This window comes from Syngnathus leptorhynchus, chromosome 18 (genome assembly GCF_054491065.1).
Source record: "Syngnathus leptorhynchus isolate UIUO chromosome 18, UIUO_Slep, whole genome shotgun sequence".
Classification (NCBI taxonomy): domain Eukaryota; kingdom Metazoa; phylum Chordata; class Actinopteri; order Syngnathiformes; family Syngnathidae; genus Syngnathus; species Syngnathus leptorhynchus.
This window is the reverse complement of record NC_141212.1, coordinates 5,983,007-6,127,185: the sequence shown is the minus strand read 5'-3', so window position 1 is coordinate 6,127,185 and position 144,179 is coordinate 5,983,007. Positions and strand designations below refer to the sequence as shown.

The 144,179-nt window shown below is 39.0% G+C and overlaps 1 protein-coding gene and 1 long non-coding RNA gene across 4 annotated transcripts; one reads left to right on the top strand and one right to left on the bottom strand.

Moving 5' to 3' along the window:
* Window positions 1-31,584: 31,584 nt before the first annotated feature.
* LOC147042619 (uncharacterized) lies at window positions 31,585-52,282 on the bottom strand. Of its 2 annotated transcripts, XR_015069070.1 has the most exons (4): window positions 52,074-52,282; window positions 51,702-51,872; window positions 50,639-50,748; window positions 31,585-31,603 (listed from the first exon to the last, which is right to left on the bottom strand). It is a non-coding gene; the product is annotated as an uncharacterized LOC147042619 (long non-coding RNA). The 2 variants fall into 2 exon arrangements; XR_015069069.1 differs by lacking the exon at window positions 31,585-31,603 and having other exon boundaries at window positions 49,227-50,748; window positions 52,074-52,278.
* An 11,618-nt stretch (window positions 52,283-63,900) lies between these two features.
* On the top strand, window positions 63,901-137,295 carry flrt2 (fibronectin leucine rich transmembrane protein 2). 2 transcript variants are annotated; one of them, XM_085937974.1, is made up of 3 exons: window positions 63,901-63,943; window positions 66,242-66,307; window positions 131,747-137,295. In XM_085937974.1, the coding sequence occupies exon 3, from the start codon at window positions 132,180-132,182 to the stop codon at window positions 134,160-134,162; it is 1,983 nt and encodes a 660-aa protein (XP_085794100.1). In that variant the 5' UTR covers window positions 63,901-63,943; window positions 66,242-66,307; window positions 131,747-132,179; the 3' UTR covers window positions 134,163-137,295. The 2 variants fall into 2 exon arrangements, with proteins under 2 accessions (XP_085794100.1, XP_085794101.1); XM_085937975.1 differs by lacking the exons at window positions 63,901-63,943; window positions 66,242-66,307 and adding an exon at window positions 129,569-130,047.
* Window positions 137,296-144,179: the final 6,884 nt, after the last annotated feature.

The following is a 144,179-nucleotide window of genomic DNA, read 5'->3' as shown; positions in this document are numbered from 1 at the left end:
GTCAAAGGCCGAGGAGGAGCAGTGTGAGAGAATTTAAAATGAAATCCGATTCATGGGATGTATTTCATGGATTCATGTGAAGCACCAGTCCCGATGTAGTTTTGCAGTTTTTTTTTTTTAAACATGCCAAGACATAAAACAACACAATTTATTGCCGACCCTCAAGTTGCAGTTTGCAGCCCCCTCCACTTTGATAAACAATGTATTGACTTAACTGTGTATTCAACCATAACATTACTGACAGGTGACGATATGGTGATGCATTGAAGGATACTATAAATTGATTCTGCTTCTGTCATTTACCTTTTGTGTTGGATTCATCTTCCGTTTGATGTTTTTTATTGACCAAGACATCATGCATGAGTAAATTTAAACCTCAGGGTTATTTGACTTTGGATACTGCACTGTGACATATTTTATGTAACCATGTTGGTTTTTTTTTGTTTTTTCATTACTTGCTTGCGGCATAATGCAGCTACCTCAATCTCAGAGGTGTCAAAATTTTGGCTCGCTGGTCATTTCCTGCTTGATGCTCATTTCTAACAGCTGGTGGCATTTAACATGGCCTCTGACAATTTTGCCTGAATTGCAATTTTGTCGCAAAGATGGGGCTGCTCTAACGAAGTAGAAAACCATGCCTGTTTTTTCTTCTTTTATTTTTTTTATCTTCATCTTCAAATCGAAATTATGATGATTGGACCGAAATTGTTCACTCCAACTGCCAACTCTTTGTTGGAATTGTTGTTGTGCGTGTCTGGACTTCCAATTCAGCCATGCTCTTAACTCAAATCACTCATATCTCCAAATATTTGTATGAATTGTGAGGTGGAACCCTTTTTACTTGCTTTTGAAAGTGGTCACTGATGTAAATTTAACTCGGGCATTTCCAAATGTGAGGGGTATCGCTAAAATAAAAAGCCGCCTCCCCTTTGCCAAGTGTTACTCCGAGGAATGATCAGACTGCATTTGCCACTAGATCTAAGAGCTCTTTGCCAAGTGTAATTGATGAGCATGTCAGTTATATAATAAAGTGCAAGGCCATGTAAAGCTTTATAAAGCAAGAGGAGAATTTTGATTATAGTGCAAAATGTGAAATCATTGTGGCTTGGTAGATTTGTCCTCAAAACATACCCAACTCCAATAAATCTTACACATTTGGAACAGGTAAGCAGATCCATGTAAAGATTCCATTGACATTTTGTTGTGCAACCACACTCAGCATGTTGCAACACTCAATATGTTGAACACAGATAAGACATGTTAGGAGTAAGGCAGGCAGCGTCAGGTCATAGCCAATCAAATCGGCTTGTCGATTACCTTTTAAAAGCAGCGCAACCTCCTTTATTGCCGGTGACATTTATTTAATGGATGATAAGTCTGGCCTTGGCTGAGCCAGAGGAAATGGATGTCCTTTACAAGGAGTTGGAAAGGTGAAAGGTGGGAAATATTTGAAGCATCATAGTAGCTTAAGGACAGAGTAAGATGAATAAATCATTATATCGTGGATGTTCTTGTTTCCACACAGTTCAGGGAGCACAGTCTTTTACTGATAACACATTCACATCCTCAAATCCTTTGACCCAATGGAGTCCTTTTTGTTTACCTCCAGTGCTGCATTGTATCTAACAATCATTGGTCAGAGGACAGAACGCTTTGCCTGTGCCTTTCATCCCCCTCCAACTTGGCCTTGAGGTGTGACCTGCATATGATGCACATAACCACGTTTCCACATGCAAAACAATCAGGCTTTTATTTTCACACACTACCATGGAGACACAAAGAATAAACAGTTGGCTTTAACGCATTTCGTTGCTTAAGCATGCATGAGTGCTTGAGTAACCAAAGTCCAAGAGCTTAGAAGTAATCAAGGATGCAGGATTGTTTCCTCTCAACCTTTGCCACTGCCAATCTGTGGACATGGCATGATGTGCAGATTCTGTTGCTACAAAAGCCATATCTGGGTAAATTCTCAGTCATCCAGATCATGATAGTCCACTGAATAAAAGGCAACCACCTTTGAACAGAAAATGTTTCATTAGTATATAATTTGTGTTATGCATGCATATATATATATAGGATAAATGCTTTCCAAGCCTTATCTACTCATTAGCTTAACAACTTGACCTGTTTTCGTCTGTTTCTTTGTCAACCAATCAGCTTCCTCCAGTCACTCATGTCTTGTTCAGGTGTTCCTCATTGTCTCATCAATTTTAATGTAAGATTTGTGTATATTCTCTCATATATGGAAATTAAACATGAAAAAACCTGCGGCTCATAGTCCAGTGTGGCTTGTATATATATGAAAACATGATTTTCCCCGAATTTTTACTGGTGCGGCGTATAGTCCAGAAATGAGTAATATTTATTATAATTACGTTTTGTGATTTATGTACTTTTTATGATAGAGACCATTTAAAGGATGAATCACAACAAATTATCCATCCATCCATCCATCCATCCATCCATCCATCCATCCATCCATCCATCCATCCATCCATCCATCCATCCATCCATCCATCCATCCATCCATCCATCCATCCATCCATCCATCCATCCATCCATCTTCTTCCGCTTATCCGGGGTCGGGTCACGGGGGCAGCAGCTTTAGGAGGGACTCCCAGACTTCCCTCTCCCCAGCCACTTCTTCCAGCTCATCCCGGGGGATCCCAAGGCGTTAAAGACATAGTCTCTCCAGCGCGTCCTGGGTCGTCCCCGGGGTCTCCTACCGGTGGGACATGCCCGGAACACCTCCCTAGGGAGGCGTCCAGGAGCCATCCTGATGAGATGCCCGAGCCACCTCATTTGGCTCCTCCCAACGTGGAGGAGCTGCGGCTCTACTCCGAGTCTCTCCCGGATGACCGAGCTTCTCACCTTATCTCTAAGGGAGAGCCAGGACACCCTGCGGAGGAAACCCATTTCGGCCGCTTGTATCCTGGATCTCGTTCTTTTGGTCACGACCCATACCTCGTGACCATAGGTGAGGGTAGGAGTATAGATCGACCAGTAAATCGAGAGCTTTGCCTTTTGGCTCAGCTCTGTCTTCACCACGACGGACCGGTACATCTCGATCTCGCGCTCCATCCTGTCCTCACTCGTGCTGTATAATTTGACTGTTATGTGAAAATGGTTTTGAAAATATAACACATTGACGGTCGAACAATATCTTAGAAAGGATTGCGGTTCATTGTAGAGGGTCTAACGTATATGCTTCCTAATGAGGAGGCTTGTAGAGGGTCTACCGTATATTCTTCCTAATGAGGAGGCTATTAGAGACCAGCGAAGATGTTGCCATCAATGAAAATGTCATGGCTGATGAGGCTTAACGTAGCTGCTATCAGACCAAACAATGGAGAACGACACAAAAAAAGGGAATAACATAAAGTTTGATAAATTGTTGCAATAAAAGTCAAAAGCTCAACAAAAGAAATAATATTATGTTTCCCTCCATTTTGTCGAACGAAAAGCCAAGCCATGAATTTTCACCCTAAATTAACCCTGCTATTTTTTGGGGGCGACATCTCTCCTCCTCACTCCACATTAACCAAAATTGCTTCTGCTTTTTATGCAGTCCAACATGAACCAAATGACACGCGGCATGCATATTGCCACTTTTTCTGACTCATCACCCATGGAAATTAATTCAGGATGGTCTTTTTTATTTTATTTTACATTATTGTACCCTGGCTAATGAACATAGCAATTAGGAACATTAATTTGAAAGAGACAAACACACACATTTCAAATTTAGGACTCTTGAGCTAATTGTAGATGTAATCTTATTCCATAACGGCTAAATGTTATGCAGCAAACCACCACTCGGTGGTGGTCTTTAACACAATCTCTGCTCCATAAGGTCCCACTAGTGTAATAGTGATTGATGTACAGAGAGTTGGCTCTCTCTCAGCTGCTGGTGCTGGTAATTGCTACCATCCTCCTCCCAAAGCGAAGTAGCACAAGAAAAGAAGGAGAACGTGTTTCCTTACTCAACTCCTTCCAGCACTTCTTACAAAAAAAAAAATCCTTCCCTCAAGACTGGTGAGTTCCACTTGAGCTTCTGATAGGTAGGCTGGGCTGGACTTCTGTGTGGAAAAGTTTTGATGCTGGGTAATTATGGGGTGTCACAATTAAGATTTAATTAGACGTCTATTCATTACCCATGCATTTTTTTGTCGCTTGAATTGACTGCCTTGATGTGAGGACTGATACATTTGGTGGAAGCTTGGCTCCACTTGGTACTTGAATTTACCTCACAGAGGGAGAAATCTCACCGTCCAAAAGACATATCTTAAACCCCAGCAAATTAACTGTTGTTATTTTGTAATTATACGTTTCATCTTCAAGGATTTTTTGTTCCACCCTCATTTTTGACACTGTTAATTCCAGCTGGTTCCACAGTTCTTGTCATGTCTGCCAAAGTAAAAACTGAACAAAATATTTTATTTACCATGAATTATTTTGCTAAAAAAAAAACAACCAGCTGGAGCATTAGCTGTAATTATCTATGATTATTATTATCATGTCATTATGTATTTTTCTGGAAATGCGTTTGAGATTTTTATTCACCCTGACTCGTTATATTGGACATCATTATTTCTATTAAATTGTGGGTTTGTGGAAATGAACATTTAATAGCTCATTCAGAGGGGTCAAGTTGGATGTCATTTATTATTTTGCAGTAGTTACTCACCACAGCAAAGGTTTGTATGCATGAAAAACAACAGCTGCATGATGAGGATTTTTTTTTTCTATAGAAAAGCGATAAGCAAAGAAACATTTCGGTTATCCATCATATTTAAATATTTAAAACCGTCCTTCAACTTTAACAACTCTTTCCAACAGTCCAAAACAACCTCCTTTTGTATCATGTTTTAAAGCACTGTCAGCTTTTCAAAACACAATCCAAGCAACATTCCAAACAACACATCCTCTGAATTGCAGTGCTGGCTGTCACCTGGCATAGAACTTGATTTACAGATGGGGGAGGGCAGCTTCACTGTCATTACTTGTGCTCGTTGTTTCAAAGGCACGGTAGCAAACAAAGCTTTCACAAACACAAAAGAAGCACGCAGCAAGAGCCCACGGTGTTCTATGCCAAACAGGAGGATATCTGAAGCACACAACATGCTCCTCTCTGCCCAGTGGAAGCTTTGTAGAAATTGGGACTGGGTGCAGATATCTTCCTCAGGGTATAACGCATGAACATCAACACTACCATATTTCTGAATTTGATTATATAACATTTTTTGAACTGTGATTTTGTGTGTCATCATTAAATGGAAGATTGTGTGTTATCCATCCATCCGCCCGTCTGCCCGTCCGTCCATCTGTCCGTCCGACCCATCTGTCCATCCATCCGTCCATCCATCCGTTCGTCCATCCGTCCGTCTGTCCATCCGTCCGTCCATCCATCCGCCCGTCCATCTGTCCATCCGTCCATCCGTCCGTCCATCCATCCATCCATCCATCCATCCATCCATCCATCCATCCATCCATCCGCCCGTCCATCTGTCCGTCCATCCATCCGTCCGTCCATCCATCCATCCATCCATCCATCCATCCATCCATCCATCCATCCATCCGCCCGTCCATCTGTCATTCTGTCCATCTGTCCATCCGTCCGTCCATCCATCCATCCATCCGTCCGTCCGTCCGTCCATCCATCCATCCGCCCGTCCATCTGTCCATCCGTCCGTCCATCCATCCATCCATCCATCCATCCATCCATCCATCCATCCATCCATCCATCCATCCATCCATCCATCCATCCGCCCGTCCATCTGTCCATCCGTCCGTCCATCCATCCATCCATCCATCCATCCATCCATCCATCCATCCATCCATCCATCCATCCATCCTTTCATTCAATAATCTATTTTCTTCTGTACCACTCATGCCGTTTAGCTTCGCAGGGAAGCTGAGCCCAGGTGAAGTGGGGTGAGTGGTGGGGTGCCAAATAACTACTGAAATGGTAATGACCCGATTAAATCCCAGTCGACTCAAAGATGTGTGCAACCTTTGTTTGAGAAAAAGAGATGCAAGATTCATGAAAATCACTATGCGCCTCGGGTGATTTTTCTTTCATTACAATCTTTGTGGGTATTACCACAATGACTGTCTTGTGTTTTCCCCCCATTTGTTATAGTTCATAACCCCCGCAAAAGTCAACAAATGAGCAACTTGATTTCTTCCCTTCTTAAATAGTAAAACATCACAATGTGAGCTCATCCTGTCAGCCCCTTTTCAGCAGCCAACTGAAGCTGATCATTATAATCAGTCCCACTGTTTTTCCAAGGTGACCCACAAATGGTGATTGTGGCCAGTGAGCCCATGATTCCATCCGACAATACAGTTCATTTACAGCACAGCATGCCAAAAAAAAGTGTTTTATACTTTTGCCAAAACTTGTTCGATAAACAAGAATGAAAGAATACAGTTGTTTGCAGAACTTTTCAAGTTCATGCAAACATCATCAAGGCTTCTTTTGTTCTTGATGGAAAACCAATGGAGTATTTTTTTTTTAAACAAAACTTGGTGAGGAGGTAAAACTTGGGCCAAGGGAGAAAGATTTAACTATAGGTGCGGAATCATTAAAAAGAGCCTTGCGGACGTCTGAACTCTGGAGAGCCGGTTTTGGTTTTTTGTGACCCGCAAATTTCCGCTGCTTTCCAAGCATGACAGAGAAAATTAGCACCTTGCAGGCGAACACGGTGAAGTGTTTAGCAGCTGAAGGGCCAGACATTTCCATCAGGGACTGGTGGAGATCAAACGGGGATAAAACTAGCCTAGGTAACAGCCATGCATTCATAAAATATCCAGAAACAAAATTGCAAATGAATGCTAATTTTGAATTTCCTGTTTAAATCTGTCCGTTCAGCTTGCTCGCTAGCTAACTATCTAGCTAGGATTTGATGATACCAAAAAGCAACTCTGGCATTGATCTGGTAAATTCCATTAAAAGATCACAGCATCAGACACCCAACCTTCAAAAACTTCAAGAAAGAGGCTTGTGTTTTTGAATGTCGACCCCAAGAACAAACTATTCCTTGTGAAAGGTCGTGCGACGGGAAACAATTGATCACAGACATTTCTTTCATCTTTCTCCTTCCCTTTTCTTTTCCCTTCTAAATAAACAATGGTGGAATGGTAATGAGGCCCCTGAGTGTTTTAAAAAGACATAATGAGAGAGAGACCTGGCCACACAGATTGTATAAAACAAGAAGCCGTGAGCAGAGCCAAGGGCCCGGTCACCTCATTAGGGTCCTGTGAACCATGGTGGCAACTATTCATTTCCTCTACGAATGACTATTGCCTACCACACACCCACACCCATTTTTTGCACATAAATCAATTCTCACACATAGCGGGTGCACATATCAAAACATTCAAGCAGACACCTGGATAGACACATTTGTGGTACCCTTGTGTTAAAGAGAGAAAAAAAAAAACATACATTGGTCACTAAAATTCTAATGCTTCATACGGTATGCCCATCTGGAAATGTTTGATGCAACCTGCCAAAAAGCTTCAGTTGTCCCTCCATGTTTGTTTGCCTCTTCTACAAACGGTTCCAATTTTATCGCAAACCATCAGAGCTACCTCAATTGTGCTATTTAGCACCTTCAATTTAGGATCTCCGGTAAATCAGACGGAAATAATCAGTGAAGCTTTGAGGAACTAGAATCTTTTACAAAAAGAATGTATTTTCCATTATAAAAGAACCTATAAAAAATCGGATTAAACGGTTTTATTTCCAGCCCCACAAACTGTTGAACAATCAAACCGTAATCATGTTGACATGCACAAAAGAACAGCTCACTGAGATAAACTGCTCTCACAAGGTCAGCCATCTCTTCCAAACACGCACAAACACACACACTGCAGGGTGACTGGACAAAAAATATTAGCCTTTGCAAACAGTGGCCATTAATCATCTCATTTCCCTGCCAATGTTAAGCCTCAACACAGGTGGGAGTGATACCATTTTCACCTAAACTCCCTTTGTCCCATCTCAAAACCTTAATCTTTCCGCAACCTTACATTTTCTTGGTTTCTTCTCACCCTTGCTCTACTTATGCCTCCTCCTCATTCACCCGTCACCACCTCCGCCGTCACCTCATTGATTCCTTGTCGGCAATGCACTCCTTAGTTCCTTCATCAATCCGTCCATTTCTCAGCCTACCTATGCTAAAACCCAAACACTCCACAGGCTGTCTTCACTCGTTCTTTGTCTCCGTGTAGCTAGTTGTGGATTGCATTTGTGCAAGTGAGGAAGGAAGTAATTAATCCGATTCTTATTTGTCGCTGTAATATGTACGAGGGGAACATAACCCTCCGGACACACACATGTACAGATGAAACTATAGTAAGCAGACCGATGAGGGTGAAAGCTGAGAGGCAGCCAGAGGACAGAGGCATCCTTTCTCCAAATGCACACATACACACACGTGCACACAACCGGCCAGACGCAACCAGACACCCCTCCGCCAGAATCAGTCATGGAGTAAGCGTGGGCATGCATTTGCTCTGGACAGCTCTGTTCTCTGCCGCTGGAGTGTGTATGTGCACTCAGGTCACGCCTGCATCTGATTGCTTGTAGAATGTGTGGGATACCCATCTGTGTTTTTCCTCATCAGCGGTGGCCTCAGTCGAACACGATTCTGTTTTCCCCGCTGTCGGCAAGCGAACGAGGCCGAGGCGACGACGCGATGCAGCTGCACACGCACGTAAGATTCAAGACCTCCACATGCGTGTTTGCCCAGTGGTGGTGTTTTCAGTCCAGACATTGCATGGCGACGGATATTTGAGCACACACAATCCCACACTGCACTACACACTTACTACCCAATCAGGAAGCTGATTAGTGAGCAGCGCCACTAAAGTGCTCCATAATTCATGGGTGTAACAGATGCACTGTGCTCAAATTCTCTCAAATGCTTCACATTTGCTAGACCCACTTTCCTTTTATTTCAGGTCACACAAATTTATATCATATTACTGTATTTTCCAGACTATAAGGTGCACCTAAAAACCCAAAATTTTCTCAAAAGCCGTTAGTGCACCTTATAGTCCGGTGCGCCTTATATATGGACCAAATTGCTAAATTTAAACTGGTCCGAAGCACTGTGTCATGAAATCAATCATAAGTGCCCCGCTGAAGACTATGAATCACGAATCAAAAAGACTATGGATTATTATTTTGTGATTATAAAGTAATTTGTTGCATCTGAAGTTGAAATAAAAAAGATAAAATGGAGATGATTTGATTTAGATTAAAAATCTGACATGGTGCATTAATGATACGCCTTATAGTCCGGTGCGCCTTATATAAGGACAACGTTTAAATATGGGCCATTCATTGAAGGGGCACCTTATAGTCCGGTGTGCCTCATAGTCCGAAAAATACGATATATGATATTATATTTAATTCATACAATATGCATACGTATATATACAATCTATACATGTAAATATACTATACATAATTTTGTACATAAATATACAAAATGATTACAAGCTGCAGTGTGTCTCTGAAGTGTCTTACACAAAGCATCATGGCTCTTGTAACATTTTCTGCTTTTCAAGGCGGAGAAAATTGCCCCTTTCATATCCCTTTCTGTTCTGTATAAAACATGATGAACCAAAATGGAGAACATGATGTTCCTCCATTAAGTTTGGAACGGAGGTGCAGAACAATCGGTCAAGCCATTCCACAGATGGATGTTGTTGTGTAACACGGCACGCCATTGTTATGGTGCATTATAATGTGAGTTGAAACTTGGCACTTATTACTGGAGTTAGCTGGGATGCCCAAGATGAGGGATATTTTTGTATAGTCTCTGTGTACGCTTGGGGAGAAATATGAATGGCCAAAACATGATGTGAAAGTTTCAAAAGGTCATTTTTGTAATACCAAAATATGAAATGTGGACAAATAGTGAAAAACATTACTTGGCATGTTTTAACAAAGGTCTCTTTTTGTTATGCATGTGTGTATATTTAGTACTACACACTACAAGAACTACAAACTCAGGGGTGGGCAATTCATTTTGTTTTAGCTTTTATTTTGTAGTAATTGTTTCCACTTTTTTTTTAAAACTTTACTTCCTTTACTTTTTTTTTCCTGTGACCTTTAATTGCTACTTTTGTCCTTTGTTTTTATTTTTTTATAGCTTTGCAGGGGTTGTAACCTGATACTTGTGTTGTTTTTTTCAGCTTTGCTATTAATTTTTGTCGGTACTTTACTTTACTATACCCTGTTGAACACTCAACAAATCCACTGTCATTTTTGAAAACTGTGAATTGTGCTTTGGGGTCTTTTTACATCCTTGTCACAAAGCTTCCTGCACTGAAATGGCCACCACACAATTTCCAGTGGCAACATACAACTATGACACAAAATTTAGTTTTGATTAGCTGTTACTTGTCTAGGTACGGTAAATGTAGTTATGATTAAGAAGTAAATATAATCACAATCAGTCAATAATAATAAAAGCATAATTCAATGCCATGCCGTCAACTTGTTTCAAATGAGACTCCATAAACTGTGTGGCATAGTGACTTGATCTTTGAGGACTTTTAACAGGATTGGTGAATTTTTCCAAGTTTGGTTTTAAATATGTATCTTACTTATTATAATACCTCAAGTGAAACAGAGTGTACTGTATATTTTTGTGGCACACCACATTGAGAAGCCTCTCTACACAGTCATCCAAGAAGAGGGTCAAAAACTCAAGGCCACTTCTACAGTCGTAAGGAAACAGACTAGCATCTATCCAACAACTTGGCATAATTTACGATAATTCTTTCAAAGTGAAAATAATTTTGAGGTGCAGAAAAAATGGTGATATCTTGTAAACAATTGCGTGTGTCACTTCATAAGTAGTTTTATTTGACTAAAGGCAGCAGTTATTCATTAAAAGATAACACACACACACAAAACACCACTGAGTGATTTTATTTTTGGAAAGGAGGAGTCCACATTTTTCTGATGTTGCTGGTAATTTATGTGACACACATACAATCATTATCCTGTCTCAGTTTTTAGTGAAAATCTTTTTTTGGTGGGAATCTGTCTTTTTTCAAACTGTTTCAATTGGCTCACGATTCGGGTGTCCAATTCCAGACAGTGCCGTAGTCCATTTCACTACTATTTCCTTACTTGGTATCTTCCAGTATGTCTTTTCAACTCATCTTAGAAAGTTATAAATGGCAGGTCATGTGGTCAAGCAAATGCATTCTATCACCATTAACAATTCCGTGGTTACTATTTTGTGGGATTGTGACCTCGAAATCTTTATATCAACTCAACAATTTCAAAACCTTGAAACAAGACAGATCCTGTTACATATCATGTAAATTTGTGACACATATAAGAGTAGACTGTGCCGTAAAATTGGCTGTGTCACAACAGAAGGAAATAAAAGCTCACTTATACAGTCAAACATCATAATGACCTCAGAAGGAGAATAATGGAAGCATTTTTAATCCAAGCCACACTTTGGATTGTTCCAGCCGACTTGTTCTTTCCCGTGCACACCCATCATTTCTTATGTTGAGTCTCTCTTATGAATTGAATAATGCAACGTTGGCCCAAGGCACTCATAATGAGTGCAAAACTCCATGAGCTCCTGCCACCCAATTGGACACAGACAAATATTACAAATACACACATGCATATTTGAACATCCATTTATCTTAAACATGCCAGATTTTTGTGATTAAATATATTTAACTTGACTTATCTCAATGAATCTATTTTGTTAAGAAACAAAAGTCAAAGACAATCTCCAAGTCAATCAAATTTGATGGGTATTAAACTGTCAAGTTAGAAAACAAACCATTTGTATCATTTGCAAGACAGACCCTATTAATTAGGGAAAGCATTTGCAGTTGGTGGACACAGAAAACTTTATTCCCCTTTCGGTGTCATGTTTTGGATAATTTTGGAGTGATTTACTTCTGCAATTTTGATTATTTGTTAGACTACAGTTGGTTTGTAGATTTGGGAGTCCACAGTTAACTCATATATGATTTTTTTTTCGGCTTGTTAATTCAATTTATAAATAATGTTATTGAATTGGAATACTTAAATATGTGATTCAAGTGTTCTGTTCATTACTTCGCACCCACACAATGAGAACTCTGAGATACTTACAAGGACTAACGTTATAAAATGGAACACATGCTATGATATTTAGTTTGTGGCTCCATAGCTTTTCTACACCACATTTGGAAAATTTTCCTCACGTATAAATTTATTTATACATCGACAATATTTTAAACAAATGAGTTTTCCACATCAAGAATACCATCTACATTCACTTTAATACTCTAAATGGCAACTGTGAAGTAGAATGAGAGCATAACTTGTCTGGAGCTAACTGTTTTAATGTATTTATGTTCAAATAAAGGCAGAAGAGAGTTGACTGACTGGTGCAGTAGGCACAAAGCCCGAACAGCCAATAAAAAAAGGAGGTATTTTCCAGAACTTCATTGGTCAATTTCCCATTAGCAAGCACTTATGGTGGAAAGCTGCCACGTTTCCAAACCCAAATCTTATGAGGGTTGGCAGAGGACGTGAAGAAAAGTGAACTAAACACAACTCCTCAAGTGCTGTATATTATAGTTTTGGCCACCACAATTGGCACTCCGGAATTTTTTTTTCGTCTGAAATATATAATCCATCTTCCGAAATAAATGCGCCAAATAGTTGTTCCATCAGAACATTGTAAATGTAATTTTTCAAGTACATTATAAAAATAGATTAGTGGAAAAGTAATTCATTGAAACAAGTGTGGGGGGGAGGGGTTAAGGGATTTAAGGGAGTGGAAAAAAAATGAAATACACAAGCATTCAATGAAAATGCATTTTGATTACAGTTTAATTGTATGTCTGACATTTTGGTGTGATGGGCAAAGCGGAGACAATATTGCGATTTGTCAAAGGCTTTCAAAGTGTCGACATTGAGATTTAAGCTCAAAGGAATGCGCCATTCCTTCTCTACTTATTCCTGTAATATCATCTGACATCTGCCAAAACACACTCAATGACTTTTTTTTGCTAAAGGCTACTCTGGCTTTTAAACCATTTAGGGAAATATCAACATGCACTCCTTATATGACCCTCTATATTTTGCAAACTATGACAGGTCCTTACGCTATATAGACAAAAGTGTCGAGACATTGTTAATCATATCTACATCATCCAAGTGAATAAATCCTTCCTAAATTCTGGAAAATTCTATGCTTCCAGCTTATGTATTTGAGGTTTGGCAGGCTGTTTCCTGTTCCCAAGTTCACAAGCTCGTTGTGGCGGAGTTTGTTGTTGAAGATCCCGACAGCTCTGACCCCAACTCCTTCAAAAAAAAAAAAAAATCTTTCAGATGAACTCGAACAGAGATTGCAAGCCAACCTGGAAATTCTATTTCAGTTTTTCTGACCCAATGTTCTCTTAAATAAATGAAAAATATAACCCTCGTAAACAACCTTCCCATTAAAATAAAGTTGTTATTGTCACAAAGGTTGGAATGATTAATTTCCTTCATCCTACAGATTTAATGACCCATTTTCCAGATACTCTCGATTGTAAATGTTAGGGTCTTTCAAACACTTTTATTTGTCTACATTGTAATGGGAAATAAAATAACCTAAATAAAAAAAATATTGATGATGCATTGGCTTGTGTCTCACTGTAATGGATAGTTTAGTGGTCATTAATAATCATGAACCAGCCAAGACATCTCTCATGTTCTTCAAACTCTGTCCCTGTGTTTTTTCACAGTCTGGGTGTTTGGGATGAGTCGGTTGATGTATTTTATTTTATTTTTTTGCAATGTAACCATTTGATCATCCAGCACTAAGACAGATTTTAAGAGGAGATCTCCCTGACTGCTAGTCTGGCGAATTTGCATCGACAGCTGCGTGATGACACCGTGAATTAGTCCTTGCTCGTACAAATAGAGTGCACATGCCAATATGGGAGTTGAAAAAAAGGTGGAGGGAGAGCATGAGGAAAAGACTTTGACTTGGAAATTAGTTAAATAGGGATGTGTTCCAAATCCACTTTGTCTGAAAAGATACTTTTAAATTCACAGTACTTGTATTACATTACAGAGTATTTTTTTCATGGGTAAATAGTGACTTTTTCTAAATCTATATTATAAGTAACCCTGCTAACCCTGGCAGATATTGTCGATTCCCTCCCTGCAAATCCAAAATAGTTGGGTTAACCATGCACCCTGCTATCTGTAAGGTCAAAAAAATGTATTCTAAAATAATTCTATTGTTTTCAATGTCTTGCAGGCCGCATATGATTTCTATCTAGCTTGCTAGCTCAAGTGAGAGAAAATAAGGAAAACTCGTCGTAAGAATATGGACAGATTACATATTTGGACCAGTGAGTGAAGCAACACGAATAAAAAAAACCCCAAACATTTTTTTCAGAATGTTACAAATTATCAGCTGCTAACAAAGCACTTATTGAAATCAGTGACGGGGCAAATTGTATTCAAAATGATGAAACGGTTGTTAATATGAGGATCTCGCTGACCTGTGACACCCGAAGGGTAAAGCAATCATTTTTACATAACTAGAGTTGCTGTGTCCCCTGACATAAAAACAGACTTGTTTGCAATTGGGGACTTAATTGACATTTGTTGGGAAGCCGTTATTAGACCTGCAGCAATAGCGAGTTGTTACCATCTCGATTCTCTTCACTTCAATGGTGTATACTTTGCTTGTGCACGAAAAAACACAGCGCAACAATTGTATTTTTATTCCATTGGCCTCAAGGCACCGATTGAGGAAGAGTTACACTGATAGCCTATACTTTACTTACTTACACTGACATGTCCTTTTAGATGGAAGGAACAATTGGCAACTGACTCTCAGTTACTGCTTTTGGCCAAATTCCACTTTAGAAATAATAAAACAGGAAGAAAACAGGTTCTTGACTTCCAACCATATCAAAAGGGTGTATTGGCTATAAAATTGGATGCCTAGTTTAGATAACAGTGATCTTGGTAAATAAAAGAAAAAAAACCCAATACCTGTCTCTGTCAAATAAAAAAAAAATGAAGTCAATCTATATTTCCACACAAACACAGTGATACATTATAAAAACCAGTCTGCCTCATCTTACCGGCGTCTCCGCTCAGTCTATACCGACGTCGATCCTCTGGAGGTTTGGCCCCTGCCCCGCCAAATGGTTAGTGGGTCGTCTGCAGATCAGTGTCAAGGGTCAGAATTGAAGTTGGAACTATATTCCTGGCAACACAAGGCGGTGTTGACTGGCAGGGAGGAAACACCAATAGGTCAGGCTACAACCCTTAGTCTTGTGGGATTGTTGGGGGTCAAAGTCGACAACCTGTCTGGCTCCAGTGGAACATCAATGAATGTAATACTTCAAACCCACACGAGCTCTTCTTGCAGCTGAATTATTTGAATAGTTGGCGATCATCACTTGCTGTGTCTCCTTGCGTGCGATCAAAAGACAGCAGTACAAGGGTGAAGAGAACTGTAGGAGCACAACAAAGCCACAGCGGGACAGCTACCTGTTCCTTTTTTTGCCGGAACACTACAAATTGACCTCCAGCAGGTCACATGGGTGAATTTCTCAACTCAAACTGGCAAAAATTGACTTCATGAGGAAACTACAATGACCTGACTTCCACAAATAGAGCCTGAGCACACAAGTGATGATAGTACAGTACAACAAAACTGGAAAATATTGAAAAGCGAATGTGAAAATCCATGAATGTACCGGAAAAGTGAGCAGCACTGTCACACAAAAGCTAAAGTGCTTTGTTGTTTTTTAAAAAAAAAATCCATCAGAAATAAAACACCTTTTCCTCCCTTTTTAAAGTTCAATCTCAGATTTCGAGTACTAAGCCACATATTGTCAAATAAAAAAAAATGGATACAATAATGTCTAATAATACAAAATACATCAAAATCTTTTATATTTCTCTTATTAGTCTTGTGACATCATTGATTACATACCGTATATAATAGCTATATTCGAGACAGGGGCATCGACAGCATCAAAAATCGGTTTTCCCGTCATGACTAATATATGAGTCTTTAAATATTTAATGTGGGAATGTATGATGATACTTAAAATCCCTGGTGGTTTATTCCCAGACTCCCAAGAAAGACTACGATATGTAAATATTCCAATAATTAGATGCCATGCAGCACAACATTTCACTGTGAAACAGTTTTTTGCCCCCCCCCCCGCATTTCCTGAACAAGAACACGTGTTTAACATCAAATGTTACCCACATTTAAATGAGCTAGTTAAGGAAACTTACCACATCTCACTTTTTTTTTTTTCTTTCTTTGCACACGACTGATTATAATAGTTGCTATAGATCTCTTGGAGCATCATTTTGCTTGCGCAATTTGACTCCCTTGTACATACTAGAAATTTTAATGGCTGAGTGTTTTTAGTATGTACATATTTTAACATGTTAATGTAACCAACAGACCAAACAAAATGCTGACAAGTAATTCGCCTCTACCGACCAAAACTAATGGTGTTCACGCTTTTTTCTGTCAACCAAACAACATAAATTATTGCATTTAGTTATTAATTTTTCACACATGGAACTTGAAGACTTTGTACTGTTATACAAATTGTGTGAAACATTACAAATAACCACCAACTCAACAGATCTTCTCGGCCATTTGGATTTCAAGTTTGCTTCATTTGTTAAAGGTGGGAAAAATCTGTTCCTCCGATCTTCGAAACTCTTTCTGGGAACTCATTGTTTATAGCTAAATAACACTCGTTTTATTTTGTTTGTTGTTTCTCAACACGGCTCACCTTCTCTCTCGGAAAAAAAAAACAAAAATGTTCCAGCTGCACTGGCTGTCAGGTAGCGGCACCGGTACATCTGCATCTGTTTTCGGAGCAGTGCAGCTGTGACCTCTGTTTTGATGTGGGAAAAGAAAACATTTAATATGGCAGTCACCATCTGTAGATGAAGGATGGAAAGGAATTTCTAACAGTTCTTTTTGTAGAATAAGAAGAAAAACTGTGTATTGGTTTTGTATTACTGCATATGCTGCATTCTCTGCAGTTAATGAATGCTTAGATAATGTAAACAAAAGCCTGCAGATCTTTCATTGCTATTGAATTATAGACCTTGTATGTGTTTTATTGAGATCGATGAAAACCATTAAAGCAAATGAGTTTTTCATCACGACGTTAGAGTTTAGTTCAAAATAAATTGAGTGACTGTAGATTTTTTCACCGTCTGGCAATGAGATAAAAGATGAAGGTTTTAAAGAGGATCTTAACCTTGGCAGTGGAGTTTGCTTTTACAAGAGACCAGTTAGCAGAAAAATACTAAAAAGAAAAAAATATTTTTCTTTTATGGGCAGATATGCCCTTTGTATATTACATGTAAAACCTCATTTTTAAATCTGTTACACCATTTACTTCACTCGTATTGTAAAGACATATATATTTTTTTGCTTCACTTTGCTTTTAAGTTTATAGAAAGCCGTATTATTCCGAATGGTCGCCCTCCTACATGTTCACATTTAGTCACTTGAGGGTCGTTCAAGAGGGGGCTGACAAGAAGGTTGATGAAAGTCTCTGTGGCACTGCCTTGTACAAAGCAATTGGATTAACACAACCAGTAGGAAGGTGTGTGTGTGTGTGTGTGTGTGTGTGTGTGTGTGTGTGTGTGTGTGTGTGTGTGTGTGTGTTGCATGCAGCTGTGTTTTAGATTGGGTGAAGAATTGGAAGTTGAGCCAGGATCAGACACCCTGCCGTGCTGGCGTCAGCTTGGCACTGGTTCGAAATACGCTCTCTTCTACAAAATATTAGTTGCAGACTAAATACATACCCAAGTCATTATCTCCAGCACAGTGTCAGACAGTCTTTTAAATTAAATACAAATAAAACCTAATTTTAGGGAAATACAATAAAACCTAATTTGTACAAACCACAATTTATAGCTAAGACGATATAATGACCCTTCAAATTACTTTTACACATGTGAAAAAACAATAATCTGTGAACAATATATGCATGCATCACCTAGCACCTCTCAAATTAGCTGTAATTATTGCTTTATAATGATTGTACATTAAAACTAAGATTTGCGATCTCATTACTGTAACTCATGGGTGGGCATAATTGTGTTAAAATAGGCTTCACCTCCAAATGTGAAACATAAAAGAAGTGCTTTATTAATTCGGGCAAGATTTTAGTCTGCTCTGACATAGCTTGGAGACTATAGCAGCTAGTTCAATTTTAATTATGGGCCAAATTTATAAAAAGGCAGCTATTGACTGTACAATTTGATTTTTTATTATTTTGACAATTTCAAAAGAAGATATTTTTTGTTGAGTTTTGCACAGTAACCTACTAACCCAGATTTGAGGCCTTACACACTTTTATGGGGTGTGTCAGAAAAGTTCCAAGACCGAGGTCACAAAAGATATATTTGACGTCTCAACTGCAAACTGCAATTTTTCCCTTTGAAGTAATCCCCCTGGAGTCTAACACATTTTCCGAGCCGTCTCTGCCACATCATGAGAACTTGGAATGATTATTCCTAACGACTATCTTGACATCATCCGCAACAACGATACGCCCCTTCCATGAGGGAAAGTAATCATCAACTCGTGTTCATTTTTTAATCTATTAAAACGCTAAATACTATGTGAAATTAGAGTGCATATCAAAGTGCCTAAAAATATTTAACAACAGGGATTGCGCAATCTAATTTCAGCCTGATCTGCTCTCATCTATTGATTTTAACAGCAAATATGATGATTAAGCAATTTTGAGAAATCAGATGAGATTGTATTCAAAAAGATGAATAATATAATACAAGGAGTAGAGGATTAAAATTTGACTAAAAATTGCTCTTCATAATGCAGAAGAGCCTCCACATCTCTTGACTGCACGTCCCTGGGCAACCCCTGAAGGGAAACGTCTAAAATCACAACATTATGATTGTGTTTGATAGCGTGGACTGAAAACTGATAAAAGCCTTTGTGGCGGCAACGAATGTGTGTTGGCTTTATATTTGACTTGCGGTGATGTCCCAGTTGAGCAAAGATTTTGACAGTTTATGTGAGCGTGTGCTCGTCAGAAATAGAGCACTGTGGCAAACAAATAAAAACACAAATATAACTGCAAAAGTTTCTTGTGGGTACAAATTAACAAGAGTACTAATTCGGTCAATGGCGATATTTTAATTTACTTTCGATTCCATGGAAACTGTTTTATGAGTTCCTATGTAAATAAAATATATTCTTAGGGGTTATATGACCACAAACTGTTGTATATGGGCAAGGGGAAAAAAATTATCTTTGAAAATGATGTGAGTCACTTGTTGGAAGTATGCACAGAGGATAAGTACATTTTACTGAAATAGGTTGAAAGTGTGTATTTTTAGCACCATGTTGGCATTGAGACAGTGGTGACATACAGCATGAGACTTCTGACGTCTTGGTTTTGGATGAAGATTAAAAGGGCAGCCATTACGAGCCAGAGGTTCAGGAACTTTCTCCTCACAGAAAGATACACTTTTAGGCGACATAGGAAAATATAAACTGGCTTCCTTTCAGTAACTTGACACAATTTCTTGAAAAGTAATTGAGAATGACAGGTGAACATCTTTGTAAATTGCTCAGGTCACTCTGTGAAATGTACAGAAGAAGAACTCCAGCTCGTGTCATTCACTGGTGAACAGCTTGTCAACATCGATCTTATGACAGGTTTCAAAATTCAAAAGAATCACTTTTTTTTTTCTAGTCAGTATGACCTGACAGAAGTATAATTCAAATAATTTTTGAGGAAAAAAAACCCTGCAGTCTCTAGCTAAATATTGTGCTTCTATTTTGATTTGCTAAAAAAAAAAAAGTAACCAATGTGGGACAAAAGCTAATTTTTATTTATTTATATATTTATTTATTTATTTATGAAATAATATATTCATTTAACTGCTCAGATTTTTTCAAAGCAGGTCTTTATGCTTCTAATATCGTCTAATTTCCTGTTAAATTAGAAATATAATTCCACAGATATTAAACTTTCCTCAGATTTCTGATTGGATTAAATGAACAAGGTGTGATTATGTGACGGAGAATCTTCCTATGAGCTTTCCATGTCAATAATGATTAAGTATTTATAAACAAAAAAAACTTAAACCAACTTTTAGCATTTGTATACACTCTCTTACCTAGAAATGACAAGGCAAACTTTCTAAACAACACAAATCAGGTCAATGAATATTTGATGAATGCATAGTTTGAAGTGAAGAATGCTATGAATTCACCTCAACAGAATCCGGCCATAAGGCAGGAAACGAGAATGTGCAGTAAAGAATAAACACTTTTAACGGCAGTTCGACCTTTTATCCTTTTACAAGACCTTTGTTCCACAGAAGCATCCATCATCCGCAGATACACAATCGCCAATAAATCCCAGACAAGCTTTTCCTGCTGTCTGACACACAGTCAGCACAGAAAGTGAGATGTTTTACAGTGAAGCCACAACCATGTAAAGAATCCCTCTGGGGTGAAGGTTGGAACAATGCTCTACTATGGGGGACATGGAAACACATTTTTACAGTGTGGCCATCCTGCGCACACATGGAAAGGGTAGCGTTCAGGCATGATAACCTCAAATAGCTCTCAAGAGGGCCAACTTGGGTCCAGATGTGATGGCTTTCAGTCAATTTTAATACGCTGCTTAAAATTGTTCAAAATGTAGGATAATTAATAAAGCAGCCCACCCCCCCAAAAAAAATATATTTATTTATTTAACAGTCTATATGTGACAGTTATTTATATGGCTCCACCGTATGTGGGAGGAATTCAGAGTACTAAAAACGGTTCATTAGGATCAGAGGTTAAGACAGCTGACCTGTGACCTCTGTGTTAATGTACTCCACAGGAAGCTAGATTTTGGCAGTGCTCTCGCAGCTACAGGTCAACGGAGAGCACGCGTTTTTTTTCTGAAACACTCAATGACAGAGGAAGAATAAAACAAGGAGGGAATGATTGAAATACGGACCATTAGGGGAGATGCTGGTTTTGAGGACCACAAAGAGAAAAGGAGGAAAATCTGTGGAGAAAGCGAGTGATTTAGGGATTCGTCTTGGCAGTCCAAAGCCTTTGAGAGTAAAAAAGAAGAGTCCAAAGAGGCAGAAGAAATGGTCGAGGATGTGGCAGCATTGTTTCATCTCGGATAACAGGCGGCTGCTTGGCCCTCGAACACCTCCCGGCAGACGAGAAGAAAAGAGGGAAGGAGACACGGGGGGAGGTGGAGGTCAGGGTGTAGGAGTCAGCGCTGACTCAGATGTTCATAAGGTCGTGTTATGAACTCGTTTGTTAACCTCTACATTCTGGATGGTGGATGGAGGGGAACCTGGGGGGGGGGGTCTGGGAATAGTTTTTCAGGAATGGCTCTTATCCAGCTTTAACTTAGCAGAAGACAGCTATGAAATAGCTCTTGCAGCTCTCCTCATCAGTCTTTTTCAAAAAAGACGTTTTTTTTTCTCACTTGCTGGCTTTACCACACCAGTCAGTAAACAAAATATTTTTTTTTGACACACACATGCAAAATCAGTGATTAATCACACACTTGAGAATACAATAAACCCCCTTATGCATTTCCTCCTCAAGCATGAGGCAACGCGTGACCTCCATCCTTCCTGTCATCATGCCTTAAAACAAAGGCAGCCAAAGTGTGTCATAAAAGAAAACTGGCAAGCAGGAGGAGGACCTAAAAGTAGGGAGGCACACAAAACAGGATTTAAATCTATAATAAAAAAAAAAAAAAAACAGGCAAAAGAGCACATGGAATGAAAAAAAAAATCGACAAAGTAAAAAAATAATACAGAAATATCATGACAACCCCCCCCCACACACACACACTTGAAATTACTTTTAAAGTTAAAACACGCGTGATGATTCACTCTACTGCACCTCATCAAATTTTGTTGCTGTCATATGCCACTGAAAAAAAAAATCTGGATTGATTTGTTTTAACTTGAGGCAGAAAAGTTGGATATTTATCTTGATTTCAGTTGTCATGGTTCACTCACAGGCAGGTCAATTATTACCATAGAATAGAGTGTGAACCCATTTGGGAAATACAACATATACAATCGAGCCAATCATCAAGCTTGAACAAATCTCTCTAATGCAACTCCTAAATCATCACTGATTGGTCTTTCAAACTACAGTCTGCCTGTCTGTAAAAGAGAGGAACAGTTAGAAGAAATTAAAGCAGAAGCCAAAATGAAGTGACCACTCTGTTATTTTCTCAAGTACCGTTCTAACAATGTACCCATATGATAGCAATTTACCAGTCTGCAGAATAAAAAAAAGAAAATCTCCAATCAAAGCAAACTGTCAATTACCAAGAGAAGAAAGACAATCACATTGAATACGAACCATCAACTGCTCCATTACGACTGTCTACACATTGGATTCTTATTTCTTCTCATGAGCTCAGTTGTGCGCTTTTCTGTCTGCGTTCGACTTTAGTTCATCATTTATGTACCTCCATGCCAGACAAGCGTTCTTGGATGGACGATGCCAAGTTTTGTTGAACTGAGACTCAATGATGATGAAACTAAAATGTCTTTTTAAATTGTATTGTGATTTTTGTAGAAATATGATTTTTTTTTTTTACAAATTTAGATTTAGGAAGAAGCCTTTGATATCTTTTAGATTTAACCTGCTACCACAAAGCTGAAAGCTTCACACAAACAAGTGTTCATATGTCTTAGGTAGGCACTACTGTATTGCATTCAGACATTAATGTGAACATAAAAAGTATAGTGATGGTAATGAAAAGTGCATTTGTGTCTCGAGTGTGCTTTTAGTTTTTAGTACTTAAGTGCTGTAAAGTTTATTGTTTATTGTCCTAAAAAGGTGACATTGTGGTCATCACAGCAAGGTTATGTACTTTGTTATTATGACCTGACTCAACTGCCGGTGGCAAAATAAATAAATAAATAAATAAATAAATAAATAAAATTAAAAAAACTGAAAAAAACAATATATATATATATATATATATATATATATATATATATATATATATATATATATATATATATATATATATATATATATAGATAGATAGATAGATAGATAGATAGATAGATAGATAGATAGATAGATAGATAGATAGATAGATAGATAGATAGATAGATAGATAGATAGAATGCGAGAGAGCGAGAGAGAGCGAGAGAGAGCGAGAGAGAGCGAGAGCGAGAGCGAGAGCGAGAGCGAGAGAGAGAGAGAGAGAGAGAGAGAGAACTTAGAAACTTATCTCTAAGTGATGGTATTCGTGCAATATTTGCCTGACATCTGTTTGCCCCGACTCGGATAAGCTTAAAATATATGTATACATTATATGCTGATAGTGCTGCCATGTGTTTTCCTTGACTGGGTTCAGTTTAAAGGTGGCTCAGTACTTTTTGCAATGATCTCCTTTTGCCTGATCCCCATCCGAAGAGAGAGACATAAATTTCCTGTCTTGATCTTTGAGAGGTTTTGGAAAAATGTACTCTGTAAATCCAGGTCCTCCCTTATTTATATTTGTGTGTCAGACATCCTTTTATGGACTCTGCTGGGTGTCCTATGTCCACTTCAGTTTGGGTCAATCATCCATTATCAAGTGCTGCTGGCCTTGAGCTTTGAAATTATTTACAGACATACTAAACTTATCACTTTTGTCTGTAGTCTTTAAAAGCTTCTGAGGCCTAGCTTTCATCTGGGATTTATTTTTTGTCACAGATCATGCTATGATCCGAATTATATTTGTAATGTGTCTAATATGAAGATATGGCCAAATGTGCGCTCAAAGTAACTCAAGATACTAAAGACAAATTTTTTGATATTCACTCAGGAACCATTAATGCAAACGAGTGTCAAGAGTTCAATCAAGATACCAGAATTCACTTCTTCCTGATTTGTTGTGATGGGACGACGTTTGCAAACACATGTTCAAGCTTAACTCCATTTAATAGTCTCCCTTATGGTCTAGAACCAGAGGTAGCCTATCCAGGATGGATTTTGATGGCTAGCATTTCCAGTAAGCGATGCAGCAATTGCCCAAATGGCTTGGCATCCATGAGACAAGAAATTAAACCCCAGAGTTCATTGAGAGGTTCTTGAACATAACAGTCGGGCCATTTTAGAGCTCTCCATACGAGGTACATGAGAATAAATTGAAAATGAGTCAATAACAGAGGCAGTGACTTCACTTTCCACTCCTAAGTATAATAAGTCCCACACTAGACATGATTTGCTAAGTCCTTAAAATTGAGTGATTATGGACGGCACAAGAAACCAAGTCCTGATTGTGTTGCGTATAATAGACACGACAGCTGAACTATTTTTGACATCACAAATAAACGCAGTTGCACCTCAACAAAGAAGCAAAAAGCATATAATGCAGTTTTTGAAAAGATTTGTCTGAAACGGAACTGACATTTTTCTCTAATCTGCCAACAGCTCGCTCCCCTTTTTTGGATAGCCAATCACATTTAAACCAATCTGATTTCTTGCCAAAATGAAATGTCACAGAAACGTTTAATTAAGTTAAGGCTGTAATTAAAAACACCAGAGGTGCTCTCCTTGCTCATGTGACATCGGGTCACTCCAATTAAACCACTTGATTTTTTTTTTTTTTTTAGCTTTGTGCTTTACCATTATAAATGTAAAGTAACCACATTTTACATAACATTATATAGGTAGGAAAAGTAGAAGTGTAATCAGAAGTCGTTCTTCATTTTTGAAGAGTCAAAACAAAATTGCCTCCAGGCTTAGCCTATTTTTTTTTTGTTGCCACTATTGGATTCAAATAAATGGTCAAGTACTTTGCAATCCTACTGATTTCCTCTAGAAATACTCTGGCTTTACTTGGAATGAAAAATTAGTAAAAGGCACAACAACCCACAAGGACTCTGAGTGGTTTTCTACCCTATCAAAGTGCCCACAACCGGGTAATTGTCTTTTCATCCAGACATTAAAGAAAATGGGAACACATTCCTCTTCTATTATTGGGTTATTTGTCCCTACTTTCAATTGGATAAAAGAATAACATTCGAAGAAGCCTCTCTTTTTGTTCTTAAATAAGGTCAAACAATGGAATTGCTTCAATGGAAGAGATAGGCAGCGACTGCAAATGCTTTTTCTGATTTGTTATAATCTTCATCCCTTATTTTATGCATAAACATAATTAATTTAGTTTAATTAATGCATGCTACCGATCACAATTTTTTTAATACAAATATGTTTCCATTGACAAATATTACAACATATTTACAACACAAAATAGCCTATTTATTTATTTATTTATTTATTTATTTATTTATTTATCAAGAGTCAAAAAACTATTTGCAAGGTGAGAGTGTGTTTTACCTACTGAATGAGGACATAAAAAATCGTTAATCTGATGGATACTCAAAGTTATTGCAATCCGTATCAAACAAAATGCATCATCACTTGCATTCAAAGTATCAAAACATTTCACTTCCACAGCTGTCATCAGCAGCACTGCATCTCTCATCTCTAAGACCGCTACTTCCTGAATGTTTTTTTGGCTCTGACAGCATTACTTTATGATGTGTGGCTTGGATATTCAGCAAAGAATCTCAGCAGATGTAAATGGAAAGTAGCTAAATGCATACTGCACATATATATTTTGAGAGCACATCTAAATTAATTTATGGTAACATTTTAGGAAATATAACACCAAAGACTACAATTAGATGGATTTAAAAGTAGAAAATGATCATAAAAATGCAGTTGTAAATTGAACAAACTGCTCCCTGCTTATTTCCTTGATGTTTGAGAGATGGACCTTGTTTGAACAGCGGACCCAAAACAGGCATGCAGGACATCTGTATTTGATTCGCTGTCCATTTGATTCTGCTAATTACTTTCTTTTCAACACATTTTGTCAAGATTTGTTGGCGCAAAATTGTCATGCTCAAATACCAACAACACAGATGACACCATACATTTTTTGTCTTTTCATTTGAGAAATAGAGCAGAACCTTCCTGATGATGGTCAAGTATGAAAAAAAAATACTTTTTTGGGATGTCTCCATTGTTTTAGATAGTCCCACAACTATAATTTTGTCATAATTTGGATTATTTGGTGCTCCTGTGGGCCACTTACTGGAAAAATATGAAAAAGTTTAATAATCAGCAGGAATAGGTTCAAATAGAATCCAACAATAAAAGCCAGTGGCGCGTTTGTCCGGTGGAAAGTTAATTCAATCGTGACACGCATGCAAGATAACATTTAAAAAAATGATGGCAAATGAAGTTGGAAGAAAACTTTTGGGCCCAAAAACCGAGGCAGCCCGGATCAAATTATTCTGTATGCAACAAATCATCTTGTGATAAGCGCAAGTTTGTCCAAGGAGTAATTCTGAACAGATAAAAATGTAACTGTTCAGCCGTCTATGTATGCCAAAATTCAAACTGAAAACCTCACTCATATTTTGTATTCACCATCTCGCAACTCCAGTATCACTATCAACACGTTCCAAAATTTAGACTGCCATTTTTTGAGCTAACAGATATGTGTGCTTATCAACAAATTAGAGCTATTTAGGGACATTTGGGTCAATATAAGTCCAATTACCACTTCAAATATGACTTTGAACTTCATCCAAACTTCATCCATCCTTCTATATTGTACAACTTATGTTGCTTGTGTGTTAAGTTCAACAAACAGAGGGGTTGGTAATTTTAGTTTGCTATCACTACAATTTTTTACTGTCAAGAACAGGATAAAAGTTTCTCTAAAGCAGGGGTGTCAAACTCTTTTTTTTCACGGGCCGCATTGTAGTCATACCTTCTTTCGGAGGGCCATTATGACTGTCAACCCAAATAAATGTATGAGCACCTCATATTATATTTAGTAAAAGCTACAAAACAAACTGACAAATAACTCGTTTTCAAATCAGACGAGTAAAATCTGCTCAAATATAAAAAAAAGATATTAAAAGTGAAGACAATTTGCAATTCTAGCAATGATACACGAATTTGATGCACAATTTGGCTTCGCGGGCCACATAAAATGATGTCGCGAGTCGTATCTGGCCCCCGGGCCAGGGGTTTGATAACTGTGCTCTAAAGCAAACCAAACATAAGAACCAAAAATAAATACAAGTGGAGTGTATTGAAGACCATTCAAAGAGATGGAACGCACCACCAGTGGCTAAATAACAATAGCAAAGACATATCATTAACAAACCTGTTTTAAAATATAAAAAAAAGAAAAGACAACAACAAATTCTGAAGTAATCTTGTGAAAAACAGTGGACTGTGTAGTCGTGGCTAAAATGTTACAATATCATAGAGCGAGGGCTCTGATGTTTGCTCAGCTATTGGTTTATTTCGCTGTCATTGTGAGAACATCCCCCCATTGTCCGATAATGTTAGGGAGGATTGTTTGAGACAAATATTTATGGCTCACAGAAGAAGTCCATGGAACCAGACAGAAAGCAGATCTTTGTTGATGCTAAAATAGTTACTTTTTGGCCAGGTTCAACCTCTACTGTAAAAACACAGATATTAACGATATTAAATAAAAAAAAAAGCTAAAATACTTTGGCCAGGATTAACCTCTACTGTAAAAACAGATATTAAATATTAATATTAATTAATATTTAATATTATATTTTAAAAAAATATTTCAAATTGGCCCTGAGAAAAAAAGGTATTTCAAATGACCGTGCTAATTAACCTAATTATGAGTCACATAAGATTGTCTTTTGAAAAACCTCAAAGAATTGTTTTCATGCTAAAATTCTGTCATTGTAACAAGTGTACCCTTAGCATGTTAATTTCTGTCTCTTTCCATTTGGATGGCAGCCCCAGAGAAATCCGATCAACCCTCCCTGCAATTACTCAACAGACTGAAGAAGCATCAGTTTGATTTAGCAGACTGTGGGAACTGCCATTATCTATTATCTTTGATCCTGTGATGATTTATGTTGCATCCATACAAATGCTTCGTGTACCGCTACGAGCCCCCAGTTTCCTCACACAGTTTTTTTTTTTTTGTCTGTTTATGTCTCTTTCATTCTCTGCATTCTAATATCTTCTCTCCAGAGCGGGAGGCCCCTGACCTGGAGTCGACAACAGCAGATGTCTGGACGAACTAAGTGAGCGGAAGGTCTGGCTCACTTAATACAAAGATGAAAACTAAGATCGTATTTGATTGCCCTCACTGTGCCGTTCAAATGAAAACGAATGCCGGCTTTTTCTCCAAGGAATCCCACACAAAGCAAATCGTTCCACACATGATCGCTACATATATGGTTTCGTCCAATACGAGATGAGACCCCCATTGGATTTGCTTCTTGGTATCGCACATATTGTAACAATGGCAAGCTGTTCACCAGAGCCTGCGGGAAAACAGCCCTTCTATAATAAATCACATTTCCAGTGGTGTAATTAATGTATCAAAGCAAATAGTGCTAACTAAAAACAACACAATGACCGGAGAAGATCATGTTAATCACAACATACCGGTACATAAATTAAACATAACATGTGTAATGCTTAATAAAACTTCCTGGTTAGGAAAGGCCAGTTCTAAAAAGACTGGCAGCTGAATTTAGTCAAAACCGTTGACGCACTCAAAACATTCAGTCGCCACAAGACCTTCCTTCCTGCTTCTCCCCAAAGGCGACCCAGCATGCTGTGCCGTTCCAGTAATTGAGTGAGTAATGGACTTATTCCACTGAGTGGTTCTCTGGGTGTACTCAATACAGAGAATATAAATCCTGTAGCAAATGGCAGATTAGAGGGTGGAAAAAAAACATCAAGGAAATAAATACATGCAATAAAGGGAGTACACAAAAAATACAAACCCATACTACAAATTCATTTGAGACCGCAGCCTGAGCTCTTTTGGCTGAGTATGCCAGAAGTCTGCTGCTTGTGGTTGGACAGCAGGACTTGATGTTGATATTGCTCACCTCTTGTTTGTCATACTCGCTTGTCTGCATTACAGAGCACTGGAGTCGTGCCACACATTCCATCAGCAGGGGACACTGATCGGACTAATCCCTTCCATCCAAATGCAAGCCAAGATTTTCTAGCAGTTAGCTTATATATAAAAAAAACAAAAACATTATCCTTGAATTTATTTATGGTCCGGGTATGGCCACACAGTTTTAATATCCACATGAATCGATTTTCTATTAATCAAATTTCCTCTCCGGTTTCTTCCGCTGTGTTTCAGTTCCAGCTGTGTGGGCCCAGTGACCACACACTTGACTGGACAAATTGACTAATTTGAAATAATGCCTCTCCTCAAAACAAAACATTCCGTCCAGATCGGCTCACAATTAGCAGTCGGACGCCAGATAGGCTCAAGTAAAAATAAGCCACCTCGAGTCAAAGCAAACATAAGCGGGAGTAAAAAAAATCTTTTGCAAGTCGCCAAGTGAAATATTTTTGGGACGTCTTGTCATGCATGCTGAGGCTACAATGAGATGGTAGCAGTGATCTCATCTGCTAAATATTGTTTTTGCCATGTAGTCCACAGGCCCTTTCACCCTTGTTCTGCACACACAAATGGGGTGTATTCCTTAAGCCACGGCTATAAATTAGGGTTTTTGCGGGAGCTCTTTGCTCGGGGCTGGAAAGGAGGGTGGCGGTGGCTAGGGGCCAATTAAAATACAGATGTCGGACTGTCGGTGTAATTCCATTCAGCCATGATTTACATTTAGAACAGTCACCCTCAACTGCCACTCAGCACTTGCAAGGTAAATCGAAGCTGACTCCAAGCTAATGAGAAAAGCGAACCTACCGAACTTTACTGGACTTGTCTGAAAGGGACCGGCAACTTTGGCCACATTGTGAAAGCTCTTTTTGCTAATCACCTTGTCATTGACGGTGGAGTCAACTAAGAGGGGTTCGACGTGAACATTTAGTTGATGGCCTTGAAATTGTGCACGTAGTTAATGCCCCCTTAGGGATAACCTCAGAAAAAAATATTTGACCCTTTTTTTGAGACAGACTTCCTTTTATTATTTAATTTAAATCAAATGTAGTTAACATCTAAAATTCCATTGCATCTGTTAATGCTGTTGACGGTGGTCGACCGTGTAATATGAGTTAGCCACCAATGAAATTGTTCTTTCCCCACAAGTTGGAAAGCCAAAACATTTCTCTCACATCATGTGCACATAACATCGTTGAATACATTAGTGATTATGTGTTAAGTGGAAATTAGACTTTGTATAACACCTTCAGAAATGAAATAAAGTTTGACTGAGTCCACTTATTTCATTTAATGAAGAAAGCAGTGTACACCGCCCATAAATTTAATTCACACATGCCTTTACTTTCAGCTGCTTTACGTCACCCTCGTAGTTAAATACAAAAAAAAAAATCCCATAATACTCCCCAAATTGAGCTCTTTGGAGTTTCATTTTGCAAAGAAAGGTCAGCGCAGCAGTGATTTATAATTCATTCGGTAGTAAATTCTGTCCAGTAATCCATCAACGCACAGAAAGAAGAACGCCATGTAACAATCACCACCTGAAGGGTGTTTGAGTGAGCATATTTCATGCTGTATTTTCTTTATAGACTGAGAGACATAACTGACAGTATAAAAAAAATGTACCCGAAAGGCCTCCATATATATATATATATATATATATATATATATATATATATATATATATATATATATATATATATATATATATAATTTTATTTTTATTATTATTATTGTTCGAATTTGTTTTTAACTTGTTTTAACTCTTTGTAAAGTGACCTTGAGTGACCTAAAATGCGCTTCTAAATAAAATGTATTATTATTATTAATATTATTATTATTTACTGGCCCCTTGCTAGACATCCTGCAGTCAGAGCCTCTCGAAAATGGCAGCAACAAACAAAGGAAAGGTTACGTCGTCCTTATCAGTCCAAAAATTCCCACATTCAACACATGTCACCATGATGCAGTTGCTATTCATTCTTCTGTGCTGTATTCAGGTCGGATAAACAGGATAGATATGCACATGGACAATGCAAGCAGGAAATAAGGTCCTGTCCATTTTTTCTCCAAGGAGTTCATCTGGACCACAAAGCACTCTCTACTGTCCATCCTCAGAATGTGTGAGTGACGCTCAAAAACAAAGGAAATGCATAATGCAGTTGGAATTCTGAGCTCGCCTACATTCAATTCCCCTGCCCTAACCCCTGGTGTAAATCATCTGAGGCTTCCACATAAGAACAAAGAACAGAGACCTTAGAGTATTTTCTCCTGCATCATGAGGGGATGGCCCCTTCTTTCTCAATCCACCGGCAGTTACAAACTTTTTTTTTTTTCAAACAAGCCTCTCCAATGCTTTTGCCAAAAATATATCTAAATGTTCCTTGGGTTGCACATACTTTAGTTGGATTCCCACCAGCGGGCAACTTGTCTTTGTGGATCAAGGAGCATAGCAGAAACCAAGTATAATATAATTTGACCCTTCACATGAAGAATCGAGGCCACGATTGGCATGGTAGCCCACATCTGAGCCGTTGGTGGAGAGACTTTTCCTCTTCTTTACTCCTTGCTCAGCGGTGTAGAGCAGCTGTAATGAACGGAAAGCAACCATGGTAAGAAAAAAAAAGGGAGGGGGGGGGCATTTTCTGTGACTATCCTTGTCTCGTATAAAAGCCTGATCAAACATGTTCTTTTCCAAGGAAAAAAATATTATTCTTTGGAACGACAGAAGAGGGTGAAGAAGGAGGGGAAGACCTTGTTAGGTGCCAATTTAGTCCTCCAGTGAAATTTCTCTGATCTGCTTTCAGGGATCGTTGTGTGAAATTAAAAACAAATGTGCAGCTTTTGATGCACCACCCCTTCGTGGATCTTTCAGTTTTTTTTACAGCTTTTATTTATACTGCCCCTACCTTTTAGAGTTAATTCTGGCAGCTCTCAAAGATGGAAACTTACATTCCTCAAGCCGCTAGAAGTAAGAAATATATTCCAAAACATACATTTAGCTACAAACAAGTACACACAGAATTTTTCTCATCTTAGTAAAAGTTGGATCAGGGGTTGTGCAAACAAACATAAAATCCATGGTAACAAAAGTTTCATCATGCAGCATGCGTGTGATTAATGGAAAGCTGGCACGACATGACGCGTCTCCACCAAACACTACACTTTTATACATTTTAATAGATACCAACATAACTCATTTATACAATTCCACTTTTTTGGCAGCATGGTTTTGTTTCCAGAGATTCATCCGTTCCCTTTGACAACAAATACAAACATGACTTTAAAAAAAAAAAAAACCAGTGAACAGATGATTAAAAACCGTTTTTATTTGTCAATCATCTATTGAATTAAATCACAAGCCTGACAACCCATGAACGCTCAGAACGCAGAGAACTCCGACACTGCTGACTCAGCGAGACGGTGTGACGAGGTCTATTCTCAGAGGCACGGCGGACACGTGCACAAGGAGCAATAGGAGGTTCAGAGCGCAGCAGGATGACATCATCCCTGGGGCACTGATGACTCCGTGACCTCCTTCTCATCCCGCAAGCTGCCGAACAGATGCAAAGCAGACTGTTTTCCCACACAGCCCGTGTGTGACTACTGTTCTTACTTGGTCTGCGGTATAAGTCACTTCGGCAAAAAAGCAAAGGAACCACGCCTAGCCTCACTCCGCTATTAGTCTGTATTATCATGACCCTCTGATTCCAATCAGTGTGACTTCCTGACTAGTACTTCATTCAAGCTAGAACCACCACTTGAATTGCACATCATCCTTAGTCGTAGCTTATCCCCCAACTAAAATATAACATGGCAGGGCATGAGGAGCTGCGGTGTGGCAGGATAATGTGAACCAAATCAATCTCATATGGCTGGTGAGTGGTCCTCGAGACAGAGTCCTTCCTCTGAAAAGAGTGTTGAAACATACGGTAATTGCTTTCAATGTCATTTGGCTGTGCTGTACCCTCCTGAGTGACTTCAGGAGATTTGTATAGTCAGGCTAATTCTCCATTATTCTGTCAATCTTACTCTTGGATGCAATATGGAGAGAATGTGGCATAGGCATGAAAAAAATAGATGGAAAATACTTGATGATGACCCCTGATGATGATTACAATAAATGGACGTCGTTTTCCCTCGCCCGGACGCGGGTCACCGGGGCCCCTCTCTGGAGCCAGGCCTGGAGGTGGGGCTCGAAGGCGAGTGCCTGGTGGCCGGGCCTTCGCTCATGGGGTCCGGTCGGGCATAGCCCGAAAAGAAAACGTGGGTCCCCCTTCCAATGGGCTCACCACCTATAGGAGGGGCCAAAGGGGTCGGGTGCATAGTGAGCTGGGCGGCGGCCAAAGGCGGGGACCTTGGCGGTCCGATCCTCGGCTGCAGAAACTGGCTCTAGGGACATGGAATGTCACCTCTCTGGCTGGAAAGGAGCCCGAGCTGGTGTGTGAGGCAGAAAGGTTCCGACTAGATATAGTCGGACTTGCCTCCACACATAGTTTGGGCTCTGGTACAAGTCCTCTCGAGAGGGGCTGGACTCTCTTCCACTCTGGAGTTGCCCACGGTGAGAGGCGTCGAGCAGGTGTTGGCATACTTATTGCCCCCCGGCTGGGCGCCTGCACATTGGGGTTCACCCCGGTGAGCGAGAGGGTAGCCTCCCTCCGCCTTCGGGTGGGGGGACGGGTCCTGACTGTTGTCTGTGTCTATGCACCGAACGGCAGCTCAGAGTACCCACCCTTCTTAGAGTCCCTGGAGGAAGTGCTGGAAAGCGCTCCTTCTGGGGACTCCATCGTTCTACTGGGTGACTTCAATGCTCACGTGGGCAATGACAGTGAGACCTGGAAGGGCGTGATTGGGAGGAACGGCCCCCCCGATCTGAACCCGAGCGGTGTTCTATTATTGGAATTCTGTGCTCGACACGGATTTTCTATAATGAACACCATGTTCAAGCATAAGGGTGTCCATGTGTGCACTTGGCACCAGGACACCCTAGGCCGCAGTTCGTTGATCGACCTTGTAGTCGAGTCATCGGATTTGCGGCCGCATGTTTTGGACACTCGGGTGAAGAGAGGGGCGGAGCTGTCAACTGATCACCACCTGGTGGTGGGTTGGCTCCGATGGTGGGGGAAGATGCCGGTCCGACCTGGCAGGCCCAAACGCTCTGTGAGGGTCTGCTGGGAACGTCTGTCAGAATCACCTGTCAGGAAGAGCTTCAACTCCCACCTCCGGCAGAGCTTTTTCCACGTCCCGGGGGAGGCGGGGGACATTGAGTCCGAGTGGACCTTGTTCCGTGCCTCCATTGTTGAGGCAGCCGACCGGAGCTGTGGCCGTAAGGTTGTTGGTGCCTGTCGTGGCGGCAATCCCCGAACCCGGTGGTGGACACCGGTGGTAAGGGATGCCGTCAAGCTGAAGAAGGAGTCCTATAGGGCCTTTTTGGCCTGCGGGACTCCGGAGGCAGCTGACAGGTACCAGATGGCCAAGCGGAACGCGGCTTCGGCGGTTGCTGAGGCAAAAACTCGGGCGTGGGAGGAGTTTGGCGAGGCCATGGATAATGACTTCCGGACGGCTTCGAGGAAATTCTGGTCCACCATCCGGCGTCTCAGGAGGGGGAAGCAGTGCACGGTCAACACTGTTTACAGTGGAGATGGTGTGCTGCTGACCTCGACTCGGGATGTCGTGAGTCGGTGGGGGGAATACTTCGAAGACCTCCTCAATTCCACCGACACGCCTTCCATTGTGGAAGCAGGGCCTGGGGACTCTGAGGCGGACTCTCCAATCTCGGAGGTCGAAGTCACTGAGGTAGTCAAAAAACTCCTCGGTGGCAAGGCCCCGGGGGTGGATGAGATCCGCCCGGAGTTCTTATAGGCTCTGGATGTTGTGGGGCTGTCATGGCTGACACGCCTCTACAGCATTGCGTGGACATCGGGGACGGTGCCTCTGGATTGGCAGACTGGGGTGGTGGTTCCCCTCTTTAAGAAGGGGGACCGGAGGGTGTGTTCCAATTACAGGGGAATCACACTCCTCAGCCTCCCTGGTAAGGTCTATTCAGGGGTGCTGGAGAGGAGGATCCGTCGGGAGGTCGAACCTCGGATTCAGGAGGAGCAGTGTGGCTTTCGTCCTGGCCGTGGAACAGTGGACCAGCTCTACACCCTCGGCAGGATCCTCGAGGGTGCATGGGAGTTCGCCCAACCAGTCCACATGTGTTTTGTGGACTTGGAGAAGGCGTTCGACCGTGTCCCTCGGGAGGTTCTCTGGGAGGTGCTTCGGGAGTACGGGGTGCCGAGCCAACTGATAAGGGCGGTTCGGTCCCTGTATCACCGATGCCAGAGTTTGGTCCGCATTTCCGGCAGTAAGTCGGATTCGTTCCCAGTGAGGGTTGGACTCCGCCAAGGCTGCCCTTTGTCACCGATTCTGTTCATAATTTTTATGGACAGAATTTCTAGGCGCAGCCGAGGCGTTGAGGGGGTCCGGTTTGGGGACCTCAGCATCGCGTCTCTGCTTTTTGCAGATGACGTGGTGCTGTTGGCTTCTTCAGTCCGTGATCTCCAGCTCTCACTGGAGCGGTTCGCAGCCGAGTGTGAAGCGGTCGGGATGAGGGTCAGCACCTCCAAATCTGAGTCCATGGTCCTCGGTCGGAAAAGGGTGGAATGCCCTCTCCGGATCGGGGATGAGATCCTGCCCCAAGTGGAGGAGTTCAAGTATCTTGGGGTCTTGTTCACGAGTGAGGGCAGGATGGAGCGCGAGATCGACAGGCGGATCGGTGCAGCGTCGGCAGTAATGCGGACTCTGTACCGGTCCGTCGTGGTGAAGAGAGAGCTGAGCCAAAAGGCAAAGCTCTCGATTTACCGGTCGATCTACGCTCCTGCCCTCACCTATGGTCACGAGCTATGGGTCGTGACCGAAAGAACGAGATCCAGGATACAAGCGGCTGAAATGAGTTTCCTCCGCAGGGTGTCCGGGCTCTCCCTTAGAGATAGGGTGAGAAGCTCGGTCATCCGGGAGAGACTCAGAGTAGAGCCGCTGCTCCTCCACGTTGAGAGGAGCCAGATGAGGTGGCTCGGGCATCTCATCAGGATGCCTCCTGGACGCCTCCCTGGGGAGGTGTTCCGGGCATGTCCCACCGGTAGGAGACCCCGGGGTCGACCCAGGACGCGCTGGAGAGACTACGTCTCTCGGCTGGCCTGGGAACACCTTGGGATCCCCCGGGATGAGCTGGAGGAAGTGGCTGGGGAGAGGGAGGTCTGGGAGTCCCTCCTAAAGCTGCTGCCCCCGCGACCCGACCCCGGATAAGCGGAAGAAGATGAAGGTGAAGAAGGTGAAGGCTAATTCTCCATTATTCTGTCAATCTTACTCTTGGATGCAATATGGAGAGAATGTGGCATAGGCATGAAAAAAATTGATGGAAAATACTTGCTCCATTAAGAAAATAATTTATATTCTTTTTAAATAATGGCACCGTGTTATTAACTAATCAAAAAGAGTGAAATTATTTTCCAATCTGGCGGCCATTTATTAAGCATTATGAAAGGTGACGGGTTTAGCTGCTTTTTTGGATGGAAACTAATGTGTGCTGAAAAGTGCCGCAAGGAAACAAACATGGGGGATAAATTAAAAAATAAAATGGCAGCCTGTTGTCTCAAGGTTCTCAATCATTAGCAAATGGTGGGAAAAATTTTCTGGCAAGTGAAGCAAAGGAAAAGAACTCAGTGTGTGTGAACGTAACGTCTGAGTCGACATCTCCATATCTTAAGTTTCTCATATTTATGTCACACATCTGAGAAGTGCCAACTGAGATCATCTCTGAATGGAATATTGCTTTAGTTCTGAGCAAAAACTAGCTTGTCACAAAATGGCCGCCATGAGACAACCGATATATGATAAATGAGGTGCCTGGATTTGTTTTAGGTGTCTCATCTTGTGTAGACCACCGTTATGGTTCAAGCGTTAGAGGAATGTCAGCAGTTAACATAGTGTCTAAAAAAAATGTGTTACATATCATAACTTAATGGATGGCGCAACAAAATGTCCCCATGTACACAATTAACCTTGAAGCATGCCGAGTAGGAACACTGGAGCAAAGTTACGAGTCGTCAGAACTCTTTGTGTAGACAGTGTCACTTTCATTCCCTTGATTCGTCTTTGTTTTCAGTGCCACTCTGGTGTCGGCTTATTTCAAGTTGACATTGCGGAATGTTTTTGTGAAGTTTTTGAAGATTTCAGCACGGGTGGAAAAGACCAAAAATAAAAAAAATTCCGGTAGCCTTCTTTGAGGGTTCTGTAGTTGAGTGAAGTGCTACCCCGCTATAGGCGCAATGTAATATTTTAATTGTATATATATTTTCTCTCCCACGTGATTCGAAATGGATTTTACTACCTGGTGCTCTAACGTAAGTGTTCAGGCAGTTGCGGCAACATAATCCCAGTAATGCTATTAAAGCCAAATTTGTAGTGAGACGTAGCTGGGGATCAACTGGAAAATTCAAGGGCAAACCCAAGTAAAGAGCTCTTTATTTCCAAAGAGACCTTGTAAATGAAAACACTCTTATAAATGGAAAATAGATAAAAGTCAGGAAATGTCAGTCAGTTGAGTACAATGCAGACCCAAGGCTATGCTGTTCTTTTACAGAGCTAAAAAATATGTTGTTTACACTCAAATTCTACCATCCTATTAATTACATTAAGTGAAAACATTCAAATAGTAAATTCAATCTTTTTAATGACATGAACGTGGGCGGTAGAAAACGAGTGGAAAGCATGTTATGCGGATATCTCAGGCTGATATTATAGGATGCCGATCTAAGTGATATGATAATCGGCAAAAGAAAACCAATTTCAAATCCTTCTCTGAAGTTTGTTCTCAAGAATTGATTGAAACGCTCTTAAATGAGAGGAAATGAGCTGATGGTAAATGACATTGCTGTGCACATTCTCATCATAAATTTGAAAGCAGTGTCATAAAAAAAAATCCCGATATCACAACTCTCTACATTTTCCATCATATCGCTGCTGTCATTTGAGCATTTTAAAGCGCCCAGAAACTGCGGCAGCACGTTTGACACAGGAGAACGATTAAAATCACGCAACAGCTCCATTTGCTTTGACACACAAGTCAGATGGTGTGTATGCTATCGTAAATATTCTCTTATCTGGTCTTACCATTGACAGACTCATTCAAAAGGCTTTTTGCTGTCGCTCCTCCGTAACACACGTTATCATAAATGATACAGTATGCATTGTCTAACTCTTTGTGCTGTTTGATATATTGACATGTTTCTCTCCCCCCTCCCACACGCAAACACACAGTCTGTGCAACGAGATGCATGCTGAGTATTGTGATTGGACTGGATGAAAGCATTACTGGTTCTCTCGGTGTGTTTTATAATGTCAGTCAGGCTCCAAGGCCATCATGCGGGCGGCGCTGTGGGTTTACCGAACGTCAGTTTAAACCTGCAGGGAGATGGCGTTCGGGGCTTCCTTAATCACAACGCAAATGCTTTTATACATCTTCAGAACTGTGCAATTAATTTCAGTGCCAACATCAGAACCTTTGGGGAAATCTCACCAGTTATTGCCTCTTGGAGCTATGAGAGTTCATTCTGTCAGATGAGGTGCAAGATCGGCATTCAAAACTCATTTCAAGGCCAATATTGTACTCACATTCACAGCTTCCGGAGACTCACTTAAAGTTCTTTGTGTTGAATGTACAATAGAGTTGTTCTGCCTGAACTGTGCTATTGTGTAAGAAATGTTCGTTCTGTGGAAAAAATTCATTGTCTGATTAATTGAAAATGTCCACTAGAAAACCAAAGGTTGGATTGGAGGGAAATAATCATTGTTCTCTAAGGGAAATTTAAAATCCGATATGTTGTATCATGTTTGTTGCTTTTAATAAACCACACTGTTTATTCAGACTACTGTAATTTATGGAGTATAAGCGGCAACTGAATACAAGTTGTATTAGCTAAAATTCGGGGGAAATCCTGTTTTGTCCATATATAAGCCGCACTGGACTATAAAACGCAGGTGTTTTAAATATCCTCATTTCTATTACCTGTATTTCCAAAATCCTGAAAAATCTATTGATAAGCCACAGGGTTCAAAGCTTGTGCAAAAAGTAGCGGCGTTTGTTCAGAAATTACAGGAGTTACTGCAACTAGACTACTTTATCAGGCTGCACAGCTTTACTGTATTTTTCAAACTATAAGGCACACTTAAAATCCTTAATTTTCTCAAAATTAGACAGTGCACCCGATAATCAAGTGCACCTCATGAATGGATCAGTCAAGAGTTGTATAAATGTATTCTAGCTTGGAATGATATTTCAAGTACTGAAATTTTAGGTTGTCAGCAATTCAAAATTAAGCCTCAAATCATATCCGTAAACGGTTTGTGTCCGCAACAGCCCTTTGGAAATTTGGACCATTTGAAGAGGAAAAAAACCACATTGCTTATTCAGTCAGATATTTGTATTCAATGGGACTACATTGTAGACATCTGCTCCTTTCACGTTTAGATTTCCAGACAGCTCTTGAAAATATTCAACGGAAAATATTTTCCACACTGAGGGTATCATTTAAAACAAAGGCCAAAAATACTTCAGTTCAATGTTATACTTAATAACCATCTAGATATTGGTACATATCTTTAATGGTATGTTTTCTTTTCAAATTTTCTATTTTTTTTTTTTACATTTATTTTAGGGTGAATCACAGCACGGGTTAATTTAAACCTGAGAGAAAGCAGATGGCTGCACAGCAGTTGTGAATGACTGAAGATATTAGCTGAGCCAGCCAGGGCCCTGAACACACTGTTTCAATCAAAGACTTTCTCATATTAAAGTGCTTCATGGGGGTCAGACAATGTGATTGTGAATGGAACATTTTATATCGAGAAAATATAATGAAAGAGACAAATGCTGGAGAATTTTGTATTAGCCAACTTGTCGGTGGTATATTTTTTCTTTTAGTGGTCACATTAACAGCTCTGTTTGTCAAATATTCTGGTTTCCTTTCACTGTTCAAAAGCATGTACGCAAGCATGCTTTCACACTTATTAGTCATCTCAAAATAACCATTTTCCCATTTTTCTTTCATTGTTGGTTTAGCAATGACGAGTCCATACAAAAAAAACTTCTTCCTGTTTGCATTCTTGCACCCGCTCTGACACAGCATTCATATTTGTTGTTTCCGTTTATTTATATTGAATGTTATTTATTTATTTATTTATTTATTTATTCATTTATTTATTTATTTATTTATTATTAATTAATCATTTATTTTGTCTGTAGTCTTTTTTTCTTTTTCAATTTGAGTGAAAATTCAACATCTTCATCTGATTTGGTCGGCACCCAATTTATTGACACAAATTTAGTAAAAGGGACATATGAAAGTTTTAGTCCTTTATAGTTGGCTTTCCAGAATAATCCAGAATATTTTACACATGTAAATTTAGAAAACTAAATATTTTTTTCCGCTGCTGATTACTAAACAATTTATTAGATTAGCTGTTCCGAAATTTGTTTAACTGTGATCTGACAATCCGGTCGCTGGACTACAGGAAAGCTTTATCATATCAAATTTCCGTCCCAAAATTGGCTCACCAATTTCAATCAAGCTGTGCTGATATCATCTCGTCATTACTATTACCTCTCCGACAGAAGATGATACAAAGATGATCCTTGACATTCTGAACGTAAACATGTCTTTTTCCCTTCTGACGGGCTTCATCTTGCAACAGATTGCATCTTTATTTTCTTTTGCTTTGCATCAGCAAGGGCAGGTGCTTGTACGACACAAGCAGGTGATGATTAAAGGCTGACCTTATGGTTCATTAGTAGCAACCTAGAGATTTCACTGCTTAGCTATGAATCATGGAGAAAAAAAAAGCACCTGCCGGGGAAATGTTACTGAAGTGATTATGTTAGGGGTGTAAATCAATAGAACCCTTGGCCTGCAAATGGAGTAGTGGTGAAGTGAGATGCAAAATGAAGAAGGGGGAATATGAAAGAATGTGATTAACGGACAAATGGCACAGGTAGTCATACTTCTAAACAAAGTATGGATTTTTTTTGTGTGTACGTGTTTGTGTGTGTGTGGGGGGTCAAAAGGGGTCAATGTCAATCAAACAGAAAATCATGTGATTGTTTCTTTTCAGTCTGTTTTATTTCTTCACGTTAAGACACACAAAGAGATCGAAATTACGTTTCCCACTGTCCCACGGTGACTGGACACATTCCACAACACATACAAGCAATAGCACAAAGAGTAAAAACAACTTTTTGACAGTTTCAACTCTGGTAGTAGAGAAGAAGGCTCAAATAAATTAATAAATGTCAAATAAAGCTTTGTTTAGTTTTTGCCATTGAAAAAAATCACCTTTTGCCATCCGGACGTTTATGTGATGACATAACTGTCACTCATTTAAAGCGAGTTTACTAACCAGTGAAGATAAAAAATATTTTTTTTTATAAAGGGATAATATGAAGATTCGTCATGTTGGAGAAATATTCATTCCGACTGATGAAATATGAACATAATATAATTAACACTGAATATATGTTAATATTACTGCAAAAAATAATTGCCAACTTTAAACAATAAGCACAAATGTGATATTCGCAGCAATTCATAAACTGAGTAAGAACAAACTTGAGGCACATAAGGAATCAAATCCAAAGTAATGTCTTCTACATTTGCTGGTCAATTGAAGTCAAAATGAACAGAATCTGCTCCCAATTAAAGTCCACTTCTCAATGCCCCGTGATTATATGGCCTGGGCACTTGCTGTGTGATACTCTCAATTCTGGTGAACATGAGTCCCAAATGGCTCATCTGACCTCCCCCTCACACACTCTTATTATAATTGACTCTATTGAGGAGCACTGGTTTGCATTCACTTTTCTTCGGTTCTAATTGGGTTCAACGCCTTTCGTATTTACATGAAGCTCATTTTATAGACTATTTTTACTACTTTGCGCCTCATAATTATAAAAAAATTGTAAATTATTATGATATTTGTGGCAGTTGCAGTAGTTTTCATTCTCTTGAGATTAATTTTCTGTAAAATGTAAGAAAATGTGAGGAAATGATCACCTATTTAACAGTGGCTGTAATCTGTGCATGTGTTAAACATGCTACTTAGTATAATCTTTAACTATTTCCAAATGGCTTACTCAATTAGTTATTTTAACCTTGGTTTATGATATAAGCATTTATAGTGGAAAGGAAAGCAGATGTTTCGCAAACATGTGTGCTCATTAATAAACAGCATGCACACACGTGCTTGAGCTTCCGTACAGATGCTTACCCCACAACCACAGCAACATAAGTCTGGCAAAGCCATCGCTCTTGACATCCTGCCGGAGTCTCTTGAGGGAATCTTTTTTTTCCAAGCTGTTTGTTTATATTTACACTGTCAAATTTGTAAATCAACATTTAGCTCCTGTAGAAGAACATTGTTATATTTTGAGAATTTGTAATCTTTTTTGAAATGTATATTACATTCAACAATTATGGAGGAAAAAAAAAAAAACAGACAAAAGACTTTTCCATATTTATATTTTTTTAAGTGAAGCTTCCTCAGTCTTCTGTTTACATCTAAGCGGCTCCCACCAGAGATCGCAGAAAAGAGAACAGAGAAAAGACTTGTCTGGAAAAATCACACGCCTCACACTTCGATGTAATTTCATGATGCCAATTCAAGATGTCGTCGTGTCTGTCATTCAATGTCACTCAACCGCAGTATCTTGTCTGTAACAGCAGTTTCATGTGAGCGTGGTCCAGATCAACCTCCCTTGATCCATCAAATGAATCCAACAACAACCATGAGACTGTGATGTCATTTTAAATGGACAGCAAAAATTTCCCTGCTGAGAATGCATTTGTATATTTACTCCATTTATGAATATAAAATGCAAATTACACCCCCTCTGAGGCCATATTAAAGCATTTCGCTTCCAAAACAAGTTGTCAGACAAAAGCTTTATGATTTGCATGACTGTGACTCAAGTTTGTTAACTAAATGAGACCATGTGATTGCATATACAGATTTGAGTCCCCACAACACACACGAGCGCACACGCATACACACGCACACAACACATCAAAATGGATATTATGCCGGCCACCCAAGCCTGACTCATTGCAAGTGACGTTTATGTGCTATAAGTGCCACTTTGCTCCAATGTGCAGTGATTTAACCGCTTTTGACACAGTCCAAGAAATGTCTTTCTACCACCCCCTTTCATGCTGTCTCGCGCATTTATCACCAATCCACACATAGTCTATAACTCTATAGAGACTGTAGACATGAGAATAAATGTCCGCTTGATGAGAGACCTGTCATTCTTACTCTTTTATTTGCTTCGTCTGCACCACAGGGAGGTCAAAAGTCAGAGATGGTCACAGAGCAAATTATTGGCGTTGGGTATTATTGTCACTCTTGAGATAGTAAAAAGCTTTTCCAATATAAAAGCCCCAATGAAGTTTTCTTCAGTTGGCATCAATATGTGACAGAACCATCCAAGAAAAAGGTACAGAAGGAAAATTGAAGGGTCACATTATTACATGTCCCATATAAAGGTTAATGGCAAAAAGGAACAAGAGAGTTCCACCCTGCACTCAGACGCAAAATGCAACCGAGGCAAGTGCCACAGGTTTGGGACCCACAGTGGGGGATCGTTGTGGAAGTGCTCCTTCCAACAGAGCTTGTGATGGATTGGGTGAAGAATGCCAAGAATGGCTGACTCCCTCTAAGAGATTAAGAGCAGTTATGTCTGTGTTAGAGTGGCAGAAACAAATGGCTAAGATAGAGGTGGGGAGGTGTTGTTATGAACTCCCAGACATTGATGCTTTTGAGGGCGGGTGAGCTCTCTGGGTGGTTTGGAAGAGTGGAGCATGCCAGGGGGGGGGATGACTGCTTGACAATCACAGCCGCTTGGAGGAAAACAACAGAAGGCATCAAAGGAGTTAATAATATCATGGCCAAGAAAAGTGCTAGCTCTGGTCACTAGCATGTTTTTTTTTTGTCAATGGAAATAAATTACAAGTATGGCAGATGGAAGATAAAATCAAGATTCTCTGAAAATTTCGTATATTTAAACACATTAGGTCACAGGTGTCAAACTCAAGGCCCGGGGGCCAGATGCGGTCCACCACATCATGTTATGTGGCCCGCAAAGACAAATTGTGCATCAAATACGTAGAATTGCAAATTGTCTTCACTTTGAATATATGTATTTTTTAAATATTTGACGAGTTTTTACTCGTCTGATTTGAAAATGAGATATTTGTCAGTTTGTTTTGAAGTTTTACTGTATATGAGATGCTCATACATTTATTTGGGTTGACAGTCATAATGGACCTCCAAAAAAAGCTATGACTACGATGCGGCCTAGGAAAAAAACGAGTTTGACACCCCTGCATTAGGTCAAATGTTAACTCATTCAGTGCCATTGACGGTTATAGACATCAACGATATTAACTGGGTTGGCAATGAATGAGTTAAAATAGATGTAGTTAGTGATGCCGCAGAAGAAAACAGAGAATATCAAATATTTGTCGGCTTTTAAGTATATTTTCCCAACAATATTCCTGTGGTTGTCCTCTCTGTTTTTCTGAATTGTTGAGCTTTCTGGCAGTGAAATGTGCTTCCAGAGTATCATTTATGCATATGCAATGTGCATGACATTTGAATTCATTGTGGGACTGTCAAACTGACACTGGGAATGCAAATTACTCGACTGAGACGTGTAAGGTCTTTGGCAAAATACATGACAACCATGAAAAGTTTGGTGTGAAGGATAAAGATAATTTTAATAGCCGTTGTGGATTCAAAATAAGCTTTTGCTTAATATTGACTACCCAGGTTTCCTATCCCAAAGGACAATCCAATTTATTAGCTCAGAAATGAAACATCAGAGGTTTGCCGTATATATTTCCAGGTGATCATCTTCGCAGCATTTCCATATTGGAAACCAATTCCACGAGATTGATTTCCCAGCGAGACTTGTCGGGTCTCATTCATTTTTCAATTTGCATCTGCAACCGAGCCTGCCCCAAAGTGCTATTTTCTTGGCCACTGCCCTGTAGCTCTACTGTGAACCTATGATCTGACTGCCAAATCAGCCATGTGATGTATTGAGACAAAGCTGAGGGGTGACAACTTAGCGACAGAGAGCAGGCAAAGGGGGCAAAATGGGTTGAAGGTGTGGAAGGGGGGAGGGGCATTTCTTCAGTTATTGTCAGTGGCACGATTGCACTCTCGCTTGATTTTGTTCCATGTGTGACTGCTGGTATAAGTCTGACCGCATTACTTCACCGTTCTCAAAAAAATCGACAAGCTCTGAACAGCTTTTGTCTTGATCCATTAAGTCCACTGCACTTGGTGAAACAAAAGTGTGGGAAGAAGAAGAGAAGAGAGGACAATATTTTCTGTGAGCAAGAGAACAGTCCCATCCGCTTCCTCCCATCATCGTTGTAGAAGGTGGAGCAAATTAGGTGTCAGATGATATTTAATGTGAAAGGGGGCCTGTCTCTTCCCTTGACATCCACTCCTGGCTGCACTGCTGCACGACACCGATATAGAGACGCTCTCAATTCAGGCCTCATCAAATGGCACTCAAGGAAAAAAAAAAAAGCGAGCGGGAGAAGGAAGAACAAAAGACGGTGAGGGACAGAAAAAGGTGACTGGGAGCAGGAGTCATTAACCGAAGCTGAAAGTGAAATGGAAGCTGTTGATGTGGGAGGAAATACAGCCGAGATGGCGGAGAAGAAAAAGTACCAGTTTTTCAGTCTAGAAAAAAAAAAAGTTCAGGTTCCTTGCCGAAGCTCACCCTGCAGCTGAACACTTGTGACAGGGTGGAAGATAAGAGATGGGCACGGAAAAGCCGCCATGAAAATACTTTCACTTGAAACCAAGGAACAAAAAAAGAAGTCAAGGGTCTTCTCATATGTTCTAGCGAAAGCCGGGAGCTGTGGAAAAGTGTGACGGGATGTGGCCCCACTGCTCATGGAATCAATTGAAATGGTATCACTGCACCAGTTCTCCTTATTTTCTTCCCACACGCCTCCTTTTTCATTTCCACTCTCTGTTTCACAGCTTTGTACTCCTCTCCGCTAACCCTGCAGGACACTAGGAGAGGTGTGAATGGTGTTTTACTGGTTTTTACACCTCAAATTGAAGTTCTCAGCAAGTCAGTTAAAAAAAAAAAAAAAAGGGAAATCCCCCAAATAGGTTTGATAGATAACAATTGACCACAACATGTGTCATAATTATCTTTATAGATTTATTAGTAAACATTACTACTTTTCTTGTCTCACCAAGATTAGAGTAATCCATTGTGAAGGCAGTCTGTCTAATGTCAGGTTGAGTCTGGCTATTGTTACCATGACGACCAAGGATGGAGTGGCTTCTATTTGTGATAGCACAGAGTGTGGAAATAAGTTGAAAGTGTATCATATTCAAAATGCTAATTTGAATGAGTGCAAGTAATTTTAATCAACATTGAATATTACTCTGGGCTAACTTTTCATATTTTGAAGCAATCTAACAGATGGTCAACGTTGATTGAGTCCTCTATGTTGTGATATTTGTTTTTTGTTTTTTTCCGAAGTAACAGTGGCAACACTGCTCATAAAATAAGAAGTTGCCTTTTTCCCCCCTCACCCTGGCATCACGAGTCAGAGCCTGTCAGCAGGGTGCAGCTCTGTCCGTCCATCTGTCAAGCTTGGAGAGCTCCCACTCCGGGTTGTCAGGGCACTCTGCCCTCCACAGTGTGCTGCTTTCCTCCCCCCCTCCCTCTCTCATCTTCCCCTCCTACCACTGCTTGTCCTCCTCACAGCTGCCTCCTCAGCTGTGTCCACTGGCCATCATCCCACTTTTCCGAGCATGTCCTGTTTATCTCGCAGAGTACCACACACCGAGTGACCGTCGTAGCCCCCACGCTTGGACATTGTAGACATGCTCAAGTGGGCATGTACCCGAAAGGAAGTTAGGCAGGGACACGCGCAAACAATTCTGTCATTTAGTCAGAGATGCACTTGAAGCTTTTTTTTCTTTTCTTTTTTTGAGTCTTATGAATATAAATGTATTCGAAGCTGTTCAACCGCATGACAACAATCATTTTCTCAATGGTTGTACTTTTATTTGGCCTGCAAGCGAAGGAACTATTGTTATTGAACTTCAACTGAACAAACACATCAGTTTCCTTCAGCTGATCATGCACATTGACTGCAGTAATTATTTCTATCTTTATTATAAAATATGCATACATTTGCATCCTTACCTTTAAACAAGTCTCATATCATTCTTAACTGTGAGTATGGAAAACGAAAGAAAGTCTTGCTGTTATCATCTCCAAGATAAATAAACAGTGAAATAAAGTGAGAATAAAATATGTCGTAAGAATTCTTATCATTTTGACAACACAGTTTCATCATGGTTAGAAAATCAGTGACCCGGTTATTTCCTGCTTGAATAACTTTCATTTTGAAGTGTAAATGAAGTGTAACTGAGTGAAAGAAAGCATACCAGCCAAATGTAACATATTATGAATCACACTTGGTGTTATCTTTGCTCAGTTTTCTCAGATTAGTAATTCGTCCAAGAAAATACAGTTTATTACACTTAGTAGTTATGAAGGCAAATTGGAAGACTTCCAAATGGCTTTGATCTCACAAACTAAAAAGAAAAAGAATTTATGGTGCTTACAAATTGCTGCAGACACAGAACTTCTTAAACATAATTTATTCAGAATTTTTAATTTAGTTTGAGACTCAAGTGCCTGAATGGATTCAAATGAAACGTATCGCTGGAGTCAGGCCAAGTGAATTTCAATTTAAAATTTTTGAAGAGTATACTAATATATATATATATATTATATATAGTAATATTTGAACCAACTCCTGAGAAGTGATTTGGGAGATCCAAGTATTTTGCCTGACACCAGCGATATACAATATTTTCTTCTTTATTTAACTGCCCACATTTTTGGAGACTCATGGCAGACTGAAACGTAAACCCAGTGTGTTGCCATTCACTAATGACATAGTATTCCTACCAGCTCTTTCTCCAAACCACATCGTGATCCCAGAGTCTAAGCCGCGAAATGCATCTGGATTTGGCAGATGAAAAACTTTGAAATTAAATTTGACGAGTGTGTATGTGAAAGCACAGAAGGATGGATTACGACACTGGCACGAGTGAGGTCCAGGAGGCACAGATTAGAGTGTCTGTTTAAACAGTTGTTTATATCTTGATGTAAAGGGCAATTTTGTGTTCAAAGTAGGAATGTCTTTTTCATGTTATTGTTCTAGATTCCCATACAATTTTGTAAATATCCCTAACATATGCATTTGATGAGTATGCCCTTAAGGTAAATAAATATACACACAATATGAAGATACATTATATAGACAAAGTAACCACCACCCAAAAAAAAGTTTTTGTTGAATGTATTCAGGTTCGTCAAGTGGCTGCATGAAATAAAATCATCTGGATCTGTTTTTTGTTTGTTTGTTTTTTTACATCTACTAGAAAAAACTGTTTTGTTATCATGGGACTCAACCGGAAATCCCAAATATGCAATCACAAGAGTAGTGAAGATTTGAGGAGATCTCATCAAATTCAACACAGAGACTTCCTAGCAATGTTTGGATTTTGTTGTGCACTTCATGATGAGTGAAGCGGACAATCTGTCAAAAAAATGTGGGGCAGAACTTGGATTTATTCAGGGACACACTTATGCAGTTCTTGAACCTTTCACAACCTTTTGATATTTGGAAGCGGGATAATGAAAAGGCATAACTAGGAGATAAAAAAAACAAAACCTTTCAACATGCCTGCTGGTGTTACTTTGCATGCTAATTTGTGTACGTTTACACAATACAAAATCGAGATGAAGCTGTAAAATAAAAACAATCTTAGAAAATAAAAACAACATTCATTCAAGTGGAATGAAAAATACATCACTCTGCTTTTCATCTTCAATTATATATGAAGTAAATATTTTATGGCAGTCTTCATCAAATCTACATTCTGCTCACGAAAACAAGGCATTGTGGGATTTTCATGCAAACAAGGAAAACTTTCAAGGGTTGTTGCTTAAAGGCAGAATTTAACTGGATATTGCACAAATATTAATCCACTATTTAGTAGAAAATCCTTGAAATGTGTTTTGTGTTACTTATAAAATATGCACAAAAGCTCTTGTGGCATAACTTGATTGCAATTTATTGGCAACCTTTTCCTCTTGTTTTTTATTTTTTTCTCATGAAATATATCAAGGGATGAGACTCCCGCACAAATGTCGTGCTTGTCAAGTCATCGAAATGTACATGCCATTGTTGAAAAACACATCCAGATAAAGAGTCACAAATAAAGTAGGGAGAATCAAACAATCCACAAAGCGCATAGAAAACTAAGTCAGTAAATAATAGAATACATTTGTTCCTGCTGAAATTGGCTCTTTGGAGGAAAGGGCTTAGAGTAGTTGCCATCAGAGAGAAGCGGGGAGGGAAAGAAAAAAAAAAAATCAGAGAAGAGAGAATAAGCACAGCTCATCAGCTTGGTCGAGATAGTAGCTTGGAGGGGAGAGATAAAGCTATTTTGGCACGGTAAAAATCACGCATCCATCACAATGCTTATCGGTCACTCGGGGAAAGGTGCCTATAATAAATCGTCAAGTGCAGCGTCAGTGCAGCTCAGACCCAGACAATTGGAGTCAGTGGAGTAGTTCTCTTTGCTTGTTTGAACAGTGTGACTTATTTGGGGAGGGGGGGCGATGTTTATAATGTGAGATCATTTCACGGCGAGATATGAAGGTGCACTGATGACTTCCAGATTCTAATGGGGCTATGGGAAATGTTGCTATGACACCATGAAATCAATCCAAACTATACGGGGTATACGAATGAAGTCAACAGAAAAAAAAAAAAATCTCTGCTAACTTCAGCCCATCATTAGATTTTTGTGATCCAGAGTGTTGCTCATGAAAACCTTTGCTTCGCCTTGACCTTATTACCATTTCAAAGATTTCCTGCCAAATCAGTCCGCACGGCTTCACATTGGACAAGTGGGGGCTGCTGATTTCAAATGTCTCAGAAAGTTAAGACATCAGTAAGCAAAGCAATACTTTGTTGCTGTTTGACTAAACATGAGGGCAAGCATTCCTGACGTAACTTCAAAGCGTGAAGCTCAACGAAAACTGACTAATTGTCCTGAGGAAAATTCCAATTAAAAAATAAAAAAACAAAGAAAGGTTTTGTAATTTTTTTTGTGATAAAATGTTGCAGCATTTTAACTTCAATTAGGGCTTTCGTTGAATAATGGTGTGTCTTTTTGTAACAAATGCACATGGATTGTTTCATTAAATTGTTGGAACTGGATCAAACTTTGATTCAAGCAGTCCAATTCATTGTCAGTGATTCCGGTGTCTGTTGAGCATATTAAGTAGGAAGAAATTCAATTTCTTTACTCAGAACTCACTTGAATGACATTTAGGCATTATTGCTCTGTTCTCTGTCTTGACTTGAATGTATTTTCAGCTCTTAACGCTTTAGTACAAAGTACAAAGGCAGCCTAGATGTGAACTTGAGAGTTTCTTTTAACAATAACAAAAAAGTTTTACCGCTCCGCAAGGGCATTCTTCCTATCTGGTGTGTGATTGAACAGCCCCATTGCCACGGATTCAAAGCACGGCTCAGTCTGGCATCTTGATCTCACATGGCTCTATGAAGGCTGACACACAGACAGATAGGGTATCAGAGACGGGATGAAACAAAGATGGCTTCTGAAATCAATCGTCATCCAGCCGCACATTGGTCTTGCTTCGTCCGCCATCGCTGTGTGAAGCCCTTAATCAGCCCCAAATGAAATAGATGAAGAGAACGCAAGACGATGGGCTGTTAGACCACATTCCGGGGTTCTCAAGTCATCGTGATCACACGGAGCAAAAGGAAATAACCGTTCCATAATATTCATCTTCTACAGTAGGTTGTCAGTAGGAATTTCCTTTAAGGTATTTAACATATATAATATTATATAATATATAAGGAATTTCTTTTAAGGCTTCTAATATGATGAATACAGATTTTTAACATTCTTATTGAATAAAAATTATATATATATTTTTTTTTTCACTTTTATTCAAAAGATTCTTGCTCAGCAGGTCAAAAGCAGCTTTATCAAGAAATCTGTCTATTAAGCGAAAACATAAAGCACCAACTGCCAACACTGTGACCTTCACATTTTCAAAAAATATATACTGTACTGCACTCTGCAACACATATCTAAAAGGTTAACGACAATACTCAATCTAGCTGTCCCACAATCTCCTTTTCTATTACGGCGATAGGAAATTCCCTGAGTGGTAAAAAAAAAAAAAAAAAGTTACAATTTTTAAACCAAATGCTTGAACCTGTAAAGAATAACAAGAAGTTCAGGGCAGCATCAGAAAATTAATTACCAAGCATTGGAAAAGCTTTCACTCATGGGTTTATGAATAAACGAGGAATTAATCATTTGCTGAAGTGCACTAAACACAAAAACAAATAAGCTTTGGCAAGTTAATTAAGAAGCTTTAGGCGTACTTTTCTCTTCGAAAACCTGTTCCATGCTTAGGATTTGCTCAGTAAGGCTTCTCCTAGCCTTTTGTTTTCTTTTGTTCAGACAAAATACCTTCTATATCTTACCTTAAAACTTTTCCGACAGTTTCGGCAGCAACTTCCGCCTTAGTCAGTGTCAAGCATTTTACTTCTTCCCACACTTGAAGGATTGCACCAAACTGAACTTGAACTGGATTCCACTCAATAACCATTGTTTCCATTTATTTTCTTCACCCGTCTGCAAGTTTGGTGAAATACCTCAAAGACAAACAAACAAATATTAGTCTTAATTAAATTCAATTTTAGGACATTTTAGTTCCATCGTAGCATCCCCGCGGGCAGCCATATTTGCTGCTGCATATGTCAAAGTGCATCAGACCCTTCCGCCCTCGCTGTCTGAATTTCCAGTCAGCGCAGAAAGTCATTTGTCTTGGCAATAAGGAGGATTTGTGAGCTTACCGGCTGTCTGTTCAGATCTTTTGTTTCTTTTTGGTACTTTTCTGTATTTGCTCTGTATTCCCGTGCTGCTGAAGGTGATGTCTTTGCCCATCCGGTCTTTCCTTCTGGCACAGGTGAGCAGTGCGTACACGCCCTGATTCGCTCATTTGACACAGGTGAGTAGCTGCCGTTCGTAGCGACAGTCAGAGAGTGTCACGTGACGTGACACATCTTTTTCAGCTGTTGTTACTATGAGGGCGTGACCAACCTGTGATATTTGACAGGTGGGTCACGCCCTCTGCTGCCGGAACTGTCGGAAAAGTTTTAAGGTTAGAACAATTTTGTCTGAACAAAAGAAAACAAAAGGCTATCAGACATCCATCCATCCATTTTCTGAACCGCTTTGTGCCCACGGGGGGGGGCGGGCGTGCTGGAGCCTATCCCAGCCATCATCGGGCAGCAGGCGGGGGACACCCTGAACCGGTTGCCAGCCAATCGCAGGGCACACTGAGACGACCAACCATCTGCACTCGGGACAATTTAGAGTCTTCAATCGGCCTACCAAGCATGTTAATGGGATGTGGAAGGAAACCGGAGTGCAGGCAAACTCCACACAGGGAGGGCTGGAGGTGGAATCGAACCCACACCCTCCTAACTGTGAGGCGGACGTGCAATCCCGTGCGCCACCGAGCTGCCTGCTATTAGACATAATGAACACAATCCAACTAAGGCTTCGCCTGTTCATAATTCATGCCCAAAAAAGACTCGCTGCTGATGTTTCCCTAAGAAAGGAGAATTGTAAATAGATGTTTTTAATTCAGTCTACTATAGTGGTCACACTCCTTTTGTCACTTGAAGATTTGACATTAAAGGTTCCACTATTTGTATCGATTATCATAGATGAAGTGTTAGATCTAAGATTGGGCTTTCTGGACGCCAAAACTTACTGGGAACAGCAACTTTTGTGTGTTCATTAATGTTATTGAAAACACAAAGACAGCAGGGACACCCAAACCAATTAGCATTAATTATTTTCCTGTAAAGATTGCGATGTAGGCTACAAGGAAAAGCCGGGTTTGCCTCAAAGGCCCGCACACATGAAGCAGGGTAATCTCTCTGGGTGGAGATAATGATTGTTTATGCGAGATTTAAATTATATCGTATATGAAGCTATAACGGGAAAGACTGACTCCGGCTGACTCGGCCATTCCGTAAGCTTTTGACTGTGGTCTCTCATCAGTCGTCCTGAGAAAGTCAAGGCGGTTGGCTTTAAAGGCTAACTCAGCATGATATGACCATCATATTAAATAAAACCCTCTTGCTTAACACGAAAATCTTCTTTGACCTTGAGATGAGCCGGCGTAGTTTGATAGGTATGCATCTGTCAGTTTGATAATACAAAAAGCCCAAATATTCAAATTTCTGTATGATTTAAAAAACAATTTCTTTACCTCTTAATAGAATAAACAACACTGGCCTTGGAATAAAACTAATGTGTGTCTTTCTTTTCATTCTCATACATAGAAGTACAAACAATGAGATTTATCATAACTTTCAAGATGAAGCAATACATCTGCATATCGACTTGATCTCGTTAATGAGAGCAGCAGAAAAGAAAATGTCAAGCAGCCATTCCAATATTTCCTTCTGCATGACCCTGTGAAAGCTCAGCGGGTAAAAAGAATGTTTAAAGATTGAATTATATAATCCCACAGTAGGAAAGTGAATAGATGACTGATTGTTATTGAATATGACAATAATGCCGGCTGTTAGTTTTATTTGAAATAGTGACAGTGGAACTCATTCAAAAAGTGAATGGCAGCCCTCTTGATGTGCTCCTCCTATGGACAATTTCTAGCCCTGCCCCCAATAGTAATTCCTTCTTACCGTAAAAATAAAACACTTATAATGACACTCAACAACAAGCAAGAACAAAATATAATGTATCTAAAAAGTCAAGTTCCCAAAACAACACATACTGTGGTCATCATCTGCAAAATGAATTTGGACAAAGTTGTGTATTATTGTTAAAATTTTTAATTGCGAAATATGACCGCACCAAGTGACATTTAAACAGCTCGGAAACACTGAGTGGGAGAGTTTCTACTCTGCATGATTATGCCAAATACCCAATAAGTCTGTTTAACTGTGAGGTTTGAACCGTGGTATTAAAGTTTGGCATACATTGGTGATAGCCTCATTTATGCAGCAAAAAAAAAAAAAGGAATTAACAACACATGTTAAACATGGCGACAGTTTCAGATTGTGAATGGAGAACTAAATCCGACAGTAAGTAATCGGAAGATTTTTTTTTAAAGCTCAAAACCACATCATCAAATGACGACCATGTGAAAAATGTAACATACAGTATATAACTATTTTCCCTTCGTTCAGTGTCAAGAGCAGTTTATTGTACATTTTTTATTTTAAAAAATTCATACACTTTGTATATGTTTTTTTAATTTTATTTTTATTCATTTGCTAATTTATGTGTTTATTTTTTTACATTTTGTTGTATTTTTTTATTTTATTTTTATTTATTTGTTTTAATTTTTTGATTTTATTTTCTAAGCTGTATTGTATGTGATTTGTTGGATCTGCCTTACAGCCAAGTGAACAGTCAAATATATATTTAATGTGTTAAATGGGATCAACACTTTGTTTAATGTAACTACGACTTTGGACAAAGCAGTGGTCCGTCATTATTTAGTGAACTGGTGGGCATTTAAAGTGTCTTCCACAAAGTGGCCACGGCGCCGTATTATTCAAGACGATGACGCTTTCATTAAATCTTTAATTGGAATTAATGGCAGACATATTTTATTTGTCTGACATCGTGAGGTTAGAGGGGGTTACTAAATTAAAACGACTTGTGTCATTTAATTGTACCGCCGTTTAAAAGTGCGCTCCCTCAGCTCCCATGGTCGTCTTTGTCAAACAGGAAAAAAGTTGATGAGCTGTGCAGGGTTCCTGTGGGACACTTAAGAACTTTTATATGGTGTTGTTGGACTCAGTAACCGACAGGAAGCGGATTCTATGCTAGTTGGGGGGGGAGTCATTTCTTCCACAACGTTTTCAAGAAGATATATGATTATTGCCGACCTTAAATTACACAATTATAGGGCATTTTACAGTTTCAACAAAGTGCAGCCACATCACTGGTTCTTGTCCACTGAGGGCTCACTCGCCCAAATTGACATCTTTACCACTCGGCTTGCGACGACCAAGTCGCCCGTTGATGAAAGCTATGAAAGTGTTTCTGATGAATAGTTTTTTCTTAACACTATTTTCTTTTACCACTCGAAGCCAAGCATATATAAAATGACATTAGCCGATCTCCACAGTGGGTGTGAGAAATTCCATAAAATACAATTCCAAATCCTTCTTTGTTTTTTTTCTAGTCTGTCTCTTTCAGATACATGAAGCTAACAAGGACTATATAATCAGTATATATAGTTTTGCAAGGGTGTATCAACATTTTTTGTACACAATGGGATTCATGCTTAAGTGCAACAATCTCTCAAAGGTACCATCCAAATATTTGGAAACCCAGTACAGTGTGCCACTTGCAGCTCCTCACTTAACCTCTGCATTTTTCCTTATCTACAAAACTCCTTCACTCATCAGTTTCATATAAAACCTCTCAGCAATGCATTCATTGAAGTATAGTTCAAGTGTGAAATAGTCAAACTAGTTCTGTGGGTGCTTTTTGTACTTTCATTTTTCCAACACGATTTTCTCTTTTATGAATTATAACAAAGGTGAATAATGAAAACGCAAAGTGTTTTAGAAGAATAAAATCTCTTGAGCTTATGCTGCTTTTGTATGCCACTTTTTATAACAACATATTTTCACGTCACCTTTTGGACCTGTCAAATATTGTAACTCTGTTAAGACAACTAAAATTGTAGTTCCTACAATGTATTAAAATTAGCAAATTGAAAAAGTAAAGTTAATTAATTGCTCAAAGGTCTGTCATAATTTTTTTTTTTTTGGTCCCTGCATAACAGGAAGGTGTTATCTCCCGGACATGAAACGACACTCTCAACAATAAAGCATTCCACATGTATTTGATCAAAGCTGCTTGAAAAGCTGTTTTGGGTAATATGAAGAAAGAAAATGTCCGACAGGGAAAATGAGATGAGAGAGACACTTGGCAGCAGCGGTATTGTTGTGGCTATTGAGTTATTTTGTCCAGACTTTGTGTTTGGACATTAATAGAGTTTGTATTAAATGTTACAAATTTAGCTTTGATTGCCTGCAGCATTTTTTGCCTGCATCATTAGGGTAATGCTCTATGACAGAACAACAACACACAACAGCTGGATCAAAAGCTATTGCGTTTTCTTTTCATCCTTCAGCCAAGACTTCATCGAGTGAGTGAGAAGGAAAGCTGGAGAGACAGGAAGGAGACAGAAATAGACAGAAAAAACAAACATGACGTGGAGCTGGCTTACAGGCAGGTAGTCACCCCCCCTACACAAGTCCTGGATCTGGACCTGTTACATTTCTGAGACTGTTCAACACATTCATTTTCAGCCTCAGAATTTCACACATAAATCCTGTGTATCATCACTAATGATTAATTCACACATCAACTGGCCTGTTCAATCTGAAATTCTCTTATTAAATTCATTTTTCTGTCTCATCTTTCATCTCCCCAAAACTGTGTTGTAATGCCAGCAGGGTGCAACTGTGCAGTTCACAGTAAAAACCAAAGTTTTGAGTTGATCCTGACAGCTTGCTTGGCAAAGGCACGTGTTAATGTATGTAGCAGAAATGCGTGGTTTCTCTGCTAACTGTCAAATCAACTCTGAAGTGAAAATGCATCTGGGGGTTTTGCGGGTTTCACATAAACTGTGTATAGTCTCGGTCTTGCTCGTCTGGCTGACTGACTGGTGATCTTTCCAAATGTCAGCCAGGATAGGTTTCCAGTTCACATGACCCTGTGCAGATTAACACGATGGATGTTTGTACATAGAGTGTATACATTTAAATAGCAAGGAGCTGTTTTAAGTAAAGTGAGCTTATGAAACATTTAAAAGCTACTTAGTGTGCTACGCATTGCCTGTTATGGGAAGGTAACTTCATCTGAGTTATGCTGCAGGATGATAAGGCACTGACGCAAAATATGCATTCACTTTCCACCCACTGCTGCTCAAGGTTGGGTTAAATGCGGAGAACAAATTATGTGCCTTGTAAGTTTGGTCACTCTAAAGACTGGGTATGAATCCACTAACAACTATAAAAATATGTGGAATATTTGAAAGAAGGACTATTTGGAAGTAGAGAAACACATCGCCATTAGTAGAAACTAGATGTATTTATTTTATATTGTAGACACAAAAATAAGCTTTCCAGTTAAAAAGTATTCCGTTATTCCAATCCAAGATGCCCGACATCCTCCGACTGAACTAAGATGTATTCTAAAGAAAATCTTTTCAACAAGCATGTATACCAGTCTGACCTACAGTATCTTTTCAACGTCTTCCACATTTATTATCAGGAGCCTTAACCTTTGTAACAGTCTTCTGTTCAGAGTCCTCAAACCTTTGACCCGTGTAAAATACCCCATAAGGTTAATCCCTAGGCAAATAATTGAATCTTGACCTGACTATTATGACCACCCTCAGACGGTTCTGCTCCGTAGGATGCCGACCTTGTAAAAAGCTCTTCAGTTTCCCTCTGTGGTTTTCCCACACTGATGAATGTGTGTGTACGAACAAACACACCTTGTATTTGTTCAAGCACACTTGTACACATAGAAACAAAATCTGTCTTGGTCCATATGTGGAAAAAAAAACTCCTTCTGGTATATTGAATCCAGGATGCAATAGAACTCCAAATATGATGGAAGTACACAGGCACGGATGATATATTGCACATTGACACTGATCCACTGAGAGGGGGCTTGCAGAATCGTAAACCAGTGGGTGGTTGAAAAAAAAAAAAAAAAAAAAAGCTGTGACTGAAGCGATCTTCCAGTGACAGGAAGAGTGAATTCACACCTGTAGTAATTCACAAGCTGGTCAAAATGTATTTAACTCATCCATATGCACTTCTCAGACCGACCCAGATTTAAAAAGATTATATACATACTCGGGAAGTCAAATACTTCATCTTCACAAGCAGATTCGCATATTAAACAACATATGCGCATGTCCTCTGGTGGTCTTGTTCTTCATGGTCTCTCGGTTTTTGTAATTAAACTTCTCATCGCTCCTAAAGGAGAAAGGGAAGTGCATGTTTGAGACCTCTGAATAAGCATATAAAAGGAAACAGAGCAGAAAGGAATAGAGCAAAGCTGACGTCATTTATGTTGAAAGCAGTTTTTGCACAATGATGGCTCAAGAGGCATTTAACATTTTTTATGGAATACATTCCAGATGGATGTTGTGATTACATTGGTAGACAACAAAATTGGCTTTATGGTATTAATGATCATCTGTATCAACGTAAAGGTTGTGGATTCAATCCCAACTTCTTTTATGACTTCTTTTGAAATATTCCTGTTACTGAATCCCAGTTGATCCTAAAAGATGCATCATTTCATTTCACCGATCCATTAACTTTCTTTCCGCAATTTTGAAGTCTTCATGACAGTTTTAGTTTTTGAAGATTGATGTATGAGCAGACGTGTGAACTCACTACTATCACTACTCAGTGTTCATCCTTGTTCTTACAAATTAGAGACTGAATAAACTTAGTGAATAAAAAAACTAATTTGGGTGATGCTTCTCAATCAAAATGACTATTTGAGGCAGTTAGAAAGAAGTCAGGACACATGGTCCCCATCTTCAAGACAACATAAGGTTGAAAAAATATATATATAAATTGCAACTCAGCCATAAAAAGAAGCTCGTTGTCAGACGGAAAGTGGGCACAGCTCATTAGCCATCTAATAGCACCCCTCCTGTGAAGCATGGTGGTGGCAGTGTCATGCTGCGGAGGGGCGTCGTAACAGAAGCCTAGACCGGGAAGAAACAAACGGACACCATTTTCATTCTTTCTTTTTTTTTTTTGAAGGAAAATCTGCCACTGAGTGCCAAAATCCACATATGAGGAAACGAGTTTCGCATTTGTACTGCGGTAGAGTCTGTCACTGTTGTCGAAAAATCTCACGGAATTACATGACAGTGAATGTATGATCTTACTTTCAACAAATCGTGGTAGTTCCTAGACAAAATTAAGTATATGTTAAACGTGAGTAAAAACTGGAGTACCATGCAAGCACAGAGTCAGCATAAAAAAAACATTGAATTCAATCCATTTTCAATTTCATATATAGAACTAACTCTTCTCAAGGTGCTTTACATATGGAGCAGTTCTAAAAAGAAAAAAAAACGCATTTACCCGCTGGTGCAACGGGACCTGACAAAATAATATATGATATACATAAATATATGAGAATTTAAAATATTTATTTGCTTCCCTTGGCTAATTTCTGTTTTTAGTCAAGGGAAACTGTCTTCTTACCCACAAATTCCAGGAAGACAGTGCTGTTATTTTTACCCTTCAGACAGTGTGCAGTTTTGTTTTATTTATTGCCTCAGAAAGAAGCAAAAGGGGAAAAGTATATTATGCTGTCCATAAAGAATGATACCCAATGCCGGTGGGACCCCCTGTCGGAGACAGCAGTCACATTATCTCCCATTATTCATAAAATCCTTCTGCTTTGAAGCTTTGACACCTGTTTCGTTCCCACTATCTCCTCTTCTCCTGTCTTTAGGGACTGCAACTTTAATGTACCATCTCATCTCCCGAGTTCAGAACACCCTTTACATTTAGTATTCACTGTGAAAATGATCGCCCACATGCATCGACCTTGCTGTGGACCTGCTCTGCCTAGTAAGGAAGTCTATAGCTTGTAGTGAATATCGAATATGGGAAGTCGTGTCTGACCAGTGACGGTGTTGCCTTTTTGAGAATGGCAAAAGTTTTAGCTACATGTTTTTATGGGAATGTCGCTTTTATGTTCCACTGTAAATCATCATGACGCGTTACAGATGGGATAGTAAATGCAAGACATCTCTGGGATTTTGATCATCTTTAGCGGCGTTACAGTTGCTAATCTTGCAAGCAGCTGGGTTAGTGAGAGCAAACTTTAAAAATGAGGTCAGACAAAAATTGCTTCAATGTTAGTCTCTAGTTTACTGGTAAATGTGTTGGTCTTATTGATATATGTATATTTACAAATATTTGTCCTATATGGGTGGTTTGTTCAATTGTCTACATTTTCAACTGTCTTCAAAATATTATTTATTTATTTATTTATTTATTTATTTATTTATTTATTTATTGTAATTTCAAATGCATTGATTTATTATTATTATTATTATTATTACTATTATTATTATTATTGTTATTTAATTTTGTCAATGTTGCTATGTAACCAACACATTTATTTTATACTTTGTGCTGTGAAAATATGCAATCTATGGGTCGTCCGAATGGTCAATAACACCCGAAGGATTCTCAGGGATGAATGAGCCCGGGTCATTTATAGGAGATGAAATTGGAAGATGTACCTCGGGGGGTAATATCTTTTGTGCTTGGTTTGCAAGTATTTAAATTTCAGGGTTGTGCAGACAATGCGGGGATATTAGCGTTGTAATACTGTATATTGTGCATTCAAGTCCGACTCAAAACATCATTGTTTTTTGAGAGCCAACCACCAAACACCTCATCATTGTCTCTGCCTTAACCGTGATTAATGTGCTTTGCCCTGCTGAGGTTATAACAACCGTAGCATGGACCCATTATTGGCTTCACTTATGTGTTTGTTGACAAGCTGTCCAGAACACACTTAACATATCATCCAGCGTGAAGACTACGTTGTTTGGCAGCTACTCTATGGGGTCAAGATGTCATCTTATTACATTACCATCTGTTAACGATCGAGCTTCCTCAGATAGACAAATAGACGTACCTATAGGCAGGCATAGGACGCGTCATGACAGGCCACGCATTGTAGCTTCATGGGATACTCCACAAATGCCAGCAGTTGCAGAGAGATATGATGCTCTGGCAGCCAATCAGGGTGAGAGAAAGGAATGTGGAACTGTAAGCAGAAACACATGGTAGTGAAAGGGAGGGAGAGAGAGAGATGCAAAAACAAGAGGTATACTCAAAGATTTGTGAGATGCCAGCTGGCGTTTATTTCAGGTTGCTGTGTCTTCAGCGGTATTCTGGTTCAAACTGGGTAAGGACTGGAAAAAAATGGAAATGCGAGCATCACTATGTTTGTAATAGATCACACCAAAGTGAAGGATCACAAAAATCCAATTTATTATTGAAAATATAACATGGAATAAATGTATCTTTTATTGTACAAAACGTTTTTTTTATCAATACATATTTCATAGCTGCCGGGAACCAAGCATGCCATATTCAAGCAAATAAAAAATGGTCGACTGTTCATCAGCTATTGTATCTCACGGTATGTCTCATTCCTTTCCGAGCTTTCGGATAAGAATGTCAAGAAGAGCGAGTAGACACTAAAGAGACAAAGTCCACTGTCAGAGAAACTTTGAGCCAAAAACAAAGTCCATCCTTGAAGACTCGTGTGAACTTTGAGGACTAATCTGCCTGCAGGCTGTGATTCAGACCAAGGTAAGGCCCTTGACATTTTGAGCTGATTAAGAATTTCACCAGCCTTAGCCTTTTGTGTTGTGTCAACCACTCGGACATCACATTACGCCATTTCATTATCATGCAGTCACATCTAATAATGGCATCAGCGTCCTCCAAGCTGGTGAGGTATGTAAGAGGGCCTCTTTTTAATGCATGGTGGCCTCAGAGTGAGGGCTAAGAAGACAAATCAAGCTTGGAACTGCAAGATAAGTGCAACTGGGCATTTGGCCCAAACCAAATTACATTGCTGTTGCATTATGTCCCTGGTATGCATGTATTAAGCTCTGACCTTTTGACCTCATTGCCTCCGAAAACCTTCACCTTTTTTTTTTGTTCTTATCTCTATTGCATCAGGAGAAGAGCTTCGCTGTCCTTTGACCATCTCATTAGCATAGTGAACAATTTAGCATGTCTGCTACTGGAATGTGAGAATAACACTGAGGGACTTTTTTGTGCTGATTCTCACATTGTAGGATGATGACTTGGATGACTAGGATGAAGTCTACAATGAGTGACTCATCAGGAAACACTGTCACACTTAATGACAAGTTGCTCCATATTCTGCTCTAAAGGCTTTTCAACTGAGCAGCAAAAACATGTGTGAGGCTCAAAATATTTTAGTTTTAAACTAGAGCACAAATCATGATGAGGCTGACCTCTCAAATGGCAAAATAAATCTGTACTACTACCCCGCAAAAGGGACCATCTGTGTGGACAGAAGAATGGCCCAGAGGGACTAAACTGTGTTTCCCTGTTTTATCCTTCCAGTCGTGTGTGTGTGTGTGTGTGTGTCATGGCCTTTTTGATACAATACACATTTGTGTAGATAAACAGTTCCTCTGTACACTTCAGAGTGCACTAAACATCCTGCAGATGGACATGTGCATGAGGTTTGCCTGATCAGAGCGAGAAGACTTGGGTTGGGCCGAGCGACATTGGGGGAAGGACAGAACAATGCCATAAGACCAAAAATGAGGTTGGCTCATCTGTATCTGACAAGCGGTTAGTTTCCTGAACGATAAGGCTGCAAAATGAAACAATGAAATGGGGAAGAGGGTGGAGATGGCTGCTACTTGGCACACTCTCTTGTCTACTTAAAACGGAAAACATGACCTACCCACTGTCTTTGTGAGGTAATTAAGAATAATGGTAGGCTGCTATATGTTCCAAATACACCGCACTACCCTGGGTTTGTAAAAGTCTTGCCATCGCTCTTCCTTCTGTCACTTTGTCTCTTGTTCTGTGGCACAGTGAGCTAGCTATTCTTAGCCAAATCCCTTGCAGGTGAATTATGAATGAGAGGGGGGAGCTCATAATGATATTTGGCTGATCAAGTATCTTGCTGAGATGCCACTTAAGGTTTGATCGAGCTGGCTGAACATCATACACAAAAACACACACACAATTAACCTTTACATCAATGCATCCATCCATGCATCCACCCATGCATCCATCCATCATCCATCCGTCATCCATCTGTTATCCATCCATCTGTTATCTATCTATCTGTTGTCCCTCCCTCCATCCATCCATCCATCCATCCATCCATCCATCCATCCATCCATCCATCCGTCCATCCATCCATCCACCCCCCCAAAGACATGCAACACCAGACACCGAAGACAAGAGCATTTTATCATTGAGGTGTCTGAGGACATGAGATATGAGACAGACAAAGGCGGTGTCAGACAAACCACCATTGGCGGCAAGCAGAATGAATGGCTGCTATATGCTTTGCTTGCTCTCACTAAAATCTCATTTCAGAGTTTTAAGATTCTGATTTGCTCGAGAGCACTAAAACCTTGTCACACCCATGTGCGTCATATAACCTTAAAAATGTATGATTTATTATTATTTTTTTTTTAAATCGGATACTTTGGAGTTGTTGAAGGCAAAGAAATGTTTTTTTTGTCCTTGCATTCAGCAGAACATTTGAAAGGTCAATGTAGTTGGAAGACCAGGTGCAGAAACTATTTATGGGATTGAAGTGCTCTTGAATTTTTCTGATCATACCTTCATGTTGACACAGAACTTTTTGGAGTGTTCAGGCCCCAACCTAAATCATGTAAACATTGCATGATGTCAAACCGTAGCCACGGAAGATTCCTCCTGTGTCATCAGGCTCCGCCCCGATTTCAAATTGTGTCCACCTGTTCCCAATTATCCTCACGTGTTAAATAGTCAGCATCGCCTGTGTCGTGTGCTGAAGTGTTTCCCCGTGATCACGGAAGTCAACAGTCTTCGAACCCCAGCCCAGAGTGAGAACTCTTTTTGTTGTTACTTTGCACAGTCATTGTTTGTTTTTTTTGTACATTTGTCAATAACTTTTGGGGGGAAAAAATACCAGAAAAATCATTTTGAACAGTTTGAAACTTCTTTAACCTGAAAAATGATTATTTTATTTATTTTACATGTTTTGTTTAGTTAAAATTTATTGTAATTTTAATATATTTGCAGCCATACCTAACCTAGCCGAACCTTTTCTGTATGCTTGTACAACCTTGGCATTATGTGACGATAGGACAGACTTTTATTATTATTTTATATATTTTTTTGTTGAAAATAACCCTATAAATTATGACATTGATTTATATGGTCATCTTTATGAAATGGCTTACTGATTGGGGTTGGGCACATGACAGTTGCATTGAATTACAAAACATCCAAGTCAAATTTAAAATTAGAATAGAATTGTGTGTTAATATTATACTGACATTGAGATTGTACAAAATGTCGAAAGTTTACAATCTTCCAGCTTTCACATGTAGCTTATCCGGCACTTACATTTTCTACAGGTCCTGTACAAGGTTACATGTATCGCCTGTTCAACGTGTACATAATCTATGAAGGAGACGTGATATATGACTATCACTTGTGCTCATGTTACTCTAAAGACATGACCTTCAAACATAAGAGAATAAACAGAGCGGTGAGAAGCAGTTTAGTCATTTGCAGGTGCGTTTACTTCAACCAGGGTCCTTTCCCAATCTTTCCACGGTCCCCAGATTTATGTGGCATATAATGGGAACATAAGTTTAGTTTCCACACACACATGTGCTGGCTTTGCTTGGTTTGCTCAACCCTGAACAGCACAGGAGAGCAGAGAAGGATCAGTGTTTCCATCACGACAGAGCCACATTAAGAAGCGTCAGGATATATGGCATTTTTAAAAGCCGCAACCTGACACCAGGCTGGCAGGAAAAAAATCAAATGAGATCTTTGAAAGCAAATGTTTAAAGACATTGTAAAAAATAATCATAATAATAAATAAATAAACTTGGTTTTACCCAGGAGACAAAAATTCAAATGAGATCTTTGAAAGCAAAAGTTTAAAGACCTTGTAAAACAAAAACAATAAATAAACTTGGTTTTACCAAGGAGACAAAAATTGTTTGCACATTACCAGGATCGTGTTTCTGGAATTCTGCTAGCACGGAACCCCGAAACCATAGATCTGCTTAGCGTGTCCTGGATGCTGATCAAAATAACTTTGATTTCCTCCCTGCTCAAGGGGACGCCATCTCATTTTCCTATGAACCCACCCTCCCATCTGCTTCCCTTCAAGCTATTTCTCCACATAGGAAAAGGTTTTCTTTGTCCCCGAGTAGAGCACACTATGGACAGTCAAAAGTCACATAAAGCCATTTTCTAACATCTAGGTGTTTTTATTTCGCCCCACGAAATACTGTATTGTAAAAAGAAATGTCGGTTAGACATGAATCTTTGGAATACTGTAATGAATTTGAGTATTAACATAAAGAAGTATTATGTGACATACACTTGGCTTTATTGAGATTTTTAAAATTGCCGTATTATTGATTTTTGGGAGAAATAAATATAACAAAAGTACGGGTATCGGTTAAAAAAAAAAAAAAAATATGCATGTCTCTTCTAATGTGGTGAGCAAATGTGACAAAACTGTTCCAATGGCATAATAATAAAGTAAAGACATATGGATGATGTAAAACCGGCTTTGGTGTTGGTATGTTCAGTGGTTACAGTTCTGTTCGTTTTGACCAATCTGCACATGACCGCTCTGAATCATGAAAGAAATGTGCAAGGTTTCCCAAACATATCAAAATATATAGTGTCAGTGCTATACAAGCTAGTAGAGATTAAATACATATCGACTGCTGCAAAAAAATGTTCGATGTCAGTACAGTCAAATTCGGTCGCCATAATCTTACACAATATAATGTGTCGATTCAAAACAAGCCATTTAGTATTCTTAAGACTTCTTGGGTGCTTTTCAAAGGTCCTGCATCGTCTTACTACTACATAAGGGTTGGGTTTAATTACCTCTCAGGGGAAATACCTGAGCAGTGATCACAACTTTAAAAGTCTCATTGATGCCAAACACAACACGACCTATGCAGGCGTGGCACCCGCTGTTTACAGGGAACTGTCTTGCTGAGCGGAAATTGTTTGATCCCTGATGTGCTGACGGATACCATCTCAACTATAAACACTAAATGATTGACAATGATGGCTGACAAGGTTTACATTGCCGTTTATTGGCGGTTCCAAAGATAATGTCTTATCTCCTGTCTGTCTAGGAAAATAGAAGAGAATATAAAAGAACAAGAGCTGAAGGGGAAAGAAGACAGAGCTAGACTGCGCAGGTTAGTGCTTAGCACATCTGCAGATCTGAGTTTGCATCTCTGTTTGATCATCTCTACTTGAAATTAACATGTTCTCCTTCTGCTTCCATGTACGGGTACTCTAATTTTGTTTTAACCCTCACTTATTAAACAGACGCTTCTAAGCTTAATTGTTCGCAGGTTTGTGTTATGTTTATTTATCATTTTTAATGTATTATAATTTCTACTCCCTCGGGGGAGAAATTCAATTTACACTCTGTGGGATATATTTTGTTGCACTCCACATGGTGAACGCAATCACACATGAAGGCGAGCAAGGACAGTTTGATAGAGCAGCACCATGGACAGCGCCTTGCTCAAGGGCACATTGACAGTAGCCAGCAAACAAACTAGCATTTCTGTTGCAACAAGTTGGAATTTTTATATTTTTGTTAACATAGAACCCAAACCTGTGACCATCCCGGATGACCTACTTTCAAATGTAGTCACTATCATTTTCAACTTACCATAAACAATGAGTCATAGGAGATGCATGAGTGAACATACAGAATAGTGTATTCCCTAATGATGTGGATCAAATTTAGTCAGGCAAGATTTAGCAACTACTCCATGTCAATGCAATAAAAGTGTAAATGTGAACCATCCCGCCCCCCCAAAAAAAGTTGCCCTTGTTCACTTGAATCAGGACAACTAACCTCTGCAGGCGAAATGTTATTTTCATCTAATACATTGAGTATTTACTCAGGAAGGATTCTTCCATGGATGCAAAAACTCTGGTAGATAAAAATAAATAAATTGAGCCACATCACAGCGGGCACCATCTGGTGCGCTGGGGTGGCTGATTGAAGGACTGCTGAGTGTATAGCATATTGCTGCCTGTCAGGTGAAGACATTGACGCTATCCCAAGAGGGAGAGTCAGCAGTAGCAGGCAGAGTCGATAGTTGCTGACGAAGGTGTCGCATTGGGAAAACATGCTGTCATACATGATATAGACACAGCGGGCGTTCAAAAAGACAATAGAAAGACTCATATGGGGAGGACAGTGAGTCATGACATCTACATGCTGGCAACATGAAATGCCAAAGCCTGAGGTTGCAAAGGATTACACAGTGGAGGAAACATTGCAGTAATGTGGAACTTTATTATTATTTCCTTTCAGTTTTTTCTCCAGTCAATATAACCATACATATGAATAATACCTACCAGTTAGCATTTTACAAATTTATACCATTGACCCACTTCTGCGAAATATAACAATTCTATAATTATAACGAGTGTATAAGTAAAATAGAGGGGGAGTACAACCTGGATTGGTCACCAGTCAACTACTGGAAGCATCTATAGCCGGAGTGTCAAGTTGATTTTTGTCAAGGGGCCGCATCATAGGCATAGTCTTATTATATACAGTAGAGGCTACACAACAAACTGATGATTAACTTGTTTTTTTAATCTGAATCAAGTAAAAAAAAAAAAATTCTAATAATTTAAAAAGATGAATGGTAGTAAAATTTGCTAGAAATATCTATTTTTAAGAGTGAAGACAATTTGTAATTTTAATATTGACACATGAAGTTGATGCACAATTTGTCTTCACGGGCCACGTAAAATAATGTGGTTGGCCGCATCTGGCACCCAGGCCTTGAGTTTGACACCAATGAGCCCACAAAACATCTTCTGGCTCCATGTGCCACTAATTTCGAAACCTTTTCAAATTGAATCAACATGTATTCCTGGAGAATGGAGAGTGGACTCAAGTTTTTACTGCAGCCTATTGTCACGTCACTAAAAATAAAACCAAAATAACATTAGGATGTGTTTCCAGTTGAGGTTAAGATGTCTGCACCCATCTGTGTGTTCGATCACAGAAAGTAAATATATGATGACCTCCTGTGTTGAGACTCATCCTGACCTGGCAACAGTTAAATTTTCCAACAACACTATCACTGTTATCTTCGTTTTAAGGTATAAGAACACATTTTACATTTATTTATTGTTCTTATTCCACTATTGAGCATTAGATGCACGTGTTTGGCAGAGTCCGGTTGGATTTCGAATGTTGACACTGGCTCTGTGACAATCTGGACACTAGGTTGTGTTGACGAGAGGGAGCTGTGCCCCTGCCTGGCCCTTTGTGGAGAATGAGTATAAATAATTCAGAGTGATCTCAATCTGAGCTGTCTCTGAGGTGCTTAGCCATTACCATGGGATGAACTGATATTGCTGTTGCATGACAGGCCACAGAGAGAAGAGAGACAGTGGTAGTATAAGACACCCTTGAGGTATGCGCGATTAGCTTAAGAGGAACACACTGAAGCTGTTACTTGGAGGAGATAAAAGACGCTTTACAACATCAGCAAACTGCTGTGTTTTTTTTTTCTTTTAAATGAAGCTTTAAGTGTCTGCGACAGCTTTTTGTTTCATTCGTTTTAAAGTCAAGGTCACCATAAAGCCCGGTGAAAAACAAACTTAAAAAATTCTGAATGTTATGAAAACCTGATGTGTTATGTTGTGTAGTGAGGTAAAATGTGTCTAATCGCACTCACAGCGTCCACCTTTACCCTGCTGGCAACACAACTGCCTCATTGCTTTGTTCATGAGCGTAGCGGTCTCACAAGGAAAACAAAAAGATAAAGACAATCCGAGGATCCATTTAAACTCATTCTCTGCCAATGGCAAATATTTGTCTTTTAGGAATCTAGGCATTCAATCACAGGTATGTCAGATTACCCCATTTTCCAGACTATAAGGTGCACCTAAAAACCTAAAATCTTCTCAAAAGCTGACAGTGCGCCTTGTAGTCTGGTGCGCCTTATATATGGACCAAATTTCTAAATTTAAACTGGCCCGAAGCATTGTGTCATGAAATCGATCATAAGTGGCCTGCTGAAGACTGTGAATCATGAATCAAAAAGACTATGGATCATTATTTTGTGATTAATGGTGCGCCTTATAGTCCGGTGCGCCTTATATAAGGACAAAGTTTTAAAATGGGCCATTCATTGAAGGTGCGCCTCATAGTCCGGTGCGCCTTATAGTCCGGAAAATACGGTGTATGATTAAACAATATTTTCAAACAAAGACCTGGGCTGTTATAAAGTCACGGTATGTTTTGTTGCTCAATCTTAAGAGCTGTGGTTTATCTGTATCCACCTCGGCAACTCGACTAATGACACTGTAAAATGCTTCTTATAGCTATGTTTTTTCACATTCTTTCCTTTGTATTTATTTTCTTTTAAAATGCCAGTGTGATTTATTAGCCTCACATTAATCTGTTTCCAATCATTTACAGTGGGACTGAGATTAAAAACATTAAATATTAATTCTCAAACCTGGTTGTGTCCTTTGGGTACGGGGTTATTAACTTCTATCCAAACCTGCTGTGAATCATAGTTCTAGAATTAGTAGTCTTCATTGAAGGATTCAACGACCTTGATAAGGCGAAAGAGTCCAACAACAAAATGTATCCTTAACTGCAGCTGGGGAGTATTTTCCTCCGGTGCTTCATCTTGTGATAAACAAAACACTGATGTGCATTGCTGCCCCAGAAAACAAAACAAAATTACATTTTGGTTTCATACATTGGACTGCTTTATTTTATTTTCTCTAGATGTTATATCATGACAAATTCTGAATTATATAGCAATATTTGGCCCAAGATGTCTGGCCAACATAGTTAAAATAGAGTATACATATATATTTTCCCCATTCAGTAATAGCTTTGTGAATCTCCACTCTAGCTTCACTATTCCACCAGTAAATACTTTTATGGGTATTGTTTCAGGGCGGCTCGGTGGAGCACTGGGTAGCACGTCCGCCTCACAGTTAGGAGGGTGTGGGTTCGAGTCCCTCCCTGTATGGAGTTTGCATGTTCTCCCCGTGTCCGTGTGGGTTTTCTCCGGGAAGTCCGGTTCCCTCCCACATCCCAAAAACATACTTGGTAGGCCGATGGAAGACTCTAGATTGTCCCTAGGTATGAGTGCGACTGGGGATGGTTGATCGTCTGTGTGCCCTGCGATTGGCTGGCAACCGGTTCAGGGTGTACCTCGCCTACTGCTCGATGACGGCTGGGATAGGCTTCAGCTTGCCCGCGACCCCCGTGGAGACAGTGGTTCAGAAAATGGATGGATGGGTATTGTTTCATATTTTCTTAAATTGGCTGGAGTAATAATGGCAATCTACTGTAAAGTTTCAGCTGTCAACTACTTATGTTAAACTGGTGTTCTTTCCTTTGGTTAAGTAAGACTCAGAACCAAGTGTAGCTTTTCAGGTCAACAGCACCTGAACCTCTTTACCGATAGTTCAGAGATCTTCTGAAGGAAATATGTGAATCACTTAACCCTGACAGAGAGGTTAAAATTCCCCTTGGCTCTCCTGACAATTTGTTACATTAGGCAATGTGGTGATTCAGAAAGACAAACTGACCTCAAGAAAGTTGAAACTGTCAGATTGGATTGTTAACGTTGCTGGTTTTTGCTTGGCATCGTTTTTTTGTTCTTGACACTGACAGTCACAATGCTTAAAAGAAAAACAGGAAGATAAAACTCGGCACATCATGACAAATCAGTCATCTTGTATCATCATTAAGCTAATGAAATAAGAGCTGAGTAGCTTTTTTTTTTTTAACATTATGCATTTTTCTCCCAGAATAAAGTTCACCTTGGTAGGTCTTGACAGCCGCAAACGTAACACGCTATGCCATCACTGCTCTTCCATTTCCTTTCCTGTTTGCACAATTCCATATTAAGCTGTGATATGTCTTCGGGGGTTGGCACCTTCACACCTTCAGCGTGGACGAGATGAGAGTCGGACTGTTAAATATTAATGCAGGGCCAGATGCCCGAGTGGCCACTGGCATTTATCTTAACCTGCTTCAGCAGGTGTGAGCCCAGCAGGTCTCGTTGGCATCCAGCAGGAGCACTCAACCTCTGGATCATTTAAAGGCGTTAAAGGATTATATCTGCGCTGAACCGAGACTGGACCAATGCACCCGAGGGGGTGGAAAGAAGAACCGAGGCAGGCATTGGAGGGAAAAATGATTGTGGGGAAGAGATGCAATAGTTGTGGTGGGGTGAGGTGTGTTGGGCATATAGGCTTAGAGACGAATGGGGTGGGGGGAAAACACTCCCTGCTATTTGCTCCTCTGCCTCCATTTGTCCTCCCAAGGGCAAATGAAGCATCAAGAAAATGTGTGTGTGACCTCTGTAGCTTCTACATAAGTAGCAAGGAATCAGCCCCAACAAAACTCCCCCCTGGGGCCCTTGGCCACAGGCCCCACATCATTACTCCCTTGAGATCCCCAGACAGCACCATAGCCCACTGCCACCAGCCTCATTTTAGCCCTAATGAGGACACCGTGGTGAGGACGAGAGCTTGAGGCCCAAACGAAACGCCTTCTGCAGCTTTATAACATGACAGCTCTCTCCTCTTCGCTCCACGGTCATTGCCTCGTTCTTGCTCTATATTCTTCCTCCTAGGGCAAGGAATGGCAAAAAAACTACTTCATCATGTTCCTGAGACATGCTTCACAATCACATGATTTGCAGATCATCAAGACAAGGTTTTCGAATAAGGAAGAAACGAGAGTTGTTGTGAAAGCAAGGTCTGTATTTTAATCTACCGCACTGCCAAAGTTTGGTGATAAATGACTCACCTGATAGCACTGATGAAATCAGCAAGCTTGCAAGTCAAACGTCCTGCTGTTTCGCTCGAAGGGTTGGAAGGTTTGTGGCTGTGAAACAATTTTTGGCTGTTTGGAGTGTGTGTGTGTGTGCTTTGAGACAGAAATTGAGTCATGTGTTCTTTGCAAGGTCCATAAAAGTATAGTTGGATAACTTTGGTGTTAGAACTCACCAAAAAACACTGGCTCGAACTACAAGAGAAATTGTGAGCCATGTCCTCTTATCCAACATCAGTGACCTCTGACTTCACCCAAGTCACACTCCAAAATCATGTGTAAAATCTTGCCACAAAAGTGGAGGCTGTTTATGATTAGGATCAACCCTAAATTCCACTTTGCCCTAGTTTTCATTTGAGTTTTATTGTGCGAATAGAAAATAGATCTGTCAAAGTTAATGCTGGGTTTGACACAAGCTTCCAGGTAAAGCGTGGAAGATTAAACCAAGGGCTACAACTGAGCCAAAGAAAAAAAAAATCGAATATATATATATATGAGTTTGGAATTGTAGTTGAGTCAAAAGAGCTGAATGGCCTCACACTAGTATTTTAGGACTGAGTGTATTCTTTCAAGTTAGATTTTCATTTAAAATGCTTTAATGGAAAGGCCACAAGAAGACCGATAACCTTCTCCAGTATTCTATACACAATCTATCTGCCGAGACATTTTCTCCGCATTTTATGTTCTCTCCAGCCTCTGATAGGAAAGTGTCCTTTTGAAAGAAGTACATGTATTCATTTCAGCTAAAAGGCAGTGAGTGAATGGATGAAGGTCACACCTACTGGGAACAAACATTTAAAAGCAAGTGTGTATGATGGATTTGTGCATGTGTGTGTTGCTTGTAAATGTCTATAGCGGCAGAAGGGCATAATATATAACTGATGGTGTCTGACATGTCAATAAATGATATTTTCACCCTATCAATCAAACAATGCTGACGGCAACATATGCACACTTTTATCAGTTGCAAGTTATCAGAGATACACACACACACGCGAAGACACAAGCACAGTATATTGACGAGAACACCCACACAGACCTGCAAAGAGGTCATTGACCTTGCGCACACCTACTAATCCGCAGTGCTTCGATATTGTTACACCGCTGGACGAAACGTGTCCATGAATTGTAGCACAATTAGCAACAAGTACAAAATGGTCGGAGACTAAATTATTTGGTAGTTATTGTGTTTCCGGTAACCTTGTTTGCCCAAAATGTACGTTTTGGTACGTAAGTGTTGCTAAATTTGATCAAGGTCCATTATTATATCTTTGACAAGCCATGTGGGAAAGGACCTTGTGAGTTTTGGGAGGCTCATCAATTTCCACTACAGATGCCAGTACGTACATAGATTCCCAACCCATTACGTTCTGATGGGGTCCCTCATGTTTCTCACTTTTTAATCAAATTCTGACATATATATATATATATATATATATATATATATATATATATATATATATATATATATATATAAAACCACCAAAGCCCTTTTCTTCACTGTCAGGAAGGGACTCCTTCGTTGCACACTTTATCAGTCTCTCTTTGTCGCTATGGTAAAAGATTTATCGCCACTGGTCATTTAAAGTTCCGTTTGAAAATGCAGTATGAGTGCGCTCCGGTTCACTCTGACTGTGCCGCGGCGTGCTCTAGGCGCTCCAACTGGGGACTCTGCGCGCCCAGAGCATCAGGCAGTACAGATGGAAACAGTTAACGGCAGGGGAGCGTGATCTGCTTCTCCGAACACACGCTTAATTTCCGAACGCACCCCAAGCTTCCCACTGAACTCCGAGTGTCACTTTCAATGCTCTATTCACACTGATGTCTAGTGGCTGCTAATATTTCTTTAGTGTTTTGATTGACAAGTATTTTCATCTCATAATGTATTTAAATTGACGAATATGTCACCCTGCATAAATGTCACATTTAAAGCTGCAGGGTTTAAAGAGTGGGGAAAAAATATTCATTTATAGTCCTGAAATTACAGTAATCCAGTAATTCTGGGTATGGCTAAATTTAATGCAAACAGATTTGAAACACATTTAATGTTCAGAAGTTCTAAGGTGAAACTGTGTTTGGTGTAAGGAAGGGAATCCAACCAGAAAATATTTGCAACAACTATAAATGACAATATCTTGGTGGTAAAGACCGACAACCGTGCAGTTTAGTTTGAAAAGGTGTCAGAAAAGAAGATGAAGAAACGAAGAGCAAAGTTAATGAAAATAACTTTGATGTGCTGTCGCAAAGCTTTAAGTTTCAAAGTTTTGATCGACAAGATTTTTCATCTCATATTGTATTTAAATTAACCATGTCACATTTAAAGCCGCAGGGTTTGAAGAGTGGGAAAAAAATAGTCATTTATAGTCCAGAAATTACGGTAATCCAGTAATTCTGGGTAAGACTAAATTTAGTGCAAACAGATTTGAAACACATTTAATGTTCGGAAGTTTGAAGGTGAAACTGTTTGGTGTAAGGAAGGGAATTCAACCAGAAAATATTTGCAACAATTATAAATGACAATATCTTGGTGGTAAACCGTGCAGTTTAGTTTGAAAAGATGTCGGAAAAGAAGATGATAAAGAAACGTATACCAAAGTTAATGAAAATAATTTTGATGTGCTGTCGCAAAGCTATAAGTTTCAAAGTTTTGATTGAATGATTATTATAGCAGCTGACATTTTGCAGATGAATTTGGTTATTAATGTATGCATAGTATTTTGCAATAAAGGTGAAAAGAAAAATCAATAAAGTCTGAGGTTATATCCGTCCCAGTTTTTCTTGCCTCCGCAGATTAAATCATTTCTCGCATTAGATAATGCCCATCTGTTGTTACACTCGCTATTACAGGCAAAACTACTCCCACAGCTCTGCTGACATTATTACTCTATCTATAGGAGTCTACTTCCAAATGTCAGCCACATGCCCTGAGGAATGTCATACAACCTCAGTCCGAATATTAGATGAGGAGGAAAGCGGCGGCGGCGGCATTGAATCTGTGCTCGGTTATTAAAGACCAGACTGTATTCAGACAGAATTCAGTGTTTATGGCGAGAGAATTGCCACTATGGCCCAAAACCATCTGCAGCTTTCATTTGTATTTTCTAAAATAAAGTCCGATATTGCTTTTGCCATTTCTTGACGCTTATGTTCAAATCACATGCAGTTTGTACTCTTGAAGGTTTTTCAACCCAAGTTCTTAATGCCTCACATATGCAACTCACAGCTGCTTTGCTCATCGAAGGTAATAATATTTTCCACGGCGCGACTATTGCTAACAGCATTTTATCCATTACACCTCCCTCCGTGATTTGCTCGATATACTCTCTTTGCAAGCCATTTCACATGACATATTGATCATCAGTGATACACAATGTTGCTTTTTGCTGTTATGGTCATTTTGTGAATTGCGGGGCTATTTTCGGGCTTTGTTTGGGTTTGTAAACTCAAAACATTTGACCGTTTTCAGCAAATACCCAGTTTAACACAAACAAGGAGGAGTAGAGTATACATTGTGAATTTTATAATCTTCAGTCAATAATAATTTTGCATAAAGAGGTATAACTAGACTAAATATGATGATAATTTTCAAATATGGCGTTTGAATGACGATATAGGAATATTCAATTCAGTATATACATTTTTTAAAGCTCAGTCCTTAAGTCTCTTGGAAGATCAACTTCCCCTGAGGACATATGTTGCAATATTGTATAATGTATTTCTAAAAATATATACATATCAGCGGTGTGGCTGGAAAATTCCATCAGGATGTCAGGTTTCTTAAAAAATGAACTTTCTTTTTTTTTTTTTTTTCCAAAACATGAAACATTTAACCAAATACTGATTATATTACATTTATTAATCATTTCAAAAGTAGAAATCAGCCATCCCTTTCACAAAGGAAGTATAGTCAATTAAGCAGAATGAGCATATGTTTTATGCAAGAAATAAATGCTATTATAATACATAGTTTTGAATTCTGTGATGTAAACTGGAATCAGCAGCACTTTGCAACCAATCACCTTCACCACAAAGACATTAATGGATGTCACAGTAGGCACTGCATCTTTCTCTATTGACAGTAGCAACCAGTGAGTCATGACCACGCTCCCTCATTTGCTTCAAAATCTATTAGTTTGCTCCGCCCAGTCGTTAGCAATTCACGTTTGACCTGAACCAAATTCATCTTTATGTGGGTGAACTTAGACGAACTCAACACAGACTTCCATGTAACTATTCCTTGACTATCTGTCTATCTGTGTAATTTCTCAGTATATCAAGAACAAGACTGCTACGTTTGTACATCGACAAGCTATCAATCTTTCACTGAAACTAAACTGTCCAAATCATATTTTATCATCTCACTGGTACCTGGTATAAATGCAACCACATCCCTTAAATGGGTCTCAAAGTCATAAATAATTGAGATGTATTTTGCGGTGAAGATAAAGAGAGGAATATTATTCATAAAATGTTACATATGCATGAAATTGTAGGGGGAAACGACAGTTAAATAATATTATATCCAGGAAAACCGTTCGGCTTGCCAACTCTGGAATTGTGTGATATGCTGACACCATCTTCATAATATGTGAAAAAGTGGACAGATGGACGCCTCCGTTTAGACAGCCCCCTTATTAAACCTTTCCTTGTACCATTGACCCTGTGGGGCCAAGAGGACTCTATAATGACTTTGCTAGTTTATGCAGCATGCCTCATTGCCATTTATCAATGATGGCATTTCATATCATGTGCACAATCTGTCTGTAGCCATAATTATTTGGCGTTTTTCCGAATCATGGTCTGCAGGGGTTGCAACATCTGTTAAGAGAGGGAAGATGTGGCTTGAGAGGTCAGAATGCTTGACATCTGGGGAGGATAAATTATTGGGGTAATACAATGACATTTTAAATGTCCCGAAGGACATACATTTAGGAATCAACATACACGTTTTGCTTTGATAGACATAACACCAAAACGACACAAATTGTCATAACGTATATTTAAATAAATTAATAAATAAATACATTTAAATAATTTCCCCCCAAAAAAATAAATGAAATAAATGTAAATAAATGTAAATAAATAAATAAATACATACATAAATACATAAATTGGCATAATTTCCCCCCCAAAAAATAAATGAAATAAATGTAAATAAATAAATACATACATAAATACATAAATTGGCAGGGTACAGTGCATTACACAACGAGAGACAAAATTTACACAGAAAGAAAAATGTAAATATGCACGCCCAAGATAGTGTGCATATATATATTCTTGATAGAGCAGTGTGAGCAAGATGCAATGTAAAAGCATAATGATATTAATGAGGGACTATTCATCATGCAGACTCATCACTTAAGTTGATGAATCCGAGCAATTTAACGAAGAGTCTCAAGTGGAACACGCTGTGCCGGCAAGCTAACCTTTGAATCTATTATAAAGAATGTCTGCACTGAAAATGGGAGAAACTAATATGACAATGCCAGATATTTACTGCTGCTAGTAAGTCCCAAAAAATAAAGCCATTACAAGTCGTATATACTGTAGATGTAATCTTGATGGAATTAAAATATTCCCTTCTATAAACCTTTCTCCAATATTGCAAAGTAGTAAATTGTGATCGAGAAATAGTAAATTGTTGATAGAAAGAAAGTAGTTCCGGTATTGTTATTTTAAAGCATTATTAGACATAAAGCTTAAACTATAATGGACGCATCTATGCAGAAAATAAAAACATGTGCCTATCAAAGACAAAAAGGGAAATTCTACATTGTTTAGCCCCTGGCAATCAAGTCAAGCATACAAGCAATTCATCCATGAAAAGCATTTGTTAGTAAGTCAGCAGTAGGAATCAAGTCTTTCACTGTTGTGATGCTAATTCTTTTGAAAAAACGTTTCAAAAAAAGAAAGATCTTATGCTTTCAACATTCAGAATTTGGTTTGTCTTTATCCATTCATCCATCCATTTTCTGAACCGCTTCGTGCCCACGGGGGTCGCGGTCGCTGGAGCCTATCCCAGCTGTCGTCGAGCAGTAGGCGGGGGACACCCTGAACCGATTGCCAGCCAATCGCAGGGCACACAGAGACGAACAACCATTTGCACTCACACCTAGGGACAATTTGGAGTGCTCAATCAACCTACCAAGCATGTTTTTGGAATGTGGGAGGAAACTGGAGTGCCCGGAGAAAACCCACGCAGACACGGGGAGAACATGCAAACTCCACACAGGGAGGTCCGGAGGTAGATTTGAACCCGCACCCTCCTAACTGTGAGGCGGACGTGCTACCCAGTGCTCCACCGAGCCAACGGTTTGTCTTTATATTATTTTATTTTGTACATAAATACATTTTAGAGCATACACATTTATTTATTTATTTATTTATTTATTTAAGAAGGGGATTAACTTGTCTATCAATGTCCAATTGCCTCCAGTACCTCTGATAAAACAATTAGGTAATTAAATCGGGTGACTAAGCCGTTCCAGAGGCTTGCAGCTCGCTCCAGTTTCCTGACTTCGTATAAAAGTATGAATAGAAATTCAAGAAAGTATCAGTCATCAATTTAGGATCAGAAATCACTGGATGTTGACTTTATCCTGGGAATAAAAAACACCTCTTGTAAAATATATAAAATAATAAATATATATAAAACATTTAATGTATAAAAAGTATCTAGGAAATCGGCTACACTCAAGGATATTTCTACTTTTTAAAATTGAAGTCATTCAGACGTTTTTTTTTTTTTTTTTCAAAGAGTCAAGACTTTTTTTAATGGTCTCCTCAGCTGCTTTCATTCCATCCAACAGCACTTACTTTGAGCTCAGACAAAAGGCATGAAGAAATGGAAAAAACAAAAAGTCCAAATCAAAGGCGGCTGATGTTTTTATTGTACATTAGGTGTGCTGACAACTAACCGGCACTGTGTGACTACAATGAGATCTAGTTGAGGTTCTTTTCCTTTTCTCGTCATGGAGCTCTCAGCACATCCGTTTCAGCAGTCGCTCTTATCGCTCTCTCAGCCAGTGTTTTTACCTGCTCTCACAGACACACAACACTCTACATTCTACTACACTCACTGATTCCTGCAATAGCGGTGGGCGTGCTATGACACCCATTAGTCCAATATTCCAGTGTTGAGTGGAGACAATGAGAAATGGATTGGTGGTGAAGAGGGTTGTGCGTGCCTTGCTGATGAGTCTGTATGCGTGTGAATGCAAGTATGTGGGCGAGTGAAGAATAAGTGTTCGATTTAATGGATAGTTGTTAAGTGAGTGTGTATCAAACAGAGGAACACGAAGCAAGGCAGAAAATGATCCAGCGGATAAGTTAATGGGTGTGTCGTATAAAGTAGCACATTTGCATTCAATTTGCATGTTATTTACCTGTGAGTTTAAATGACGGAAATTAGAGGTTTCCCACCCAGAGAAAATAAATGGACTTTTCATGATGAATAGTTTGGATATATGTGACCTGAGTGAGGTCACATTGCAAAAAATTCAATAGGTTTCCGATGTTGGACCATTTAGGGAAGTGAGGTGGGTTAGATTTGAAAAAGGTTGAAAAAACATAGAAGTAAGCTGTTGAAAACAAATGAGGTTGCTTACGGGGGAAAAAAATAATCTGTGTCGCATTTACCTGCAGTGTGAACCAAACTTATGTGGCCACTTGTTGCTACTTTTTATTAAAAAAATAATAATTGCCAAATACAAATCATACTGACTGGGGGTATATGGGAAAGAAACATGAAGTCAAATAGATCCACACTAAATAAATTACTCTAAAAACAGCACTGTCAGGTACATGATACAAGATTATTTAGCAACTTAGATATGTAAAAAAAAAAAAAAAAAAGTGTTAAATAAGGAAACTCCAATTTTGAATGACCACTGGTATAGAAAACCCAACACAAAAATCATCGAGCATGTAAACAGGATGACGCATGCCGTATCCCCTAAGTACCTCCTGTAAACAATCCAATGCAAGTATAGCGTTATTCAAGCCAACAGTTAGGTAATTGCTCTCCATGTAAACATAGCCTGTGATGAAACTTGTTGCTTTGGGGTATATTAACTATGTTATGCTTGGCCTTCAAAAGCAGCATGTATGTCAAGTCGGTGCTTGTATATGATTCCCTTAGGCTTGGTGGGCTCAGACCAAAAACATGGCCTGATTCATAATTTATACACAAAAGGTGCCAGATGAAAAGTTAAGACGACATGAATCCACAGTCCATTGCAAATGTTATATTATTCCCTTCAACTGATGAATGGGTCAGTAAGCTTGAATAAGCTTCATGGCAGTGAGTCTTGATGAAAAAGCTTGGAGCCTTACAGTCGCTGTATTTGTGTGCCAACCCTACATGATACAGATTTATCATTTTGGTTTTACATTTTTCAAAAACTTTTTGATGGGACCGAGTGAGTGTCCAATAAGTTTTGAAAATTTTTGAGAGAGCCTGCTTTCTGCTTGTATTGTAACTTTTTTCCATTGCTGATGAGAAGCTGGCTCGAAATGTACCACTTCCCAAAAGGACATAAAGCCACACAATAGCATTTGATGGATGGCTGGACCAAGAAGTCCAATTACACCAAAGCTGTCCTAATTCAAATAGTCCTCCAAAAGTAGCACAAAAATGCATGTGATTTTTGCTCGTCACACCATTACTATTATTTCCCGAGATCTTGTGCGCCAAGATTCTTTCTACGCCCCTACTCGGTCCCGAAAAGTATTTCAATACGGTGAGGCCCTTGATTTTTACTTTTGAACAAAATGTGGCGCCATTATAAAAAAAAAAAATTGGTTCATTTTATGCTCCATACATTGTTGCTGTGTTGATTGATACATGACTCACATGTGCTTGCTATTTAGACAAATAACTTTTTTGCTATGGCTGTCTAAAGTTTCTCTCTCTCGAGAGAGAGAGAGAGAGCACGGCACTCAGGTGGCGGCACATATGTGTCTCCACCGGGAGAGTGTTGAGTCTGAAGTGCTAAGAGCTTCTCCTCCTCATTTGTCCCTCATTTATCACTCCTTACAGCAATGGAATGTTCCCCTCTGCGTTCAGACACATCTACCAGCTCCATAATCCACCCCTCTGATGGATTGAGAGCTCACTAAGTGTGTGTGTCGTTTTGTGTGGGCCATTGCCATCTCTCAGGCTTTGCACATTTTTATTTATTTTTTAAATTTGTGTCAATGTCTGTGCATTAATCTCCTCTGCTCTTTCAGTCACACACAAAGGCTTCTCTGTTGCTCTTGGAAAATGTATCACAGTTTCTAGCCGAGGACGTGACAGGACAGGTGTGAAAGGCTGGTGGCACCGTCTGACATGGGGGATAATGTAAACAGCCGAGAATGGGATTCATATCACAGCAAGTGATTTAAGAGAGGACTTTAGATGTGGGAGAGGTCGCTGGAGATATATGAAACTCGATCTCTGTGACAATCAAGACTCACTTCGGTTTCCTTTTTTAACCAATAGTTGTTGTCAGAGATTCTCATGGGCTCGATTCATGTAACATAACAAGCTTGATTGTTGACAATGGAACATAAGGTGATGTGTTTTGTACTCGGAATTCAATGATGAAATTTCCTTCTGTAGCCCAGCACAGTAAATTGTTGTCATAACATGAAATATGGTAACTGGAAACTGGGTAATGTTCAGTAGACCTTTGCCAAAACAAACATGTCCTAATTTGGATTAGTACCAGAAACGCAACTCCTACATGTGACTGTATGTTGTTAAGTTTCATACGTGAATGTTTTCCCACAAATTGAATCATTCAGAGAGTTGTGACATAAAACAGTTCACATTTTCCTTTGGATGGTGGTTACTGGAATCTCAGTTACATTTAAGCTGTTTTTGTTTGTCTTGTTGGAAAAAAAAATACATTTCCAAATATTTTATGCCTGATGTCTTTATTGATGTCAAGCTTATTTATAAAAACTTTGATAAGAACGTCATAGCCATCATTGGCCACTTCATCATCTGCATTGTAACACAGAATGGCAAATTTGATGTCAGTCATGATTCAGTTTCTGAAATAAATTTTCCATTTTCTACATCTTTTGTAGTTTTAGATTAATCCATTTCCCACCATCGGCACTCAGCCGATAAAGTGTGAAAAAAAAATTCAGTGGTTCTCCATCTTCAGTGACCTCGCCTTTTATATCTTCATTAAGGACAAACTCACCGTGTTTGTGCTTTCAAGTGTTTACTACTTCAGCAATATCCAAGATTACTACCATTGCTTTGTTTGTTTGTCCTGTTTCCTTCTGATCCAATTTACTCTCAGCTAATATATTTGGATTTCTGTCTTAATCTCCAAAATTAAGAATTTTCCATTTATATTTGCAAATATATTTTTCTCTTGGCAAGGCTCTTATCAAAGGCTTTTTTAGGGATCTGTGACGTGTGAATAATTAGGAATGTGGCTCTCATGAAACTAATAATTTTTTAATGATGGAAGAAAAAAAGAAAAAAAGATGCAACCTTTTTTCAAACTATTTTTATTTCTCATTTAAATGTACTTGATGTTTATTGTTGCTGTCCAGTGAAAACTAGCGGAAATTATTTTAATCTGGAAAAATAAATAATAGTTTTTTAGTCAGTCAAAAAGGGACATACCGTATTTTCCGGACTATAAGGCGCACCTAAAAACCTAAAACTTTCTCAAAAGCCGATAGTGTGCCTTATAGTCTGGTGCGCCTTATATATGGACCAAATTCCTAAATTTAAACTGGCCCGAAGCATTGTACCATGAAATCAATCGTAAGTGGCCTGCTGAAGACTATGAATCATGAATCAAAAAGATGGATCATTATTTTGTGATTATAAAGTAATTAGTTTCATCTGAACTTGAAATAAAAAAGATAAAATGGAGAATGATTTGATTTGGATTAAAAAATTGACATGATGCATTAATGGTGCTTATATAAGGACAAAGTTTTAAAATGGGCCCTTCATTGAAGATGCACCTTATAGTCCGGTGCGCCTTATAGTCGGGAAAATACGGTACTTGTTCTTTATTGGACAGTATTATGTAGGTCACTAACAGTCTGTGGTCTCAAACCTTTATTTTTACATGAAACACAAGATGATTCTGGAGGACTCCTTGTTGAGCCAACAAGAAAAAGCAAAGCGATGTTACCTTGATGAATCTCCCGGGCTTGCTGGGTCATCTGTTTGAACTGACAGAGCAAAAGGGCACGAGGATTAGTCACTTATTAAGTAGGAGAAGTTGCTCTTTAATCACTCAGCATTGGGGTGGAGATGGAAGATGTTGCTATGCACCACTGTTGGTACTTCGAAACGTGTCCTAAATGTACTTTCTGAAAAAGAAATTCAAGGATAATACAAAATGGAAAATGTATTAAAATTTTAAAGGACTTAAATATTCATTATTAGGGGTTTTCTTTAATGAGTAGAATACCCACCTTAGCTGGTCAAAGATTAGACGTAGCTGATTATCTTTACAGGGTCGTATCTTAGAAATGCGGTGAAATTATGACCTAGAAAAGGCGAAAGGGAGCAAGATGACACAAAACAACATGAAAAGAGCTCGTTATTTTTTTCCTACGCAACCTCTATTGTGGCCTCTCGGCATTCATGTACGCTTCCGATTGGTCCTTTTGCAAGTGAGTTCCTCCCACATAGTTCCCATCTGGTGAATGTTTCAAAACATCTCATTACCAAGAAGAAGACAACTAAAAAATGTGTTACTTAAGGATATTAAGATACCTCGTGTTTTTGGAGAACATGCGGTGGCGGACATGTAATATTTTCTTAATTGGGTGTAATGGGGATTGTTCAGTTGCCACACTCGATGTTATGACAGAGGAATTGTGTTAAGTTCCTGTGCATGGCACTACAATGGGCCCTCATCTGCAGAAATATAATTTATCTTTTTGAAATGTCATCTGTCATTGCATATTAAATGCAATGGTTTCCCCTCACACAACCACAATTGAATAGAACTAAGCCAAAACCTTTATGATGCTCTCCTGCCATTCGCAAGGATAGTGACCGAACCCTGCTGACATAAACACTGAAAACCTGCAAACAATAAACCCTTTATAATTGCCTGCAGATGCATTATGATTGCGCCAAAGCACTGCATAATGATTCTCAACTGACGTTAACAACTTCTTGGCAACAATATGCCACAAGATGGTGGCTGAGTAATACTTTGATCTTCGACATTGCTTTGGCCTAAGCGCTAAAATAGCAAAACAATGTTTGACAATAGTAGTAGTTGTAAAGCAATAAAAGGTTACCGCTAACAAGCCTTAAACAGATTCTATCACTCGTCAAATCGAACAACAATCGGAATGGGGACGATTAAAGATTTTTCCTCCTTTTAAGTTGAGATTCTGATTCTTCCAATTCGGTTTTTGATCAAATACACCCTGACCCTGTCTGATACGAGGCGCCATGTGTGGCTGACTTGCATCCGCTCTCGTCCTTCGCTTTGTGTGCAGTTTGGGCATGCACATTAGTGAAATGTTATCCTCCTGGCACTTCAAACCTTCATAACAGATTTTTGTGTGAAACTAAAGCCGCAAAGCGAGTATCTGCTTGTCGGCTGATGACTCACTCAAACTCGGGCTCACTTGCCATCGACCTTGACATTTTATGAGAATCCACAACTCAGGTGTGCTGGTGTAAATGTCACAAAATTAAGAGAGTATTTTTTTCAGTGTGAGTTGCAAACAGAGCAGGGGGAGGCACAGCCAGAACGCATGTTGTGTGCTGATAGCACCATCACAGCTTCCTTCCATTTTCAAGGAGGTATGGCAACGGGATGGACATCAAAGTGCAGGTGGAGAGTTAGCAACATAGGGGGCTGAGCAGGATGAAGGGATCACAAAAACTATACACACAAGCTGAAACAAGACCACTGCATTTCTGAGATATGTCACTTGTTACACGATGACTTTGGAAAAGGTCTTGTTTTATCTTAGGTCTACAAAATGTCTGGTGGCTTGACTCAGGCGTGGAATTGATATATGTGTAAGTGTTATATTGTTGTTGTCTGTGTACAGCAGATAAAAGATAACTCAACCGAGCCGAATCGAAAGCGGGCAATGTGTGTTCCATCTAAAATAATCCAAGCATGCTGTCGCTCTATGGTTTATGCATAAATTGATACCTTCCGCTCACTCTTGCTCTATATTCTTAGTGACTCTACTACTTAGAAGCTTTTGAGCCTAGACAAAGGCAACCACCACATAGAAAGGATAAGTGTAGAGCCGTGTGTAACCAGAATTGATCCCACGGCATTTTGAGATGTTCTATTTTATAACACAGCCTGACATATACTGTACGCACAGCTGTTAGTGCCTCTGAGTTTTACGTTTTGGCGCTCTGACAAATTGCTGACCTCCCTCAGAATTATTCATGTTTCCGTGTGGGTAGTTCAGTAATAAAGTAAAACTTTTTCCTTGCCACTGACAGGATATCCTTGTCGTTTATAGGAAATAGCATACATGCAGAGAGGAAATTTATTAGCAGTACAAGTGATGTGGAATGACTACTCTGGAATTGTTTCCATTTTTATTTTTCAATATGAAATAGAGTGATTCCCAACCAGGTTACCACAGGACAATAAAAAAAAATCCTCAGAGGTACGGTGGGAAATGATTGAATTTTAGATAATTTGTCAAAAGCATATATTGGCTAATCATCTATTTTTAATTTGTCAAAAACTTATATATTGGCTAATCGTCTGTTTCTTTGTCAACCAATCAGCTTCCTCCAGTCACTCATGTCTTGTCCAGGAGTTCCTCATTGTCTCATCAATTTGTTTATAGTTGGTGGTCAATGTTGTTGCTGCTATCATCTTATGTCCACCATTTTGTTGGTTTATCATGCCATTTTGTCTTGCTCTTTCAATGAGAACAACATTTTAAACGTTCCCTTGGTTGCACGGTGCAGCACAACAGAGAGCACCTGTCTGAAATAAGAACCAGCATACAATTCCACCAAGGCACCAATGTGGTATTAAAGTCGAGTACCCTCTGGAGGCAAATGATATTGGAGTCAAAGCAAAGATTATGGAAACATAAATGCTCTTCTAGACTTAAAGGTTTTTTTTTTTTTTTTTTGAGTGAGCAGCTTCAAAATCATTACATACTCTAGGGTCCAGATTGTAGGTTTAACATTTTTCGAGTTGTTCTCAACATAAATTTTTACACAACTGTGCACCTGCTTAGCAGCAGGAACAGTCTGTCCTTGTGGCTGTTACTGTGCACAGAACAGAATTCCCTTAAATCCCTTAATGGTCTCACAAGGGGAAATTCAGTTTACACTTAAAGCAAGGTATGTCAGAATAAGAGGAGTCCACAGTGACATTATGCCTGAAAGCAGTTTGGGGTTCATTGGCTTGCTCAAGGAAGAAATGAAGCTTAAAAAAAATGCAAAGGTCATACTTCAGTTTGACCCCGCTACTTGTCCAGTTCCTGGTTCCCGTGTCTCTTGTTCAGCACCAATAAAATTTTCTATAATATTATTTTTATTACATTTCACCCAAATCAGCATACCCTGAAGTGACTTGGAATTTCCCAACCGGCTGCTGAAAACACAGCAAAGCAAAGGCAGTGACAGGTTAACCCGCACCTGACCCATGAGTGCACGACTTTGATTGACATAAAACAGCCACATGGTGACAGCCTACGCGGCTTTCCTTGCAGCCATTGGATAAAAGCCAGGCTGTAGTTGTCGAGAAGCGTCTGTCCTGGTGTAGTTTGACTTTTGAATTAAGTAGAGGCATTCCAAATGTGTGGCATTGTCTCTCACAATGTGGTACGGACAATAATGTGCATTCCTGCATAAAACGGGACAGCTGGTCCCTCCGTTTAATGCCTCGGTGTGTTCATTCCTCCCTTTAATCGTTGCAAGCATGCTAACATTCACTAACTGTTAGGTCATAGCAAATGAAGGATGATGGAATTACGTTTTGATGAATTCCATGAAGTGTCATCGTAATTTATAGTGACAAAAGGTGAGGTGGCAAAATATGCCAAATTGATTTTTTTTTTTCCAACAAAATGCCCCCTAGGACGAAATCATCTAACAAAGAATTGATTAAATATATAAGTACAGCAGATTTGTGAATCTTATGAGTAGCAATTTTTATGCGTGAGAACAGATTGTCTTCGAACAGAATTACCAGAATTTGAATAGGAATAGCAGAGCCTGTTGTTGATAGACTTTTTTGTTAGACAGACTTTTGATGGCTACATCAACATTGGCTTCAAGGCAGAAATGAAGAGCCAGTGGAATTAACCATGAATGATTGGACCATTCACCTTGCAAGAATTAAAGTGCAAAGTAATTGGATCATATTAGCTTTATCTCTAGGCTGCAGTACCACAACATTGAGGATAAGAACAACCTTGTGGGTCATGAATATGTGGGTTGCAAATTATTCTTGATGATACCTGGAGTAATTCAAACCGGAACAAAATTCACATAATTGGTAGGCCAACAGTCGGTCGGTCTGTTTTGCATTTTAATTCATGCTCTATTTTCTATAAGGCCATTTTAGAGGAGACGAAAACAGTAAATAAATTCACAGCTATAGATTGTTAAAATGGTTGGTTTTTGTTTTATAATGCACAATGATTTCCATTTATATTTATATTCACTAATGTTTACAGCACTGGCAGAGCTATGTTTTTTTTTTCCTTACTGGGTTAGCAAAATAAAAATATAAAAAACACCCAAAAGTCAATTATCTGGCTAGGCACCTGGCGGGCTCAAAGTATATTTCATGGGGGGGACAGTGCCTCCACCTCCTCCCGCTCGCTCCGCCATTGCTCGTTCAGATTCCGAATTTGAGCCCCATGAAACATACCATTATAATCTGAGTGAATTTCTCTCTGTTCGTGTACAGCAAATTAGTCAGCTGACCTCATTTACGCCCTTACAAATTGCAGCAATTGAATTGAGTCCACATTATAACATTAACGCCACCGTCTTGGGTGGTATGCATGAAACAGGATTGCTACCCAATAGGAAGTTCTTATTTGCATTTACAATCCAGTTGGTTATTTTTCTTGGCCTGCCAATGTATAGTTGGCATGTGTCCACCACATATGTAAGAGTGAAACAGCACATCACGTTACACATACAGGACGCAGGAGTTCTGTGTGCTAAACGGTGGGTGACTGACCGTAATGGTCCGTAATGATGCTCCTCTCTGTATTGCTCCGTGTGAAACCTGACATCCGCCCCCAGCAGCTATGACTTGTCTCAGCACTTATTTGCCATCCGTGATATGGGTAGCTGTGAGTTGTGACTTGGGAGGTGATAGGAAATGAGGTCAGGGTAAACGCATTTGCGAAGGGGGTGAATAGTTTAGGTTGAAATAGAATCGGATAAAAAGTTCCAAAGATCAGACCATGTGATCCATCGGCCCCCTTTTTGCTATGATGGACCTATATATTTTATGTTATCTTTGCCGCTGTCATATATATATTGAAATAAGTGTTAAACGTGAGGCTAAATGGTGAAATAGACAATTACGCCATCAAAAAAATGGAGTAGCAAAGGTGAAGTTTGTTTTATAAATGTTAATATAATTACAGCGAGAGACAGCACCTGCTGCTGTGTTTTGATAGCAAATATTTACCCCTTTCCTTTGACAACGGACCGAGGGAATGGAAAAATCTTTCTCCTTGATAACGATTGAATCTTGACGTGGTGAATAGTGTCGATGTGTTAATTGTAATTTCTTTATTGTGGCATTTGTATTAAAAAATTTAAAGTAATCCTTATCAAATTGGTATTAATTTTTTAGAGTGAAATTATTGACATTTTTTCAGGTTCACCTGAGTGGTTTAAGCTGCTCTTCAGAGTTTACAATTTGGTCTTTTAGCGAGAGAGACAGCTTTTGCACTTTTGGAAATGTTATTTTTAAATAACATTTTAAATAAACCAAATGTACATGTTTGATGATTCGTTATTCATACATATGATTTAAAGTTCTAAACAATATGAAAGTGTGCAACTGTCATGTCTGAATCGACTGGCTTCTTTCATGCTTTTACAAAAGGTATATCTGATCTTTAACATGATTTTTAGTAATCCTAGATACCTTTTCCCAGCTGTAATGAGAACTTTCGAAGTACATTAGTCAATAGTGTTGTATGCACTACCTTGGGAACTGCAGTGCGGGGAAGGCGCCATTATTCTATTAGAGAACTGACAGCTCTCAAACTTGTTCGTTGTTCATTTTTCACCTTGAGAGTTCTTAAAATTGCCTGTTTTGACTTAATTATTTTGGCTCCACTGTCACAGTAGGATCTTTTTCCAAGAATGTACCGTATTTTCCGGATTATAAAGCGTACCAATAATGCATCGTGTCAGATTTTTAAACCAAATAAAATCATTTTCCATTTTAACTTTTTTATTTCAACTTCAGACTCAACAAATTACTTTATAATCACAAGATAATGGTCCATAGTCTTTTTGATTTATGATTCATAGTCTTCAGCGGGCCACACACCGGACTATAAGGCTCACTGTAGGCTGAGAAAATATAAGGTTTTTAGGTGCGCCTTATAGTCCGGAAAATACGGTAATTGGTGTATGTGTGACTTTTGTCTCTTTTTTTTAATGGTAAATAGCTTATTCAAGTACAAAAATACAAATATAACGTGAAGTGAAGTATAATGATTAGCGCTGGATATCAAATTCATGAAGTGACTGAAGGTCAAAGATTGACTTAGAAAGCCACAATAGCACTCTCGTTGGGTGGAAACAGTGCGAGCTGTGTTCAAATTGGATTATATCAAAATGCTTTTAATGTGATAAATTTATTGACATTTGGACTGATTTTATTGTAATAATTTTCTTGACATTTGGACTGGAATGCAAACATCACCAGCCATGATGCTGTGTGCGTGCCGAGATGCTGTCTGTCAGTGTGTGTTGTTTGAATAGTTGTTTGTGTTTCTCCAAACACTGACACTCTAGCTTTATTGCGAAAAGAATGTTGAGACAGAAAACCTTACAGGGCGCTTTCTCATGGTCCCTAATGAGCATTGCCAGGAGGTAGATGAAGAGGAGCGATGCTGCAGGAGTGGATGACATGTCACGGAAAAGGAAGAACTAAAAGAACACACTTCAGAGATTGTACTCAGGGAGAAAGCACGCAATTTTACTGAAGCACTCGTCTGAAACACTTGTCAACTGTTGAGTACCAATATCTGTTCTTAAATCGTTGTTTCACTTATAAGTGGAAAATAGCGCAGACCGAGGAGTTAAGTTCAGTTTGCCAATACAACGTTTGGATCAGAATCCAGATCGAGCCACAGTCTCCTCCGTGGAGTATTTAAGCAAGTATCTGTGGGGATTGAATTTATTTCGATTTCATTATCGATTCTCATTGTTTAAAGAAATAAAATAATCCAAATGTTTTTATTGATGTGATTATAACTATACTAGTATTTCTCCTTTTTAAAAGAATGACATGTTTACTTTTTTGTTTTTTTCATTAGTTTTTTATTTAAAAAAATATATATGGGCAGGTGTCGTAATTCATTAAAAAAATTGCTTTTGGTTGGCTCCACAACAAAGACTGTGTACTGGGGTTGCCAGAACTTGTTTTTTTAAAAGCATCTTTCCATGAAGCTATGAATCTGGTCCAACTTTTAAATATTTCCCACACTGTTCAAACTTTTAACATCAGAACTACTTAAACTTTCTTTAAAGTCAATTACTTCATTAGTTGATACGTTGCCCCACTGAGAAGGTTAATGTATCACAAATAGCAGCATTGGTGTTTAAGTAAAAAAAATAAAAAAGTGTTATAAAAATAATTGATGCAATTGACTTAATTACTGTGCATGTTACCTCACAGCACCACTTTTGTTGTGTGGCATGAGTTTACGCAACAAGTCAGCAATGCAGAAGGAGAGCTACCCTCAGGCAGTTACTTTGACGGCCTCAACTCTCACTGCTATCAAAATACATCAGCTTTTCCTGAAAGTGGCCCGCCGGCTAAACATAAGGCAAAGTCTCTCAGGCTCCGGCATGAAACATTATACAATTGCCAATAAAATTTCAACCTAAGCCTTTGCCTTAAAACCTTAACACATAGATGTAAAATGACCTCACTTGTCAGGAAACACCCTCTTAGCAACCGAGAGATGAAGTCGGTGGGTGGGAATGGGTCGGTGAAGTCACTCAAATGACTCTTCTTCCATTATACAATAGAACAAATACAGTAAATGTAAATTTCCATAATTATATTGATTAATTAGCATTATTTAGTAGGTCATATTAGTTTATAGGTCCATTTTCAACCTGTACCACTCGATCAAATATTCTGCTTATCTATGTTAATTCTATCACTCGTTTTTGAGTTATCAAATATATAGGCACTTTTTAAAGCAAATGTATTCAACAATTTTATTTTAAACACTAACTGTAGTTATAAAAAATAGTCTAAAATTATTCAACCAATCTTTGTGATGGTGTTTATTGTTTTAATTTTGCCTCTTCTATTTATTTTTTATTTATTTATTACATAATAGGGATATTCAAGTCATTGGCATTGAGTCACATTGATTTAAATGCCAATGTGAGAGAGTTTTGTCCATTCTTTTAATGATGATTTAGTTGAGAACAAACTGATTAATAAATGATCATCTTTTAATATTCTTCATTTTCTATAGCATTTTTGCAACGCCCCATCAGAAGTGTGATAATCCTTCATCCACTAAGTGAACAAAGTGAACCCGACTGGTGAATTAACTGTTGAGATCTGCGGATGACAAGTGACATGAAATGCCTTCATAGCATATGCTCCATGGAATTGACACCCGTGATTGGCTTATTAGACACAGCCATCTCTCAAGACTAACATGGGTGCGTCACGACAGTGCCATGGGGCAGCATTCAGCGTGTCAAAGCAGCAATAATGAATCAGTCGGCCAAATTCTCATCTCTGCACTTAACAGGATTGTTCAGTCACAAATTCTGCACTGATCTCATTGGAAGTTATGCTAATCCTTTTATAAAGAGTGGCAATTACATTAGCGTTAGACAGTGAGTGACATTTATTGTGACAAATCTGATGACCCGATAGCTGATTGTTGTTTATTGGAAAGATAATACAAATTGTTTTCCCTTAAATTGAGTTTTCATTCGGAGATGTCGGCCAGAATAACCTGGACTATGTCGCTTGCTTCGATGAAGAGATCCAATTCGGTGCCAAGTCATGCTCTAGGCAGGTAGCACTAAATTTTAGTCTGTCTGACCTTGCTCGGTTTCACGCCAGCAGCTGCTCGGCTTGTCAGGCTTTTCTCTCGGTGCCCTGGTGGCAGCTGAGGAGCCATTTTGGCGCCTGATGTATTCAACAGCTGGTGGTGCTGGTGGAGGAGAGGAGAAGAGGGAAGGAGGGGTGGGGGGGTGGCGTGAGGTCGTGTGTCGATCGAGCCGTGAAAAAACGGGACATGGAGCGTTATGGATGACAGGCACACTGCCAAATGGCAAAATAATGTTTGAAAGAAAAAACAGGCACTTCACAGGCATTGGTCTTCTGAGATCTGGATCTGACCTAAAATCACATTTCAACTGCAGCTTAAAGATCCCCATCTGCATTCAAGCCACTGTGTAATGCGGCCTCTCTCTCTCTATCTCTCTTTTAGCCAGAACAGGAAAAAGCTGGCTTTAGTTTAGAGAGCAGTTCCCCCCTGGGCCAGGTATGCATATGTGACGTGAGGCAATGAACGACTTGTGCATTTCTCAGACATGAGATTATTTTTCACTGCAATGTGGGAGATGAATTATAATAATTAGAAAGCAGATGGTACCTGATGCACCCCTATAATGTGTTTAGGCTAAGTTGAGCAGTCCTTTAATGTTAGCATAGCATTTGCAAAGCATATTGGCTTCTGATCACTGGCACAAGTTGTCTATTGGGGTAAAAACAAGTCTAATTCAAATTATAAATACCGTATTTACCGGACTATAAGGCGCACCTTCAATGAATGGCCCATTTTAAAACTGTGTCCTTATATAAGGCGCACCGGACTATTAGGCGCACCATTAATGCATCATGTCTGATTTTTAATCCACATCAAATCATTCTCCATTTTATCTTTTCTATTTCAACTTCGGGCGCAACAAATTACTTTATATCACAAAATAATGATCCATAGTCTTTTTAATTCATGATTCATAGTCTTCAGCGGGCCACTTATGATTGATTTCATGACACAATGCTTCAGGCCAGTTTAAATTTAGGACTATAAGGCGCACGGTTGGCTTTTGAGAAAATTTCAGGTTTGTAGGTGCGCCTTATAGTCCGGAAAATACGGTACACAATACCTCCTATATTTTGTCTTGCTGAAATTAGCCCGTATTGAGAGGACGATCCCACCAACAAAAGGTTTAGAATTGCCTTTCGACGCCACGTGATAGCTCCAAAGCGCTACTTTTATATTGGACATGAATTTGGCCTGAGCAAAAATTGTGTGAATTTTTCAGTATATCTGCAAATAGATGAATTTGCGATTAGTGTAACACTTGAGGGGCTTTCGAGGTTTCGTTGGATTAAAAATGGAGGAGGATTTGAGAGACAGGTATATACGTAGTGGATAACATTTTAATCCTCCCAGCAACTTGCGCTTGCAAATTCAGATTCTTCACGTATACTTTGAGGTAAGGGGGAATTTTCTGTAAAGTTGTTTTTCCCAGTGTCAGTCATCCTCCCTCTTGAGAAAGAATGTACTGTATCCACCACTCCCTTTATGTTTTGCTCAATTCACTACCTGCTGCGCTGCGTGCGCTATCTGGGGTTACTTTCCGTTCTGACAAATTATGTGCACTCTACACTGTGTACTGCCTATCGCGTGTGTGTATGTTTTTAGGAGCGTCTGTAGAGATGACAAGGCAGCTGAATAAATGAAGAGAGAAACATTTGAACAGGACACACCAGGTGGATGGAAAGCATCCAAAACACACTGAGATGAATCAGGCTGTCGGCTTTTGATACAGTTTATTTCCCCCCATCTCTGTTCCATTTTTTTCTCTGACCTCTCTGTAAACCCTTTTAATTAAAGAGACGTCATTGCATGTATTTTCTTAGAACAAATTGTATGATTAAAAACCTGTAAGGTTCTTATGAAAGTGATACAGAAGAGGTATTGAGCTGACTTTTTATTTATTTATTTATTTTTTATTTATTTATTTGGACACCTGATCAAGTCCAATATATTTCCTCTCCCTGCCATCTCCTGAGGGAAATAAGTGTCTATTTTGAAACTAAATGCTCCACATGTCAAATGCGTGATAGATGACATGAGATTTAAACCAATAAGGCAATGGAGCTGTGGGCGGTAAAACCAAAACTATGACATGTAACTGATAAAGTCAACAAAACTACACAGCCGGAAGCCAATTATTTTTTTGTCTTTGATATACAAAATGCCCTCTTTTTTTCTTCCCGAATCCAATTTTTGTGATCTTGGCCGAAGTAATTGGTTAATGTAAGTAACATGAGCACAACAAACAGCCACAAGACAACGGCAATCAGGTAATCAAGGGAGTTGAGGTCAAGAAAACACCATAATTACTTTTGACGCAAGAACAAAAAGATTATAATTTACTGGAGGATGTGGGATTCAATTTCTTCATCAGATGTTGTTTACCAAGGCACATAGTGTAAATGTCAACAGATGAATTAACGCTAATCATGTTATTTTTTAATATATATATATATTTTTTTAATCATCCCATCTCACTTATTACGGCATCATAAAAGCTTTGAGAAGTATTTTTCTAAAAGTTACCACACGAACCACAAAAAAGACTATTTTTGCCACGGTATTAAATAGCCACCCTCTGGTGCACCCCAGGTGCCCTAATGAATATTTCAGCAGGTCAAAATGGATATTATTCCCAAGTGATGCATCTTGGCATAAGCTGCAGGGCTCATGGAGGGCACAGAGACCGTGTCTTGGTGTGCCACACATGTCTTGGGCCACCATGACATTTCTATTTTGTCCACAGCCATTTTGACACGGCATAATGGCAAACAGGAGGACATATCCTCATGACATTCAAGGACAATCATTTCTAGTTATACAATTTAAAACAGTTGGTTGGCATTATTTGATCAATTTAATGTGTTTGAGTTGATGTAAATTATGTCAGCAAGGCTGACTTGACTTGAAAGCCTTATTGTTGTTTTAACATAGCAAGAATGACAATGCAAGCAGATCACATGCTAGCAGAATCCCATGGTCAATAGAGACATCACATATCATGCCAGAAGGTAATCCCCCCCGTACAATAACGGCAACATAGTTGAGCCCTCTCTTTCCGCAATTACAAAGCAGAGTGCGAGAGTTGCCGAGAACTAGTCATCACGCTAATCTGTTGACATAAATCATACATGAAATAGCTTAATCCCCTAGAGTCAAGACAATGTTTTACAGCAAAATATACATTTTTATTATATCTGTTTCCAGGAGCCCTTGCATAATGAACTGAAAACCATTTTTGAAATGATAGCACAAAACGTGTTAAATGGTGTGGCTAATTCCAATTCATACAACCCACATTTATATTTGCGAGGCACCATTATCCTCGCTTGCTTTCGATTCCCAAGCACCACTTTGACTACGACTACAAAGAGAAGGCAAGCTTTACTCATTTCTTTCTTGCCCATTTGCAGCAAAACATGTTATCAAGGAGTATCTATCTTCTTTGATCTCCATCCGCTTTCGTAAGACTTTGAACGGGTAGCATAAATGATATTCCATGCATCTGGAAGAGTGTGTCAGTGTAATAAGATGGCACTTGCTGCTAAAGACATTTACAAAGTAAGCGAGGGTTCCTTTCTAACACCGCAAATGTTTGCTGCTGCTGTGGTACCTTTTTAAAGAATCATCACCACCTTCATCATGGTTGTGTGGGCTCATGGTTGTGGTTATAAAATGAAAATGGATGGAAATTCAGGAACAGGACTTGGGTAATGTTTAGACTGCAGGGAGAAAAGGGCTTGAAAGCAGAGTAATAGTTTTCAATGAAATTCAAGAAAAAGTTGAATATTTTTTTTTAATATTTCTTTTAATTGTACACTCGATACAGGTGTTAATTGTTAAAAATCATTACATTGTAAATTGCTCTTCTTCAGAAGCAAATGCTGACAACACACTACCACTTCTGCTTTACAGGCAGCAAGGCAACAATTTATAATGTTTAAAAGCGACTCTTGAAATGATCCATAATATAATTTTAAAAGTCACGTTGGAATTGTGGCTAAAGGATTTGGTGGACTTAACTGCGATGACAGCTTTTTCAAGTATCTCAGCATTACCCACAAGAAAGTTTAGTGTTTCAGTTAATATGTTCTGTGATGGAAAAATAAAATGTGTAACTTATTTTTATGCTTGTGATTATTTTGGAAGAGTTGGCATATCTTGAACTTCTCACACCACTTTTATAAGATTTATTTGGTAGTTTATTGTGATTTTATATTTGCGATCCCGCAGTTATTTTTTGTTAAATGGCACACACTGGTCGGCATTATGACCAATCAGTGATGATGTTTTTAACCATCATCAGTCAGACCATGAAAGAAGGTTGCACTTGAGAACAGGAACAGCAGCGTGAGTCATAGCAGAGAATAAGAATTTTCTTTTAAAGTCTCACTGAAATTATCCTTGGATAAGAGAACATCTCGTCTCATAATTTTCCAGCATTATTTATTTATAAAGTTGTATTTTGTATTGCCTGTTGGCTAACCCTTACCTCACCAAATGTATAATAAGTTACAATCTTCAGGGATGACGATTGCTAAGTGTGACAAAACTCTAAACTTTCCTTGACAATGTTTTGCTGTTTAGAGTGAAATCACTCAACGGTTTTTAAAGTCAGTGCCACAAATGTGACACATTCATTCCCTCATGCCACGAACGCTACATTTAGTGCTATTATCTTTTTTTACCATGGTTATGCAAAAGAACAACCTTGCTTTTCACATCTGTCTTATTTAGTTGAGCTGAATTCAACCAGTTTGTTTGGGCAGGTGTGAACACTGTGATCACGGTTGGCGCATACCAAAATGAATGACCCGAGACCTTGAGAGGTGGTCTCTGTCTGACAACAAACAAATGCTCTGACGGTATGAATGAGCCCACTCTCATATATAGACAATAACTGGCTGGAATCATAAAAGAAAAAAAAAATGCATAAATTAACTCCAGGAAGGTTCTGTTTGTCTTCCTATGGGCCATAGAATATTGCTCGCATTGACAGAAGCCGACCATGGCTGAACCACTTCATCATGATGAAGCGCCATTTACAATCACCCTAACCTAAACCCAGTTACAAATCGACGTCTCTACTCATCAATGGCAGTGAATGATTCAAATAACTATTTATCCGATAAGATAATTCCGGTATTTCGCTTGTGAAATAAGAAAAATATTTCTGCTTTTTTTTCATAGAGCATGGAATATATCTGTGACAGCTCAGGATTGGACTGGACTGGGTGTGTTACGTGGTGCCTGGTACTGGAGAGCATCAAAACCATTTTCACTTGTGAGGAGGTTTATGTTGTAGCTGTGCCATATGTGCTAGCCAGGAAATGGACTGTATTAATAAGGTTAAGAGCATGCCATGTCTCAAGTGACTTATGGTCTATGTAAACCAATGTGAAGCTAGCATTGTTGACAGGCAAATAAAGTCAAACTGTAGGAAAGATGGAAAGAAAAACATTCTCAAGAGGGCCTCTTAGGAGCAAAGGGACCAACTGGTTTTCAGGCTCGGCCGCTGGGGAGGTTTTGTATGAAGCAAGCAAGTCCGTGCATTCCAGGTGTTGTTTTTAATTGGCAATTCGGCGTGCAATAAAGCATTTCACATCCTTTCCCTTGTAAAGTGCTTTCATTTCAGCTCCAAATGATGTAATTACCCTGCTGTCCCTGGCGAGAGGGCAGGCGAGAGTGTACAGACGTTTGCTCTCAGCAAGAAGTCGGGTGAAGGCTTTACTGAATGTGTTTTCACTTAAGAATAAAAACACTATAAAGCGACATGTTCGCTCAGCCAATAAAGGTGCACTTTAATTTTTATTTTCGTGACTCCCTTGCTTTAGCAGTGACAAGAAAACAGGAAAATAAAATGATGATTTTGATGGTTGGACGATGATTACGGACTATTCTTTTTTCTGTTTCATAGTTTGACTTTTACACACTTTGGAAAATAAACACGCCAATGGCACCTTCACAAGTGATTTACTGTATTTTCTAACTGGATACAATTAAAAATATGCTAATGATGTTAACTACCCCACTGACAGATCTTATCATTCAGTATTTTGTGCAAAATTCCTTCGTTTAGCTGGTATTGACTTCCCCATGAGACCCCAAAGGTCAAAATTGATGCCAAGTGTTGGTCGGCGAAGCGTGCGGGGACGTGTAACAGTAACCTGCGGTCGCTCGACCGAAGCGGATCTCATGATCCACCTGAGAGTTTTGGAAACCTCAAGAACAAGTTCAGCCTGTCAGTTCACGATACGTAACAAAAACTCAATCCGAAAAGAAATTCCACAGCAGTCGTATGAACAAATAACGAAAGGAAGTAAGGAACTTTTTCCTGGGGCCTACCTGGCTGGGATTTTCCATATCAAACCAACCCCCGATGCCTGTCATAGTTCCAGGAGCGCTAACATTGCCAAAACAACAACACCAAAAGCAAGCTGTTCGTTATTGCCGCTGTTCCCATGGGAACAAGCCTTCAGAGAATTTGTTAACATACTCGCATCGTGCAAACACGACACATCCTGTATTTTAATTTTTTTTCTTCGGGAACCAAGACCTTATACAGAACCGTGTTATCCGTGCAAGCAATTAGTTGGCACCAATTTCGATAAGTGCCACAAGGGGAGAAAAGGATCTGGATTCCTGAGATTTGGCTCGCAAGTTTCATTCACACGCTTCCTGTCTTAATAAAGACCACACATGCCTGGCGGCATGAGAAGAGGTGCAGTTCAAAAGAAGAGTGGTCGGCTTGAGAGATACAATTACATAACATAGAATTTCACCATGTTTTGACTTCCTATGGCCGCTTTGACATAAATAAAGCTGCCGAGTCATTTTAAAGTACAGTGGGAAGTTGTTTTAGTGTTTGTGATATACTTTAAAGTCACCACAGAGGCTGGTAGCGATGATCAGAAAAATACGCAATATATATATATATATTTTTGCGTCACAACTTTGAAGAATAATATATCATATTCAAATATAATAAGAGGGTAATGTCAGTAGAGCGATTTGCCGGACATGAGCGCCGCCAGAGATTTTGGCACGTGGGCGGAAAATAAATAAATCACTTTGGGTTGCCGCTTTAATGCCACACATTCATTAATGTGTTGACACATGTTTTTAAGAACACCATACATCAACCAAAAAAATGTCTCCGGATTCAGATGATTTATTTTTATTTTTGAGGGGCAATCACTTCATGAAATAAAATTAAATAAATTCTAAACAATGGGCAAATGTGGAGCAAATATAAGTCTGCCAATGGCGGCAAAAATAAACGTCCCTTTTCAGTTGCTCCATCTTTTCCCATTGGCAGGAAAAATGTTCCATTTTGTTTATATTTTTCCAAGTCAAACCTGTATTCTAAAACAAGATTTTGACCATTTGCTAGTTTGTATATTCTTCAAATATTAATCTTGATATTAAAAGAGTAAAACTATGTATGCAGTTGCTTTTAAAAATCTCAAGTTTTGAAACAAAGATCGTCTGACTATTGCTTGACAAATTATAAGGTTGTAAATACGACTTAAACGGACACTTCTGATGCGTGTTACAAAATCAAATAATCTGTAAAACATTTACGGATAAAGGGTATTTTTTTTTAAATATTGATATATGCAATTCTAAACATTTGAAGTTCATTCCTGCTATTTGTAGCAAGACTGAGTCGAGTGCGGGGGAGGAGAATTTCATTCCATCTCATGTTCTTCTCATAACATCTCTTGTTGAGACTGCACCTTCATTTGGAATAACTGTAGCAAAAAAAAAGGCAGAGAAAAGGCAAAACAGACGTTCAGAGTTAATCCTTAAATGCTTACTGAACTGAAGTATGCTGAGGTCTCCAAAAAATATATGAAAAAGTCTTCTCTAACTTAATGCAAGACGTTGGCTAATCTTTTAGAATTGCGCAAGTTGCAAGAAATTTAAAATTGGGTTTAGTGATGCAGGTATGCGAATCTTACTTGATATTACTTCTAAAGGGTTTGAAACTTTTCAGCCATATTTTTCCCAAAGAATTTTTGTTGAAGTCAATATGACACCAGGGGAGTTGAATTTTCATGGTTCCGTAGCACACGTCTGTTTGTGTATACAAAATAAAGTATGACTAGTGCTCACTTCCCAAAAGACTATTCCTTGAGGCGAACACCCGAAACGCTGAGTGAGCAATAAATCTGGCACTTAGGGGAATTCTAAGTGTCTAACTATTTCTCAAGTCCACAGCCCCAAGTGCTGTCAAATGTACTTTGGCCCCACGACATCCGCTGTCTGTGACCCCTTTAACTCCTGTTTTGTTCTCAGCCCTCCAGGCCCCTCAAACTACCCCCTCCCCCGCCCCGCCCCGACCCCCAGCACAAAACGACCCTACAAGGCTGACACCCCATGAGACAGACCCCTCTTGACTATGTTCCTCCACACTATCCTTGTAACCTTTGACCTCGGCAGCACCTCTACCTCTCTGTGTGGCTGCCCCTTGCATTCCAGTAGAGCTCTGAAACATGAACCCACGGTGAGCTCATCGCAGGCCCGCACATTTTCAGGAGTTAAATGATACCAAAAAAAAAATGTAGAAGGAAGAGAAAATAGTGAGGCAAAAAAAGGGGAGAGGCTGGTGTAGGACAGGTCTGGAACTGGTTCTGTTTGTGTCTACTCACCAAGGCACCTCAGGGGTTAAGTTACATGAGAGACAGCGAGGAGGAAGGGGAAGAAGCCGTCTTTGCTTGTTGTCTGTCTTCTTTTCCTTCCAGGGCTTGACTTGACTGCTACCTTCATTTTTCCTCTTGACACGCGCTAGCAAACCAGCCGCCCTCCCCATAGGTGCTTAAAATTTAATGACCTCGTATGTGGGAGTAGTCCCGGGATGCGAGGGTGACCTGGCAAGGCTTGTGTTTGCCACGCTTCTTCTCTGCTATGACCACAAGTTGTCCAAAGATGGTAAGTGTCCCATGTTTAAAATGTCTTGCAGTGTGTATGAATAGAAACAGGCCATAATTTTAGAAAAAAAAGCTGTATTACAAACACTAAAATGAACATTTTTGATTGACACTGTCAGAAAGTATGTAAACAAAGTTTTATAGTTTGCTTGATAACAGTAATTCTGTGACAAAAATGTTGACTCTCAATTAGTGAAATAACAAAACCAAAATGCTTATAAAAGGAATATATTTCTGAGTCAATCAAACTTTTTTATCTCTGTCATGGAATATTGATCCCTCTCTTCAAATGCATCTCATTAGACACTGCTATTGGTGTATAACTTGCATGCATGCAAATGAATTGTCTAAATGAAGCTTTCCGGTACCTGATAGAGAATCTTTCTAATCCTCATTGCGTTCCATCTCAGGATCTATATTGATGAGTGTTCCCGCTTAATCACAGCACACATAATTAAACCAATCAGTCTCACTCTCCTGCTGAGTTTGGAGGATGTCTGAAGAAAGTGTGCAAAGTTGAAAGAGAGAGAGTTGAAAGCTCGTGTGGATGCTTCAAAGTGGGACCTTTTTTATTTTATGCATTATTCATCATTGCCTTGTTTCTTTCCTGCTCCCTGCCTCTTGTTTAGTGACCCGCTGCACTTGTCTTGTCAACCTCCCGCTTGACGTCTCTCTGAAGCTCGCTTTAAAACACTTACTGATGATTTTAATAAGTGGCCTAAAATATAAAAGGTTGAGCACACTTTTTTTTTTTTTTTACAAGACGTAAGAGAATACTCGCATCCTTTCATGGTGGGTTATTAACAACAATGGAAAAAAATAATAATCCAGAGGGATTTCAAGTTTAGATTCATAAATCTGCCATCAACGTTTGCTCTCAACGTGAAAAACAATTTCAAGTAATTGCGAGCATTTTCACGCGATAACTTTAAAAATGTCTGGGGTGAAACAGCGGCAATTATCTTGCAATGGTCTCATTATTTAAATGGGTGTGAAGTGCTCCATTGCTCTTGCAGGTAAACACACAATTCTTCTCGGGGAAATAACAACGCGCCCGTGATCAAAAGCTGTTTTTTTTTTCTTTTGCCGGCAAGAGGTGGCCCAATAACCTCCATTTACAAAACCTATTCACAGTTTTCACTTACCAGCAACCCACCACTGCCAATGATTAATGAGTAAACATTACAGTGTACAGGGAATAGCAACGGCTAACGTTATCATTATCACATGACCCGCCAGTACCTTAATGAATGCATTGAGGTCACTGAAGGGTTTTTATGGGTTTGGCTTTTAGTTGGTTAATATCTTCTCATAAAAACAAATGAAAAATAATTGGAAAAACATTATTACAAAAATAGATCGTAAGCAAAAAAGTAAGCTGTGACGTTTTTTTCCTCAATATACTCCGATTAAATGAGATCAAGCATCATCTAACCTGTCTAATGTTTTTGTGAACGATGTGACTTGATTTATTGAAAGTTATATACTAGATTGTGATGGTAACTGCAGTCCAGCCTCTCTTTTATGAAGTCATTATTTTTCACTAATTAGCAGTTTAATTGAAATTGCTGATCTAATTTGAAAGGTCTGCCCCACTAAGAATCTTTGATGCATCGGTTGAATGTTTAGCTTTAATTAAGTATATGGAATGTTTTTCAAGTAGGCATGTGAAGTCATTTGAAGCGTCAAATTAGGCTTTTTAGACTTTTGGAAAATCCTCCCCCAAAAAAACCCGTGCTGCATGAAGATAATTTTTTTGGATAAAAAAAGAAAAAAAAATACAACAAACCGCGTCTTTGTTCTAACTTGCCATGGAATGCTAGTTAAAGATAGCAAAAGAAGATAGTCAGGAATTTAAAATTCAGTTATTTTTTGTACCTTTTCAATTATTCATTTTTTGGACCTGCTTCGACTAGACTGAAATTGATCAGCCTGCTTGTAGGATATTTAATCAATTCATTAACCAGCCCAAAGCTGAAATACTTTAGAATCAGCTAAAGTCTGAATGCATGAATCAGACATTGTCTGGCGCTGGACATGACCCGAAGACCGTGCTCAGACATGTAGTCAGGGAACAGGAGAGTGGTGAACAAGTAGAGGAGTATTGCAAGGGTGAGGAGGGGGTGACTGCTTGGGGTAGAAACGGGTCCCAAGCCAACTGGGGGGGGGGGGGGGGGGGGACCCAGCACAAGGAGAAGCTTGTTCTAATTTTTTTTTTCTCTACGTGTACCACAACGGCTTAGAAAAAAATATATAATTCTGAAATACCAACATTAAGGTAATTATAGGCAAACGGGAGAATGAGGGTTAATTGGAATTAAGTGTATGTGGAAAAAAAAAGTTAATATTTTATGTGCATGTATAAATAAACATATGGCAAAGCAGTGCAGAGGCAGCAGAATTCCTACCGCTGCTTTTAAAACAAACACATAATTCAGTAGTTCCAAAAGAATGCTTTAAGTGTATATTTTAAGGAAGATAATACCTGGCTATTTGAGTTCCAATCATTAGATTATAGTCAATTTAAACGTGAGATGAGAATAACATAGAAAAGATTAACAAAAAAAGATGAAATTCAGCACCAGACTCCCCGGTTTGTGATGAATTCCACCGCCTGCTGGTTTATTCAATAATCTTCCACTCGTGACTCGTTTGTGATTACGCGTGTGTAGTAGTACTTCGAAAATAATTGGATAATATTTACCGCGTTGGTCATTCATCAGATTCTCCGAGTCACATCTCTGACATACGGGTCACAGTACATTAGCTATGACAAATACACTCCAGCTTATCACCAAAATTTCAAAAGACTAATCAACAATTCTAATATTCCAATCGCTTTCTGACTTCTGTAAGTTTTTCTCCAACAACTCTGGCTTTATAAAAACAATCATGTTCATTTTGTTGAAGACACTAAAATGGCACGTTTCACTTTTACCAACGTGGCAGGTAATCAAACACTGGGTGGCCAAAGGAGGAAATTACTCATGCATATTTCTGAGCTGATTTCCAATCTAATGAAACTACAACAAACATTTTCAAATGACTTCCTTAGCTATTCGTGCTGATTTTACTGACGCATTTGATGCAGTTTTCAAACACAGATTTAGAAGCGGTTGATTGAGGAGGCGGAAACAATGCACAGCTTGACAACTAGTCAATACCTCATAATGGAAGTGAAAAAAATAATATATATATATATATATATATATATATATATATATATATATATATCAGTGGAATGACTTACCGTATTTTCCGGACTATAAGGCGCACCTAAAAACCTAAAATTTTCTCGAAAGCCAACAGTGCGCCTTATAGTTTGGTGTGCCTTATATATGGACAAAATTCCTAAATTTAAACTGGCCCGAAGCATTGTGTCATGAAATCCATCATAAGTGGCCCGCTGAAGCCTATGAATCAAAAAGACTATGGATCATTATTTTGTGATTATAAACTATTTTTTTGCATCTGAAGTTGAAATAAAAAAGATAAAATAGAGAATGATTTGATTTGGATTAAAAATCTGACATGATGCATTCATGGTGTGCCTTATAGTCCGGTGCGCCTTATATAAGGACCAAGTTTTAAAATGGGCCATTCATTGAAGGCACGCCTTATAGTCCAGAAAATATGGTAATTGGGCTTGCGCATACTCCATGGCATTATGGGAAAAAATCCTAACGGACATAATAACGGATTTGCGAGTATGTTCAAATGTATTTGCAAGTAATTGCGAGTACTTTGCAACGTATTTATTTGCCAGTCAAAAAAATGTGCCTCATTTGCAGTTCCACACTTCTGTAGCATATAGAAACAAATTATAGATATTAGAAAAAAAGCACATTAAATGAGTCTGAGTCTACTGTTACACTGTAAAAATAATCGACATCTTTCAGTTGACTAAACGGTTCTGTTTGCAGAGCTGCAATTAGACCCAAGTTAAACTTAAGTTGTTTGGCTTGTGGATCATTTTAGTCTCAATGCAAGCGACTTTACTGACATGATTAACCCATAGGTGAGCACTCAGTCAGTTATTCCTTATGTCTCCTTGTCTGTGAGGCCCGACAGCGCCGTGGAAATTATGGGGTATTGTATGAACGGCAAGAACTCTGAGACGGCTGTGAGTTTGAACAATCTGGTCATTTGCCATCACATCTGGACTATGAAAGAGGTCTTATTATGGATCCCGCTGCTATTCTTGGCAAACCACGCCCTGCATACCGTGCAAGTTCTAAGACTGGCTGGACTTTAGAAAGCTTAGCTTCTTCATTGCGAGGAGATAAGTTATTTATCAGGCAGCAAGTTTTGTTTTGAATGATTTAACAGGCATGGTGTTTTTGAATATCTTTGGGGGGGGGGGGGTTTGATACGGATCAGAGTTAGCATCACTTGAGTTGTAATTCCACAAACCTTTCCCAAAATGATATTTTTTGACAACATTCGAAAGCATTTTGTGGAGTACTAGGCACTGTTTGACGATGTAGGTTTGACATGGAAGTTTTATAGGCTGTGAGCGAGGCCATTCGTGTTTGCTTTGGAACCTTCTAAAAGAGGCCCAACAAGCTCTGGTGAACTCTATCCAGACCAGCTGCCAGCAGGAGTACAGCACAGCACTCGGAGACTAACTCCTTGATTTTCTGCTCCAACCACACTGAACTTTTAGCCGACTCCATGATGCCGACACATTTTCAATTCCACACAGGTCTCCGTCCTCATCTTCCACGTCTCCTTCACACCTCATGAAAACACAATTTTTCTCTCGAATATAATCTTTTGCTGTAAGTCCTATTTTTTTTTTTAAATCGTCATTTACAAAAAAACTTCGAAAGCTGTCAGAATTACCGCAGTGGTACTAATGTATTTAGTGACTCATGTTACCATGTTTCCAGAACAGAACTAACATTGATTGGATTAGAATAAGATTGAAGATGTATCCTCTCACATCAAAGCAAAGGATGCCTCAGAGACGAGGAGGATTATTTTGTACAAACATGTTTCATGTTGTAGCAACGGTGTTGAAGTTTTTTTCTTTTGAGTTTTCACGATTTGACTTGTCATCATTTTGCTGGCTGGTCGGCAGTCATTAAGCACTCTCATTTTATTTGTAAGATTCCAAATGTGCAAATGTTTCATTTGACGATACAATACTTACATTTGCAAGCTCAAAAAAAAAAAATGTCATCCGATCTGGAGAATGTTCTTTGTGCTGCAGTTACTTATGATTTCATTGTCATGTGTTCTGCGTTATATTCTGTGTGACGTAAAGGACAGTTAAAAATCAGATTTAGATATGTAGGCTGAGTCGGAAATTTGATTTGAATCAGATTTCACACCACCTACAGCATAACTCGCAGTTATTTCTTGCCATAGAACTTGATAGAAAAAGGGTCTGATTCCAATCTAGATCATCTAAAATCCTTTTTATCAATGTAAACATAAGAAATATTAGTCATTTTTTGCTCTTTCCTCCAGTTAATCTACTCCGTCTGGCCTTTACTTGACACGCTCTTCCTCACCAGACAGTATGACATCATCTTTTTTAGTTACTCTTGCAATATCCAAACAAAACGACAACTTCATTTTTAAACTAAAAACCACAAAGGCATTATGCAACTCCCCGGACTTCCTGTTTCTTTTGTATTTTTTTTTTTATTATTATGCTTCATAGTATTTAATAAGCCTTGCTTTCAGGATGATATCAAAAAATGAAATAGTCTTGGGGTACGATATAATTTTATTTATTATATAACACTAGTACAAAGTGCTACTTTATTTATATCTGATACAATTGTCAGTCAAACTGACAAGTTTTTTTTTTTCCTGTGTGTGTGGTCGTTTCTATTCCTTGTGCATCAAGACTTTGGCACGCTACACCCTTATTTTATTACACGTCACTCGCTTATTTGCTTGCTATCAGGTGCACGCTGAATGATGCATTCCTCCCGTCTCTAAAGATTCACAGTAATTATACAGTAATTGCTTGTCCGGCTTCTCCGCCCACCCACTCACTCTCTTTGTACCCACTGAACTTGGCTGAAACAATACAAATTAAAAAAATATATATTCTACCCAGTGGCAACACATTTTGACACGTTTCAAAAACCAAATTTTTCAAAATAATTACCACGATATTTATGCAGAAAGGGATAATCTTCCCCATGTGGTATACAGTTTTCTCTTTGTTTTAGGAAAAATAAGCTTTCTTGACTGAACATAGCCACAGGCAAGTATCCAGCTGAACCACATTCCACTTTCACATGACCTTCTCGTAGACCTGGCCTGGAGCGAGAACTACGCTGTTCATTTTTTTGGCCACACCCACTTCCCATTTGACTGGCCTAGATTATTTAAGACCTATTGTTTTCTCTTTCAGCCTTCTCACCAGTTTACAAGCTTGAATCTATTCCACCGTGAAAGCTATTGGCTAGTCAATTTTATTTATGTGCATTTACGGCTTTATTTACAAGGACAGAAACATCTCCAATCTGTGTGGGCCTTTTAAGAAATTCTTTCTGGCGTCGGGCAAAAGATGAATATGGTTTGTGCATGAGCATGTCTTGTGTTTGGTCAGGGTTAATGACAGGAATTAATCAGGTCATGCCCAAACTAGAGCAAATAGCAATTAATCATTTAAAGCCCCACACATTTATTATGTTTGTATTCATTATGTAAACACTAAGTCATGATTATATTCTTGTTGCAACACCGGGAATTGGAATATATAATGAGAAAAGTTTATTGTACAGTTTAGATTTTTTTTCTGAACACATCCATTTACAGGAAACCTGAAAGAATATTCAAGTTTTACATCATAATTACATTACAATTAATTTTTTGCAATTTATGTAAATTAAAATTTTTCAATTTTTAAGAATTTCATGTTTTACATAATTACATTACAATTATTTTTTTACAATTTAATTACATTACAATTTTAATGCTTACATAATTTTCATTATGTAAACACTAAGTCATGATTATATTCTTGTTGCAACATCGGGAATTGGAATATATAATGATAAAGGTTTCTTGTACAGTTTGATTCAATGCCCATATCAGATTTTTCTTTTCATGACTACATCCATTTACAAGAAACATGAAACAATCTTTATCGGAGTTTGATTTTTTTTCTGGGGCAGATGACCTGTTGAAAAATTACCAAACACAAGATACAACCATCTCAAAATCAGACGACGACGTGTCATGAAGGGAAAAATAGACGAAGATCTCACACGGTGCTACGTGTTTGTGTTGAGAAGTCGCGTTGAAATTTAATATCCCCAAACAACAATGGCAAGATAGGGCATCTGTTTGAAAATGTCACATCAGACGAAACGACGCATCAACCGAGGTTTGTGCATATATATTCCCTTGTACTTTGCATCCCACAGGAAAAGCCAAGCGCACGGTGAAAGTTGATGAGTTGTGGAGGTTTTTCATCAAAGCTCCAAATGGAAATGAAAGATAGCAAACAGAACAAAATACATTCACAACTCGGGAATCAATTATCGGTGTACTTTGATTCAGTGGAGGTGCAAGGAAGGGATGTTTTTTTTTTGGGGTTTTTTTTTCTTGCAAGGGCATCTGGTGTACATTAAAGGAAGACCTGACTCCGCTTGGTGAAACATGACTCAGGGATGGATGAAGGCTTTCAGACCACTGTCTGCCTTCCCACACTGCTATTCTTTATTTGACCGTCACCCAATAAAACACGCAGTCTGTTATATGATAGCCAAAAACTCTGCAAGAAAACAAAATCTTTTAGATCTACTTTTCTGTCTCTTTTGGTTTGTTTTTACTTCCTTAGGGTGTTTTGGAACTAAGTCAGGGTATTACATTTTTTAAATTAGCTGTCTGTGCAGACTATACAACGGATAGTGAAGAGAATGTAATTTTTAAATTCAGTCTGTTTTCTTCGTGTAAAGCAATATTGTAGGATTAGGAATGTGATGGAATGTAATAATAATTTAGGTTCAGTAGAGACTGAATTACCTGTAAAAGTGATCAGGCCTCGTTTTGTTTCAGTCAACATTGGTGTGGGAAGGAGTCTTATTAGATCCTGGATGTGTTTCCACTTTTGCCTCCACCCCACCGGCAGCTTTTATCCAGTTATGTCTGGATGCAGCGCTCACATTTGCTCTTCTGCCGTACGTAGCGCCGTAGGAAACTGATGTCCCTCATGCCACCTGCAGTTCCTGCAAACAAGGCTTGTCACTACTCAGTGGGTGATAAATGAGAAAAAAAAATACTGAAAGCAATCTGAATTACTACATCAACTGATTGATTACTTAATTTAAGGCAGAATATTTAAGGTCACGCATGATGCATTCTGAAATACTTGACCTCCAATTTCTCAGATTTGGAAATATTTTTTTGGTGTGACTTGTGGGTCAAATGAGTTCAAGGGCATTTTGATTTTCAACGTGTAGGTCAGACACTAGAACATCTCAACTCAGACTTCCATATCTACGTGTAAGCAGAATGTTGACACTTGTTTTTGTTTTTTTTATGATATACATATTTTGCTAACCGTGAGAAAATATGCGAGATGAGAAAGCAACTTGACACAGTGAAGTCGAGCCATATCTGCTTGTGCGTGCTCAGCTTGACAACTACTCACTGTGGCCCTGAGGACGTGTGAGAGAGAGAGATACAGAAATAAAACATTGTTTCCATTGCTTTACCTAATCAAATGCAAGGCGACACAACGTCTCTCTCTGAGTGTGCGCCACTATTCCGGCACAGGTTTCCATTTCAAGCCTCCGGGCAAATCAGCATTGCATTTGCTTCCGACTGCTGCTCTTTTGCAGCCAATCGGAAGATTCCAATGTGTTGGTCATTTTGTACTTTGGGAAGGTTTGCTCTGTGGCTTTCTCTATACAGGCTTGAAAACGTTAGGATTCGGTCTCAAAGTAAAGAGGATTGCAATGGTCGTATTGGGCAACTTCCCTCTGGCGTGTTCTTTGAAAGTCTAATGACAAAAGCTACTCATGAATATGGAACAAAGCACAGCATCAAGTAAAGATTATAGCGTCGATGACATCATGCTTCACTGTCAATGGTATATATCGCCTCATATTCTACATTATCATTTGGTACTCCATGTTTGTTTTATAGGATGTATTTAATTAGGTAAGGGCTATAATAAGCTATAAAATGTGAATATAAATCTAAAGAATATTTCTCAAGATATTGTTATAGGACCCATGGGCCTCAAACTAATTTCGTTGTGGGCTGCATCGTAGTTAAAGTTTCCTTCGGAGGGCCATTATGACTGTCAACAGTATAGGCTACAGAACAAAGTGATGAATAACGAGTTTTTAAATCAGAGACTAGTAAAAATTTTTTTAATATTTTCAAAAAATGAATGGTAATAAAAATTCTGAGCAATATCTCTATTTTTTAAAAGGGAAGACAATTTGAAATTTTGGTATTGACACGTAATTTTGATGCACAATTTGTCTTTGCGGGCCACATAAAATGATGTGGTGGACCGAATCGGACCCCCGTGCCTTAATTTTGAGACCTACGCTATAAGTTATATGTATTAAAATGCATCCATCAATGGAAATAGTAACAAATCCTATAATCGCCTTTTGAGAACCACAACAAAATAATCTGGTATTAACAATATTGTTTAAATGAACATGCAAATTGTATAAAAGTGGAAAATATGTTACTTTCCTTTTTAATTAGCTTGTTCACAAGCACAAATAGCAGAGCAGCCATGGGGTATTCTTCTGTTTATATCGTTTTATTTATTATCAAGAGAATCTTACACTTGATCAATCGAGATTGGATTGTGTGTGCATGTGTGTTTGTGTCAGTATTGAAAATTCACTCTTGAGTGGAGTTTGTTTTTCCTTTACTGAAATTTCAATGGTGTTGCACCATAAAGGGGAAGAATGCAGCATTGTTTTTTAATGATGGTGTGTTTTTGTGAGTTTGTTCCCCTTTCTGAAAGGATGAGCAGTATTGATAGAGGTGATGAACTCAGTTTAATGACAATATGTGATGCAGCCAGTTCAAGGTTTTAAAGGGAAGGGAAGCTGAACGCAAGAAAATTGGAATAAGTGACAGATTTTTTTTGCCCCCCCCGTTTTCAATCGTTTTGCACGTTTGTGGCACACTCAAGTAAAATCCCGACTAACTTTTCAGATGGTAAAATCGTCCATGACCTTTCTTTTAATTTAGCTCATTTCTGCTTTGGCTCAATTCCACCATCTGACATGTTGCCCCAATTGGCATTACGGCATGCTCTGAGGCGTATGGCTTTATATTAATGTTGAAATAATTGCTTAGGAAATGTGGCTTTAAAGTGTACTATTCTAGGTCTGATGAAACAAACATGGTATGACAATAGTACTGTGTTTGACTGCACACAAAAAAATACACATTACTCTTGGGGAACATTTATCTTAATGAAAACAGTCATTTGGAACTAGGAACAAAAAGCAGCAGCAGCAGCTTTTGTTTTGGAACAAACATGAATTTACTGCCAACAAGACAATAAGGAGAAAAGCATAAAATTAGACGTCTTAATACCGGAATTATACTTCAGTCACATGTGGATGTAAATCAAATGTGAATCTGACTTTTGTGTAAACTATGTAAAACTAATATACTCAATGTCAATCAAAATCAATGTCTAAGAAATACAGTGATTTATTATAATAATAGGAGTCTCTAAACAAGCTATGGTAAATTAATAACACTTGCTGTGAATCAAAACAATATTTCTCAGACTATAAGGTGCATTTAAAAATCAACAATGTGCCTTACAACCAGGTACACCGTATGTATGGATGTCAAATTGAAGTTGAATAAATTTTAAATAAAGTTTGATTTACCGTACTTTCCAGATTATAAGCTGCTACTTTTTGCACACGCTTTGAACCCTGTGACTTATCGATGGAGTTTTTATGTTTTTTATGATATTGTAAGAGGATTTGTTTTGGGACTACAGTTAATAGAAAAGAGCACTTTTAATTTAAAACACCTGCAGGTTATAGTCTGGTGTGTTTTATATATATGAACAAAGCAGGATATTCTACTAATTTTAGCTGGTGCGTCTTATATTCAGATGCGTCTTATCGTCCAGAAATTACGATATTTGCTGTACTTGTTTGACTTAATGTGCACCTTACAACCCAGTCCACCTTGTAAATCAGTCCGTTCTATTTAATTATACAAAATTCCCAAAATAGTGCTGTTCATTGAGACTGCTCCCTATAATGCGGTCCGAATACAGTAGTACAGCTAACAGCTATACCCATAGACAGCTATCTGGTTGTTATGTTGGTCACACTCCTAACTTGTATAGAGAGAAACTGAGCCATAAATCAATTTTCTAAACTACTTATCTTGTTCAAGATTGTGGGAAGCTGGAACATATCCCAGCTGCACCCTGGACTGGTTACGGGAAACTCATACTCCCATCATCATAGTGTAAGAATTGAACTCACACTGCCTTTGCATGTTAGACAGACAAATGAACCACTACACTATCAGTGAATTCATCAATGAGTAATAAAAAAAAAATGACTCTCGAAAACAAAACACCTGTCAAATCATTCCAGAATGTTTGGTCACATGAAAAATGGGAAAATGAAAATTGTGTATCTTATCCGGATGTAAGATATTTATTTATGTTTTGGCAAATGTTTTTAGTCCATCTAAATTATGAAATTGGACTCACTGTTATAATATTTTGAAGGGGAGTGTAAAGCGGATTTCTTGTTGGTAAAACTAGATTTATTTAAATACCATGTATCATATAAAAAGGTCAGAAAGTTATTTCCCCTCCCCCTGGATTTTTGGCTAGATTGATTTGAATTCCATTATAAGGGAGATGTGAAATCATGGGGTCATGGTGAAAGATACATTTTAACATCGTGAATCTTTTTTTTTGTTTTTGTTTTTTATGACTGAAGTTGTCGGTAAAGGAAAGAAGACATCCCGCTCACTTGCAAGTCTATAGGTAGATAGCTTTGTGGTTTCATTAATAATTCGATTATATGGAATATAGGCTGTATTTGAGTATTTTTTTAGATGATTTATTTAATCGTAAAGGATCCTTTTGGATTAAAATGTAAAATTAAAATATAAGATTTGATTTTTTTTGTTTCTTCAGTACTTCATGTTTTTTTTTTGTAACATGTTCCTATGAAATTATGTTCTCGTAAATACGCACGCATACAGCAATCATTATAATGTGTTTGAAAAAAATGCTAATATCATTATAAAAAAACAAAATTAAGAAAAAAAACATCTGCTAACATTTCACATAGCTGGGCTTCCTGGTTTCAGAGGCTCTTGCCCCAGAATTATGGGGACTGCTTGATGAGTAGTTGCGTCGATTTGGAAGGTCCTTGGCGAGAGGCCTCGGCCACGACTGGAAGACGATCAGAGAGCAGAGTCATTAGAAATCCCTCATTCGCACTCTGCAGTGTAAACGGCCCAGCGGTCTCCATCTAAAGGAAGCCAGAGGAAAGATCACCTCTGTCACTCTGAAATTGGAGCATGCACAGAGGAGGGTTGCTGCCAAAGCTGAGTTAAGGGAGGGGGAGGGAGGGGGGGGGGGAAAAAAAGAGTTATGTGCTCCTATTTATTGACTTGCCCGCACAAGATCACTAAACTGTTTCAAGAAAGGGGAATGAAGTTTTTCCCCAGAAGCACCGCACACATTAAAGGGGTGACAATTTGCCTTCATAAAAGCTTGAACACACTATGGAGAAACAATTTCGATTACAAATGTACTTAACCTCCTCATTATGGTTATTATTTTCCTCTTTTGGTTTGCCTCACTTAGCGGTACGTTATTCTAGCATAGGATGTACCTGAATATGTCTCAAAAATTAGAACCAAGGGTAATTTATTTCTTTTTACTCCTGATAACACTTTGCAGTGAATGGAGTATGATTATGATGTAAGCCCCGATGGTGTGTGTTTTTTTTTTTCCATTAGTGAATTTAGATTTGTCACTTTTGTTGGTATTTTTGTGTTTCAGCAACATAAACGTGATATCCAAAAAAGTGTTTGTGCATTGCTTGTACTGGCAGTATGAGATATTGTTGCGTGAGAGGCTTGTATTTGTTTTGCCATGTCCTTGTACGTTGCCACGTGCTCAAAACTGGAATGGGGACATTAGTTTGAGATTTTTTTTTTTTTTTTTATTTAATTGACCTTTTTTGACCTTAGACAATAGGTGAACCATGTGGATTTGTTTTTTCTTTGTCCTACCTCTGTATTGTGTTTAGAGTATAAACTTTAACTCAAAAGCAATGTGTTTTTGTGCTCTTTTTGTTATTTTGGTTTCGGGCTGATAAATGAAATGACCACTGATGGTCACAGTCCATTGTTGTTGCAATGTGAGTTCATTTTTCCATCTTGAGTCATAATGGAGCTTCTCATATAAACTGAGCAATATGAAAGCATTCCCATGCACTTTTTTAAAATGTAGCCCAGGGCTGGGATTCAGATTTTCAAAATCAATTCAATTTGATTGTAGATGGTCCAAATCGATTTGAATTTTGATTCACTTTGATTTACCCTTAATTATCAATATGACTCGCAAGAAGAGCGTCACGGGAGATTAATTTGATTTATTTTTTCAAACCCAACTCGAATAGTATATATACACAAACAGTATGTATACATACAGAAACATATACACACGTACAAAAACCTGATTTTACCCAATCTCAGCAATTAAACACACCTCATAAATGCTTCAAAAGAATTCCAAGTTGCAAGAATATTTAGGTACTAATGCCCTACTTTCCAAAAAGCGTGCTTTTATGTGGTTACATCTTTACCTTGTCCTCCTCCTGGCTTAACTATGCAGGTAAAGGGGATGTGGGCTGAGGCATACAGTCCTCCACAGCTCCATTACTCTCCTACATAATCTCTCCACCGCTCTGCACTGTGTCATATTCAATAAGGCATGTCCACTTTGGAGCAATCCAAGCAAATGTGGAGGATTACATTGAAATCCCACTCGTAGCTAAATGGAAGGACATCACATCAGTGATTCTAAAGATATTCTACCTTCACCATATCAGTAGTTTTAAAGCCTCTTAACCCAATTATAGAACATTAATGCATAAGCATGAACGTTTGAAGTTATACTAATGATGATGTTGACGGTGCTTAGTGCCATTTTCGTTTATACAACAATTTTCAAATATCTTCATCTCATTAAATAAGAGCTAGATTTAAGTGTTTAGTTAAGTTATTACACAAACTGGGCTGTTTCTGTGATAGAAAAACATTTTTATTGCTAAGTTTTGATCGAAACATGACCCAAAGAAGAAAAGCAGTCCAGGAGTAAAAAATGCAAAAGAGCTTTACATACTGTAGCCACACATTGTATGGCAAGTATAAACTTATTTATTCATAAAAATTATGCAAATCAGCTCCCCACGGCATTTATTTTGGAATTACTGCAATGGATGTGTATTGTGTGAGCGGTGTTACAGCGAGAAACTAAAAAAGATCAGACTCGTGAAAATCAATATCAGTAGATTTTGATCAAAAAGGTTTGTGCTTAATGAATTGATTGGCCACCTTTTCCAAAATGGTGTGTCAATTTGCTCCATTATTCATCATATCATATCAAGGCTAAAGGGATTTTTTTTTTTTTTTTTTTTTTTTTTTTTTTAAGATTCTTGGCATCATTTTATTTGTTAATTCTAATTTGGCAGGTTTTGTTTTAATTCAATTGTACTCTTTGATTACTATTAGTCCAGTGGAATTGATCAGAGAATAGATAAATTCTGTAACTTGATCAAGTGCGTGTGTGTGTCTACGGGACAGAAGTGAAACCAAATATCTGAAAGAAAATGATCATATTGCTGGAACTCTTTGAAAAGCGCTTCTGGATATGAAGGCATCTTGACTTGAAGGCAAAGAGCAACTTCTGCAGACACAGCAAAAATCTCCTGAGTGTTGTGAACTCATACTACAAGCTTTTAGTCTTTTCCAATGATCTATTTGAAGAAAAACATTTAACACCTTGCCTCCGCAGAGACCTGACTCTTTGCTGTAATTATGACACACACCATGAGCAATGCATTTAGCCTCTGTACTACTAACGCGTGGGGGATGCATTTACACACAAGTGTACACACAATGTTTACTTGTTGGGCCAAACGGATTGCTTCACAATTCGCAACTGTGACTAATACAATCTATGATGATTATTATCTATCCTTGTGCCCCCCAGCTCGTTATTATTCACCATATATACATACCCAATTAATCTTTCATCCATCCGGAAAATGTTGCATTTGCTACAGATGAGAAGCTTTTATTCTGAGATGACATTTAGTAAGCACCTCTTTCCATATTAATGCAATTCTAAGACGACTAGTCTTCAAGCTCCGCCAATCAATAGGTGAATTAAATAATGCATTGAATGTTTAATTGTAGTAATTTATTTTTGATGTTGCAACTACTGAGAATTATTGCCAATATTTTTTCCACTCACCCCTTTACCCGCACACAATTACACCATTAAATTATTTACAATTTTATTCTGCTAAAAGGTCAAGCTGTTGATTTACCAATAATGTTTATCATATCTTATCTTGACCATCCACTAAATCAATCATTCTGTATATGTTGTAGACACCTCAAGAAAAAAAAAAAAATACCGCCACCCCTTTGCCACCCTTGGTAAAACCTTTTAGAGCCGCCACTGCTCAAATGATATTTTTTTGTTGTTGTTTTTGTTCTTTGAGACGTCGCTGTTTTGAGCTATCATGACATTTGATTGGACATAATAATCTCTGCTAATTCCTCTCTGAATTAGCAAACCTGTTTACATTTTGAATTTAAAGCAAATAACCCCTTTTCTTTCTTCTGACACTTTCCATGACGTCTACTCTGGTCAATCCCGCTTTGTCATGTGATCTTTTGTGCCACATTCACTGACCCTTATCGGGGCTTGACAAACCTATTTGTCTGTTTTTTTGTTTTGTTTTTTGTCATTGTGGGCCGGATCAGATGGTACCCTGTTTTAGATACAGGACACAGTAGGCTAGCCAAGGACAATCAACACAGTGACCTTACCTAGCAGGCATTTGAAAAACAAGCAGACCCTTAAAATCGCATTCCCTTTAAAGTTTAAAACGGTTATTGTTAGGCTTTATAAATAGGTTACATTATTTATCGTGGGATTTTGGAGGGTGGGGAGGTCAATTCCCTTTTTCAGGTAAACGACAGCTGTAAACTCTAAGAAAGAATTTGTCACATATTGTCCAGTAAACCAAAGTACCCACTACAAGCTTTGTGATAACAATAAATAAGCGTATTGCCTTTCCGAGAGTGTCAACAATGACCAAAGACAAGGAAATAATAAGGTTCATAAAAGTCAAATTCATGGCAGAGCTGTTGTCCCGAATGTTTACAGCCTAGTGAATGACACCTTTTATTTGCTGTCACCGTCACCAACGATCACTTGTGTGGGAAATGTATTAAAAAAAAAGACACATTTGAAAACTGGCTCTTTAATCCCGTGCATGCAAATAATGAGCAAACACGGCAAAGCACATCTATAAACTGGTGACATTTAAGAGCCGGAGGGAGAAGCATTCAGATGGGGTGACAACTTTGTGGTTAGAATCATGGAGGATCACAACAACCGTTCCAAAATATTGCTGCTAATTTACCAAAATTCTTTACATCTGAAGTAGCTATTTGTAGGGCACAGAATAATCAGAACCATATTTATACTTTATTCTAAATATATCCATATATTCATAATGTTTTTTATTGGTGTGTCTGGATTCTTTAGGTGTTATATGGAATAAAATCTTGAGATCAGAGTCCCCCCTAGATCCATCCGTGACGTATTACATTCCCTCCCATATAACATAATGTCAATTTCCCCTTAATGGTCATCTCTCAATCCTCAACTCGAATGTCTTGAGTTTTGGTAGCTACATTGTTATGAGTCCAAAACAATGACGTGACTAATATCAGAGACCTTTTACCTCTTAATCATAGTCTTGCTTCGGCTGAATCAGACTTTGGTCTGAGTCACTCTGATAATGTTACCATGACAATGTTATCTGTGCAGTACATATCTGAATGTTGCTGTTGTTGCCAAAAGTTTACTAAATTGGATAAGTTGTGTATATATATTGGTTTTGGGACTATTTTGTTGATAATTGTACTCTTATATTTATATATTTTTTGTGTGTCTGTTTCTTGGTATTTTTCCTACTGGTTGCTCCTTAGCCTGTTTTTTATTTACCTCGATATAAGTCAAATATTTGTAGATGTGGCTGTGACTTAATCCAAACGATGGGTGTTTTCAGTGACCATCTCTTCTTTATCTGTTGATGATTTACTTTTAAACGTGCCATGGTGCGTGTTTACAGCAGGAATAAAGCTCACCATTGATAAGAACAAGTTCTTCTTGTTAGCCTATCAGCAAAGTTGGACGTAAGCCAGCGCTGAAGTCTCAGGGGTGTATTTCTACACAACCCATCGCTATGACAGGGGACTCGGTATACTGCGTTTCCAAACACACACACATACACACACACACATACACGCATGGCAAGATAGTCTGGGAATGGAACATGTGTTAACACTCTCCTTTCAAGAGATACATTGAAGAGGACATTGAGCAATGTTTCATCTTGCATCTCTCTAGCGGCCAACCGATTGCAGGCGTCTAAAATGCTTCCATGTGCAGTCTGTGCATTCCGACAACGTCTCTTGAGGCATTTCAAGACTCCCCTCAAAGATATCAAATACCCAAGGGACAGTAGATACTCATGAGAAATTCCCCAATAGTTCTTAGTTGCCATAACAGTTGAATAACAGGACCGGGGGAATTTTAGTCATTCCGGTTGCATTTTTGTACCCGCGATTGTTTTTCCTATGGTTATGCACCAAGGAGATGGAGTCAGGGCTTCTTTATGACAGTCGTAATCACCATCCCTGGCGGCTGCATAGGGACATCAGCTCCAATGGGCTGTTTCAGGGCACACCTCACTGTCAAATAAAAGTGTCTGGATGAAGGTCGGCGGGAGAACAAAGAGGTTCTCTGTGTGTGTGGGGGGGGGGGGGGGGTAGAAAAAAAAAAACAGCCACTCTCAGAGGGCGAGATACAAACCCGTCTGTTACAGTGTGTGCAATGTTCTGCCTCCAGTCTATTTGTTTAACCATCACACGTCAGTGTGGATGTCAGTTGAAAGCAGCATAACTGGCCCGTGCTCTCGTTTTTTGACAGTACCACATGCTCCATCCCAAGGTTGTGTCAAACAAGTCACTTGCTATGACAAATGGTGTTTAGTGTCAAAATTACATACATCATGATTGCGTTTAATAAAAAACAGGACTACCACATCCGAAATAAGTGGGTAATGTATGGGGAGTTAACATCTGTTTTCAGGGTAGGATCAGGAAAGGGCATTCAGGATAACAAAAACGCAATATTAGACAAGGTTTAAGTTAACTGCAGCGAGACAGGAAGTATCAAACCTTATAGAGGCCCATCTGACAAAAGTGATTCACTCTTAGCATAAGACATTATATCAAGCAGTTTGTGACAGCAAGGACTTGTTGAATTCCAATGTCTCTGATGTAGATCAAGGCAGCCACCAAAAAAGTGTAAGTTCCAATATTACCATTCGAGGAAATCCAAAGTGACAAATCCCCCAAAATGAAATAAATTGGTCACCACTCACATATATCTTAACTCATCCACTGCCAGGCCAATTAAATTAGATCTTGGACATCTATACCCATAAATAGCAATAAATGAGTTAATAATGTACCGTATTTTCCTTATATAAGGCGCACCGGACTATAAGGCGCACCTTCAATGAATGGCCCATTTTAAAACGTTGTCCTTATATAAGTTGCACCGGACTATAAGGCGCACCATTAATGAATCATGTCAGATTTTTAATCCAAATCAAATCATTCTCCATTTGATCTTTTTCTATTTCAACTTCAGATGCAAAAAAATTACTTTTTAATCACAAAATAATGATCCATAGTTTTTTTGATTCATGATTCATAGTCTTCAGCGGGCAATTTATGATTGATTTCATGACACAATGCTTCGGGCCAGTTCAAATTTAGGAATTTGGTCCATATATAAGGCGCACCGGACTATCGACTTTTGAGAAAATTTTAGGTTTTTAGGTGCGCCTTATAGTCCGGAAAATACAGTACTTAATAATTGTCATGCTTGTGTGTTCATTACAAAACTATAAATGAAGTGCCCTAACTCCCCTCCCATTAGTTTATTTCTGTCTTCCTGATGCTTCTTTCCAACCGTGCTGTGTTGACATGACAACCCAATCCAGCAGCCTGACAGGATATTCAAAATGTCACTTTGGTTACTATTTCTCCATTCTTCATATTGCACTCTTTGCCGGCATTGGTGTCAAGTTCTCCCATTGTTTTAGAGATGTTATTCTGGGCACTAGGCCTTTATATAGAACTGATCAAGACCAACACGGTGACACATTCATCTTATTGTGACACGGTATCAGACAGGTGCACTAGCTTGTTCCTATCGTGCAATGAATCTGTTTTGTGCCGAGTTAAGAGTAAAGAAAGCGAGAGGAGAGGAATGAAAAACCAAAAGATCAGCAGCTTTTTACTTATTATCTGGAGTTTTTTTGGCGCAAGTGTAAAGTCATCTGTTCCTGATAAAGAAATAAAAAGATAGGTGAGCCACTAACCACTACTTAGAGTTGTTGCTTTGTAAAATTTGGGCAGCATATATTGAGCCTTAATTTCTACCAAGACAAAAATGGTAAAGAAGCTTGAAAAGTTGAACCTAATTTTTGAAAATGTTGTCTGCTTTTGTTGTTTGGATTATATTTGATTATGTGTCAAGTTTGTCGTGTTTTTGTGATTCAGGTTTTGTCCTGCGTGTTTTTTTTTTTTTCAACCTCATCAGCTCCTCGCGTCTTGTCCTGGTGTTCCAAGTTGTCTTGTCAGTTTGTCAGTTTGCGTTTATTTCGTTCTCTTCACCTGTTCGTCAGTATTTAGCTCTCTTCACCTATTTCTTTTCTCTTTTGGTCAGTTCATTGTGTTCATCTCATGTTTTGTGTCCAGTTTTGTTACTTTGAATCTTTACTTTGAATTGTGAATACACTTGTGTCTTACCTGCCTGCATAGGTGTACCAAAAATGAATTTTGTCCAAGAACAATGTACAATTCTAGAATTAAAACACTTACTATAGCTGGGCTTTTTGAATTTCAGACAGACACTACAATTTTAGGATATTTTGACTACAGGACTGTTAATTTGAAATTTTATTGACTTAACAATATTTTTTCTCTCTAATTATTATAATTGTTGTGTATTTATGTGGTACCCCAGAGAAACAGATCATGCAGTCAGCAAATAGTGCTCCACCTCTTAATCATAAGACTTCTGACTACAGGCAATATTTTCAGCTGATTTCTTTTTTTAATATTCTGAAATGTCAAACAAGTGTTAAACAAGGATAACTGCTTATATTCAAAAAGAATAGTTATATCATAGAAGGCAGAGATAAAAATATAGAGTGAGATGGTGTTTTCTGTACATCTCAACGTGCCTACTTTATTCCCAAGTCTGAATAACATTTTGATTTTTGAACCTCTTCTCTGTATTAAATATAAAATAGATAGAAAGAAAGAAAAACAATGCCATCTGCAGGACCAATCCCCTAATGCAGAGTCACGACTAGCGTCCAGGGGGAAGATAATAGCCATATGTGATTCGTTTACAAAAGTGCTTTTGAATGAATCTGCGCACAGTTGCAGACGTCTGGTTTGGGCCCCGTGCCACCTGATCGTGACAGAAAGAGCGGACTTCTGCTCTTCTGGGAGATGAGTATTGAAAAGGGATGGTATTTCAATCGATTTGCTTTTACATTGTCGCTCACACCGAAGTCATCCCCTTGACTCCCCTTCTTGTCCTCCCACACTCTTTGTTCTTCCTCCTCCTCACAAGATTGGAGACAAGGCGGTCTTGATTCATCAGAGGCAGCCCGAGAGGAGCGCTAATTCTCACACAGCCTGAGGATGTTTTGTCAGGCTGTATCCAAATTGAGACGATGTGCTGTGGTATTAGGTGGAAAACAAAAGTGTGTGTGTGTGGTGGGCTTAAAGTCACCACATTGACCAGATGGAACCGCAGATTGTTGCGACGGGGCTAACTGCCTTAGCAAAACCATATGGGTCAAAAGTGTCACTTACAGAACTTTGTTATTGTTTTTTTATGCTCAAAGTAAGCAGGACTGTAGTATCCTGTAAAGTTAAAAGAAAAAGACAAAAATCCAGCAGCTTCATCCGCATCTGCGTGTCCGCAGGGCATTCCGTTTCATGAGGAGTTAGATTTCGACGTGTTAGCGCAATTCCAAACGAGCGAACGTATGCAACGCCAAGTTTTAATACCACAAAGCATTAAGTTACAGACAACTTGCCAGGGTTAATGCTTGTGGAGCTGATTGTGACTAGAAGAAATAACAAAAGAAATCACCATGATGATGATGAATTAACGACAGGAAAGAAACCAAAGCCTGAGATCAGACATTTGAATTATGACACCCCAAAAAAGAAAAGACAAGTAGTGCCATCAGCAGAGAAAGGGATTAAACACTATAGCTTAGCCGTGTCGGAAAGATTCATTGTATTCGTAGCTGTCTGTTGGGAGGCGCTTTCACCTGGTTGCTGATGTAATCTGGATTTATCCGACTTCCTGTCTCATCTCGCAACAAGGGATTTTTCAATCTGAGTGTCAACGTGGGGACTTAGGTAATACAGCCGTGTAACGTACTGCTACCCTCAACTCAAAACATTGCTACTGCTGCCGCCGAGAAACTCGAAAGCTGAAAGGCTATTTGAACAAATAGAATAAAATGAATGACTTCAGTAGCTCAGTATGTAATGGATAATCCAACCACAGACTGTGATGATATTGACTACAGAAATGCTAACCATCTACTTTACGAATGCAAGAATCGGAATTAAAAGCAAACATGGAAATTTAAATCACATTCTTTGCAGCATCATTTGCAATTTTTTGCTAATGGAACAATTAATAAGCCTCTCGAGTCATGTGAGTGTAAACTGCTGTGAGCGGTTCGCCTCTCAGAACTAATTTGAAATCATGCAATAATAAATCAACAGTGAGGAGAAGGTGTCAGAAGAGAAAAGGTTGAAGGGGCTGCGGGGAATGGTTTTTCGGGCCTCGGTTAATTAGTTGGAAGGGGAAAGCTGATGATAAACATAGATTGCTGTTCTAAGAACAGGCAGGGCCTTCTAACAGCTGTCTGTAGCTTTAAAGCACGATGACATCACACAGAACTTTGCACCATTGTGTCACCTGTCATATATCTGATTCTTATCATTGAATGGCATGTTGCCGTTCTTTTTTTTTTTTTTAATTTGATTGAAAAAAAAATATTTGAAGACAAAGCGACTACAGTACCTATTGTGTCATTTTGTTTTTCCAGTCACAACCTCATTTCACCCATATGAACATCTGAGCCCTCTCCAACGCTGTCATGAATTCAGTCTGATAAATGCAAGTGAGTCAAAGTCTGGATGCTAAGTTTTTTCAGCTTCTGAGTGAAATGACTCATAGATTACAGTTTTTGTACAGTGAAGCCTGGAAGGCAGCAGTCGCCCTTCCACCCACCCAGATGACTTCCTCTTTACTCTAGTCAGGAAAGGAAATTGAGCCCAGATGTGACTTCAAACAAAAGAAAAGCTAAGGGGATAGGAGGTGGAATCAGGCCCGTCTTTCTCGTGACCCAAAGACCTGCTCCTTCCTGGCATCTGTCTATTTACCTCCTCCTCATCTAGATTGTCTATTGTGAGTTTCAGTCCATCGGGTGTTTTCCTGGCTTTTCAATAACATCGTGTATCATTCTGTACTTTCACCAAATAAGGAACAATCGCCAAAGAGTCTCATTTTTTCATTCTTGTGCAACATCGTTTTTCTTATGGTTCGTCTGCTAAATATAGGTAAAATGACGACATTCCACCTAAGCGCCGTGATTAGACATTTGAAAAATGTCAAGCCATTAAGCATCATCCAGAATGAAATGGAAAAAGAGGCTAAATGAAAAATGAGGTCTTTCCGTTCTTAAATTGCACTTTAGTCTTCACAACACTGCTCTTTGGGGATTTTTTTGTTTCCAGGTTTTGCACAATGTTTGCAAATTTCTGTCTTGTTTTAAACCAGTTGTTCTGACTGTGTAGCCATTCAGACCCAGAATAGGCCTATAAATCTTTTTTTAGCGTCGGAAATTGAGCTCTTTTTCATTCAGGTAGTCAAAACAGACTTTTATTATGAGCCTTTCAGTATTTGCATTTTTTGGTATCCAGATTGTGAGCTTTCCTTTTGTAATGAAAATTACTACCCTCTCTGCTTAAAATAATGAACGCAACTGCACCACAGTCTCCGGGATGTGGTACTTCATGCTGATTGCAGTGATTACGAATGTATTATGCACGTCTGCTACAAACTTAAAATATATTTTTTTCTGGAACTTTACGATTAATTCTTTACAATTCAAAATCCATCTTCATTCCAAGAATAAGACAATCTTTACTTAAGATAAATAGTTTTACAGTTTGCATTTAGATGAATTGTAGACATCTTCAAATATATTTTTTAAATACATTTTAAAATGGCGGGAAAATCACACCTACCAAAATCTTGTGGGGGTGGCCAAAGAGTGCCCCTGGCCACTGCTAGCTCCGCCCATGTACATTTACATGAAATTCCTGTAATTAGTTTGTTTGAAAAGATGACTAGACAACTGAAAGTATGTTTATTGCTCCATGATGTCATATTAATATTATACAGAAAGATTTTCTTTTCAAATTCGGCTATGTTTCAGCATTCAAACGACCCTTCTGTCAATGGATCAGTTGAGGTTTATTTTGTTTGCCGGGATGTAAAACCAAATGTCCAATGTATCCGTGTTGCCTGACAATTACTGCATGTGTTGCGAAGTAGCCAGCCAGCTTATGTAATAAATCTTAGCAAGACAAGGAAGACTTTAGCACCTCATGTCAAAAATGCCAGTAATCCACAATCCTCTCTTCCTGTCCGCCTTTTAAGCCATTTCAGCTCCATTGCCTTTTTCTTCGAAACTACCACACCAACACCTCCCCCTGTGTGTTTCCCCATCCCTCACCCCTCCTGCTACAGAACTACAGGGGCTTGCTTGTTGTCAAGACTTTTTACAGGCTGGCTTCAACATAGAGCAGAATTCTGCCAGGAATTTATCTTGCATTATAACTCACAGGCTGCCTTCACTATCATTCCATGCAATGACCCAGATTCAGCCTTCAGAATTGCCCAAAACTGCATCACAAGACTGGTTAGTAAGAAATTCTCAAATTGCATTTATAGTTATGTTTTTACGATTTGGAAAAAGCCCATCAGTGTGTAGTGTAGAGCTGATAGCGTTTCTGGCTTTTGTCCGAATACTAAATGAAGCTTCAAATTTGCTTTATGAACCAGTTCTTTTCATTTTTAAGCGTGCCTTGTGAATAATCTGACTCTGTCTGTCTTCATGAGTAAAAATATAGTGCTGTCTTCTACCATATTGACACATGAATTCTGGTCATTGTCTCAATACTAAATGAAGCCTCAAATTTGCTTCATGAACCAATTGTTTTCATTTTTAAGTGCCATATAAATGATTTGACTCTGTCAGTCTTCATGAGTAAAATATAGTGCTGTCTTCTGGGGAAACGTGACATTGGATGCACGAATAATCCTAATCGATGAGGGTAAACGTAATTTCATAGAAATTTAATAAACACATTGATCGACTTCAAGTGGAAAAAAATATCCTCACCCAAAGGCAATTTTGAATCCTCACTGCATGCATGTTTTAGGAATGTGGGAAGCCGTTTGCAGTCCTGTCATGATTTCCGACAGTTAGTTCAGGAAAAAAAGATACGAGCAACTCTTGCAAGGGTTTCTACTTTTCTTGTAGCACTAATTTGGCTGGCACCTTTTGAAGTGCTTTGCAATGTCCAGATGTAAATGAATGCAGAGAGGAATGTGATAAGCTAATGATGTCCCTCGGGAACTAATGAATTTAACCGAGGGATAAACATATCTGCATATCTAAAATGACTTTTCCCCTCTTTTCTCTGCTTGCCGTTAACAGTTTGGAGCAGAGTAGATGGACGTAGTTTCATGTGTGTAGGCTTATTATGTATCTGCAGTTTTATCAAGGTGCAGAAGCATGCAGAGTAAATATGCCACGCCAAAGCTCTCCAGGCACAGGAAAGAAAGGGAATTTCCAATGAAATTACATAGAGGACTTAAAAAAATATTTTGTGACATGGTTCTCACACGTCCTTAAAAACATCTCAATAATTAAGAATGCTGTCAACAATACGCTTATAATTTAAATATAACCATTTTCAGGAATATATGAATTAATATAATCATGTTAGTTATCCAAAATAAAAAATGGCGTTCAAGGTCCATTTTATTCACACGACAAAGAAACCCAACTGCAAACATATCCATCAAGGAAAAATAAAAATAGTTTGTTTTCTCTAAATTTATGCTATCAATAATTCATGCAAGCAATCGGGAGCTTCTTTTTGTGAAGGAATTGAATTTAGCCTGACAGCTGGAATTAAACATGATACACATACGCAGAGGCTGACCTAAATAGTCAAATTAATATAAACACCTGGGGAAAGAAATATATACAAAAAAAATTCATAGCATTTGTAATAATTAAATATAATTCAATGATTTAAGAGAGGAAGCTTTGTACACTTGAAGAGTCAGGGAAAGTCATCTGGATCTATTTTTGTGCTCAGAACTGTCAAACTCTGCGTGAAGTAAATAGCGCTCCATTAACTTTTTAAACACAGGACACTGCATTTTTAAGTGCCGCACACAAATTCCAAGGTGAACAGCATTAAAATGACACCGCTGTAAATGTATATGTTTACACTCGTCAGATAAAGCCATTACATATTTGCTCGGCATAACTGAGCGGCTTTTACAGACTGTTCGACAACACAATGTGATGCCTTGAAATGTTTAGACAAGTGTGTTTCCCTTTTGCAAATCGCCCCCACACGGGGGTGACCCCTGAGGATTTGAAAGCGATTAAAAGATGCTTTGTTTTGCGTGTGTGTGTGTGTATACATAAACAAAAATTGTGCTCTACATTCTTCTGAATTGTGGAAGACACTAATGTCGTAGTAGTCACTCGGTTGACTTTTGAGGAAGCAGCATGGATTCAATTCACACTCTGTTTTAAAATGTGTGCCTTTGATTGACTGGCAGACGTTTTTTGTGAATACGCACATTCTGGAACCTGTGAACAGTTTTTGAATGACAGTTCATTTTTGTTCAAGCGTGCCTGAACTTGTTAAGCATCCAAGACAATTAATTCCTCATTATTTCATCATCATCCTGTTGTATTATGAATTCTGAGTCAACCGAGCTCATTTTAAAACGTGCGAACTTAACTTTGAACAAATTTGTGGAGAAAATGAACTTTCCCAACATAAATGGGTCTGACTCAAGAGTTCAACATTTCCCACAAAAGTTCACCGTTAACGTCACGAACATAGACTAGAACAGCTTTACCATCGATAATAACACGGGCACCAAAAAGTTTACCATGGTTGACGTCACAGATGTGATAAAAGAACGTAAAAGATGTTTTTCATGTACGTTCCATGAACTTACTCTGAACTCTTTCAAAGATGCACAAGTTAATTTCTCTTCCACCAAAGATGATGAATGGCTGAATGGCGCGCACACACAAGCCACACATGCCCTCAAGTTGACTTTACCACTTTTGGCTGAAAGATTACACGTTGCTTCGTTTATGTTCCGCTTGAAAAACATGAACGTTTTCTCAATGCTTTTATGTAGACAATAGAGCACGATGTGCAAACATAAAAAAAACAGATGAGTATTGTCTTAAATCTGGAATGTAAGGACCTAGGTAAGCATATAAAAATGAAGTATATGTGCCTGCAACTTCACCTTGCAAGTTTTCGCATAGTTTTGTAAAACCTACAGTGCTTTTTTTTCAAGGTTTGCCATTTTTGAGTTAAATATAACAAGTATTGACAACATTATAAAGTTTGAAAAACAAATATTTTTGAGTTTATGCTGCACACACTGGCGGAGCTAAGGGGGGGCCCACGGGGGCACTGTCTCACCTTAAAATTGATTAAACAATTGACTAATAAAACATCAATGTTTTCTGAAGATTTTTTTATGGGTTAGTAAATATATATTCGGGCGAATTAATGAAAGGGCCACTCAAAGTGCAGCCCACAAGACAGCTTTGGTCACCACATGAATACAAAATTATATCCTCGCCAGTGGCTGTAAATCGGGCCAAAAGCATTTGTGCCCTCTAAACTGCAAACCAGTAGCTCTCCCTCAGTTCATCAGATCAGTATTGAGCTTTTCCGACACTTTAGATCCTCTGTATTTCTTCATAGTCCTGGGCAATGTGGAAGTCAGCCAAAACTAATGTCAGGTTGTTTAACAAGTTGCACTGGCATCGGGGTACGGACATTTAGAATAAGAGGCAAAATGTTGACAGTACAGAGCTGAGGGAATATAATATTATTGTAAACCCCGCCTCCCACCCATGTCAAGGATAGATCGATCAGGCACTCAACTTGACAAATTAATTTTTGATTTATGCAATAAATCAATGTCGTGAATCGTAAGTACATGTTTATACAGTATGAATGTCGACGGCATGTATAATATGGCAGTGAAGATATATTTGTATAAGAATTTTTCAAACAACAATTGCAGCAAGTTTTAACCGACTCTTGCAGCTGTTAGTTTAGATATGTTGTTATATTGTATAGTTGTATTGTTCTTGGTTGTTGTTCTTTACTTTTGATTGTGTATTTATATAACCTTGTTTTATCTATTTATTTATTTTTAGCACTCCATCCCCCTCAAAGGTCCATTGTTCTTTGGGTCAGGCCACAGTTGTAAATAAGAACTTGTTCTTAATTGTTTGCCTGGGTAAATAAAGGTTAAATAAAACAAAAACTACTGGATATGAAGCTGAAAAAGTTTGGAAAATCTTATTTGAAGGATAAATGCAAAGAAAAGCCATGAAGAGGATTTTTGTCTTCAATTAAAATGCAAATGAGTGCGCGCGTCATGGTTAAGGTATTGTTTGCGCCAAATGTAGTTAAGACACCAACTATTTTCTGCAGTGTGAGGGCAGAAGGGAGGTGGCTCGGCTATTATGGGGCTGCTAGGGGATATGCATTCTTTATTCTGAGGAGGGGAGGGACTGACGGCAAAGAGAGAGAGAGAGAGAGGGCGGGGGGAGATAGAGTGAGCAAGCTCAAGGGGGAGAGAGAGGAGAGAGAGAGAGAGGCGCAAAGAGCGCACACGTCGCACTATCAACTGGATCCATCTAAGAAAACAACTACGGGGAAGTCTTGAGCGAGAGAAGTGGAAGTTGATCCCCACTAAAAGAGAGCACAGCCAGCTGTCATGGCCCGTGACAAACCAGGCGACGGGCACTTCCACGAGTGCGTCCTCGCAGTTTTGCTTGAGTGGACGAGGAGCAGTGGGAGATGTGATCGTCGCCCTGCATTCTACCGACCTCGTTCTGTGTCGCTGGTGATGTTGAATTAAAGCAGCTTGGAAACACACGCACAAAAGTCAGGATAGAGGTGGTGACGTAAAATATGCGGCTTCGACGCTCGATCGGATCATCCTGGCTCCGGTGGCACCAGACGGACCTTTACGCATGATCATTCTGCAGGACTGCATGAAGGATACTGTGACGTGGGAGAAAAGTTGAACGCAGAAGCGGCTTGGGGGACGTATAGCGACTCGGCAAAGGTACCGTTGTCATCATCACAAGGAAAATGATTGAAAATTGATTATTTAAAAATGGAACTTATTGTGATTAACGTCTAAACGTACTTAGAAGGGAAAACAAATGACCATTTGGATCTCCAAACAAAATATAGGTCGTCCTATGTCATTTATTTAAATACTATCCTTCATCAATTTCACCGAAGTGAAAAATCACTAGTCCGAAAGCGCACCGGTCCAAAGCGTTCTACCCATGAAGATTTTCACTCTCTATGCACCTCACGCCTTTCAACTGCTCTTAGAAATATTCCATCCGAATGAACACCACTCACTGGGCAACCTTTGAAGTATGTCTGATCCGCCTCTTATCGCCTCTTAAATACCTTCACCGTTTTCAACTTTTAATTGCGTTTCTCCCAGCAAATCCACTTCTAATCCGATTGTCCTGACCACGTATCAGAGCGTTCATCTGGAGGTGGGAATATGTGCTTACTAGCCTGGAAATTTAATAAGAGAGGGATAGAAACCTGATGGGAGGGAGGAATATTTATTTTAGGGGGTACGGGAAAACAATTTATCTATCAAATGTATGCTTTTTAGTAACTTTTTTATGATTGCAGTAATAATATGGATGAAATTGCCTCGTGCTGTTGTGGCCGTTTTATCGCCGACCGTGTTTGCTTACTCTCCTCACTGCTTGTTTGAGTAATTCTTGCAATTTTGAAATGTGGATCACAGATATATGTCTAAGGATTGTTTCTACATGCATCTCAAAAACAGCAATGGAATTGCCTCTCTGACATAATCATTTCCACTTCGTCGAGCAGTCCTACCATGCTTAAAATAATCAATAAACACAATAGAATTGTTATTTAATATCAGGCAGCCAATTGGTTTGGTGATTCTCAAAGGCAAAATAATACAACTCTTGGATGGCCGTTCACGTTGTTAACATTCAACCCTAGTTCCCTTAATTGTGTGTTATCCATCAATGACTCCGGGTGGAGCCTCACTAAGGCTGAAAGCAACCGATGACAACCAGAATCTTTCAATCATATACAGGGGGAGAGAAAATGTTTGATGGGTCATAAAACTTAGAATAATGGATCCGTATTCCTCAGTGATGCAGTGGCCTTGTGCTCTGACTAGAAACCTCTCTTGTGAAAAATAGCCCGTATTGATCATTTATTGCAGGTGGACATACTAAATTATTTTGCAATCCTTTTCCATTTGACAACTTGTGTATGTCAACCGAGTGAGAGATGTTTGCATGTGTGTTCCTCATTGCTCTGTGTAAAAAAAAAAAGGCAGCACCTATTTTTAGGTCCATATTTTGGATATATCTCTTTCAATGTCGTGTTTTAAAACAAAGCAGCGATAATCTTTCTGCCAAACTCTACAAATCCAAATGTGTGTGTGTGTGGTTGTTGATCTGTGTTCCCTCTCTTAACAGAGTGCGAAAGGACAAAACCCTCCTTTATGTTTGTGATACCGGATATGCAAGAGCTGTTCTGAATATTTATCAGATGGTTCTTTATCAATCACACAGCGCATAAATTGACACCAGGGATTGAATCGTTGTGTTCTGTTTCATATGAAAGTCAGAGTTCGAAAGAGTATTCTTGTTTGGATGGGAGAAAGAACTGGATGTGGTGTTGTGGGGGGGGGTTGGGGAGTGACCAGGCCACCCTGAAAATACTAGCGTTTCTTTGTTTTCCCGCAGGTCTCTGGTTCCAAATGTCACCCTCCTCGGACTCTACCCCAGTCGGGGAACAGCAGCAGTGTGTGACGGACAGGCCAATGGAGCCTGCGGTGATTCTCTGCCGCGTGGCTTCAAACGGGCCCTGGATGAGCTCTGCATGGCGCAACCTGTGAAGAGTCGTGCTGTGGTGTGACGTCTCAGTATGGATGGAGTCAGTCAAAGGACCGGCCACCACTAATGAGATCACAGCTCTTCATTGGAGGACTCGCATGTTCAGGATTACTCCCGAATTTTCCTGATCATTCCCCAGCAACCGACATCATTAGCAGACTCTCCATGGTGGACTTTAATATTTGTTGGATTATTCGATTATTTATACGCATTTTTTTCTTTCTTTTAATCCCTCCTAGTTGTTTATTATAATTTTTTGTTTTTTTGATTATTATTTTCAACTATGGAGTTTCTGACTGGACCCTGGAATAAGGATTGGACTTCATTCGTACAATTTTGGTTGACTGTAATTCTTAGCCTTCAAATGCAATTCAGCCCAGGTGCCTCTTGCCCAGAAGAGTGTCGTTGTGACAAATTATTTGTGTACTGCAATGAACGCAGCCTGACATCTGTGCCTCTGGGGATACAGGAGGGCTATAATGTACTTTACCTACATAACAACCAGATCAACAATGCTGGCTTTCCTTTGGACCTTCACAATCTGGCTTCTGTAGAGACTGTGTATCTCTATGGCAACCAGCTGGATGAGTTTCCCATCAATCTGCCCAAAAACACCAGAGTACTGCATCTCCAAGAGAACAATATTCAAACAATCTCCAGGGCAGCCCTAGCACAGTTGACTCGATTAGAGGAGTTGCACCTTGATGACAACTCCATCTCCACAGTGGGGGTGGAAGAAGGAGCCTTTAGGGAGGCACTAAGCCTCAAACTCCTCTTCCTCACCAAGAACCACTTAAGCAGCGTTCCCATCGGCCTCCCGGAGGATTTGAAGGAGCTACGTTTGGATGAGAATCGAATCGCTAACATCGCAGAGGAGGCCTTCCAGAATGTGACGCGTCTACAGCGCCTCCTGTTGGACGGGAACCTGCTGACGGATGAGGGAATCGCGCCGGGCACCTTCCAGGAACTGGTCAATCTCCGAGAACTGGCACTGGCCCGTAACTCGCTCACCTTCCCTCCTCCGCTTTTACCCAGCCAGTCGTTGGTCAAACTCAGTCTGCAGGAGAACCAGATCGACCAGATCCCAATAGCTGCGTTTGCAGAGCTAAATAGACTGGAAAAGCTGGATATTTCCAGCAACCAACTTCAGACTCTTACACAGGGTGTATTTGACAGCCTGTCAAGCTTAAGGCATCTCATTGTGCGAAATAACCCGTGGCGCTGTGACTGTGCAGTGAAATGGGTGGTGGTGTGGCTCAAGTCATTGCCTTCCTCCATAAACGCCCGAGGCTTCGTGTGTCAGAGTCCCGACTGGGTGCGCGGCATGGCAATCCGTGAACTCACGTTGGATATTATCGAATGTCCAGTCGATACCGACCAACCGCCGTGGCCCACACTTCGTTCTACACCTCCCCCTCCGCCCACTACCACCCCTCTCACCACCATGATCTCCACTCTTATAACCACATCCATCCCCGACTACTTTGATTCGCCTTCTCCACCCGTTCCTCCAATCTATCACAATCCTCCCGGTCCTCTACCTCCTTACGAGGATCCCCTTCAGATTTCCTTCCATGTGGTTAACTCTTCGAATATAGAGGTGAGCTGGGCTTCCTATTTCACCGTAACGGCCTACAAAGTCACTTGGGTTAAACGGGGCCAAAGCCAAATAAATGAAGGGATGCAGGAACGGACTGTGAGCGGCGGACAACGGCGTATCAGCCTCACCAACTTGGAGCCCCGGTCTGTGTACCGGATCTGTGTACATGTTTTGGACATCCATAACTCCTACAGGCCCGGGGAGGATACAATATGCTCCGAGGCCAGGACCAAGTCAGCCATGCCGACTAAATCTCCTGGTTCAGGGCAAACTCCAAAGGAGAGTATTAATTCCACATTGTTAATGGCTGGCATCATAGGCGGAGCAGTACTGATCATCTTAATAACACTACTCAGCCTGTTTTGTTGGCACATGCACCGGAAGAGCCGGTCATCTTCGACCAAGTGGAAATACAACCGAGGCCGTAGAAAAGATGACTACTGCGAGGCTGGAACCAAGAAGGATAACTCCATTCTTGAAATGACTGAAACCAGTTTCCAGATAGTGGCGCTAAACAACGAGCAGCTGCTCAAAGGAGATTTCCGTATTCAGCCTATCTATACACCCAATGGGGGGATTGGATTTAGAGACTGTCACCTCAGTAACAATAGCTTAGCATACTGCAAGAGCAGCAACGTACCCAGTACGGAGTTTTGCCACACGTAATGTCGTGGTAAATATCGCAGTGGCGCAACCACAGACTCAAAAAAAATAAACGATTGACAATATGTACAACACACACACACACACACACACATATACACGCACACACACACACACACGGTTTGTGTAGACAATAACAGAAAAATATATCTAAAAAAAAATATAGTGACATATAACTGTACAATATATTTCCAAGTTCTGTCTATGATGTAATTTATACTGTGGATAATAATGTGGGATTCTCTGCTATCTTTTTTATTCATAGGAAAATGAGTCCCAAGTGTTTTGTTTTTGTTTTTTTTTGTTGTTTTTTTGATAAACAGCAGGGTTTTCAAAGTTGTTTTAATGGTCAATACTGTACATGAACACGGATTTGTACAATCACGGCAACCTGGGTGTAGCTTCTGGCAAATTCTGTCAGCTTTGGAAAATGTTGGGCACTTTGAGGGCTGGGATACTTTGCTAACCACAGAAGCAAAAAAGAAAAAAAACTAAATTGCCTTTTTATGCTTAACCCTCCCATGTATATTTTCATGGAAACAATAGCGGCACTTTGTAGAATACAATTGTAGAAGAGGTGTGATTGGATTGTTTCCTATCAGAGAAATCCCAAAAGTGCTTTTAACTCTTAAAATCGTCTGTGCTCAATTTGTTTATTATAACCGAGCCAAGATGAGCCTCCGTTAAGAGGCACTTTTTTGGAAAACTCTGAAATAGGATTCGTCATCTTCTGCACACTAGTAATCATAAGCAACTTGATTAACATAAAGATAAGCAACAAAGAACGATTACTCTCGATGCAGTGTATCAGACTCAAGAGAGTGCCCCCCCCCCCTTCCGCCCCCAACTTTCATTTCTTTCATATTGTTTTAGCAAGTGAGGCCACAAGGGGGCAGTTTCTTTCAGCATAGTGTGAAACTAAGGGCATGCGGCAGACTGGGAGGGTGGGAAAACACACAGATCACTCTACCTTCCCCTCAAACTTCATAACCCAGATGACATTACTCTGTTCAGACAGCATTGTTATAATGTTATTGCTCATTGGGTTTCTTTAATGACGTGGAATCATTTTAAACTAATTGTGTCTTCCGTGCTTTGTGGCAAAAGGATATGGATTTTCACCATTGTGGTTTGTCTGAGTGGGCTTTTCAATGTGATGAGCATTTCAAAGACAACCCGTAATAATTTATTCATGCATTTTGGAAAATTAACAAGAAACTCAACAATTGCATTTTTGCAATAATCCGTGATCATTCACAAGTGCTTCATTATTTTTAATTACATTCCTGAAATGTTTTGTTATTTTTGGACTTACGCATTTCATGGCGGTAGGAATGAATGTTTCTCACCCGCCATCTTCCACTTCTCTGGCTGACTGCCTCGTTGTCCCTGTCCCAATATCTCAGATCCCAGCATGTGCTCAATTAAAGTAGTTTCCTTGCCCTTCAACTCACGGACTGAGGCAGCAGCGCTTTGCATGCCATGTGCCAGCGAGCGGTCTTCATTATGCACTTCTTAAGAAGACTCTATTTGATTTGACATCATTTTATTTTGAGGGGGCCAAGCTTAAAGAGTTCCCACCCTCAACCCCCCCAACCAACTCTTTCCTTATAATCCTCCCAAAAAAGAAAATATGCACATTTTACTTTCACTTGGCTGCACCTAACTCACGCTGAGCATGTTAACTCTTTGTGAGGCCCCCAAAAACTTTCCCCGCTATTCAAAAAAAAGACTCTATAGTTGATGTATTATAGCATTTGAAATTCAGCAATAGAGTAGCAAACTGTAAGACTTTCACACCTCCATGATTAAATATTTAAGATATCATTGAGTGCTTTTATGTACAACCAAAGTAATTTCTTGCCTGCTATGAGCTAAATAACATGAAATCAAGAGTGATCATTTTAATCATGGCTAAGTCCTGAATCGAGTGCCATTATTATAAGCTAAAAAAAAAAAAAAATAGCACAATACACACTTAAATTACTAGTCTGATTCTATTTTCTGTGGTTATCAGGGCATCTCCACTTTATGTTGAACTTTTTCTACTAATATCAACATATCAGCGCACCCAGAAGACGTACCAAGTGTTCCTGTGACCTACCCTGCTTTAACAATCTTAAAACAGCTGACAAAGCACTGAACCAACAAATTCATTGTGTGGTTTGCTCTACATGCTGCACCCACTCACCATAATATCCTGCACGTAAGCTTAAAGAACATTTTTTTTTTTATATGGTTTCTCCCACAGACATATTTGCCTTACCTTTTTATGCAGGATTGAATAATTAAGAGGAATATATATATACAGACTACAGGATGAGATTTAAAGAGACAGCAACAAGAATGCCCGAACGAAAGCACATTTACTCGGCCTTGGTGGTGACAATAACGGTGCCAATAGGAACAACGCCGCTAAGCACGACACACATACTCACACTCGCTAATGAGACTTTTCATCCACACTGCCAGACCTTTCAGCGCTACTACACGGTGTGGTTAATGATTCAACCAGGCTAGGGAAGCATTTTAGTGGTTGTTTTGCAGAAAGCGTTACTCCTCATTTAATTCACGGTTAAAGCATTTAACATAATGCTGAGACAAATGGAATTAAACGAAATGGAATGCAAATTGACTGCTAGTGTTGGTTTGTGTTGTTTTATTATTATTATTTTTTTTACTGATTGATTGGGTGTTTTTTTTTTCTAACTACACTTCCTGTTGGCAAATCTTTCACTGCAGATATTTATCAGCAAGTAACACAAATTTGCATGTTGAAACTTCATTACCTTTAATTTTGTTCATTTGACGTTGCAAATATATTTTATAGTTCACCCAGTGGTTGTGATAGAGAGCATCTATGAAACCTGATTTTAGCTGCAAAAAATTTACAGCGCATGTAAAATGGCGACACATTGATCACGTTAGAAAACCCACACAGAGATGTTTCTTCGGAACCAAAGTTAAGAATTTCTGTTCTCATCTTGAAATGTTGATGTTGTTCCATGTATGTGCCTTGAGGTTGAACTTACAATGTAAAGTCCTTGAAACCTTTAAATGTTTTTGCACAAACTGTACATACTTAAGTGAAGTTTTTTTGTTTTGTTTTTTTAAATAAAAGAGCCATTGGATTTGAGCGCTCACTCCCATTTTATTCAGAGAACCATTCCCTATAATATTTAACATAATATTTGGTATTCTGTGCCTACCTATGATAGGTCAGAGAATTAATTTCATATTTTTTCCGTTGTAAGGGATGCTCAAGAAATATTAGTGTAGCCACCACAGCTTAGCACAAAGCTGGAGAAAATCCAGGCCACCCCAACATTGTACTCTTATGGCACAACTAAATCCGACAGTAAGCCTATTCCATTCTTCCTAAACTATATAAAAAATTTTAAAAAAAAAACAATACGATCCCACTGAATCCCAGAAACAGGACGTTGCTATGATGCTCAAAATACAGAAAATGTCAAATGATCTGTTTTTAGATGTTTTTGTAAGCAAAAAACTGCAATATACAAGAAACATGAAGAGGTGGCATCAACATCAGATTCCCACTCCCTGTTTTAGATGTCAGTATTCTTATTCTTGTTTCTTGGTCAGGTTTAAATTGTAAAAAAATTATAATTAATTTTTATTCCACTCCATGATGGGTTTGTATTTCTAAAATATTTTCCCATTGACACCAATTGCCAACATATTTTATTTTACTATATATGCATTTTTAGGTAACATTTAAATAAATATATACATAAAAGGATGTACATAAATTAACTACCAATTGTAAAAATAACATTTAGGGGATCCTCGGTTGATCACAAATATTTTTAAACTAATGTCAACAGTCCAAATTGTTTGACATTCACATCAAATTGTGTCACACGTTTCATTATACTATCTTCATTTCCCCAAATTTCAAGTGCAATGCCTCAGAGACATTCTCTCTTTTAATTTAGTGATGTTTAAATCTTCCTGCGTGTACTACGTCGCTGCACAAGTTAGAGAAAATTGATCATGAGCTACACATCTGCTGGCACCACACCGCAATGCCAGCACACTTTATATCTTCACTTTAATGAGCCTTCTATTTTATCTAAGCGAGAGCGACAATGTTTGCCATATCCCAAATCGCATTATGTAATGAAATGTGATTTTTCTACTTTTGAAATGTTCTATGAACAGGTGTCAGCTCAAAGATCAAACGATGCCATTCCATATTTTCAAACGTGAACATCTGATAGACTAAATAGTGAAGTGGCTGCTTTAAAAGATTCACTCTGTTGTTCGTCACATTTTATAACGGGCTGAGAAGCCTTTAATTATACCGTTGAACATAGGTGAGGCTATTTTCACCGCTAGGCTAATGGATGTCAGGACTAGGTCACTGCGGTTCTCTGTCCATTTGCTGCCAACGGCAAATGCCACGGACATTAAGTCAATCAAATCGGTATCACCTTGCTCTTAGCTTACATAAAAATGAATAGAAGCTTTTCTGTTTGGCACACTCATGCATTAATTTGAAAGCTGGTTTACATGACAACAGTATCTTAGAGACGGAAACATTTATAAACAATACTGACTATGCCCTTCGAACCATTATCCGTGTTAAGTTTGTAGTCTGCAAAATTGTAGACGACAGGGCTTTGTTGTTTTTGCTTTTAATCATTTTTCAGTTTGTTTACCGCATTGCTACTGAATGTTTGAGTGACATGACTAATTACTGGCACAGCAGTTCATGTTTGGGGATCGGTGTGAAACGGAGTTGCTTTGACAACAGTGTTGTAAATAATTTACACGAAACAATTGAAAAGCAGAACAAAGTAGCTCTTTTTGTGTTGAATAATATATATTAATAGTTTGTACGAACTAGCCGCTCACTTTTTTCATAGTTAAGAGAAATGTTTGCAAACTCATGCTTCTGTGTTTCAAAACTTGCCCCCAAACACTGTTTTCTTTTTTTACAATACATAAAAGTGACTCGCCAGCTGTACTTAGTTTTAATTGGTGACAAAATGAGTTTTACACCGAGAGCTGTTGTGTTACCGCCTGAAAGACTTCCAGACCTATAAGGCATTTACAGGTGTTAACACAATCAAAAGAACAAATTGCTGCCACTTGAAATGATACTTTGTTTGGACATGCACCCTCTGCTTGATAATTACAAACAGCAAGTACAAAGTTGTTTCTCGGATGGTTTTTGCTTTTTTCGGAAAAGGTTTTATCTTAGTGTGTGCTGAGCATTGGTTTTACAGCGAGTATAATGTAATCCAGGAGATCACCATTTTATACAACAAATTGATCATTAAATTGTCCTTCTAAATGCAATGCAGCTGCTTTTGTAAAGTACTTTAGATTGTACAGTTTCATGTGTGATCCTTCTATATTCAAGTGAATTAATTTACTTGATTAAAAAAATTGACTGACTCATGCAATATTAATTATAGGCAACGATCCAAAAGTATTTTCAGATGGATGCCCTCAATGTAATTAAATTTTTCCATGAAGTATCTACTGATGATTCATCAGTTTTTATATATATATATATATATATATATATATATATATATATATATATATATATATATATATAATATATTATTATATATATAATAATTTTATATATATATCTTTTTTTTTAAGACAGAATTTCCATTGTAAGTAGTCAAACATATGAAGAGGAAAAAAAACTTCATTTTATTTATTTGGCAATTTTTATTTCAGCAACAAGAATAAAGATTATACTTTTTACCAATTAATATCTTCTCCAACACTTGCCCATTTAGGATGTATTTTGTCTGGATCTAAACACCACCGGTTCATTGTCTTGGCTTACTTGCCCACAATGATTCCTGCTACTAAAAACAGTTCTGTGAATTTTCAGAATGTTAAAATATTAATCTTCCACAAAAGCAAGTCAGACGAGCTGTTTGGTCAATGTTTATGCATGTGCACTGAGATAAATGCAGCTTAAAATAACTTTGCAATAAATCCACAGCTGTGAGGTATTCATGAAAAATGTGTATTTGTGCCTCCTATCAGAGAAACTTGGAATAAATTACCTAAAAACTGACCGGATTAAAGTTTAACTTCCTGTCTCTGGACCTCCGAGAGCTTGGTCATTCCACCATATGTTGAGCCAGTGGGTCAGAGGAGTCACAATACCTGGTGGGACAGAGCAGCTGTGACCTTGAGCGAGACTCACCGCCTGGGTACGACCTATAATGAATGAAGATGGTGATGAATAGTGAAGGCAAGAAGGTGAAGCAGGTGACCAGGAATTGGCAGAAAATGGCTTCTTATACACCTATGAGGAGTCACATCTGGTGCACCATCTAAAGACTCCATGTAATGATCGGAACTTGAGCTCCCGCCGCAGAGGGTAAAAAAATATATGACTGACTTTTAATATTTCATACAACATGGTGAGAAGGTCAAATAAGTGAGTGTCAGGTTTGCTTTGTGTCACAAAGAAGAACTACACTAATGTGAAAACGGTACATCATGCATAGGCAACTCCGGTTCTCTCCTGCATGTTTTCTACGCCGCCATATTTCCACATACCACATTCAAATGATCAGGATTGTTATCCAGTTTCTGCAGACCTTTCTGACCATTTGAATCAGGTATGTTTCAAAATGGAGACATAGAAAACACAAGCCCTTGAGGACTGGAGTGTTCTACATGTGCGGTCCATCTTCTTTGTTATGCAGTATTACCTTCACAATTTCAGATATTCTTGGATATTTTTGCTCTAGTAGTTGTTTAGCCCTCTGTATGGCTTCCAGAGTAGTGAAAAGTGCAAACGATTGCTTTTAAGGAGCCCTCGAATGTTTTGCTGTTCAGGATGCTGAGTGCTTACTGTCTAGGTTGTTCGTGTGGTGCCTTGTTTTGTTTTCATTTCTTCTGAAAAGCTGTGAATGCTCTACTTTGCCATATAGGGGGGGATGGAGTTCAATTTCTGTAACCGCAGAAATACGAAGCGTCGATCGTGATTGTTGGTAGTCAGCGCACCGCAGTACGCCAAAGTGAATTTTTAGGGGACATAAGCCTTAGAAAAATAAAATGAGTCCCAGAAAACTATCTGTAGCTAAAATTCACATCATCGCTTAAATATCTCATTTGATATTCTATGTTTATTCTACGTCGTTGAATTAAACAGCTACTGTATGTTACACAAACTGTGAACAACTAGCGTTAGCCTGCTTTCAATCTCCGATCACTCTCTCTTTGTGCTTTGCGAGAAGTGGCAAAGACAAAAAACAGGGTCAGTCTAAATGAGAACAAGATCCTCAGAGATTGTGCTGAGGAACGGTCTCGTGGTGAAAAGGTGGTGACAGTTCATCGGGCAAAACCAGAGAGGGGTACCCCTTAGACACAAAGCAGAAACTCTTTTGTCTCACAGCTGGGAAAACTATGGCCCAAAGCTGTTTAAATGTTATGCAGGAAAGACTATTTCTTATGGGGCCCATGTCCTGAGTGCACATTACATGTTAATGACTTGGAACACAGACAGCCCAGCAGAGTCTCGAACTGCCAATTAAGCGTACGCTGCGTACGCCAGTGATGTTCCGACGCTAACCGTATGATAGCGCTGAGGCTTGGCTTGGGGTGCTCCAAAGAGGAACAGAACCAGCTGTCGATTGTTCGATCGGGGCTATTGCTATTTGATCATCAGTAGTTTCAAACAAAATGCATAATCAGTTTTTTTGTAGAGGGGCCCACAGAAAATCCCATTACTTTGTTATTCCAGTAGGGCCAAGTAGTATAATAACGGATCAAGCAGATGCATCTGTTATTTATTAAGCTTGCCATGACCGGCACACATATTAAAATAAATGTATTATTTAATTTTTATGTTCATCTTCAGAATCAGCGTGGGATAGAAACACTGGATGGGCTTCTTTGGGGGGGAGGGTGGAGCTTGCCCGTCCACCAAACTCCAGTTTCCATCTTGACAACTTTAATTTCTAAGATTGCATCCATGCATTTTAACTAATCCCATGGCACTGAAGCAAAATATAAACACCAATACCGGATAATCCCAAAGATGCTTGCACGTCCATGAATTTGTCAACATTTTCCATAAATCCCGACTTGAACCCAGTCTAGAAGCCAGCTGTACAGTTTCAGAATCCATGTTTATCGTCTTTAACCTCCACAGTGCATGCTTGCTCAACTTCATTTGTCTGTATTTTGCTGAATGGATCCAACTCCCCTTTCCCAGAATCTCCCCAGGCCTGCCTGCTATATGGAATCATCCCAACAACAGCAGAGCACAATGTTTCCAGTATGTTGTGTTTTATTTGGCTTACACCATCCATAGCAGTGTTTGATATTCTCTGGCCACAATTTCCATCTGGACTCATCAAACCCTAAATTAGTGTCTCCATGCACTCACAACATAACCTTGTTAGTTTTGGCCTTTACAAAGGCTACAACCAGTGAGACATCAAGGGAATATCTGTTTTATTCACTGGATTTCTATTTAATCGAAGGTGTCATGTACAATTGCAATGTTCTTAGTACTCGGTTTTTAAATGAATTATAAATCCTGCTTGTGGCTCTTACTTGGCTTTGTGATGATGCTCAATTTTCATTAAAGAATTCAGCTATTCATTCCATGTAGTATATTCAATTATAGTGCAAGGTTTGGGGCTAATATTCACCTGAATTAGTTTTATCACATGAGGGATACAATATTTGAAAATCCTCATTTAGGCACGGTTGCGAGAAGACAAAACAAAAATAAAAAAACTAATCCAGAGCCATTGCTGAAGGTTAATTTTCTCACTGACATGCAAGCAACAAAATTAACAATGACAATTCAATTGCGCGTGTTCCTCGGCCACTCGGCTGCCGCTAAGCCCAAACCACACACATCTGCTGATAAACGTCTCAACACACTGAGGAAAGTTGGTGCCAAAAGCAGTTTGCACAGCATCCTTTTGACCTTGGCATGATTGCCTGCAAGGCACTTTAATTTAATCAGCTTCCCCAAGCTTGAAACTGTGTTCATTGTTAAGGAGGGGCTCCACACACGCAGAAGGCACATACAGGCGTAGGCGCGCTACTCCGCATGCTAAAGCAAGGTTAGTGACAGAGCAAACCTCCTGGGACCTGGGCTTCACTTCCTCACAAGGGCCAACAGACAGAAGAGTTTGCCAGGCTTCTCCATCAAACAGACCGATTCTAATTATGTCATCAATCAGGGATGAGATGATGGGCAGGTGCTCAATTAATGGCCATTGGAATGCAGCACAGGGTCTGACAGACAGGGGCATCATGCCATCTTTGTCATCTTAGAGGACACGCATACATAATGTAGTCCAAGAATCCCGCAGGCTCAAGCTCAGACCAACACATGCTGCCATTGTAGGAAACCCACAAATATGAAGGCTTGGGCTGCGGCTGAATATATTGATGAATTTCTAAATGTATTTTTTCAAGGTTGTTGCCCCAACAGGAGGGAAGCCTGCCGCATGCAGGGGATCTGTTTTGACACAAAGATGGGAATCGGCTTACTTGCTTGGTGCAGTTTGCACAGCATGCTGATTTTTCAACAAAATAGAAAGCATTAAGCTTGGTGTGAAAATCAAATATATGACTGACAACATTTCCCCAAAAAACTATAATGGTATTTCGAAAAAAAAATAAAAACACTGTCTCTTTAGAAAGTTTCACAAAAACTGAAATTGTGAGTCTTCCGCTATTCCAAAATAATAAGCTTAACATCAAAACAATGGCGTTCAAAACATAACCTTTTTCTTTCGTATGTTTGTGCTTTACCTAGGTAATATATACAGTAGATATAAAAAGTTCACCCACCACTGTTCAAATGCCAGATTTTCAAGACCAAGATCATTTCAAAACATTTTCCACCAATAATTTGACCTTTCCGCATTCACATGTCCGCAGGGGGGGGACGTCGGTCCATAGACCATGTAAATACCATCATCCTCCTGCGTGCAGCAGTTCACGCAGACCCTTTTGTCGTTGACTCCGTGCGAGCCAATTTTT

Excerpts from the sequence above, each read along its gene's own strand:
- flrt2 (XM_085937974.1), top strand. The coding sequence starts at position 132,180 with ATGGAGTTTCTGACTGGACCCTGGAATAAGGATTGGACTTCATTCGTA.